Genomic DNA, 103,180 nt, shown 5'->3' with positions numbered 1-103,180 from the left:
TTTAAGTCAATAGGAGCTCCATTAGATTGTTAGTTCTTCAAGATCAAGGGGCTGTCTTTTATCTTTCTTTGTATCCCAGTTCTTAGCACAATGCCTGCCACATAGTAGGTGCTTGATAAATATTTATTGCCTGACTTGTCATCTGAACACATTAATGGAAAAACTGGGAAGACGTTATTGTGGGTAGAACTTCCGAAAGGGACTCTAAATTCATTTGTCCAATGAACTGGAATAAGCACAAGTCATATTTTGGACTGAGGTGTCAGAGGGCTACTTTGTCTAAATTCTGGTGTGTTTATTAAAGTCATTCTCATAACCTTGAGTCTAGTGAGCCATCAATGTCTACTGCTGGCCACAAGGGGGCAAGATAATACCAAGGTCCAATTGCAGCTCCTATCTTATTATTGGGAGGAAAAATATTATAAACTTCAACTTCATCAATAATTTTTTGTAGATGGAAGGCAGTTTGCGCTTAGTGGAATGAACCAGGAGACCTGAGTTCTAGTTAAAGCTTTACCACTAACTTGCTGTGTAATCTCAGATAAGACATTTCCCCTCCTTGGAGACATCTCACCTCATCTATAAAATAAGGGAATTGTACTAAATGATCTCTAAGGGCCATATCAGCTCTTTAAAAAAAATCCTGTATCGGGGCAGCTAGGTGGCACAGTGGATAAAGCACTGGCCTTGGATTCAGGAGGACCTGAGTTCAAATCCAGCCTCAGACACTTGACACTTAACTAGCTATGTGACCCTGGGCAAGTCACTTAACCCTCATTGCCCAGCAAAAACCAAGACCAAAACAAAAAAAAAATCCTATATCACTGACTTCCATCTGGGAGGGATGAGTGGTCAGAGGTCAGAGTGGAGATTCATCAGTTCTGTGTCCCAGTCTGAGACACAACATGGAGTGGTGAGAACTGTGGATTTGTGATCAAAGAACCTAGATTAGACTCTGATTTCTTCCCCCTACCACCCGAGTAATCTTGGGCAACTCAATCTATAACACAAAAGGGTTGGACTAGATCATCCCTAGAGGCAGGTAGGTGACACAGTAGATATAGTGTTGGGCTTAGAGTCAGGAAAATGCAGATTCAAATCCTGACAAGTGTCATACTCCTCCAAGAATATGGGGTAAGGGGAGGTGATGGTAGGCAACTTTGGTGACAGGATAGGTCAGGAAGAGACTCCAGTTGGGGAAGTAGCTGAAACTTAGCTCAGCTATCTCTTGGGGCTCCTTGAGCAAGAGGAAAAGAGATGGTAGAAGCCATGGTGTGACCTGAGCTCTGTCGCTTACTCTCTGTGTGACCCTCATTTAACTTCTCAGCCTCAGTGTCCCCATTTGTAAAATGAGGAGGTTCTACAGTTCTCAGTCTATGATCCTCTGATCTTTGATGCTCTAAAATTGCCCAGGCCTAAGTCTAGTATGCTAATGGGTCTAAAGTGCCTCTATTTTTTTTTTAGTGAGGCAATTGGGGTTAAGTGACTTGCCCAGGGTCACACAGCTAGTAAGTATTAAGTGTCTGAGGCCATATTTGAACTCAGGTACTCCTGACTCCAGGGTCGATGCTCTATCCACTGCGCCATCTAGCTGCCCCGTGCCTCTATTTTTTAGTGCGCTGTGCTAGGCTCTGTGGGAGATACAGAGGTGTGTATGCTTTCAAGGTAAATACAAAATAATAGCAAGTGAAGAAGATTAGGATGCCCCCCTTCCTCCAATCCAATAGTATAATATACAATATACAGAATGTGATACCATAAAGGTGCAAAGTACTATATGAGTTCTAAAGAGAGAAACGTCATCATCCTGGAGTGTGCTAGAGAGTTTCTGTGGAGTGGATGAGAATTAAAACTCATACTTCAAGAATGGGTTCAAAGCTTGTTTCAGACATCTGTGACCATAAGCAAATCACTTAACCTCTTGGTTTCAGTTTCCTCGTCGGTAATGTGAGGGGGGCCTTTGGGATGGCCTTGCACATTTTTCCCAGGTCTAAGTCTATGATCCAGTGATGATCCTATCACATAGGATTTGGGTAAGGTGGGGAGGGAATTAAGGAGGGAGAGGAGTATGGCCATCTCAGACAAAAGAAACCAACCAAGTGAGTAAAGATGCAGGTGAAAAATCTTGTGGAGGCTGTTTGGGCAATCCACTTTATCTGGATTATAAAGGTTGGTGCAAGTAAATAGTTAATAAAGCTGAAAAGTTAACATCTGGGGCAGTGGTGCAGTGGATAGAGCACCAGCCCTGGAGTCAGGAGTACCTGAGTTCAAATCTGGCCTCAGATGCTTGACATTTACTAGCTGTGTGACCCTGGACAAGTCACTTAACCCCAGTTGCCTCACCAAAAAAAAGAAAGAAAGAAAGAAAGAAAGAAAGAAAGAAAGAAAGAAAGAAAGAAAAGAAAGAAAGAAAGAAAGAAAGAAAGAAGAAAGAAGAAAGAAAGAAAGAAAGAAGAAAGAAAGAAGATGAAAAGTTAATATCTGAAGAATTTGAAGGTCTTAAATGTCAGTCAGTCAATAACAATTTGTCAATAAGTACCCCCTATGCCAGTCACTGAGAATACAAAGAAAGGCAAAAAACAATCCTGGCTCTCCAGGTGTTCCCAGTCCGATGTTGTTTCCTACAAAATGAAAACAACTGCACAAACAAGATATGTACAAGATAAATGAGATATCAACAGAAGGGAGGTACTAGCATTAAAGTGGATTAGGAAAGGCTTCCTATAGAAGGTGGGAATCTTACCTAGGACCTGAAGAAAGCCAAGAGGTGGAGATGAAGAGGGAGAGCTTTATAGGCATGGGGGATAGCCAGAGAAAATGCCCTGAGGCAGGAGATGGATGGAGAGACACATGAAAAACAGTCAAGTAGCCAAGAGTAACTGGATCAAGGAGAAGATGGAAGTTAGGTGGGGGACTATGTTATGAAAGGCTTTAGAAGGCAAACAGAGGATTTTATATTTGATCCTAGAGGTAATGAGTATTGGTGGGGGTTGAGGGGGATCAGATCTATGCTTTAGGAAGATCAGTTGGACAGCTGAGTGGAGGATGTACTTGAGGGAGGACACCAGGCAGCAGGCTGTTGCAGTGGCCATGGCAGGAGATGATGAGGTCCTGTGCCAGGATGCTGACAGTGTCAGAAAAGAGAAGGGGGCATATACAAGAGCTGTTATACAGCTAGAATCAACAAGACTTAGCAACTGATTGGCTATGAAGGTGGTGAGAGGGAGTGAGAAGTAGAGGATGATACCTAGGTTGTGAACCTGGGGCCCTGGTGGGGGGGATGATGGTACCTTTGACAATCATAAGGAAGTTAGGAAGAGAAGGTTTGGGGGAAAAGATGAATTCAATTTTGAATATGTAGAATTTAAGCTGTCTTAAGAATATCCAGTTCAAAATATCCAGTAGACAGTTGGAGAAAGGAGAGATATTAAGTCTGGTTAAATAAATCTGAGTATCAACTGCATAGAAATGATTGAATCCTTGGGAGCTGAAAAGATCATCATACAAAACAGTGTGGAGGGAGAAGAGAAGAGAGCCCAGGACAGAGCCTTGGTTACAGGTTGTGACCACAATGAAGATGCAGCAAAGAAGACCAAGATGAAGTGGTCATATAGGTCAGAGGAGGACCAGCACTGTATAGCAAGGGTTGGCAAGGTGAGGGGGAAAAAAAGCACAGAAGCCAATTAAGAGGCATTGCTGGGGGGCAGCTAGGTGGCTCAGTGGATAGAGCACCAGCCCTGGATTCAGGAGGACCTGAGTTCAATCCAGCCTCAGAGACTTGACATTTACTAGCTGTGTGACCCTGGGTAAGTCACTTAACCTTCATTGCCCTGCAAAAAAAAAGGGGGGAAGCTAGGTGATGCAGTGGACAAAGCACCGGCCCTGGATTCAGGAAGACCTGAGTTCAAATCTGACCTCAGATACTTGACACTTACTGGCTGTGTGACCCTGGGCAAATCACTTAACCCTCATCGCCTCACCCCCAAAAATAAAATAAAAAAAGGCATTGCTGAAGAACTGGTAACAAAGTAGTTGTTTATAGACTGGGGAATGGCTAAACAAATTATAGTACAAGAATGCAGGTGGTATTGTTATTGTTGTTTGTCCTTTATTTTCAAAATGGACCAGTGACATCAGGGGTGTTGTGAGTGGATTGGATTTAAGTGAGGCAGAGTTGTCAGCCTCACTTGCTCTTCCAGTCATCAAAGTCCAGTGGCAGGACAAAAGTCAAGACAACCAGCAATGGCCTGGGGAGCAGCCGATGACCTTAGCATCTTTGATGCCTGACAAACTCTAAGCACTCCACAGCACCCACTTCAGCCATCTTCAGGGCCATTGTTCTTCCCTTCCCCCCTCCCTCCCACCCCAATTTTCTTTTAAAATCTTATTACAAGGGGCAGCTAGGTGGTGCAATGGATAGAGCACTGGCCCTGGAGTCAGGAGGACCTGAGTTCAAATCCAGCCTCAGATACTTGACACTTACTAGCTGTGTGACCCTGGGCAAGTCACTTAACTCCAATTGCCTCACCAAAAAACAAAAAACAAAAAACAAAAAAAACTTATTACAAAGGATGGTTCATTGGTTACAGGACAGCAAGAGATGCGTTCAGAAATGAATGTATTTATACAATCTATATCACACTGCTTTCTGTTTTGAGGAGGAGGGAGGGGAGGAGAAGGGAGGAGAAAAATTTGGAACTAAAATCCTGTGGAAACAAATGTTGAAAACTATCCTTATATATAACTGGAAAATAATAAAATACTTTAAAAAATAAAAATAAAAAGGATGAGAGGCTGAAAAAAAGAAATGAATGTATTGTAGAAACAAAAGGTATAAATGCAAATAACAGAAAAATCTTTTAAAATGGGCTATTGTAGATGACAAATAATAAAAGCCTGATTTTTTTTAGGAAGTTTCTGTGGGAATGCAGAAGATTGGAAGATGCAGGCAAGGGACAGATTTTTGCATATCCTAGTGAGGCAAGAAGAAGAGATAGGAAAAAATGAATACAGTCCCAACTTCAAAGAGGTCAGGTTTCCTTTAAATTCATCTCCTTCTTTGCCTGTTGCTATGTAGGGAGGGGGCAGCTTCCTTAGCAACAGCTTGGCCTTTTAAAGGAGCAGCAGCTGCAGTCAGCCATGGCTCCTAAAAAGAAAGGAGAGGGGAAGAAGAAGAAGAAGAAAACAGATATCCAAACAGCTACTAAAGCCATCCAGGAAGTCCTAACAGAGACCCGGGAGTTCTACCACATTCAAATCCGGGACCTGGAGAATCGGCTTGACAAGTCAGTGAGTCAGGAGGCCCAGACGACAGCCAGTCACCGTTCCACACTCTGTTGGGGCAATGGGGGCAACAGACTTTGGACCCCTTGGGAGGGAGGGACTGCCTTAGGTCCCTCTCCTGGCACTAATGAGAAGGGCTCTGGATATGGAGCCAAGAGACCTGAGTATTAACACTAGCTCTTCCTCCAACCAAATCTGTGACCTTGAGCAAGTATTTCCTCATCCCCAACCCAGGACCTCAGCTTCTCCATCCATAAAAATGAAGGGGTTGAAATAGATGGCCCCTCTGGGTCCTTTCAGCTCTAACAGTCTGAAGAACAGACCAGCTCTGAGTACCAGAAAGCTAAAGTCCAGGGGGTGGGGGCAGGGGGACTGGTCGCTGTGCTTGGCTCCTGGGAGGGCTCTGGTTCAGAGTGGGAGATGGTCAGTCTGACTCCCAGGTTGCTCAACTCCTCTTTCTGAGCCCTTTCCAACCACTCAGCCCCTCTATCTCCTCTGCCTGTGCTGACCGAGCAACTCAGCTTTCCGAAAAGCTCGATCACATTGAAGTAATGGGGATTTGCATCATGCAAAGGGATGGGCAGGGCAAGCCACAGGGTTGCCTCTCAAGCATCAGTGACAGGCCACTGAAGAGAGATGTTTTTGGAAAGTGTGGTGTTGTACTGCAATCACACCAGGTTAACAGCTGCTCTGTCTTTTACCTAAGCACAAATATCTCTGATTCTTTCCAAATCAGTTGGGAAAGTTCCTGGCTTTGAGGAGTTCCATTTTTCTCCTAGTTCTATAAGGCTGATGATATTACAGCCTCATGTTGATCTCCACTATCTGTCTGCATCCTTTCTGCTCCTTTGGACCTGCTGTTGTCTTCTCGTTCTTTTCTCCTAGGAAGTTGGAAGACAGCATCAATGCCCCCAGTTCCTCACCATTTTGCTTATTGTCTCCTTCCTGACTGGGTAGGAAAGATCACTAGGGAACCTCTAGACAACCTAACCTCTCTTAAAATCTTGTCCCAGTTCCTACAATCATCTGGCAGGAAAGCATTCTGCTCCTCCAGCTCTTGCCTGCCTCCTTCCCTAGGTACAAAAATAAGTGGGATGAATTGTCCCGGCAAGAGAAGGCCTTCCAGGATGAGTTTGACCAGCTGGCCCACAACAAGAAAGAGGTCGTTTCCTTCCTGAAACGAACTCTCAACCAGCGTGTGGATGAGATCGCTGACCTTAACTCTCAGCTGCAGGGGCTGCAGATCTCTAAGGAGATGGAGAAGGATGCCTTTGAGGCCCAGCTGGCCCAGGTGCGCCATGAGTTCCAGGAGACCAAAGACCAGCTCACCATGGAGAATATCATATTAGGTAAGGGAAGGGCCCAAATCAGGCAGACCATTTATAACATCTTCACTGAGTGATTCCAAGCCACTGACCTAGGCTGCACCATGGATGAGATAGAAGGAAAAGGCAGATCCCTGCCTTCAAGAAAGAGAACTTATCTAGGTAAGTACTTAAGAAATACACAGTAAACTGGAAAATGTCAAGTACTCTTACTCAAGGAAGTGGGGCTAGAAGATAATGAATGTGATCATTTAACAAATGTACCAGAATTTTGACATCTCAAGGAGAGATACCCTCTCAAAGTAGTCTCCTCTGAGAAGCTGTGAGTTTATTCCAGAAAGACTGCTGTTACTTAAATAATTTCTGGAATTCTCTTTGAAGATTGCCTTCAGAGCCATTTAATAAATAAAATTTAAAAACAAATTAGTGTTGAGACAAAAGCCATATCTTGTTTGTGATCCCAAAACATATGACCTAGTTGTTACTGCCTTTTTTACCAGACAGAATTATAAATTACTTGTGTCTATTTTCATCCAAATTTCTTTTTTTTAATTTTTTTTAATAGTTTTTTTTTTTTGGTGGAGGGCAGGGCAATGAGGGTTAAGTGACTTGCCCAGAATCACACAGCTAGTAAGTGTCAAATGTTTGAGGTCACATTTGAAGTCAGGTCCTCCTGAATCCAGGGTTGGTGCTTTATCCACTGTGCCATCTAGCTGCCCCATCCAAATTTCAAAAGAGGGTGATTTGCCACCAATGAGGCTAATAAAAAGAGAGTGCTACAATGTCTAAAGGTTAACATGGTCTGGTAGACCAGTGTGGAATTTAATTTGGAATCAGAAGACATGGGTTCATATTAAAGTTCTCCATACTTTAATGTTTGATCTTAGATCACTTAACCTTTTCTTGGATCTTTGATTCTCTAAACGAGGTGGTCAGACTCCATGAGCCTGTCCAGCTCTAGAGCTTATGGTCATAAAACCATATACCGAAGGGGCAGCTAGGTGGCGCAGTGGATAGAGCACTGGCCCTGGATTCAGGAGGACCTGAGTTCAAATCCAGCCTCAGACACTTAACACTTACTAGCTGTGTGACCCTGGGCAAGTCACTTAACCCCAATTGCCTCACTAAAAAAAAAAACACATATACCGAGAGCCAGAGAGACCTCAGATGTCACCTACACCAACCCCCTCGTTTTACAGATGAGGAAACTGAGGCCTAGGGAGATTAAATGATTTGCCCAAGGTCACACAGTCAGTAGAGGTCAGAGCTGGGATGTGAAGAGTCTTCTGGATCTAGAACTAGTGCTTTTTCTGCTCATTAAGACAAGTTTCTAAAGTATTTTTTTAAATCTATGTTCACATGAATGAAAGAATGAAATGAAATGAATGAAAAAGTGCTTTTTTGTGGGGGTGGGGCAATGAGGGTTAAATGGCTGGCCCAGGGTCACACAGCTAGTAAGTGTCAAGTGTCTGAGGTTGCATTTGAACTCAGGTCCTCCTGAACATAGGGCCGGTGCTTTATCCACTGTGCCACCTAGCTGCCCCTAAAAAGTGCTTCTTAAGCACTCACTGTATGCAAAGCACTGTTCTGTAAGTGCTAGGGAGACCAGTAGAAAAATAAGACAGTTCCTCCCCTCAAGAAGCTCACATTCTAATGGGAGAGATGACAGCACATACAGAATGTTTTAGCTACAAGTTGAATGGAAAGGTACCATGTTTCTTCAAGTATAGTAGTGTGGCGATTAAAATATGTGGTCGCCCTATAATTGTCCCAAGTTTAGGGAATGTAGCTGGGGTTTATCATATATTTATTACTTAGAAATTATAGGCTACTGCACCAGTTTTGGGGGCATTAAGCATTTATTAAAGCATATTAAATATTAGTAAAGAGAGCACATGGCTCAGAAAGTTAAGGAGAGATAGTGGGGTACCATAGTAGGCTGCGTCTGCTTCCTTCAAGTGCCAGGGCCAAGAGAGTGAGTCAGAGGGGACACTTCCTGCGGTCAGGAGCAAAGGTGACCCTTACACACTGCTCAAAACTAATTGACTAGCATCATTCAAATCTACTGGTTCACTGGACTTGAGGGTGGTCCATGAACAGTATGTGCTGATGTCAGAGTTCAGAGAGCAGACCCTCTGAGGGGAAAAGCTTTCAGGTAGGTGTGGTTTTTAGTGAGGTAACTTCCTGTAGGTAGTCAACAAGGTCATTCTACATTTCCTTTGAAATTCTCCTGACTCTGGGCTGGCCTTAAGAAAGGTCAGGGGGCAACTAGGTGGCACAGTGGATAAAGCACTGGCCCTGTAGTCAGGAGGACCTGAGTTCAAATCCTGCCTCAGACACTTGACACTTACTAGCTGTATGACCCTAGGCAAGTCACTTAACCCCAATTGCCTCACCAAAAAAAAAAAGTCAGGCAAGGCTCTCTGAGTTAGGCCCTAGAGTGAGGGCCTCTAAAAGTCCCCAAACCCCATTTTTTCTCACAGTAACAAAGCAAATGTAATACATCCATTACCACGTAGACATTTATCCTCCATGTCATTCCCACTGATGAATTCTTTTGAGTTTCTGATGTTCAACAATTTCACAATGTCAAGGATTTGGGTGGCAACTTCCTTTTCTGGGTCTTGAATAGCTGTGGTTGCAGCACCCACAGAAACAATTAGCAGACCATGTCTCCACAGGGGTTGCTTCCCAGGAGAATGGCTGAAGGTAGGACTGGAAATGGAACAAGTGATCGTTCAAATAAACGTACATTTTCCCAAGTGAACCACCCTGAAGGGACGAGACTCATTTGTATATTGTGATCAATTAGCCACACCTTGCATAAGTGTTCTAGATTTCTGAAAAGGGGGAAGTCATGGGGGACTAGTCAAGAAAGCAGATGGTAGGATTTGAGTTAAGTCTTGAAACATAAGTCTACTCTAAATAAATGGAAGAAAAGGAGAGAGGGCTTACCAAGGGGAAGGTTTTGATTGGGCAAAACCCTAAAAGGTACTGGATATGCTTGGCACAGGGAACACTAGGAAGACTTCATGAAGCAGAGGGTGTGGGTTGGGAAGCTGTGAGAGACAGGCCCGGAGCAGTGGGTGCAAAGAAGAGTTTCACCAGGGAGCCCATGCCTGGGGGTAAATCATCTCATACACCCCAGGCCACCCTCAGGCCAGTTGGAGACTTTCTAGGGTGCTGGGGTCCACTTGCTCACGAGGTCTTTCCTGGGCAGGGGGTAAGCTGGCGGCCCTAGAGGAGTTCCAATTCCAGAAAAGTGATCTCCTGGCCAAATTTTCCCTTTTGGAGGAGCAGCTGAAGAAGCAGCAAGATGACTACAAATCCTATGTTTATCACATGGAAAGGAAGGCTGTGATGGATAAAGAAAGGTTTGAGCCACCTGTTGGTAATGGTGGGTTGGGGGATGGGAGGGGTAGGGGTACAGGATGGGGTGAAATAAAGGACTGACAACTCTTCTCCTAGTATCTAATTGGCTCTAGGGGTCATCCACCCAAATCAAAGGATATCTATTAGGAGATCTAGTCATCCAAGCTTAGGCAACTGAAATAGGAGTCTGGGGAATCTACCTCTTAGTTCCTAGCTGCGCAACCTCGCATTAACCTGTGTGTATGCTTGGCCTCAGTTTCCTCATCCATAAAGGATTGGTATTGACCTGGGATTCATTCTAGCTCTGATGCTCTATAATTCTGTATCTCCACGGCCAATTTATAAGGCATGGGATTAGAGAACATCAGCAGAAAATCTCAGTGCCGGAGGAAGAGCAGAGGTTGTTTTTGTTTTGTTTTGTTTTGTTTTTGTCTTCTGGAAAGAGGTCTCTGAAATTTAATTCCAAAAATATCTAAGGCCCTGGGCATCATACTAGGTCTTTTTCTCTATTCTACAAAGACTTCGGAAGGACATAATCCATCGTATAAACACAGTGGCAGCTGAGTTTCGCAAGGTTTCTAGCTCCCAGATGGCAGAGACAACAAAGAGAGCTATCCGGGAGAACATGACTGTGGCCCTAGATCTGGCCAAAATAAACTCCGGAAATTTGGAGCAGCTAAAGGAGAATGATGAGCTGAAAGAGTCTAAGGTGGAGTTGTGCAAACAGCTGGCCATTCTGGAGAGAAATGAGAAGACCATGGTTAAAAACAGCCTCACTCACATCAAGGTAGGACCTGCCATGTCACAAGAGAGAAAGGTTCTAACCTGCATGTACACTGATGCCCTGTCCTAGAAGGAGGGTTTATCAGAGGCCTGAATCCTTGATAAAGCTAAGGAAGCTGGGGTGAGGAGAGAGTGAAGATATTAGAGAGAAAATTTTTTTCTTTAGGACCAGATTTTTTTGTTTTTGTTTTTCCCCCTAGCAGCAGTGAAGTGGAAGTAGAGGTGAGGAAAGGGTGCTATGGGAGAGACAGAGGATGAACAGGATGAAGAATAGAAGAAATACAGTACTCCCTAAATAAATGAAATTAGGGGAAACATGTTTTGTTTTAATGTACTCTGGTGGCTAGCACGGTATTTGGCACAGAGTAGGCAGCTATGGAAAGTTTGCAAGAGTTAAAAACTAAAAGTTATGTGGAAGGCTTTAGTGGCTGCCAGGGAGCTGTCCACTACAGAGGTGCTGACAGACTTCAAGTAATGAGAATAGTCAGACCATCCTTGAGAAATGCAAAAAGAGCCCCACCTCCTTCTTTTTTCCTCTCCTCCATTCTTTTCCCCTCTCTTTCATCCCTTACTCCGTCTTCTGGAAGAGCTAACAAGCTGGAATCTTCATAGCCTGAAGAGAAGTGTCTGTACAACAGTCTTCCTCTATGTACCTTGTGTGATTTTCCCAATAAGGGGGGAAAAACAGGACTGTAAGGACTGTGTTTTTCTTCAGGAAACAAACTCTAGGGTCTGTGTAACTGGCCCTTGGTACTTTACAGGGAATTTTTATCCAATTCTGTGTGTTTACACGAGCCAAGGCTGGCCTGGAGGATAAGTTGTAGTAACATTATGATTGATCATTGAGACCCATCTAAAAGGGAAGGAAGGTGGTAGTCTCTATACCAGGAACCTTTCCAGCAGTCACATTTCAGTCTGAGCTCATATTTCATGATGTTTTCATGCCATAACCTCTCTTATTTTTGTTCTGGAACTCATCCCTAGGTCTTCTGTATTATTTTCACATCTGGTAACAAAGCTTCCAATCATAATTTTGGTGGGTGAGGGGCATACAGCTTTTTAAAAATTTCCTCTCTTTGGCACAGTGGTTAAAGCACTGGCCCTGGAGTCAGGAGTACCTGAGTTCAAATCCGGCCTCAGACACTTAACACTTACTAGCTGTGTGACCCTGGGCAAGTCACTTAACCCCCATTGCCCCGCAAAAACAAAAACAAAAAACCAAAAAAAAAATTTTTCCTCTCTTCCACAAGGCAGGTGCTAGAACAGCATGGCCCTCTTTAGCCTTCCCACATTTCAAAACCACTTGTTACACTCAAGGAGCTCTCATGTGGCTATTCTGGTCCTGAGTGGTCTGTGATTGGGTGTATCTCATTGGGATGCATCCTTTTTGCTAACAGAACTATCTCTGTATAAAGACTGTTTATACCCTCAAGGGGCTTAGAAGCCTAGTTTGGGAGAAAGATCCATATGAATTAAATGTTAAGGAGTATGAGAACATGACAGGGCAATAGAAGAGATGTCAGAAGATAGCAAGATGCTAAATCAGCAGTGCAGACATATGTAAAGGGAGAGGAGGGAAGACCATCATTGTGGACTGGGGTCCTCAGGAAAGGTTTCATAAGGCAGGACTTGAAGGATAGGTAAGATTTGGGTAGATTGAGGGAGGCTTTTTTTCTTTTATTATTATTATTTTTGTGGGGCAACGGGGGTTAAGTGACTTGCCCAGGGTCACACAGCTAGTAAGTATCAAGTGTCTGAGGCCAGATTTGAACTCAGGTCTTCCTGAATCCAGGGCCAATGCTTTATCCACTGCACCACCTAGCTGCCCCGAGGGGGGCTTTTTTTTTTGGTGAGGCAATTGGGGTTAAGTGACTTGCCCAGGGTCACACAGCTAGTAAGTGTTAAGTGTCTGAGGCTGGATTTGCACTCAGGTCCTCCTGAATCCAGGGCCAGTGCTCTATCCACTGCACCACCTAGCTGCCCTGAGAGAGGCTTCTTTTAAACAAGGGAAACAACAGTTCATCTGTTAAATGTATGTATGCACACACACATATGTATTTAAATTAACATATACACTGGGGATGTGGGAAAAGCACAATACGATTTTCTTCAGCCCTGTAAACCACCTTGAACAGATAGCAGCCTACCCTGGGATGGTAGCTGGTCATATGTGTTGCTCATGTAGTCACTAGCCTCTCCCTTCTCACCTAGATGATCCAACTTCTTTCTGAAAAGTACCAGGAGCAGCAGCATGCAGAAATTGAAGCTGACCAGCTTCGGATCATATTGAACCAGGCAGAGATTGCTTTTCAGCAGATGGAGGAAGACAACAAAGAGCTGAAGTAAGATAATTTAACCCCCACTCCAAGGGAGTGAAGAGGAGGGATGGGATAGATGGGAAAATTTACCCTCCTAAGGGTAATACTCAGCATAAGAAGCCAGAGCTCTGCTCACACAAGGTAACTAGCCAATGAATTCCTAGGTATTTATTGGAGGAATATTAGGATTGGGACATGGAAGGACCTCTAATTTGGGAATGAAGCAATCTGGCCCCCAGCCTTAACTCTGTTACAAACTTTGCATGGCTTGGATATAGACACCTCCATTCTCTCTCTGGGCTTTTGTTTCCTTCTCCGGAATGTAGGAGACAGACACATGATCTCTTGAGGTCACATCTAACTCTAAGAATAATGATTTAACCAGAGGTGGTCCCAGACCAGTGTAGACACAGGGAGTGTCTGTACCCCCTCATGGTCAAGAAGCAGCAGCAAGAGGTACCGATCCCGGCTAACACAGCCATCCCTAAGTACAGCTCTGTCTTACGTACAGCCCACCATCCTCCTCCTTCATCCCCACCACATAAAGAGAATGAGGACCATGATAATTATGATAATGATGATGGTTATGGTATTAATAATAATGCTGATAACAGTATGGTGATAATAGCTAGTATTTATATAGCACTTTAAGGTTTGCAAAGCACTTTGCAGATGGTACCTCATTTGATCCTCACAACACCCCTAGGAGGGGAGTGTTTTTATTAGCCTCATTTTACAGGGTTAAGTGACTTGTCCAGGATCACACAGCTAAGAATCATCTGAAGCAGGATTAGAACTCAGATTCTTCTTACCTCCAAGTCTAGCACTTTACCTACTGCAGGGTGAGGGGGTACAGTGGAAGGAAAGCCAGACCCTCATAGTCCATGGTCCCCGGTGCCCAGGGACAGGATAAAAACCTTGAGGAGGCAACTGAACAACCAGAAGACAGAGGGCAAGAGGCTAACCAAGGAGCTGGACAAGGAGAGGGGTAACCGACAAAGCCTGGAGATTTTGCTGACCAGAGCAACTTGCCACCTCCGGGACCTTCTAAAGGTGAGTATGTAGACCCTTGCTCAAGATGTGGCCAGTCAAGGGGTCATCTAGGTGGTGCAGTGGATAAAGCACCGGACCTGGAGTCAGGAGTACCTGAGTTCAAATCCGACCTCAGACACTTGACACTTATTAGCTGTGTGACCCTAGGCAAGTCACTTAACCCCCATTGCCCCGCAAAAAACAAACAAACAAAAGATGTGGCTAGTCAAGGCTAAGGTCCCAAAGGAAGAGAACTATCCAATCAGAAATGTGTACTGCATTACCTGCCCACGGGCAACAGGCCAATGTGCCAGGAATGCAACACTGAGTAACAGGGAAGACCCAAAGAGTACTAGGTGTGACCCCCCTTTAAACAAACCCAATGTGCCATCCTAGCAACAACCAGCACTCTACAGTGGACGAAGTGCTCCCACGTCCTTTATCTCATTTAATTCTTCCCATAACAGTGTAGGAAACGGAAGCTCAGGGAGACCTGGATTCTGCTCTCATCTCCGCCATTAACTCCCTGTGTGACTCTGGATATGACATTACACCTCTAGAATCCTAAAATCCCTGAAATGGAAGGAGCCTTAGGGACTGTCAAGTTTAGCCTGCCCATTCTTCAGATTAAGAAACCGTCCCAGACACAGAGAGTGACCCATATCACAAAGCATGCCATGCCCCATCTCTCGGCCTCAGCTTCCCCATGGACCACAAGTCCATAGAGGACTGTGGTGCTGTTGATTAAAACACTCAGTGTGTGTGAGATAGGTGCTGAGTCTGACTGCTGTGATAGGCACTGAGACCTGTGCGGATGGAGGCAGGTAGAGTGGGGGAGTTGGTGAGAGCTCATAGGACCAGCCTCTTTGCACACATTGGGCTTATCTTCCTCCTGATCCCCACCCCCAGACATGCCCTGAGAAAACTGAGGCTGGCGAGATAGACCTGTTATTCCACCTGGGGAGGAAGGAGATGCTGCGGCAACTGTTGACTATGTTGAATGAGGCTGTGCTTGTGGGGCCCCGGATCCCTGAGTTTGTGCCTCCCCCAGTTAAGACCCCCTCGATCCAGTCCTTCTTGACAACTATTGAAGAGAGGTGAGTGGTGATCTGGCCTGAGAGCCATCTTCTGGGAGAGATTTGGGTTGGGTTTTGAAAGATGCAAAATGGAGGAAGAGAAGGGTCTTACAGCTGGGTCCCTTTTTGAGATCCCCTCAACCCTCTCTTTCCTCTTAGTTCTCAGGAGCCTGAGCCCCCACCTCTGCTCCAGCAATTGGCCGACATTCAGCCTTACAGGCTTGGGGACCTGGGCCTGGTGCCTCGTCCACCCTCACCCACAGAGGATGGCAAAGATGCCAACACGTTCAGAAACATTAGGCCTGTTAAGGCCTTCAGCAGTCCTGAGGTGAGGAAATGAGGGAGGGTGAGGGCAAGACCCTACCAGGGGCAGCAGTTTTCTGATATATGGAGGGGGTGAAGAGGTAGGAGGATGGAGCTCAGGCCTCTCTCTTTCCATGAATTTTTCCTTTCCAGTTTCCAAGCCCTCGAATTGTGAAAGGGGTCAAGCAGGTCAGCATGCCAGCGTTCCACCTGTACCCCAATTGGGGAGGACAACAGGAATAGCTTCTCCCTTCCCCATTCCCTGACCCTCGGCTCTAGCAAAGGGAAAAGTAGAAGAAGAAATGCATGAAGAAGAAATGCAACTTGGACCTTGGTGGCCTCATCTTTATTTTCTGGGCAAGGGTGGGAGAGAAGGTAAATGTTTTATAAAGTAGTGATCACACAGGACTGGAAGAGCATCCATGCTGGCAACCGAGCTCCTCCCCTGCCCTGCCCTTGAGCACTGTGCTAGAATCCCCGGTGCCTGCCCTATGATATGGTGCCAGCCAAGAACGCTCCAAGGCAAGGAGATGCTCCCTGTGCCTATAGGGTCCCAGGACTGCTTCAGGAGTCACCCCCGTGCCAACCCATCCCAGATGAGGCTGAGCCTACTGCTTCTTCTCAGGTCGAAGGGATGGAAGAAAGTCCTCAGAAAGCTCCAGTGGGGTAGAGAGAGTTTGGAGGGACCTTCTATTGATGAATGAGGAAACAGAACTCTTAGTGCTTCTGAGAATGTCAGGCCAACCAGGAACCATCGAGCCACACCAGATGGATCAAAGCAGGGACGGAGGCCCCTTTGTAGAATAACTCCCCATAAACTGGTTCTGGGCTAGGAGAGATGCCCCTTCTTTCAGCCCCCTCCAAAACCTGACATCCAGACTAAGGTGTCTCCATGGAGGGCACTCACTAGGCCAAGGGGCAGCATCTAGAAATGTCAGGACAGGTAACACCACATCTCTCTGGGAGAATGAAGGAAAACAGACACCTGAGTTGAAACAATTGCTGACTCAGCTGTGATTTTTTTCAAAGCAAACCCAGAAAGGCCAAGTGTCAGAATGCAGAGCATATATAAAGAAGGGGGAGGGTAGGTGCCTCACTGTCCACTTCACCACCTCAGCTCCTTCTCTGGCATTGCCCCACCAGCCAGTCAACAAGCATGCATCAAGTACCTCCTATGTGCCAAACCCTGGGCAAGGGGCTGGGGAGTACAAGAATGAAGCAGAGGGGCGGCTAGGTGGCACAGTGGATAGAGCACTGGCCCTGGAGTCAGGAGTACCTGAGTTCAAATCCTGTCTGAGACACTTGATACTTATTAGCTGTGTGACCCTGGGCAAGTCACTTAACCCCAATTGCCTCACTAAAAAAAAAAAAAAAAGAATGAAGCAGCCCCTCCTCATAGGGAGCTTCCATTCCAGTAGACGGTGCTGCCAAGAAACAACTGCACATCTGGTGGTTTCTCCTCCCAACATCGCCGTCATGAGATAAGGGGACAAATGGTTATCAGTCATTTCACAGGTAGGGAGAGGGAGATCCAGCCTGGGAGAGGCCTCGAGGCCAGCCATGAAGGGCACAGAGGTAGAACTGCAGTAGGGGCACTGTCTCCCAGAGTGGGAGGTGGGGACCTTGGGGGTCTTGAATTCTTCCTAATATATTCCTTGGCTTCCTAGACAGTTTCTGCTATGGAGTTGCTTGTCCATCTTATGAGGCATCATAATGGATGGATGTCCTCGGTACTAGCTCATACATCTTGTCTTCTCAGAGAGACAGAAGGGGAGAGGCAGAGAAGAATAAGGAAAACTCAGGTCGAGGTTTGCCCCTTCCCTCCACATCCGATCTCCCATACTGAAAACACTGCACTCTATGCCCCTTTGTCAGTGACCTTTCCCTGGGGGCTGGGGGACACAGTAACTAAATGAAGTAGCTCCTTTTCCCCAGGTGGGACAAGGGAGTCTCTCATCCCAATCCCTGATTTTGCAATAGCCTAGGCCACGTCGTGCCCATTTGGCATTCATTTATTTTTTTGGTGAGGTGATTGGGGTTAAGTGACTTGCCCAGGGTGACATAGCTAGCAAGTGTCAAGTGTCTGAGGCCGGATTCAAACTCAGGTCCTTCTGACTCCAGGGCTAGTGTTCTATCTACTGTGCCACCTAGCTGCCCCCCCCATTTGGCACTCATGAGCTGTGGTGGGGTTTAAGGAACTGGACATCTGGGCCTCCCTGAGGTGCACAGGAGCCCAATGTGCACAGCTCTGTTGCTTCTTCCTCTGACATCCCACTTGGGAGACTGTGGGATACAATGGAAAGAATACTGGATTTTGAGTCAAAGGATCTGGGTTCAAATCTTGACTCTGATACTCACCTGTGTGACCTTGGGCAAGTTATATCACCTCTCTGAGATTTAGTTTGCATATCTATAAAATTAGGGGAGTTGAAGTAGATGACCACTGAGGGCCCTTCTATCACTCCATGATGCTACTCAATATTCAGTTGCTAGGACAGCTGGCAACACACCATGCATCATGCCCTTTGGCTGCCTATAGTTGTCTGGGCTGTCCCTTCTAACCAATGATGAGACTCAGAAAACCCCAGGAAGAAACTGTCCACAAGGAAATCCAGACCACATGACTCCCCTAAAAGAAATCATCATGAGTGCCTTATGCTTATACAGCCACCTCAGACTTTCCCAAGAGCTTTCACATCCATTGTCTCATTTCAGTTCAATGTCCAGAGGCAGCTAGGTGACCCAGTGGATAGACTGTTGGACCTGGAGATAGGAAGATCAGAATTCGAATCCTGCCTCAGACACTTCCTAGCTGTGTGAACCTGGGGAAATCGCTTAACCCGTCTCAGCCTCAGTTTCCTCTTCTGTAGAATGGAGATAATAATAGCACCTACCTCCCAGGGTGATTGCAAGGATCAGATGAGATCACATTTGTAAAACGCTTTACAAACTTTGTTGTTTGTCTTTCCTTCTCAAAGAGGACCAGTGACATCAGGAGGGGGATTCTTGACTTGCAAGTGAATTGGATTTCAGTGAGGCAGAGCTGAGCAAGGTCATCAGCCTCACTCCTCCAGAGCCACCAGAGTCCAGTGGCAAGACATAGATTAGGATAACTGGAGATGATCCAGATGCAGTGGGACATTTTTGAAGCTAAGGTCATTCCCAGGTCTCAATTTGTCAGAAGCCACACCCATTCAGTGATTAAGGTGAGGTAAGAAATGAGGCAAAAGATGGGCTCGTTTGCCTACTTAAAAAAAAAAAAATTCTATCTGGGAGGGGAAGACCCTCTGGGTTTCTGACCAGAACAGAAACAATTGCTATTTGCACTCAGAGTCATCAAACAATGACCAAGTGAGGTTTGGGCTGGCACCTATTATTGGCCAATCAGTGAAAGCCAGAATGATTTGGGTTTAAGGCTTGGTCAGGTTTTTTAATTTTTATTAAATTATGAAAGTATTTTATTATTTTTCAGCTACATGTAGAGATAGTTTTCAACATTTATTTTTATAAGATTTCTAGTTTCAATTTTTTTTGGTCAGGTTTGAATCCCAATAGGCTTTATCAAAGCCTGGTTTTCCAGAACTCTGTTTCAAGGAATCACAAATGAAACCACATGGGACAAAAGAGTTAATTGTCTCAGTTCATTTTTTTTTTTGCAGGGCAGTGAGGGTTAAGTGACTTGCCCAGAGTCACACAGCTAGTAGGTATCAAGTCTCAATGGACTTTTAAAAAGAATGGGAGGGGGGCAATGAGGTTTAAGTAACTTGCCCAAGGTCACACAGCTAGTAAGTGTAAAGTGTCTGAGGTCAGATTTGAACTCAGGTCCTCCTGAATCCAGGGCCAGTGCTTTATCCACTGCACCACCTAGCTGCTGTCCCAGCTCATTTAAAAAAAAAACAAACAAACCTTAAAGCACAATTTCTTAAAGCTATTACTATTATTTGGGGAAGCTAGGTAGCATAGTGGATAGAGTACCAGGCCTGGAATTAGGGAGACCTGAGTTCAAATCTGACCTCAGATACTTACTAGTTGTGCGACCCTGGGCAAGTCACATAATGCTGTTTGCCTCCATTTCCTCATCTGTAAAATGAGTTGGAAATGGCAAACCACTCCAGTATCTTTGCCAAGAAAACCACAAATGGGGTCACAGAGAGGAACACCACTGAACAATTACTATTATTATTACTATATCTTCAAGGACCTTACAATTTACTGGGGGGCAGGGAGAACATAACATGCACATAAATGAACGAATCCAAAGTAATTTCTGGAGGAGGGGATATTGGGGGGTGGGATTTGCATGAATCACTGGGGGATCAGAAGGTGGCACCTGAACTGAACCTTGAACAATGTAAGGTCAGCCTAGAAAGTCCTGGAACTAGGCTGTGAAGGACTTTGTTTTTATTTTTAAATTGGGGGGGGCGGGGCAATGAGGGTTAAGTGACTTGCCCAGGGTCACACAGCTAGTAAGTGTCAAGAGTCTGAAGCTGGATTTGAACTCAGGTCCTTCTGAATCCAGGGCTGGTGCTTTATCCACTGTGCCACCTAGCTGCCCCATGTGAAGGACTTTAAATGCCCAGTGGAGGAATTTGAATTTAGAAGAAAGAGGGTGCCAGGAGCTTCTTGAACAAGGAAATGAGACCTGTTTTACCATTGCCAGTTTGGCATCGAAATGGACAGAGGACATAAGCACAGGAAGACCAGTCACAAGGCTTTTGCCAGTAGTCAACTGAGCAGTGAAGGGGGCCTGATCCTTGGATCTTCATAATAACCTCAGGAGGTGAACAGGGATTATCTTCCCTATTGTAGTATTGTATTGTCAATAAATAAACATTTATTAGTGAGACCCAGGAGTGCTCCTGTGGCTTTCCCAAGTTGGGTCTAGAACTCAGGATGCCTGTCTTTCAGTTCAGGCCTCTTTCCAGCATACTGAAAGGACCCTTCAAGAGGAACCCGTGGGGGACTTCTACCTGTTGTCCCTTGGGAATTTTTGCATCCAGATGTTTCCTTGCTCCTTTCTCAAGCACCTAAGAATTGGTCTTCTCCTTTCAAGCTCTTTCATCTTTATCAATCAAAGAGTCATTCCCGACAACTTCCCATAAATTAGTCCCTGTGCTAGGCACTATAGGGTAGATGGAGGAAAAGGTATAGACCTTACCCTCAAACAGTTCTCTGTCTGGTGCGGGAGAATGTATGAATGGATAGATAGAATGTATCCATGGATAGATGGATGAATAGATGGATGAATTAATTAATTAATTAAAGAAAAATATTTAAGCACTTACTATGTGGCAAGCACTATGCTAAGTGCTGATGGTACAAATGCAAGCATGATAGGCCCAGCTTTCAAACAGAGTGCCCTGTTTCAGGTGTGGGAATTCAAGTTCTATTGTGGGAAGGTGGGGTTGGGGGAAGTGAAAGGTGGCAGGGGAGCAGAGTGCAGGCAGTATGGTTTGGAGAGGAAACCTCACAGAAAAGAAAATGTATGCATGTATATAGTACTTAAAGGTTTACAAAGCGCATTTCATTTTAGGTGAAGAAACCTAAGGCTAAGAAACATTTAATATCTAGTGGCCTTTAGAAAACAACAATGCACAAGACAAGATGACGTATGATTAATGACTGAACTTTGTGGGACAGGAAGTGTTTAAAGAGGACAAGGCCTGGAATGAGAATCACTCTCTTGTGGGGCAGTATGTGCCAGCAAAACAAACTGTCATGCTTCAGAGGGTGGTTTAGAGAGATGAGATGGAGAGAACAGCTAGACTGTTGCATAGTCTAGGAGTGAAATAACAGGCTTTAACAGGCTTAAAGTGTAGAGGGGGTGAACGTGGGAATGAAGAAGATGGAATATAAGCTAAAAAAATGTCCTTTTACCTTTCTAGGCGAGTAGGGATAACAACAATCATGAAGGGGGTTGTGGGGGTTGATGCAGGGGTGTTCTCTGATGTTAGGCTAGAAGCAGTGCTATAAGGTACAAATTGGTGGCCATTTGTCCCCACCCCAAACACAAGCTGAGCTCCTTGCTCACTTTCTGGGTTCAAAGGCACTTTAGCAGGCAGACTCTAGAATGATCTCAGAAATTAACAAAAAAAATTTAACTCTCTAAACTTGAGCTCCCATTTTTCCTTATGAGCTGGCTTTTCCCACCCCCCAAACCCCCCACAAATTCATAGATTACACAAGACACTGCTAATGGTCATGTGTTTTGTTAGTAGTTTAAAATAGTTTTGAAAATAGGCATTAGAATAATGTCTAGCAGGCTGCAATGAGCATCAGAGATGATTTCTTTCCTTCCCTTTCCTCTGGCACCTTTCTTCCCCCACTTCATCAGAGGGAATGGGAAATCAGGTAAAGGAGATCGGAGCTTCCCAGTACAGCACCTGGGGAAGGGGTGGGGAGAAAGAAGCCTGTTAGGGGCTAACGCAAGTCCCCCTTTCACTGTTTGAGCAAAGCTCACAAACAGAAACCCCCCTTCCAGAAAATATGCGCTGATTCTTAGTTAGCCCTTGATAAGAGGTCTGTAAACCTCAGTGATCCTTCCTGGATGCAGATGCATTTGCTGGGCACCAAGGATGATGCATTCGCACAGGCGGCAAGGAAACATCAAAGGACAGAAACATGCTCCTCATCATAGATAAGGCTTACGTGGCCCAAGGTCTACGAACCAATCCCCTCATCCTGTTCTTTTGGCAAGAACTTCACACAGACATTCCTTTTGCTCACCTCAAGTATAAACATGTCAGACTGTCCTAATAAACTTTGCCTTTTGCCTCCACCCGAGAGCATGGGGCCCTTCCAATCCCATCCTATGTCTCTGTGTCTTTTTTCCTTAACATCTTACCTGTAGCAGCGCCGAACCTGTTCTAGCAGCTCCCCAGATCCGAAACTGTCAGAAGCCAGAGGCTGGACAGCATTAGCTCTCATTAACCAAAGCTGCTAGTTTAACTTAATCTGCCTTGGGCCCCACCACTTGGCTCCAGTCTACTCCTGGGCAAAATCTGGTGCTCTCCCCCAAATCTCTTTACTTCTACACCCGTCCACCAACAGATCTCAGGTTACACTTGGCTTTCCCCTGCCCTAGATTGTGAGAGGTAGCTCATCCACCCCAAAGCTTCCAGGCTTCACTAGATGCTTGGAAACCATCATGATATGATCTGTGGTCCTCCTCTGTCTCAATACTGTGTTGCCCCCAAAATCTTGTGCGGAAGTGCCCTTCCAGGCCACCAGAACCAAGAACCTTGGAGGCTCTCCCTAGGTGACACAGCAAGCCCTGGGTTCCAGTCTCATTTCTGACATTTATATATATACTGGCTGTGTGGACCTGAGCAAGTCATGTAAAAGATCAGAGAACTCTCTAAGATTATCAATTGCAGGACAAGTACTGACTGGCATTGGCAAAATTTTGTTACTGGCAGTTCCCTTAGACCAATGAAATCACACATCTGAGCTAAAAAAAAAAATCCTTTTAAAATTATATAGCACTTTAAGGTTCTCCAAGTCCTTTCTTTATCACAAGCCTGTGAGGTCAGGAAGGAAAAATTATTAGTAAAGCCAAGTCCAAGTCCTGGGAGATGGCTGGGCTCCTTTAAATTCATCATAGCCTGTTGCTATGTACAGTACTCCGGTAGGGGTGGGGAGCAGCTTCCTTAGCAACAGCCTGGCCTTTTAAAGGGGCAGCAGTAGTCAAAGCCTCAGGGGTCCCAGCTGCCATGGGGCCCAAAAAAGCAGGTGGGGAGAGCCCCAAAAAAGCAGGTGGGGAGGGTGGGAAAAAGAAAGGCAAGAAGGGTGCTCCACCATCGCCTAAAGCGGCAGAAGAGGTCATCACGGAGGAGATCCGCAAGTTTTATCAAATCCAGATCCAGGACCTGGAGAAGAGGATCCTTCAGTCAGTGAGCTGGGAGACCCACAAAACAGCCAGCCAGGGTTCCACACTCTGTTGGGGCAATCTCCTTGGGAGGGAAGGGCTGCCCTAGGTCCCCCTCCTGGCACTAGTGGAAAGGGCTTTGGATATGGAGCCAAGAGGCCTCCAACCAACTCTGTGACCTTGAGCAGGGCCCCATCCATAAAAATGAAGGGGCTGGTTAGGGACAGCTAGGTGGCACAATGGATAGAGCACCAGCCCTGGATTCAGGAGTACCTGAGTTCAAATCCAGCCTCAGACACTTAACACTTACTAGCTGTGTGACCCTGGGCAAGTCACTTAACCCCAATTGCCCCACCCCCCCCCAAATGAAGGGGTTGGAATAGATGGCTCCCTGGGCCCTTTCAGCTCTAACAGTCTGAAGAACAGACCAGCTCTGAGTACCAGGAAGCTGAAGTCCAGGGGGTGGGGGCAGGGGGACTGGTCGCTGTGCTTGGCTTCTGGGAGGGCTCTGGTTCAGAGTGGGAGATGGTCAGTCTGACTCCCAGGTTGCTCAACTCCTCTTTCTGAGCCCTTTCCTACCACTCAGCCCTTCTATCTCCTCTGCCTGGGCTGACTGAGCAACCCCAGCTTTCTGAAAAGCTTGATCACATTGAAGTAATGGGGACTTGATGTGTTAGCCCTCCAAAGAGGGATTTGCATCGTGCAAAGGGATGGGGGGAGGGGGGCAATGCTTAACCTAAAGAGCTAAATGGGACTCTCAAGCATCATTTAAAGACCATATATTTTGGGGAAGGATGGACTGCTTGGTGCTGTCCTCAAATACCATTGCATAAGTGGCTATTTGGGCGGGGGGCAGCTAGGTGGCACAGTGGATAAAGCACCAGCCCTGGATTCAGGAGGACCTGAGTTCAAATCCAGCCTCAGACACTTGACACTAGCTGTGTGACCCTGGGCAAGTCACAACCCCCATTGCCCCGCCTAAATGAATGAATGAATGAATGGATGAATGAATGAATGAATGGATGAATGAATGAATGAATGAATGAATGAATGAATGAATAAAAGAAGTGGCTATTTGGTATTTATGTAAATCTGATCTAGCTCAATTCTTTCCAAAAACGATTCTAAAATAGGAACTTGAAGAGCTCCATTCACTGATAGTGTCTGTTTTGTTATTAATCATAGCACAGATTTTGAGTACCCCTAATAACGCTGGACTCAGTTTATTTGCAATTTTCCCCAGAGAGATAGACACAACAGTGGTGGTTCCAGCCTTTAGACTTTCTGCTCCATGTCTTGGACCCCCCAGTCTTTTCTTTTCTTTTCTTTTCTTTTCTTTTTTGAGGCAATTGGGGTTAAGTGACTTGCCCAGGGTCACACAGCTAGTAAGTGTTAAGTGTCTGAGGCAGGATTTGAACTCAGGTCCTCCTGACTCCAGGGCTGGTGCTTTATCCACTGTACCACCTAGCTGCCCCCACCCCAGGCTTTTCTCAGCCAGCTCTGGGTAGGCCATCCAATCTAGCCCCCCTAAAATGTCTGACCCTTCACTACCCTAGGTATCAAAAGAAGTGGGACGAGATGGCAGTGAAAGATAAACTCTTCCGGGCTAAGTTTGAACAGCTGGCTCAAAATAAAAAGGAGATTGTCTCCTTCCTCAAATGTTCCCTCAACCAGCGAGTGTTTGAGATTACAGACCTCAATGAACAGCTGCAGGGCCTGCAGATCTCCAAGGAGATGGAGAAGGATGCCTTCGAATCTCAGCTGGCCCAGGTGTACCATGAGTTCCAGGAGAGCAAAGACCAGCTCGTCTCGGAGAATGTCTTATTGGGTAAGGGAAGGGCCCAAATCAATGAGTACATCAATACATCTTTACTGAGCACCATTCATGTGCCAAACCCTGACTAGGCTATACTCTGGAGGAGAAAGGAGGAAGAAGAGACAGTGTTGGTGCCTACGTTTTGGTGAGCTTACAGTCTAGGTGGGGAGATAAGATGTGGCTGTATTGTACTGACCAGGCAAGGTGACTTAGAAGATAATGGAACTGATTATTTAACAAGCTGATCAGAATCTAGGCACCCCAGAGAGTGTCTTTCTTTCTTCCTTCCTTTCTTTCTTTCTTTCTTTCTTTCTTTCTTTCTTTCTTTCTTTCTTTCTTTCTTTCTTTCTTTCTTTCTTTCTTTCTTTCTTTCCTTCCTTCCTTCCTTCCTTCCTTCCTTCCTTCCTTCCTTCCTTCCTTCTTAGCTCTAGTAAAGCTGTTAAGACAAATGCAGAGCTCTGAAATCAGATGAAAGAAAAGTCACTTCCAGCTGGGAGAGATGAGGAAGTTTTATTGAGGAGGCGGCAATTGTGTACATACTCTGTATTCTGTATATATACAGAATACATTTGATAGAACCTTGGAAGGAGGTTAAGATGTCATGAAGGGAGGGGCAGCTAGATGGTGCAGTGGATAGAGCACCGGCCCTGGATTCAGGAGTACCTAAATTCAAATCTGGCCTCAGACACTTAACACTTACTAGCTGTGTGACCATGGGCAAGTCACTTAACCCCAATTGCCTTACTAAAAAAAAAAAAAAAAAGATGTCATGAAGGGGAAAATGGGGTTGGGTGAAGCCATACTGTATAGAGGGAGAAAGATGAATAAATAAGAAAGACAGAAACATAGGACATGTTTAGGGGCCAGCAACTGTCTACTTTGGCTGGAACATAAAGTATATGAGGAGAGGGAGTGTAAATGAGGACTAGAAATGTATTGTGTTAGGCCTTGAATGTCAGATTATAGACTCAGTAGGCAGTGGAAAGTCGTTGAGGGCCTTTGAATTAAGGAGTATGTGGTAAGACCTATAGGCATTCCAAAGAAGCAGCCTTTGCTCAAAACATGTCTGGAATCCTGTTTGGGAGCTGCCATTAAAAGCCAGTTTATGAGTCAGAAAATGAGCTTTAATGATTCAAGTCACACCTTATTTGTGACCCAGCTCAGTCGCCCACATTCATCACCAGACTTGGCTATGAATGACTTGTGACTGACTCCAAAAATCAAATCTACGAGGAAGCTCATTATGTTCCCCTTCTGCTCAAGAATCAGGAAAGCAAAGGCAGAGTGTGGTGTTCTTTCTTCAGATGCAGATGTTAGATCTGAAGGCCCCATTAGACTACAGGTGCAGTCATTTCAGTAAAAAACCAAACTCAGCGCTATGTGAAGTTTTGTTTGTAAGGGAAGGCAGTTGTGGAGTTGAGAAGACCCAGGTTTAAATGGAACCTCTGACACTTACTGGTCGTGTAACCATAGTCTCTCAGAGGTTCAATTTCCTCACCTATGAAATGGGACTAATGGATTAGTTCCTACCCTACAGGATTGTTGTGAGGCTCAAATGAGAAAGCATTAGTTATTATTAGACAAGAGTGAACTCTCTTCCAACTTTCCCCTGGTACTTTGTCTATATCTCCTTATGCCCTCTGCCCTTCTCAGCTCCATCTGGTCTCGTGCCTCTTTGTTTAACTGTTGCTCTCTCAGATAGCTGACTGCCTCTTCAAAGGCAGGAACCATGTTGGGTTTTTTTAATCTTTTTTTCCCCAGTTCCTAAGATATTTGATTTGATAGTATGTTTTTTTTTTCCTCTCGAGGAGGTAGAGGGGACAGACTTGTCAAGGGAACAATCAGTCAGGAAACATTTATTAAGCACCTACTATGGGCCAGGCACTGGAGATATAAAGACAGAAATGAGATAGTTCCTGCCCTCAGGGAGTTTACATCCTAACGGGGAGACCGTGTGTATATATACAGAATACAGAGTATGTACACAATTGCCAAGGTAGTTTTGGGAGGGAGGGAAGGGGCCTATAGCTGGGGTGGGGAAATGTTTCCCATAGAAGATGGCACAGAAGCGGAATGGAGGAACTCCTTGTATGGAAACTCCCTCTGCCTACAGCTCATTTGTAATTTAATAGTGTTAAGGAGGTGCCCAGGAGCACTGGCCATTCACCATCACACAGCTAGTATGGGCTTGAGCTCAGGTATTCTTGGCTCCAAGGCTGGCCCTATCCACTATGCTGAGCTACTGCCCATCCTGTACACAGAAGGGGCTTAATACATGGATTGATGTGTTAGTGGAAAGGATACCGTTATGCCACCATTGAGGTTATTTAAAAAGAACAGACCACAGGGTTTGAAGGTCATTCCCAAAGAGACATTTCCAAAATGCCTTGAGCAATGACAGAATCATTGGCATCAATGTCCAGTCTTCCAAAGGGACAGCTTTGAAGGAGAATAGCACCCCTTTGGATATCTAAGTTACAGTCTGTTGAACGATAATTCTTACGATCATGTAGTTGTGCTTTACCTAAATAAATGCTCTAGGATTTCCTTCAAGGGAGACATCAGTGTGCCATGGAAAAAACAGGGAGGCCTATGTGGGAAGAGGTGGGATTTGAAGTGGATCTTTAAAAATGAAATAAAGGGGACAGCTAGGTGGTGCAGTGGATAAAGCACCCACCCTGAATTCAGGAGGACCTGAGTTCAAATCCAGCCTCAGACTCTTGATACTTACTAGCTGTGTAACCCTGGGCAAGTCACTTAACCCTCACTACCCTACAGGAAAAAAAAAGAAAAGAAAAAGAATGATCCAGAAAAATGAAATAAGTGGAAGGAAGGAGAGAGGGTGATGCAGGAGGAGGGCCCAAGAGCAATGGAGAGAACCGTTGTAGAACAATATAGGGAGGCAGCCTAGGTTAGAGGAAAGCACTGTAGGGGCATGAAGTCAGTGGATCCGACTTCAAATGATGTCTCTGACATTTACTAGCTGTACATGGAGAATCCACTTCAATTCTCTGTTAGTTTCCTCACAAGCAAAATGGAGATATTACTTAAATTTCCTTCACTACAAGATTCTTGTGGGCAGAGCACTTTGTAACCCTTGAAATGCTCCATAAATGAGAGTTATTACCAACAAGGAGAATGATGAGCCAAGGAGAGCAGAGGATGCGTTGTAGCAGAGCTGTGGGAAGTAAGCTTGGATCCTTAAGATGCATGTGACAAAAGAGCTGGAGTGGAGGGGGGAGAGACAAGAGGTGGGGGCTGGGAACATCCATCTAGAGGCAGAACACTGTACACCCTTCTCAAGCCACCTAGGCCTGCTGAAGTCCTTTGGGAGTGTTGAGGGTCTGCTGACTCACTAGACTTCTCTGGACAGGGGGGAAGCTGGCCGCCCTTGATGAGTACCGGGTCCAGAAGGAAGAGCTCATGGCCAAGTTTGCTGTGCTGGAAGAACAACTGAAGAAGGAACAGGAGGAGTACAAGGACTGGATTTACACCCTGGAGAAGAATGCTGTGTTAGACAAAGACAGGTCTGGGCTCCTTACTACCCAGCCCCTCCCCCACCCTGTAGGATCTAGGGAGGGCACCGAGGTAAGGGATCACAGGGTCTCCTGGGGATCCAAGAGTCTGAATTCATTCATTCAGACTTGAGGTCTGTGTTCCTCAGCTCAGAAGTAATTCTCTCTGAGTTATGTATTACCACCTTTATTAACTGTTTGACATTGTACAAGTCACTTCTCCTCTCTTGGCCTCAGTTTCCTCCTCTGTAAAAGGAGGGAGTGGGACTAGATCTCCAAGGCTCCTTCCAGCTCTGCTGAAGTACGATTCCATCCTTCCACGTCCAGTTTATAAAGCGAAACACTGGGGGTGGGGGTGGGGGTGGGGGCAGGTCTGAGCAAGGGATCCAAGATCAGGGAATGTGGTTTGGAAGAGGGAGGGTATTGGAGACTGCTTTCTGGGGAGATCTAGCACTCTGAACCCCAGGAGGACTCCCCCCCAAACCCCAGACTGAAAAAGGAAATAGTCCAGCGAGTGAATAAGGTGGCAATCGAGTTTCGCAAGGTGTCCGCTCTCCAGATGTCAGAGACAACAAGGAAGGTAATCCAAGAGAACATGGCAGTGACTAAAGAGCTGGCCAAAGTGTCCAACCAAAGCCTACAGCTGTACACTGAGAATGAGGAGCTGAAGGGGGTCACGGCGGAGATGGCCAAACAGCTGGACTTGCTGGAGAGCAACAAGAAGATGATGTCTAATAACAGGATGAATCGCCTCAAGGTAACATCTGGCCGGGCAGAGGTTGCCCTGGCCTGGGGGCTTGGGAGCCAGGGACCCAGTCACACCCTGGATTTGAATTCATCCCATGTAGAAATGGGAAGATTGTGTGTGGGGAGGGTGAATGGCAGGGAGTGGAAACTATTTTGGGGAACAGACAAACATTCCCCCTCTCCTCCCTTCCCTCATGGCTTATTTCTTCCTGAAAACCGCAGTGGGTGGGGGTGGAGCAGGGAATTTCACCTATTTTTTCTTGGATTTTTCTGGACCTTCACAATTCTAAATGTATTAGGCATGATCATTTTCTGTGGGTCCTGTCGAAGAGGGAGTAGGGGAGCTGTCCAATAAAGATGAGGGGACAGGCAGCGAGCTGTGTGTGGTAGTCTTAGAAAGAAGCAGTTCTAGCCCACCCTTCATTAGCTCCAGCCTCTTCACTCTTCCCCCTTCCTCTTGAATAAAAATGGGAGAGGGGGCAGCTAGGTGGAGTAGTAGATAAGAGCACCAGCCCTGAAGTCAGGAGTACCTGAGTTCAAATTCAGGCTCAGACAGATAACACTTACCAACTGTGTGACCTTGGGCAAGTCACTTAACCCCAACTGCCTCACCCCCACCCCAAAAAAAGAAAAAGACAAGAAAAAAAGGAGAGGGAGGGAAGGCAAACCAAAACTTCCCCACAGCAGGGAACCCACCTGGAGAAACACAGGGTCTGAGGGTACAGGGTAGGAATGGGGTGGCCTGCAAGAACCTTTGGGGGAAGAGTGGCAGCCTTTTCCCATTGGTCTGTATGTCACCCATAAAGTCCATCATGATACCTTCCCTCTCCCAACTGACTTGGCAGCTAGGGAATGCAGTGGTTAGAGCACTGGACTTGGAGTCAGGAAGACTGTGGGTTCCAATTCTGCCTTAAATACTTACTGTAACTAACCATGGGCAAGTCATTTAACCCCTGCCTCGATTTCCTCATCTTTATGTATCTGTATATATAGTATAAACCTTAAAGCACTACGGAAATGGTAGTTTTTGTTATTATCACCCCAGGTGATATGGTTTCTGGCTGAAAAGTGTGAAGAACAGCAGCACAGAATGGAAGAAGCTGAAAAGATAAGGGCTGTGTTGGAGCAGTTAGAGATGGCTTTCCAGCAGTTACAGCAGGACAACCATGATCTGAGGTAGGCCATCCTCAGCCAAGAGGCCTGGTCTGTTGAAAATTCAACCTGGACTGTGTGACCCTGGGCAAGTCACTTAACCCCAATTGCCTCACCAAAAAAAAAAAAGAAAGAAAGAAAGAAAATTCAACCTGGAGACTTAGGCACTTCACAGCTGAAGCCAGAGTTCCAGATCTGCCCAGCCGGGATACTGACCAAGTGAGGATGCTGCAAATCACTGCAGAAGGCTGTGCATGTCCTAGGACATGTTTGTTAAATTAACACTGAGGCTGGAAGCCAGGGGCCTGTGGTTCTAACCCTGGCTCTCTCTTGTCACCTTTCTGGTCCTCAGTTCCTGCATCTGTAAAATGGAGATGACACCTGAGAGCAGGTAGCCTGCCCAAATGGCTTCCTGAGGCTCGGTTTCCTCTCAAAGACCAGAGATTAGAAAAAGATTACTTGGTTCTGGGGCAGCTGGGTGGCGCAGTGGATAGAGCACCGGCCCTGGATTCAGGAGGACCTGAGTTCAAATCGGGCCTCAGACACTTGATACTTATTAGCTGTGTGACCCTGGGCAAGTCACTTAACCCCAATTGCCTCACCAAAAAAAAAAAAAAGATTGCCTGGTTCTTAGAGGTGCCATCCAAGCAATTCCAGAATAATACAGTCCTGCTCATGGCCTTCCTCCTTCATGTCTAGACTGGAGGGGGACAGATTGGGGAAGAGGGTAAGGAGCACCCCATGATCCCTCATCCGGTCCTCCCCAGGAATGATATGGAGGACCTAAAGACGAAGCTCAAGCACAACCAAGTGGAAGCAAAGAAACTGAGTGAGGAGCTGGAGAAGGAGCAGAAGCGGAGGCGCGATGTGGAACAAGTGTTGGCCCAAGCCAGGTTCCTACTTCGGGATCTGCTGTCGGTGAGGCCTTCCTGCAAGGGACAGTGCCCCTAGCCACAGGCTAGTGGCCATGAGGGGGCGCTCTTCTATTGAGAACAATGGATAAAATAAGGCTTCCTACCTCTTGGCAGAGAGATTACAGAAATGGTGTCAAACTCAAATAGAAACAGATTCCTGCTGGCTACATTTCTACCTAGAAAATCACAAACCAATATTATGTTGCCTTGTATGTTTATTTTATTAAACATTTCCCAGTTACATTTTACTTTGGTTCACTGAGTCAGGATGACACTTCCTAGACTGTAGGTGCGGGATGAGATAGCCAATGAACAGATGTTTTGCTTGCTTGATTTATTTGTATTTATTTGTATAAGGGAGGGCTTTTATTTGGAGGGGGGGTAATGCGAAAAGTATTAATGGAACTTTTTTTTTTAAATGTAGAAAGAAGGAAATTCAGAAGGAAACTTCAGACAATTAGGGCACATTGGAACATGTTAAATCTGAAACATGAATTTTAAAAGTTTTTCTCATATTGGAAATCTGCGGTTTCCTTTGCAGTCCTCTTCTTTTTTCCTTATGGAGACACATTTGTGTTTGTTGATGTGTGGCAAGTTCATCATAATAAAAAGCAAGTTTTTGGTTTTGGCAATGTAATAAAGCAGCTCCTGATACTTTGCCAGCTCCTGAGCTGTAAGAACCTATCAGAGATGAGCAGAGCCTGGAGGACCTGGGGCACATAGGCCATGTATAAAGATCCTTACATGGACAAGGCCCCACTTAACCTACAGCCTCATTTTACATTCATTTATTTCCAATAAACAGGGTACATTGGTAGAAGTTCCTGGAGGAAATGCAAAGTTTATAAGCTTCAGAGAGATGAAGTGGCTGTTCTGGGCCAAGGGCTCGTTAATCAGGCCAGACACTTTTATACTCTGTCTATGCCAAGCTGCTTCTCTGAATTTAGGATTTCTCACTTCACAAAAGGATTCACTACAAATTGTCTTTCAATATAGGACTCAGCAAAAATGTGTTTTTTGTGTTCTTGAAAGTCAGCACGCGAGCAAGCGAGAGAGAGAGAGAGAGAGAGAGAGAGAGAGAGAGAGAAAGAGAAGGCACAACATAAGCAGGCTCTGACTTCCTCTTGCACCTTTCATTTGCCTCCCCCAGATGCAGCCTGAGCATGCTGAGGAGGGTCAGTTTAATGTGCTCTTCCAGATGGAACAGAAGGAGATGCTGCACCAGCTGATGTCCATGCTGAGCCACGCTGTGGTCCTGGGGCCACATGTGGCTCAGTTCATCAGAGTCCAACAAAAAGCTCCCCGTCTTTCCATAAATACACTACGGGAGAGGTGAGCAGTGACTGATAGTATTATTAACAATAATTCACATTTGTATTGTGCAATGAGGTTTGCCCAAGTGCTTTATCCAAAATTCAGAGGTGGGTAGTCTAAGTATTATTATTACCCCATTTTACAGATGAGGAAATTGAGTCCCTAAAAGACTGAATGACTTACCCATAGTCATACATCTAGTAAGTGTCTGAGGCAGGATTTGAACCCAGGTTAGTCTCTGGACTCCAAGTCCTGTGTTATAATCACTGCACCGCGCTGTTCCTCCTAGTCTGGGGATGGAGTGATGCTGGGAAATCTTCACGGGAGAGGGACTCTTAATGGCCCTTAAAGGATGCCAATGGGGGTGGAGGGAGGGGTGCTGTTCCTTTGCTGGATGTCATGACTCTGACTTGTTGCCCTCTCAGATGTGAGACCGTCAAGCCCTTCCATCAACTGACCAACAGCATGCCATACAGGTTGTCGGGCCTGAGCACAGTGTTCCGACCAACCCATATACCCTTCAACCCCAAAGATATTCAAATACTGTCCCAAACTACTCGGCTCAGAAATTTCAAGGTATCTACTACTCCTGAGGCTCTGAGGGGGGAAGCGGGAGGGAAGTGGGTGGTGGAGACGGGGAAGGCCCTGCCGGCTGCGGGTGAGGATCGGGAGGGGAGAGAGGGAGGGAAGCGAGGAGAAGGCGGTTCAGACAGGGGCTCCCTGCACTTCCTTTTCTTAGGTCTCCTTTCCAAACTCCTTTAGACGGTTCACACTGCCTGCTATCGCCTTGAAGAAGAGACAGCTCTTTCCTGCCTCCTCTGTGCCCTCAGACCCTACAGAGAAGGAAACAGAGGAGGAAGGGCAAGCTTCATCCTTGGAAGACAAACCTTTATTCCCTGGGCAGGGACAGGAGAGTAATTAAATGTCCCATAAATTAGTGATTACACAGGTGTGGGCAGGTCTCATGTTGGGGGAGGGGGGGAGTGTGACAATGTGAGTCGGCTGAACCCAGGGTCATCTTCCTCACTGCACTTTAAAGGCTCTCCCCAGGGGGCTGGAAGGCCAAGGCTGTGTGCTACTCCAGCAAGGCAAGGAGAGGCTGCCTGTACCCATTGCAGGGGAACAGTCCTTTATGAGTCATGTCCTGGCCCACCGTGGTGGGTCTGTCACGTCAGGAGGGGCTTGCACACGTGGCTCCTGCCAGGCTCCGCTGGTGGATGTGGCTGAGAAGCAGCTCCGTTGCCTGCTCCAGAAGCTGGGGCAACCGTTCCTGCTCAGCTGCTGTGAACCTGTCCAACACATACCGCTCCACGGCCCCTGGGTGGCTGGGTCGCCCGATGCCTACTCGGAGCCGGGGCATGACCTGTGTGGATTGGAGGGGTGAGTGGCACTGGCCTGGCAGGAGAGGCATCCTCCCACCTGGCACAGAAGGCAATGCTTATTATAGCCTCCTGCCTAACCCCCTGCTCTCTACCTTGAAGCCCCTACCAGGTAGCACTGCACAGTGGTGTCAGGAGCCCCTCCAGGTAGGCTGAAGGATGGGGCACAGAAGGGGTGGAAGGCCCACGGCTTTAGGGGTGAAGCAAACAGAAGAGCAGCCCTTTGGGGGGTTGGGGGGAATAGTGCTGCAGTGGTGGGCTGCTCCTATCCTCTCCTCTCCTGCACAGTCCCAGGCCAGGCCAGTCCTGGTGAATCAGGATGCAGCACAGGAGGGACCAAAGCACAGTTCCATGCATGGGAGGACAGCAAGGCCAGGACAGAGGCTGTCACTGGGTCCCTTCAAAAACCTCCCCTCAGTACTAAGGTCCCGGAGCACGGGGAGTGATGGGGCACACAGGCTCCAGTAGAGAGCATGAGACCTGGGGAAAGCCCCTAGCAGGGAAGACTTACATTTGAATTGAGACAGCTGATACAGGATCGCACCCCGTTGTGACCTCTTTCAAGACAAAACCCAGAAAAGACAAGTGTCAGAGATTCATCATAGGCTTGCCCAGAAACTGCAGAATGACAGAGCTAAGGGAAAGAGGGGGAAGATAAGGAGACTCAACCACAGCACAACTTCCTCCATGACATTACAAAGGACACACAGGCTTCATGCCTTCTCTTCCCAACATCTCCAAGAGGGAAACAAAGTAGTGATTAGCATACTCATTTTACAGATGGGAAAATTGGGGTTAACACTCCCAGGGCCAAGTATTTCCTTCCTTGGCCCCAAGGTGAGAATCTTTTGGGGGTGGACCCTGGCTCCCTCACCTTGCACTGCCCCCCAACTTCATGGCTAGCTTCCCCAGCGGCTTGTCCAGTTCATCATGCACCAGGTATATGTCTTCGGCCGCCAGCTGATACATCTTGGCTTCCCAGAGAAACAAGAGTAAGATGGATAAGGGAGGGTACAGAGATCCAGGATTCACTATACCCCCTGCACAATCGAGGTAAAATAATCCAGCACTCACTAGGCTCTGCCATGAAGTTATCTCTAGGGAGAAACCCAGCATCTAGTGAGTGTTTAGGGGACAGAAGCCAGGGAACCAGACCCAAGTGCCAGCAACCCCTCCTCCCCAATGCTGAATAGGGGGCAGCCCTACTCATCGCTGATCTCTCACCAGCCTGGGCCACACTGTGCCCATTGACATTCATGAATTGGCGGGGTTTGAGAAGCACCAATTCGGCCTCTCCCAGGCAGGCGATGGCCACATCTGCGCAGCACTGCCGCTGCCTCTTCCACTGGTCAGCCACATTCAGGTGCTTGGCCAGCTGGTTCAGGACAGCCATGCCCACACTGTGCCGTGTGCCCTGCAACCTGTAGTTGCCCAGACCGGCCACCTGTGGGTCAAAGAAGAACTGGGCTACCCTCTGCTTCCTTACTCCACATCCAGTTTCTCTTGAACTCCCAGCATTTGAGTCTCCTCCCACCCCTCTGCTGAAACTGTTCTAAGGTTACCACTGATCTAATCACCAAATCCAAAGGCTTTCTTTCCCCTCCCAAGCCTCACTTACCTAGATCTCTCCCTTCTGATTTCTTCTGATGCCGTTGACCAGCCCCATTGCTCTAGTGCCAAAAAGCCTGTTGATTTTACCTGGGTAACATTTATGTCCCCATCTCTCCTCTGACACTGCTATCTCATCAGCTCTCACCTGAAGCAGGTTGACCTCCTTGCCTCAGTGTCTCCCTACTCCTATTCAGCCTCCATTTAGCTGTCAAATTCATTTTCCTAAAGAACATCTGACTATGTCACCTCCCTATTCAACAAACTCTAGTGGCTCACTCTCATCTTCAGTGTGGAATATCAAAATCCTGTCTGGCATTCAAAGCCCTTCTCAACCGGGGCCCCCCCTCCCCTTCCAGTCTTCACACTCCTTACTCCCCTCAGAGTACTCTGCTGATCCAGTGCCAATGGCCTTCTTGCTGCTCCTCCCACAAGACACTCCCACCTCCCTAGCACTGGGATGCTCTGTCTCCTCATCTCAGCTTCCTGGCTTTCCTGACTTCTGTCAAGTCTGAGCTAAAGTTCCATCTATGAGAAGCCTTTCCTGATGCCCTTCTCGTTAATAAACACACATACATATATATTGTGTGTATGTATATGTGAATGTGCATGCATGTATATCTGTATGCATACATGTAGGGTGTGTATATGCATGTATGTACACATGTTTGCATACATGTGTGTTGGTTGTACATGGTTGTTTTCAGGCCAGCTCCCGACTGTGAGTTCCCTGAGATCAGGTTGTCTCTTGCTTTCTCTTCACCAGGCACCTAGCACAGTGTCCGGGCACATAGCAGATGCTTAACAAGTGCTTACTGAGTGCCTATCTGCTTCAAGCATCACACTCTCCTGGGTCTTCCTCTAGTCTCTCTAACTGTTCCTGTTCCTCCTCCTTGTCCTCCCAGAAAGTTTCTTATGCTCTTCCTACATTCCTAATATGAGCATTCCCCAAGGTGGGGGACCCTCTATCTTTATACTTCCTTCACAATTTGCTCTGGTGACAGCTCCAACCCCCACCTCTACGAAGATAATTCCCCAATCTGTGCCTCCAACCCTGACCTCTCTCTCAAGCTCTCTCTTTGAGCACCGCTAAATCCCTCCAGCTCATCTCCAGCTGGATGTCCCAATGGCACCTCAAATCCAACATCTCCAGAAATGGCCTCATTTCATCTTTTCCCCCAAACCCAGGACTTCACTTGATGGCATCAGCAGCACCACTCAGCCCGCCATTCGTAACCTTTGGGCTTCTCTTTGACTCTGACCTTTCACAAGTAATCAGTTAATAGGCTCTGTTGAGAACTTCTCCCAAGCATCTGGGGAAGTAATTTTTTTTCTATTCCTATTGGTATCACTGTAGCACAGACAGATCCTTATCACCACCTGCCTGGACTATCACAGCAGTTTCTAGTCTGTCTCTCTGCTCCAATCTATCCTATTTAACATGGCCCAAATCATCTTTCCCACCCAGAGATTTGTTCTGATCCATTTTCTGCTCAAAAATCTTCAGTGGTTCTCTATTAAGTGGATACTTAAACTCTTAAATACCTACCTAGTATTCAAGAACCTTAACAACCAGCATTATCCTCCCTTTCTTGCCTCATCTCATTTTTCTCCTCTCTTTCATATCCAGTTAAAAAAAATACTCTGGCCCACATCCTCTGTTGTCTCAAAGTTGTTGCTTAACCCATCCCTCATTCCTGGAATATCATCCCTCCCTCTCTTCACCTGTTAGGACTCTTTGTGTATGTGTGTGTGTGTGTGTGTGTGTGTGTGTGTGAATTGGGGTTAAGTGACTTACCCAGGGTCACACAGCTAGTAAGTGTTAAGTGTCTGAGGCCGAATTTGAACTCAGGTCCTCCTGAATCCAGGGCCAGTGCTCTATCCACCTAGCTGCCCCAGGACTCTTTTTCTTTTAACTTAAGTGAAACCTTCTTGAAGCTGACAATGAGCCTCGGACTTCACAAAACACTGTTACTCTTTAATAATGTTATACTATTAGATATTATAGCTACAATATATACTATTACATGAGATATAGGCTTATGGGGGCAGCCCTACCAAAAAAAGAAAAAAGAAATATAGGCTTGTAACCTATCCTAGTGGGCTGCTCTAAATTCCTTTAGGGCAGAGGTCCTTGACCTTTTATGCTGTCTCGAATTCCTTTGGTGAAGCTTATGGCCTTCTCATGATTTTTTAATTGAGATAAATGCCAAATTTCAATTAGAGGTTAGTGAAATTATCACTTTATTTGTTATTTTTTCTTGTGTTTTTTTCCTTTTGCTCTGATTCTTCTTAACATGACTCATATGGAAACATGTATAACATGATCGTATGTAGATAGATGTGTATGTATATGTGTGTATACATACACACATACATATATAAAACCTATATCTGATTGGGGGAGTGGGGAAGAAAGGAGAAAAATTTGGAACTCAAAATCTGACAAAAATGAATGTTGAAAACAATCTTCACATGTAATTGGAAAATAAAATAAAATACTACCTAGAGGTTAGTCAAATTAAAGCTATCTTTTTCCCCCCATCCAAATTCACTCATCCCCTGAAATCCACCTCCCTGCTCTGGGGCAAGGACATACCTCACCTAAACTTTGTAACTCCCCTAGCACATTAGACAACTCACTTCAGGAATGTGGGACCCAAGAAGCCTCCTCTCTAATCCTCCTTCCCCCATCCCCAGGGTGGAAGAGTAGGTAAAAAAAGTGGAGTTAGAGGACCGGGATCTGCAATTGACAAGGACTACTAGTGAACCTTTAGGCCTGTCCCCGGATTTAGGGGGGCGGGGGCTGTTTCCTTAACTGTGCAGCGAACTGTCGAATCCCTTCCAGTTCTCCCTACGGTGCTCCAGCCACATGGTGATGTGGCCCTGGGATCGCAGGCTCCCGGCCAGGGGAAGTTCAGGGACTAGGGGTTCCCTTTAACTGCACCCCTCCTCCTGTACCCCTCAGCCCCATCTCCCTCCAGCCGCGGAAGCTTTCCGCCCTGCCCCGCACACTTACCAGCCACCTCTTCCCGGGAGGCCGCGGTTCGTGGTCAGCTCGGCTCATGCCCCGGCTCAGCCGGCTCCACAAGAGCCCGAGCCCGAGCCCTAGCCCGGAGCGAGTCATGTCTTCCTCTTCCACCTCCTCCTCTTACTCAGAGGCGGCCCCCATTCAGCATGAGGGTCCCGCCCCTCGACGTCAGCGTAGCGTCCAACCAATTACGGCCTCGCCCCGTTTCTCTCACAAGGGATGAGCCAGCCTCCTAACCAGACAGTCCAGAGGGATAGGGGGCAGTGCCTGCGCACTGTTCTCGTCGGGTCTGGCGCGCGCCGCTAGTCTCCTGCGGGGTGTGTGATTTGGGAAGGCCGAAGCGGTGGAAGGTTGGAGACAGTTCGGGTGGCCGTCTACACTAAGGGATGGCATCACCAAGAGTAGCGCGGCCGCGGCCCGGCGCACGGTGGCTCCCCGCGCCCGCCCCAGGAAGCTCCAGAAGCAGACTTCCACTACTAGGTGAAGAGCCGCCGACCCGCCTCCACTCTGCCCGCGGGATACACCCCAGCACCCCGGGCAGAGTGCTGCCACCTTACGTGTGTTATCGTACCCCTCCCGTGAGGCGTGCGGGGAGGCGGGGCGGAGAGTCTGAGCTAGCCGGGTGACCTTGGGCAAGTGGCCTGACCAGTTTGCTGGCCTTGATCTTTATCAGGTCCCTTCCCCCAAACTTAAGAAAGAAGCCAAGGGGGGGGGAGAGGGAAGTGGGGGAGTGGAACCCTCTTATTGTCCCAGTTTATAGTTAAGGAAATTGAGACTGGGAGGTCGGGTTTGTTCTTGTTTGTGGCTGTTTTTTAAGTGTTCACATAGCCAGTTAAGTCCCGGACCCATCGCACCCTTTACGTACCATTTCCAGGGCTCTTCTTTGTACCTCACGACATCCCTAAACCCTGCCAGCGGCAGCTGTTTGCTGGAGGAATGTTCCCCCTATAGAATTATAAGTCTCTGGAGTTGCACCTCTAAAGGGCAGGCACCAGATTTTCATTTCTACTGTGCATCCCCAGCGCCCAACTTGAGATGGCGCTTAGTAGGCCCCTTAAGATATTTATCGATTCATTGATGCAAGCCCTTATTTGCAACCCGGAATTGGAATAGAATTTCTCCCTCCTAGCCGGTCTTTTGAATTCTTTTGTAATTCATGAAAATACAAGATGTATGGGGTGGGGGCGGGTGGGGAAGTGTCCAACTGAGGAAGACAACTTTAAATCTTTTTTATTATTTTATAAAGGGAGGGAGCTGAGATATGAAGAGAGTGAAGGCTAAAAAGGGTATATAAAGTGTTCTCCGGGTTCTCTTGAAAGCCATATTAGATGTTATTACTTCTAAAAGGGGTAGAATTCCTTTGGAGCAGTCTGGGTGTGGCCAGGCGGGGGCGTGGCCAGGTGGGGGCGTGGCCTTCTGTCTTAGGTGCTTAGTAACTACCTAACTGCCTTTGCCTTTGGCTGGGAGACCCTCATAGAGCATTGCGGTAGGGTCTTTAATGAGGACAGGGCATTCGGGACAATTGTCAAGGGTCCTGAGAGCCCAGAAAGTCAGGAGTTGCCCAAAAAGTGAGCAGCAGGGAAGACTGTGTGGGACCAAGCAAAGTGCCCAGGTGTGGGAATCAGGAAACCTGAATCCAGGTTTGTCTCTGCCACTGACTAGGATGTATGGCCCCCGACATACTCCCTTTCCCCTCTTAACCTCGGTTATGGCCTCTATAATATGAATCACCTGGACTAGCTATTGGATCTCTTCCAGCTCTAATAGTCTGTAGTTCTGAAGCTTTGGAAAGGTAGGCTAAGGCCAGATGATTCTGGAAAGCCTTGAATGCTGAGCTAAAGCACTCAGGTAATCTCAAACTCTAAGATTCTCTGGTTCTCAGGGACAAAATTATGGCTCTGGAGAAGATACATGAAGAAGAGCTAGAGGAGCCGACCTTGGCTCGGATCTTGGGAACCAGCACTGTTTTCCGGGGACTTGAACAACCGAAATTGTCAATCAGAGGCCTTCTCTTGCCAAACAGGATCAAAGAGCAGTAAGTGTGGGCCTCCTCTACCCCCATTTCCTCCCTGCCCCCAGTCCCTATCTCTTGGAGATCCAGGCCTCATGAAACCCTAGGTTCCCAGGGAGTTAAGAGGTCTAGGGCCTAGTCCAAGATTTACCAGTTACTGTGACCATAGACACTTTTTCTGGACCTGTTTCCTTATCTGTTAAGGGGGATAACACCTTCCCTGCTGGGAGGTGCATTCCCACCCGGCCTCCAAGTTTCAGGATTTTATGGCTTCCTCCAGGAAGCCATTTGCCCTTCTTTACAGTGCAGTCCTTCCTTCCCTGAGCCCCCACCACGCTAGACTGAGGAGCACTGACCACTTGTGCCTTTTACCTTTTGGCCCTCCCAACTCCTCTCACCCCCAACCTACTTGTCTGCCTGGTCATCTGTCCACAGCTTTCATCATGGGCAGGACGCCATGTCCAGTGGGGAGTGGGAAAAGGCTGTACTCTCCTTCTCCAAAGCCATCAACCTTAATCCCCAGCTGGTGAGAATGGGAGAAAATGGAGAGAGCAAAAACTCTCTCCTCTCCCACGACCCCCCCCATCCCCTCCCAGCCAATTATTGGGGTGGCCATGGGCCTCTCCAAAACCCAAAGGGCAAGCAAATTTTCTGCCAAGCTCCTGCAATCCCCCTTCTTGGTGCCACTCCCATTGGGCCCATGGATTCCTCGGTACCTTCTATACTGAACACCCATCCTCTAACTTGAAAGTGACTTCCCCTTATTGCACTCCAATTTCACCTCCTGACAAATCCTCTAGTCCATGTTTAGACTAGAGGATGTCAAAGGTCCTTTCTTTATCTGAGATTTCATGAGTCTGGTGCTTATTTTGACAGTGGAAGCTGGTCTAGACTCGGCTGGACAAAATAAAAACTTGCTTTCCCTGGGTATCTTCCCTCTCCACCTCTGCCACAGGTGGAATGCTATGTGCTTCGGGCTGAGGCCTATCTCCAGTTGTGTGACTTTGCTTCAGCGGCCCAGAACTTTCGAAAGGCTGCCCTGTTAGCCCCTCACCGGGCCCAGTTTATGGACCGCCTCTGCTTTGTCCTCTATCTGGAGGTGGGTTACCCAGTCCTGCCAGGGGATAGGGATCCACCTCTTCTGTCCCCTTCCAGAGGGGCAGAGGGGCTGCAGGGACTCAAGGCTTTCTGTCTCATTCTGGGGTGGGCTGTCAGCCTGTGTCTGCCCATCCTTGTGTCTGCCTCACCCTGTTTGTTCTGTGCTTATCCCGCTGGTGCTTCCCCTCTCACTCCCTGCCTCCCACCTCTCTCCATGTCTGTTTCTCTCTCTCCCATGCCAATAGCTGCTTCTTTTTCTCCCCTTTCCTAGCTCCTCTCTTTTCTGTCTCTGTAGCTCTCTTGGTCTCCTCCTCTGTCTCTGTCTCCTTTGCCTCTTCCTCTCTCCTCTTGTGTCTCATCTCTCCCACCTCTCAGTGCATTCCCAGCTGTCCTAACAGCCTGGGAGGGGATCAGAGCCACCTGTGGATGCCTGCCTCCACCCCCCCCAGGGCCAGTGTCTCTTTGAACAACAGTCATACATGAAAGCCTTAGACCTCTTCACCCAGGCTTCGGAGCTGCAGCCTAATAAGCCCTCCTACCGCTTCCGCAGGTAACCCTGTGGCCTTAAGGGCTGGAGAGAGGGGGGCAGGGAATAGGGCTGGGAGGGAAGTCTCCCTCATCTGGGCATGCCCTCCCTCCACCTTATTCTAGCATCGCTTGCCTTTTGGCCATGAAACGACATCAGGAATGCCTCCAGATGATCTCAAAAGAGTTGAAGCAGAAGCCCAACCCTGATGTCTTCATCCTCCGGGCACGACTCTATAATTACTTCCTAAAGGTAGAACCCGAACCAACCTCCTCCTCATCAGGCAGGACGGGACCACAGTTCAGTCCCTAAGCTCAGCGCCACACTTAGGACTGAATGGAAATGGCACTTGAGATCCCAGCTTTGCGCTTAGCTCCAGCCCCAGCCAGTTCAGAATGTAGATGGCTTAAAGGGTAGTGATATCAAATAAGATCAAGCTTTAAATGCCAGGCTGAGGAGCTGTAGTTTTTCCTAAAGGCAATAGGGAGCCATTGAAGGCTTTTGAGGAGGGGAATGACATATTATATAGTCAGACCTGTGCTTTAGAAATATAAATTTGGCAACTATGTAGAGGAATTCAAGTCAATACACATTTATCAAGTACCTACTGTATGCCAAGCACTGTGCTGAATACTTTCTAAAAAGTGCTGGGTGGCACAGTGGATAGAGCACCGGCCCTGGAGTCAGGAGGACCTGAGTTCAAATCTGGCCTCAGACACTTAACACTTACTAGCTGTGTGACCCTGGGCAAGTCACTTAACCCCAATTGCCTCACCTTAAAAAAAAAAAAGGCAAAAATAGGTTTGGAGCTCACAGTCTAATAAAGGATTAAAGAGGGAAGAAACTGAAGCTTGGAGTCCAATTAGGAGTTTGTTGCAGTAGGTCTTTTGAAAAATGATGAGGTCTGGGATAGAATGGGTGAATGGGAGCCCCTGTGAGCAGGGGGAAAGGAACAAATCTGAGAGATTTTAGAAGTAGAAGTGACAAGATTTGGCAACTGAGTGAATGCGGAAGGTGAAGGAGAAGAGAGTCAGGAATGACTCCAAGGTTATAACTTACCCTTTTGAAGTTTACAAAAGACTTTAATCATCATAATCTTGAGAGAAGTAGGACAAAAATGATCCCCATTTTATAGATGAGGAAACTGAGGCAGAGAGAAATGTGGCAACTCGCCCAGAGTCACACAGCTGGATTCATCCTTGGTTCTCCTGACTTCTGACAAGTCCATTGATCTTTCCACTGCCTAGTGGAGTAGTTCTAAATTACTGTTGGTGAGCTGTGGTCTGAGATGTGTTAGAGTTTGCTGGGACAAGACCTGCGGGTCTAACCCTGCCTCTGTCCTGAACTCATAGCATGACTTTTGGGCAAGCTGCTGGTCCCCCATTTCCTTCTTTATAAAACCAAAGTGCAGGGACTCGATGGTCTCCAAGGGACCATCCTTCCCTAACATTCTGATGAATCAGCTCATTGTGATTCTGTTTTGCCTCATTCTGATAGAAGTGGCAGGCTAGAGTGCTGGACCAGAAGTCACCTGAGCTCAAGTCCTCCCTCAGATACTAGCTGTGTAGCCCCGGGGAAGTCACTTAACTTCTCTCTGTCTAAATTTTCTAATCAGTAAATTGGGGATTATAATAGCACCTACCTTAGAGGGTCATTGTGAGGATTAATAACATACATATAGCACTTTATGGGCAGCTAGGTGGCTCAGATAGAGCGCTGGGCCTGGTTTCATGAAGACTCATCTTCCTGAGTTCAAATCTGGCCTCAAAGACTTAGTGAAAGCTGTGTGACCTTGGGCAAGTCACTTACTCCTGTTTGTCTCAATTTCCTCATCTGTAAAATGAACTGGAGAAGAGAACCCCAAATGGGTTCATGAAGAGTTGGACATAACTGAAAAGCGGCTGAACAACAGCACTTTATAACAAAGAGCTATATAAATGTTAGCTATTATTCTAACCCACCAATTGTCAAGGATGAGGCTATGACTATGACTCAGCCCAGCTGAATCGAGACACGGGCAGGACCAAAAAGGGGGAAGGATCCCTGACCATTCAGGGGAGCAATTCTAACTATTGCCTCTTGCTCTACTTTCCACCCCTGCTGCCAGCCGAATCAATGTTACCAGGATCTGCACCGAGCCCTCAGCATTAAGTCTGAGCACCCTGAGGCCAACACACTGCTGGAGAAATTGTTGGCCCAGGCCAGGAAGGCCCGGGAGGAAGCAGTGGTCATGGCCTTGAAGGGGAGCCTGGAGGATTCTTTGATCCGGATCAACTGTGCCATTGAAAATAGCCCGATGGACCCTGGCTACTACTTGTTCAGGTATAATTACAATAGTAATAATAAGTGATGAATAATTAATATATTAAAAATAATAAAAGGAGCAGCTAGGTGGAACAGTGGATAGAGTGCTGAGCCTGGAGTCAGGAAGACTTGAGTTCAAATCTGGCCTCAAACATTTAGTGAAAGCTGTGTGACCTTAGGCAAATCACTTAACAGTGTTTGCCTCAATTTCCTCATCTGTAAAATGGGCTGGAGAAGAAAATGGCAAACCACTCCAATATCTTTGCCAAGGAAACTCCCCCGAAAAAGTAGTTACAGAGAGTCAGATGGGACTGAAAACAACTGAATGCCAAAAAATGAATGAAAGAATGACTTAGTAGCTAGCATTCATAAAGCCCTTTACAAATATTATTTGGTTTTCTTCATAATAACCTTGTGAGATAGGTATAATTCCCATCTTATAGATGAAGAAACTGAGGCAGACAGTGGTCAAGTACGTTGTCTAGGGACTGTGCATGGCTAGTAAGTATCTGAGGTAGGATTTGAATTCAGGTCTTCCTAACCCCAGGTTCCACTCTTTATCCATTGTGCTACCTCACTGCCCCTAACAATTGCTTGAACAAACATGCTCTGGTGCATACCAAGATAAAACACAACCCAGTGCCTTCCATCACAGCAGGATGGAGAATATATTCCATCCACAAACGGAATAGGATGGGATGGGGAGAGGAGAAAGTGACAAGAGAGACATTTCTATCAGCCAGACGGATCAAAGGTCACTGAGACCCCATCCCGCTTGGACAAGTTAGGATTCTGTGCTTTTCAGATGGAAGGATCAAGGCCTGAGTCTAGGGACCTGTGGGAGGTGGACAGATACAGCCAGAGATGATCAGGCTGGATCCCCTCCCTGTCAGCAGAAGCCTAGGCCTGCCACCTGGTGGGTCGGGGAGCCAGACCTCTTGTCTCCTCTCCTCCCAGGGGCACTCTGTTTCGGAGGCTTAAAGACTTTGATGCAGCCATTGAAGACTTTCTCAAATCTCTGGAGTTATGCCCAGAAGACGAGGATAACGAGATTGCCAAGCAGGCCCAGCGCCAGCTGCTGCTCACCTACAATGACTTTGCGGTCTTCTGCTATAGCAAGGGTGCCTATGAGGAAGGTGTGTTGCTCCTCAACAAGGCCCTAAGGGGAGAAAAAAGAGAGAAGGGCATCTACATCAACAGAGGGGGTGAGCTGTCCTGAGGATCCTTCTGGGCGGTGGGGAAGGGCTGGGGAGGTCCCTCATCATGTGTCTAGGGGCATGGGAAGGGCTTCAGAGGATGGAGAGGTGGAAGGGACCTGGGAGGTCCTTGGGTCCCCTCCCCTCATTCTGCATCTTAGGCAGAATGAAAGAAGGCAGCACCAGAGTGGAACCCCAGAGGCAGGTTCTCTAGCCCTGAATCCAAGCATCTTGTGTGCTGCTGACTGCACGGGCAGCTAGCTGTCTCTCTTCCACCTCCCTGTCCTTTCTAGCCAGGTCCATCACTTCATGGATCACTCCTGGAGGAGTCCAGCCTTATCTCTGCCTTTGCTCATGCCTTCTTCCTCTCTTGGAATGCCCTTCCCTCTCCCTTCTGCTTCTCCAAATCCTATCAGTCCTACAGGGTCCAGTTCACACTCTACTTCATCTAGGAAGTCCTTCCCAAGTAACCCCTGGTTTCCCTCCTCCTCAGAATTACAGCACTTAATGTCATGCTCCCTCCTTGTGGTGTGTAGGGGACAGGCCCCCCCCCCCCGCCGCCCCGGGGCTCCAAGGCTGTGCCAGTCTGGTTATAGTGAACAGACAGACTGTAGGCCTGTTATCTGAGGACCAGCCTCGCTAAGCTTTGGAGACTTGCCACCAGGGTGGCCCCTCTCAAAGACTGTCTTCATTAAGTCACAGAAGGGCTACAATTTGCATCCTTGGAGGTGGCCCACACAATGAAAGACCCATAGAGTACTGGGAGTTTGCCAATCCCTATCAAAACATCCATCTTTTGGGGGTGGTGAGTGGGAGTGGGTAGAGGTGTTTGGAGAAGGAAGGTACCCAGAGCCACTGGAGAAATATATAAAATAGTTATGCAAATTAAACATTTACTGCCAAATTTTTCATGACCCCTCATTCATTTATGCCACATGGGGTCACGACCCACATTTTAAGAACCTTTGGTGTAGTGAACCTTCCCAAGGAGAAAAATTTCTCTTGTGATATAGATTTGTACCTGTCTGGAATTTATAGTCTTATAGGTTAGCCTGGGGCATTGAGAGGTCACCCAGCCAGGATGGATCTGGGGAAGGATTTGAACCCAGATTTTCTTGCCTCCCAAGGCCAGCTTATTGTGAATTGCCGTTCACAGATACAGCTTTTAATTATTTGCCTTAATAGAAGGAAGAGACACGGACAATACAAAACTACATATGGTCAAAAAATCAGCGGTATTTGGCTTTGAAAATGAGACTAGGCTCAGATATGTGTGCTCACAGGTGTTCCCAAGCCCACAGCCTATAGTTGTCCTTTTCCCCAGCTAGACCTGCCCAAGCCCTCTAAACTCGGATTGAATCTGGGGAGCAGCAGAGGAGTAACAGGGTCCCTAAGGATGATTCCTGTGGGAATGAAGGGGTAGGCAGGAGGAGGGCAGAATCCTAGCTAAGTGATGAATGCTGAAGGTCTGAGACAGTGAGTGGAGGGGCTGACCACGGTGAGGAGGAGGAAGGTTGTGGGGCTCGGGTCAGACAAGGAGGCCGGCGCCTTCCCCCTTCCTCCTCTCTGCCTTCCTATATAGACTGTTTCTTCAAACTTGGAGAGCTGACCTTTGCTGAAGCTGATTACCTGGAGGCACTGACACTGGCCCCTGGGGACCAGGGTGCTCGGTACCGCATGGGGATGCTTCAGGAGAAGCTGGGCCTTCGTAAACATCACCTGAGGTGCGTGGGGGCCCCTGGAACAACTGGGCTCAAGGGCAAGCCATTGGCCAAAGGGGCTTCACAAGCCCTTTCTCCCGGGGGGGGGGGGGCTTCAGCCTGGCACTAGGTTAGCCAGGCAAATAAATACCCGGGCAGCCTTTGCAGGGTGCCTGAGGCACTAACTCTACCTCCCTACTTCTTGGTGCAGTGCCTTCTGTGCTTCCCATTACTGCTGCTTAAGACACAGCAGCCCAGGGGGCAACTAGGTGGCGCAGTGGATAAGCACCGGCCCTGGATTCAGGAGGACCTGAGTTCAAATCCAGCCTCAGACACTTGACACTAACTAGCTGTGTGACCCTGGGCAAGTCACTTAACCATCATTGCTCAGCAAAAAAACAAAACCAAAAAACCCCCAAAAAACAAGCAAACAAAAAAACACAGCAGCCCAAGAACTTGCCTTCTGTAGACTCCTATGTCCTGTTCTCAGCCTACTCCCCCACCAGCAAAGGTGCTTGGGAAACCTAAACTAAAGCTTTCTAGTTCAATTAATTTGGATAGCATGCAGGACTTGGAGTCAAGAAGACTTGGGTTCAAATCCTGCCTCTTATGAACAGGTCATTAAGGGCTTCTTCCCCTTGTCCCCTCCCAAATGTATATCTGTTGAAGTTTTTCCTTTCCTTCAAGGTGTCTTCCATGAAGTCTTCATTGAAACTCCCCTAAAATTTCTCTTGGTACTTCATTTGGATTTCTCCTTTGCCATTTCATTAACTCCCTTGTATTATAGTTTATGTATGTACTTGTTTTTCCTGCTCCCCTCACCATACCATCACTGGATTCTAGCTTCTTCGAGAACAGAGCCTGTGTCATTTCTGTCTAACACAGTGCTTTGCATATGGTGGGCAAAATTTTAATGTTTGTTGAATTGAATTAATAGGGGGAATAAAAAAAATACAGAAATTGGAGCAGTGCTCATTGACTCTTTCCCCTCCCACCAAAGTCAGTGTGAGATTAAGGGAGAAAATACATGAGAAAGGTTTCTGAGCTCTTGAGCAGAAAGGTGCTATATGTTTTGCAGGACTGCTCATGTATAGCTTATATTGAATTGCTTGAGTTCTTGGGGGAGGGGAGGGAGGGAGGAAGGAAGAGAATTTGGAACACAAAGTTAAAAAAATTAATGTCAAAATTTGTATTTATCTGTAATTTGGGAAAAATAAAATTCTAAATAAATAGAAAGGTGCTATAAAAAATTTAGGGACAGGGGCAGCTAGGTGGTGCAGTGGATAAAGCACCAGCCCTGGATTCAGGAGGACCTGAGTTCAAATCCGGCCTCAGACATTTGACAATTCACTAGCTGTGTGACCCTGGGCAAGTCACTTAACCCTCATTGTCCTGCCCAAAAACAAAACAAAAAAACAAAAAACAAAAAACAGTTTAGGGACCACTGAGTTAAAAGCGACCCTAGAGATTATCCCATCCAACCCATTCATTTCAGAGAGGAAATAGGTTCAAGGAGTTTTGCTTAAAATTATGGGCAGATCCATGATTACAGCCCAGGTCTCCCAACTCTCAATTCTGTACATTTTCTTTTTTCTCCTTTTAACATGTTTTCAGTTTGCTTTTTTATTCCTTTATATCACTGTCAGTCTTCCATGTCTTCTCCCTTACCAATAGAGTCTTATATAACAGATAAGTAAGTACCTTTACCTGTGGGCACTCTGCCCAAAGGAATACAAATTTGCAGAAATTTCAAAAGATTTCTTGGGGTTTACCTACAAAATATCTTCCAAGGGCTACTCCTTAAACCTAAATAACTCTGGCCCTCTAGATTGGCCAACAATAGGTCTCAGCCCAGGCCTCATTTTGCCATAGTTTGGCCTCTTGATGGCTCAGGGTGTCTAAATAGCAGTTGTATCTCTTTAGGTCAGAAACCCTGAGGGCCTGTTTTTTTTGCTTTTGGGTTTGTGTGTGTGTGTGTGGGGGGGTTGGACTAGGTAAAAGATGCCCTTCTTTGCCTCCCTTCTTACCTAGTCTTAATCACTGAATGGGCATTGCCTAAGGCAAACTGAGACCAGTGAAAGGCCTTAGCTTAAAAGGCCAAGGTCTTCCACTACATTGAGGTCATCTCCAGTAGTTGTGATAATATATCTTGTCACTGGACCCAGATGGCTCCAGAGGCTACTGGGGACTTTGCACAGCCCTTCCTCACTTAAATCCAGTTCATTGCACGTTATGATATCTGTCATGGTCCTCTTTGAGAACAACAACAACAAACAACAACAATAGATAAGTAAGTACAGTCGAGCAAAACAGATCAGCCTATTGATCAATAGGATGGCCAAGTCTGAAAATGTATGTCTCATTTTGTACCCATTGTCCTTTGCTGCATAAACAAAAAAGGAAAATATAGAACAGAACAAACTATTGGAGAAATTAGAGCTGCAGGATTTAAGGTGTTTCCTTAATGGGAACATTAAAGAATATTTATATTCTCAGTACCACATGGTACCTTTACAAAAATAGACCATGTGCTAAGGGCAGAGAGAATTTATAAATAAATTTAAGAAAGAAATACTAAACACATCCTTTACAGATTATAGTACCATAAAAAGTAATCGATATATAGAGATCACAAACCAAAGATACAGACCTAAATGGAGACTTATTAATGGTATCCTAAATAATGAGTGGGTAAAAGAACAGATCATAGAAATAGTTTGTAACTATGTGAAAAGCAATAATAATGAGACTATATACCACAATTTCGAGGATTCAGCTAAAGCATTCCTCAGAGGAAAAACTATTTCTGAAAACATCTATTAACAAAATATAAAAAGAAAGGATGCAAATAATTTTTCTGCTACTTATCAAGTGATGCTGCTACTGATGATGATTTTAGGACCAAGGGTTAGGAAGGAAGGATCCTCCTGTTAAACCTAACAATTTCCTAGTCACACCAGACCTTTTTAAGGCCCAAAGCACATGAACTAGGGTTAGTTTTCATGCTTGGTTTCAGCCATAGCTCCATTGGCTCCAACAAAGGTTGATTCTTTCTACTATTTCTAGACAATACCACAAGGCTGAAAAACACTTCACTTCTGCCATTGAGTACAACCCAGAGAGAGCAAACTTCTACCTCCTCCGTGCCAAGAGCCGACTAATGCTGCAGGATATCTTTGGGGCTCGTCAAGATGTTGCCACTGTGCTGCTTCTCAACCCCAAACACCCTCAGGTAGGCTGTTGCACATCTGCTTTCCTCCAACCTGGCCCTGATCAGTGGTATTCAACAAAGTCATTAGGAACTTACTCTGTACAAGGCCCTGGGGATAAAAGGTTTTTTTTAAAAATTATATACTTGGGGGGCGGGGCAGCTAGATGGTCTAGTGGATAAAGCACTGGCCCTGGATTCAGGAGGACCTGAGTTAAAATCTGGCCTCAGACACTTGACACTTACCAGCCGTTTGACCCTGGGAAAGTCACTTAACCCTCACTGCCCCACAAAAGGAAAAAAAGGAAAAAAATATATAATTCCCATCCATAAGGTGTTTACACTCTAAGTGGGGGACATGACCCATGTGCAGATAACTGTAGGAATGATAAGGGAAAAAAAGACACAGAAAAGGTGTTTTATGAACATCTGAGGGAGAAGATAACATTTCGCTCTTTCACAGCAGTTCTGATTAGTGGGAAGACAAAGCTGGAGACTAGTGGCTAGAATGATTTTACATCTGTTATAGATTTTTAGATGCTATCCATGACCACAGAACCTTGGCAGTTCTAGTAACACCTGATTACAAAGGATTGTTCTTTCAAGTTCACAAGTTGTGCAGGAAGAATCTGGTTTCCTCAGGCCAGACTTGGGGATCCCAAATCTACATCCCCCCATTCACCTTCCCTCTCTTCCTCACAGCTGGTTCCTATGATGGCAAACCTCTTCCCCGGCCTATCCACAGAGGCTGTGCTGAATAGCAAGACAATGGTGATGGCTAAAACCATCCTGGAGCGGGCACTGCAGAACCAGATTCTCCACTTCCCCCAGGATATCCTGGGGTCAGCTTCATCTCAGGGGACTTACCCAGGGGGCAATGCTAGACGGGAAGAGGATGGTGCAAAAGTGGAGGAGGGGGGCATTAGCTTTCCTGGGGGAGAAAACAGGGTCCTGAGTTCACAGTTAGGCATTTTGGGAACTTGCAGAGACTGAGTAGGTGGGCTAATCTCACCCCATACCTTGTGTATCCAGGTGAAATCTGGTTCCAACAAACAGCAGGCTAATCTTGAGGGGGAAAGAGAAGTCCACTAAACTCTGTGGATGTCATTGCCCTTTCCCTTCCTGCAGGCTCCTGAACAAGGATGCTTCCATGGAGAAGGATCTGAACAAGATGCCAGACACCACTCCCTCTACAGAGCAGGCCCCTAACTCTGGAGAGACAGGGCTCCTTGACAACATTTCTTTGAGTCCCACATCAGAGAACCAGGCAAGGGAAGGGAGGTGGGAGGCTTTGCTCCTTGGGACCTCACACCTGGCAGGTTTCAGACCTAGGGAGGGAAGATAACCTTTGTTTCCCACCTCTAATGTCTTAAACTTGGGTTGGTAGGGCCACACTATTAAGGCTTCAGGGCTCAGATCATCGATAGACTCCACTAACATCCCACACCCTTACCTGGCCATTCGTTGTATGGAGGTGACACTGGGCTCTCTGAGGCTGTGCCAAGAGAGCAATAATGCTGGCAGGATTTGGAAAGACTTCCAATATAGGCCCTGCAGCAGCCTGCCTGCCTGTCGTCCAAGGACTGTTGTAGTTCAGTTTGGAATGGCTCAATTACTGGCCAGCCCACAAGAGCCTTCTTGGATCACTGCAGCTACTAAGTCCGTTTATTACCAAGTCACAGTTGTACTTGCTTAGTTTAAACTCCACGTGCATAGGTGGAATTTAAGCAGACACACTTGCAGAATCAGAGATCCCTGATGACTGAATTCTAGGAAAGGCCTCAATACAATGCCATGCAGGATGGATTGAAACAGAAAAGGTTGTTTGGCCTAGAGAAGACTTAGCTAGAGACATGTTGGGGGTCTTCAAATATCCGAAGCCCACCCTATCACATGGGACTATATGGCTTACTCTGGGTCCAGGTTGGAAAGTCATAGGGTGACCAAGCTAGACCAAAGGAAGGACTTCCAAAGGGCGCTGTCCAGCAATGGAAAATGAGGGAGTGGCCTCTGGCAGAGGCCGGATTCCTTCCTGCCTTGGGGAAGAGGGTTGTTGGGACTAGCTGGTCTCCAGGGTCCCTTCCAACTCTGAGACTATACAGTTCCTTAAGGAGCAGGCTATGATCGAGAACAACCCAAAGCTAGCAGTGAGTCAAGAGGAACATCCTGGAAGCTCCACAGGGAACCAGGCTTCTACTGGTAAGTTCTGAACCCAGGGCTGCCTCACTAGGTGGGGGAGAATGAGCCCTAGCCCCTTTCCTTCCACAGACAGAGGCTTAACAAGTTTCCAGCTTTGCAGGGTCACCTCGAACAAGTCACTTCCCCTCTGCAGGCCTCAGTTTCCCTATTTGCAATAACCACACTCATGTGTATAGATAGTGCCCTATGGTGGATGGAGCCCTTCTATCTACCTGTAGCCAGGCTGGCCCTCAGGCACACTTTGCTCCCAGGCTTGCTCCTGACCTGCCAAGGTGTATGGTCGATGGGCCCTTGGCACAGTCCTGAGTCCCTTGGGAGCAATGAAATGAAAGAAAATAATAAGACGCGTTTGTCTGGCACTCTACAGGTGACAGAGCTTTTTGATGTGTGCCGCCTCATTTGGGCCTCACAGTAACTCTGGGAGGTAAGACAGGGATCCTTAACCATTCTACAGATGAAGAAATTGAGGCCCAGAGAAGGGAGATGATCCCAGGTCCAGCATGCACTCCACTATGCTGCACTGCCCCACTAGAAAGGGCATCTGCAGTGCAGGGGGGGCCAGAGCTAGACTCAGAGGACACTCCCATGGGACTTGGACAAATAGCCTTGCCTCTCTGAGCCTCAGTTTCCTCAACTATAAAATGAGGCCAGAGGACTAAATAGCATACAAGATCTCTAACTCTAAATCCACAATCCTTTAAGGTAAGTGGTGCATGCGTTATCTTCACTTGACCAATGTGGAAACAACTCAGAGTAGTTAAGGGCTAGTAAGTGTCAGAACCAATTCTGACCCCAACAAGCCTCCTGACTCCAAAGCCAGTGAGTTCTCTTGGCGTGCAGCCCTGTGGTAAGTGGGGAGGCTGGAGCTGAGGCAAAGGGCCTTTCTAGAGCTGCCATTGCACAATCCTCTCTGTTCTGAGCTGGCAGCGAGGACTCCTAGGCCTTCCAGCCCTCTTCTCGGCTTATGGTGGGAATGCCTGGAAATCAACTCCACAGGCCACACAGGGAGCATCAAACTAGAGGGCCCAAAGGATGATGAAGGGTTTGACTTTCCTGGGGCTGAAGCCCGATGAGGCTTTAGGCCCAAACAAACATCTCCCTCTTAGGACTAGCCCGATCACCATCTGCAAGGAGAGAGGCGGGCCTCTTTCATGTACTTAATGTCTCCGTAGGGCAGACCCCCTCCTCGGAGGCCCAGACCGCTGCCACATAGACCCGAGTGAAGGCCAAGCCACAGTGGTCTTTCCCTGAACCAGTACGTTGACAACCCTGCCTCCTCTTTCCCAAGCCCAACAGGTGGGCGCTGTCCACATCCACCCTTGCATTCTGGGGGTAAGGGACAGGTCTGTGAGATAGACCTCTTGACACTGAGGAAAAGCCCTCAGCTCCTCTTTCATCTGCCCGGAGCCTCCAGCCCATCATCAGTCCCTGCCCCGGCCTCCTTTCTAGATAGAGGCAAGGATTCTCCAGCCACAGCAATAAATGCCTAGTCACATTTTCCTTGGTCCATTAAATAGATTTATTTTGTATCCTCCCCCCTTTTCTTGATTACAAAATTTAAAACATTAAAAGCAGGCTCTGTTAGAGAACAGAGTTTGCTAGACTGAGGCAGCCTCAGAATCTCTATCTTTGTGCCTGCTGGGGTGGGAAGATGGTTGGGTCTTATGAAGTTCCCTGGCTTCCTGGTGTTCCCCCAGTCAATGGGGAGACTAGAATGGGAGAAGGTGGGAAGAGGGGTATGTGTGTCTGTCTAAGAAGGGGAAGTTGAGACTTGGAGAGGAGCACATGAGCCTGGCAGGGGGTCCCGCAGGCCTCTGTAAGGGTGGAGGAGATGACTGACAGATGTGGTCCCTGAGTCACTAAATCATAGCATCAATTGAAATAAGGCTCAGAACTGGGTTGGGAGAAAGGGAATTGGACTTGGCTCAGATGAAGCTGTAGTTTGGCCAGGAGCTTTGGGCACAAGGTGGGGTGGGGGTGGGGGGGAGGTGGAGTTTGGGGAGGGGCAGGAGGGCCAGCAAGGCCACGATGTCCTCAAACCAGCAGAGCAACATCCAAATATTCCCCTGCCCCAAACCTCTGCCACCATCAGTCAGGAAGGTACCCAAAGTGGCAGAAACTAGAACTGCCTGTCTGCCCTTAGCCCTCTGCTCCTCAGGCTTCCAGGTCTGCCCTGTTTACCCTCTCCGGAAGGCCTGGGGCAAAGGCCATTGTGCCAGCAGCAAGTCGGGACCAAAGCTCCCAGGCACAGTCCCTTGATAATCACGAGCAGGTCAGCAGGGGCAGAGCCCACTCAAAGGAAGAAGGTGATTCGGGAAGCAACAGTCTTGCATCCGTTGGAAGAAAAAAGTCGTTCCTCTTCAGGGAAAAAGGTAGTGCCATCCAGTACAGCCCGGACCACTTCCTCCTCCTGCTGCTGGGCCAAGCCCAGCTGGGCCAGTTCGTTGGTCACACAGTGCCGCACATGGTGACGCTGGAGGGGCAGGAAGGGGACCAGCAAGTCCAAGAGCTGGTCTTCTACAATTCCCGACTGCCAGAAACCATCTGAGGGTGAGGGAGAAGCAGGAAGAGGACGGCTCAGGAGGCAAGCCACCTGCTGAGAGCACAGGCCTACTATACCCCATTGGAAGGAACCCCAGGGACTGAACAGAGTCATCTGCTCTCACTTTGAGCTAAAGTTAATGGAGGGCTGAGCTGGGCCACTTCAGGGAGGGGGGTGGCTTTAGGTCATGAATCCCCCTTCCTACAACCCCTCAATGATACAAGAGGGAGAGAGGGGACAAGGAAGATCTGAGGCATGAGTGGCTAGAACTGTTCCAGTTCTAAACTCTCCCATTCTGGATAGGGCCTCAGAAGTGGGGTGAGTGGATGGATAGACAAAGGACTCACGCTGGGGGTTGTTCACGATGGCCTTGGAGATGGCAGGTTCTAGATCCTGAAGCTGGAGCTCCTCTCGGTCTTTGCGGGCATGCCAGGCATCCAGTGCTAGCTGATTGATTTGCTCCCCGCCAGCATTGCTGGAATGCCAAAGCAAGGAGGGCAAGCCATAGATCAGATGGGTGGGAGAGTGAGGTGTGACTCTCATCTAACAGTGTATGGACACAACCCAGGACTAGGAGGCAGGACATGTAGGTCTGAAACCTAGCACTTCCTCAGACTCACTGAAACATTACAGGGAAGCATCTTCTCATCTTTGGGCTTCTCATGTGTCTGGATGGTCCTTTAGAGCTAGGTACATTTTTACTCCTTGGCTCATTTGATCCTCACAACCTTTCGATGCAGGGGAAGGGGAGGGGGGTATGAGTACCATTTTACAGGTGACAAACTGAGGCCATTAGAGGTGGAAGGAAATAGCCAAAGTTTTAATTTCATTGCAGACTTGGTACTAGAACCCAGGTCTTCAATGTTGCCTTCTATAAAAGGGGATTCTTACCTGCTCCCTTATTTTCCAATATCATGAGGATGAAACACATTAGGCTAATATGGTGCTTGGAGATCTTCAGAATTCACTGTGAATAATGATGTGTCTATAACCAGTGTTTGAAGGCCCTGAGGATGTCCCCTACCACTTTTATTGGGCTCATGTAATTGGTTGTGAGGGGAAGTCCTCATTCAGACCGGTGGGATGTTTATTCTCTTTGTTGACCAGCACTGACAGCTGAGAGAACAGACTCCAACCCTTCCAGCCCCACCCCAAGAAGTCCTTTCCCTACCTGAGGAAGATGAAGATGGCTTTTCGGTAGTTGGTACCATAGACTACCCATGAGGGTCCCAGGAAGGGACGGAGCACTCCTAACAGCCCTGGGTGCATCTTGTCCACCTCATCAAAGAGGAAGAGGGAACGGCCACAAGCTGTGAGGTTCCCCAAGATCCACTGCTTCAGGTCACTCTGGAGGAGGAACACAAGTGGGCAAGATGAGGTAGCATGGAGACCGGGATGAGAAAAGGTTAAAGCTGGGGAAGTGGGAAAGGGGTGAGAAAAAGCCGAAGAGAGGTGACCCTTCAGTCCATCCAGTGTAAGACAGAAACATGCCCTAACCTCAAAGGACAGAAACTCCCCAGGGCAGGAAGCTCAGATCCACCAAGGGAGAGCTGCCCTCACTCTCATGGATCCTTTTCAATGATTTCCCTGGGCTGGTGGCAGGGTTGTGTTGACTCACACTTTTCCAACAATTTACAACCCCTTACCATTCTTTTTTTATTTTTGGCGGGGAGGTGCAGGGCAATGAGGATTAAGTGACTTGCCCAGGGTCATACTAGTGTCAAGTGTCTGAGGTCAAATTTGAACTCAGGTCCTCCTGAATCCAAGGCCAGTGCTTTATCTACTGTGCCACCTAGCTGCCCCCTTACCATTCTTTATAGTGATTTTTACTTCTCAAAACATACATCCTCTCAGTTGACTCTGGACAAATGGGCAGGCCTTATTCTCTCCATTTTATAAATGGTGAAACTGAGACTTGTCCAGGGTCACCTGGCCACATGAACAAGACAGCTGGCCAGGGTTACCAGTGCAGGCCCTGCTTAAGAGAAAAACCTAAAGCTCAAATCCCTGTCCTTGAACTCACAGGCACTGTGCTCTGGAGGGACAGGCCACAGATGAGATCATAGCTTTAGAGCAAGAAGGGAGTTCATAGGTCAGAGAGAGTCCAACCTTCTCTATATAAGGAAGCTGATGACTAAGAAAGGTGAGTTGCCCAAAGTCACACACTGACCAGGATGGGATTCAAACCCAGGTCCTCTGACTCCAAATTTTGTTTTTTCCATTTTACTACTGTCCTACTCAACACCAAGCCCCTGGGAATGTTTAATAAGTATTCAAAAACATCAGTCAAATGCCCATGATTCACCCTGGAGAAGGAGACCTGACTTCTCCCTAGTCTTACCAAACCCCTAGCCTGCTCTGTGGTCTTGAGCCAGCTGATTTCCCATTCTGTGCTTTGGGCTTTCTCTCTGAGAAGGCACTGCCCCCGGCAGTTGGTACCTGGAAAGAGGAAGGGCTTACCTGGTAGCGCTCCAACTGGTCTGCGTGGGGGAAGTGGATGACAGGAGAAAAGTGATGCACGTGGGGACTGGCCATCCCGCCCCGGAACAGGTACTGGACCAGCATGGAGCTGACGTAGGATTTGCCTGTGCCAGTCCAGCCGTGGAAGGACATCACTAGGGGCTTGGCTGGTGCAGGATTCTCTACAAAAGCCTTCAGTCCCTTCATCACCAGTTGTTTTACCAGATGCTGCCCGGCCAAGTGCTGGGCCAAATCACACTCTAGGCCTGGAGAAGAGGAAGAAGCAGCTCCAGACAGGCTGGCAGGGAAACACTTGGTCCCCATGGGGGTCTCTGGTTAAGGGAGGCATCTCAGTCCCAGAAAGGAGACCTAATGACCCTGGGCTTCTCCATCCTAACCAGGAACCCTTGTCTCACTGGCTGCTCCAGCTACATCAAAACAAAGCCCCTTAGACAATACATCTCAGCCTCCCTGAACTTGTGGTCAGTTAGTACCCACTGTCCCCCAAATCTTCAGCTAAGCCCAAACCTCCTATTTTGTACTTGATTATTTGCTATTTGGACCCAAGCATAAGACTTTACATGTTCTGTGTAAAATCTCATTTCGTTCGTCTTAGCCCATGCTCCCTCCCTGCTGAGAGAGAGCTTTTTAGATCTCGATTCTCTCATCCAACATGTTAGCTATCCCTCTCAACTTCATGTTATACACAAATTTGATTGCTGTCTATTTTGGCTTATGAGTCACTGATGAGCATGTTGAAGAAAACAGAGCCTTGCATGGGTCATTAGCTACTAGGTTGTCATCAACCAGTTAGGTGGCATGTTTTCTCTATAACTGGCCTTAAATTCAAATGTTTTATTAACCACCTTCACAGTGCCTTGTTCTTGGAGGCTTAATATTTCCATCCAAACTCAAAGATCCTCTTCCCTCAAAGCCTCCTGCCAGAAACTCACAGATTAACTTCCCCTACTAGGGATTCTCAACACCAATTAGAGAGGGGGACTAGAGAGTTCCCCTGATTTCTGACTCAGTCCCAATTTCCCAATCAACCCTAGATCTGAAGAAATCACATTTATGTAGTGCTTTAAAATTTGCAAAACACTTTACATGATCTCTTTTGATCCTTATAACAACCCTTTAAGATAGATGCTACCGAGGGCAGCTAGGTGGCAGAGTGAATAAAGCACCAGCCCTGGATTCAGGAGGACCTGAGTTCAAATCCAGCCCCAGACACTTGACACTTACTAGCTGTGTGACCCTGGGCAAGTCACTTAACCTTCATTGCCCCGCCAAAACAAACAAAACAAAGCAAACAACGACGACAACAAAAGATAGATGCTACTGTTATCCATGGTTTGGGGCTGGGGGGATGTGGTGAGAGGGTCTGAATCTATGATTCCATCAGTGTAGGAGCTAATCAGTGAGAAAACTCCTGCCAACACAGATCAGCAACTGCTCTACAACTTGTCATAGAGAGTTTTCAGAGGCACTGTAAAAATCTGCATTTTATAATGAGAAAACAAATTCAGAGAGGTTACATGACTTGCCCAGGGTTATATAGCTAGTGTAGAAGCATGATGAGAACTCAAGGCCTCCCTGACAAGAATCCCAGGCTCTCTATCCATTGTAATATGTTTCAGTTGTTTTTTTCAGTCTCATCTGACTCTTTGTAACCCCATTTGGGGTTTTCTTGCAAAGATAGTGAAGCAATTTGACATTTCCTTCTCCAGCTCATTTTACTGATGAGGAAACTGAGGAAAACAGGGTTAAGTGACTTGCCAAGGGTCATACAGCTAGTGTCTGAGGTTGGATTTGAACACCCAGGGAGGATGCACTATCCACTGCCCCCTCTGGTGGATGCCCCATGATACATTGTCTCATTACAATTCTTGGTTAACTACATCCCCACTCCCAGGAACCTTATAGCCCCATCCCCTCCTCACCTCCTTCTAGTCCTCTGTATGTCCAGCCCCATTTCCATCTCCTACTCTCCCTATCTGTTTCCATTGTGCTGGCTCCTGAGGCCTCCAATTCCCAATTCAGGCCCCAGTTGTGCTCTTCACTTCAGCCCTCCAATCACTCCCTCCAGTATTCAAGCCCCTCCCTTTTCCAGTCCAAGCATCTATTTCACCAGTTTTAACCCTAATACCAACCAATCCAATGTAATCCAATAAGCATTAACCCACAACCTACTATATGCAAGACACTACTAGGAAGGAAGCTGGGGAGCAAGAAACAGTGTCTGCCCTCAAGGAGGTCACATTCTACTTGGGGGAGAGGGAGTAAAACATAAACAGATATATATGCAGGATAATTTGAGGAGGGAGTGTTCCAACAATTATGGGGATTTGGAAAGGCACATGAAATGGTGCAGGGGCTGGACCATGAAGAAAGCTAGGGATCATGGCTAGTAGGGTACCAGGATTCTAGCTGTGGAGGTGAGAAAATGCATCAGTTTGAAGGCCAGTTTGTCTGTAATTTAAAGTGCATCAGGGGACAGTAACATGCAATAAACTTGGAAAGGTGGCCTTTCCAGGCTAAGCACTTTAAATGCCACGCTATGGGGTTGGTATTTTTTACTAGACAAGAGGGAGCCCCTGGAACTTCCTGAACAGGATAGTAACACAGCTCACCTTGCGCTTTACAGATTACTCAGGCAGCTATGTGGAGAAGGGATGGAGAGGGATGGAGTGAATGCCTACAAGCTGGGAAGCCAATTAGGAGGCTGGTGGAATAGCCTGGACTAGAGGTGAAGGGGGCCTGAATTAAAGTGCTAGTGACCAGGTGAGCAGAAAGAGATGGATGCAAGAGACGCAGAGGCAGTCACCAAAACTCCTTTAACTGATGGTAATGGGAGAGGAGGAGAAGCCTGTCTCTCCCTCTGGCCTCAGACTTATGGTCTACCCTTGCTGTAGAGTTACCCCGACCTCTTCAGGGGCCCCACAGCATTTAGAATCAGAAAGAACCCTAGAGATGATCGGTTCCAATGGACACTGAGGCTGAGAGGGGATGTGAATTGCCCAAAGTTAGACAGGACATCTTTAGCCAAACCAGAATTAGAATCCACGTCCGGTGACTCCAAGTCCAGTCTCTTTTCTAACCCTGATCCCAGATCAAGTCTCCAGCCTCTTGCTCTTGGCTAACCCTCTTTCCTTGAGCCCCCAGTCCCAGTCCCTGGCCCTTGGGTCCCGCCGAGCTCCTAAGTTCCCAAGCCCCGGGTGCCTGGTCCCAGTTCGGTCTCAGCAACACTGGGCCCGGAAGTCCCAGCCCCCGATAATCAGCTCCTGCCCCTGCCCCGCTGAGCCGGACCCCACGCCCCCAGCTCCGCAGCCGCGGCCTGGACCCCCGCCGCCAACCCCGAAGGCCCGGCCCCGCAGCCCTGAGCCTCCCGCCTCGCGCTTACCCCGGAGATCGGGTCGGAAGTCACACTCGCAGAAGGCGCCGAAACCGCATCTCAGCGAGCCCAGGTTCCAGGCGGCAGACACCAGCCCCAGCAGCCCGAGGAACCAGAGCAGCCGGGCCCAGGCCGGGCCGAATCCTGCCGCCATCCCCGACAAGCAGCAGCTCGAGCCCGGGCCGCAGCCGCTCCGACCCAACTCCGGCCACCAACGACCCAGACCTCCCCGCCTGCCGTCTCGTTCGTGGACCACAATTCCCAGCGTGCACCGCGGGGAGGGACGGGGCAGGGCTGCTAGTTCACCTGAGTTCAGGCTCTGGCCCGCCCCCTGCTCCCTTTTCCCTAGGGGTAGGACAAAAACCAGGGCTCACCGCTGGAAGAGAGTCCTAGGGCGAATGTGGGGATTAGGGATCGTCTGAGCGCCACATGAGAAACCAGCTACAGAGAAGGCCAGGCCGACTCTATTAGGTGTCTGGGATGCCTCGGTTGGGCAAGCAAAGACTGGAAACGGCCACCAGAGGGAGCTGTTTTACTGCTCAATCTGCCAAAACCCCCAGGGCGCCCCAACACGCTCTGTCTCCCGTCCCCCGCCCCCTTCTGCTCCCTACCTCATAGACTGGGCTAAACTCTCCGTAAGAGTCAGAAGTGTGAATGGCAGCCAAAACCCTAATAGTATCTTGGTGTGCATTAGGAGAAGCCGCTGGTTGGCACAGAGGATAAGGGCACCCATCGTGGAGGCAAGAAGACCTGATTCAAATCCTGCCTCAGATGCTTCCAGGGCGAGTCATTTCACTTCAACCTGTCTCGGTTTTCGCAAATGTAAAATGGGCATAACAGTAGCACTTACTTCCAAGGGTTATTGTGAGGATCAAATGAGTTACTTAATATGTGTATAGTTGCTTTAAAAACCAGAAAGAAAGAATTAAAATAGCTTGGAGACACGGTCAGGATCACACAAAACATAGGAGCTGCCACGTAAAGGAATAGAGGGCTTGGAATATGATATTCTGGGAGGCAAAGGATCTAGGATTACAAACAAGAATAATTTACCCAAACAAAACAGTATAATCCTTGGGGGGAGGTGGATGTTTAATGAAATAGCATACTTTTAAGCATTCCCGATGAAAAGAACACAGTTAAATAGAAAATCTGACCTTCTTTCACAAAACTCAAGAGAAATATAAAAAGATAAAAGAAAAAAAGAGAGAAACCATAAGGGACGAAATAGGGTTAAACTGTTTACATTCCTCTTTGGAAAGTTGATACATGTAACTCCTAAGAACTTTATAATGTTTAGGGTAATGGGAAGGAGGGGCATGGGTGTGAGTTGATTATCTTGGGATGATTTAAAAAAGTGCTTGTTCCCTTCCCCTTACCTCCACTCCTCCCCAACATCTGGAGAACTGTAATTTTGTTCAGTTCTGGAGACCAAAATTTGAGAAAGGCAGTGATAAACTGGAGAGCATCTAGTGTTCAGAAGAGGGTAATCCTGATAGTGAAGAGCCTTGAATCAATTCCATGATGATTGGTTGAAAGCACTAGTGTTCCAGCCTCAGACACTTGACACTTACTAGCTGTGTGACCCTGAGCAAGTCACTTAACCTTCATTGCCCCACAAAACAAAACACACAAAAAAATGCTAGGGTTTAACCTAGTTAAGTGAAGTTTGGTGGGGAATGAGGTGCCAACTGTGTTTAAATACTTGAAAGGCCATGTAGAAGAGGGATAAGATTTGTTCTGTTGGGACCCAAAGGACAGAGCCAAAAGCAATCCTTAGAAGTGGTGAAGAAGTTAATTAATTAATTAATTAATTTTTTTGCAGGGCAATGAGGGTTAAGTGACTTGCCCAGGGTCACACAGCTAGTAAGTGTCAAGTGTCTGAGGCAGGATTTGAACTCAGGTACTCCTGAATCTAGGGCTGGTGCTTTATCCACTAGTTAATTTATTTTTTCCAATTTTTAAACATTTTTATTTAAAGTTTAGAATTCTAAATTCTATCTATCCCTCCATCTCCCTGAGATGGTATAGGTTATGCATGTGCAATTATGTAAAACATTTCCATGTTAGTCATTTTGTACAAGATGAATAAAAAAATGAAAGTGAAAAATAACATGTTTCAGTCTGTATTCAATCAATATCAGTTCTTTCTCTGGAGATGGACAGTATGCTTCCTCAATAGTCCTTTGAGAATAGTCAAGTCATTCACAGTTCTTCATCAAACAATATTGCTGTCTCTGTAAAGTTCTCTTGGTTCTGCTCACTTCACTATGTCATTTCATACATGTCTTTCCAGGCCTTTCTGAAGTCATCCTGTTTGTCATTTCTTATCACACAATAATATTCCATCACTATTGTGAGATTTAAAATTGGATACAAGAGCATTAAACTCCCCTTTAACCTTTCCCTTATATATCTCCCAGACCTCTGAGCTTTAGTTAGAGCTTTTATTGTTTGGGAATTAATTAGCCAACAAAACAAGGTGATGTTGATTAGAGGGATAGGAAAGTAGAAATACAAATAAATAGTCTTAGATCTAAGCTTAGTCTATATTCCGTATAGAACTCACCAAAAACCCAAGGCCACCTCTGAGGCTGAGAACCAAGTCAAGCACGTGCTGTTATGGAGGACCAGGCCGCTCACCAAGGACCTGAGTCAGCATCTCTGTGTGCCAAGCAAGCCAGTCGAGTGAGAGAGCGAAAAAGCAACCAACTTCCGTTCTCTCCTTGCCTTTAAGCTCGCACCCGGAAGTGGAGTGCTTAGCAGACGCACGGGCGGTTCATCACGGTCTCCTCCCTGAAAGGGTGGTCCTTCAAAAACTGGTATCTTTCAGTTATCCTAACCAACTGTTAAAAGCTTTCACTTTTTACCACACTATCATATACCACAGTTTGTTTAGCCATTCTGTAATTGATGGGCATTCCTTTGGTTTCCAATTCTTAGCCACCACAAAAAAGAGTTACTAGAGGGGCAACTAGGTGGCACAGTGAATATAGCACCGGCCCTGGATTCAGGAGGACCTGAGTTCAAATTTGGTCTCAGACACTTGACACTAGCTGTGTGACCCTGGACAAGTCACTTAACCCTCATTGCCCCACAAAAAAAAAAGTTACTATAAATATTTTTGTACAAATAAGTCCTTTTCCCCTTTTTGGATGTCTTTGGGATTCAGACCAGTAGCGGTATTGCTAGGTCAAAGGATATACACAGTTTTATAGCCCTTTGGACATGGTTCTTTTCTGTTTTCTTTTTTTGGTTAAGCAATTGGGGTTAAGTGACTTGCCTAGGGTCACACAGCTAGTAAGTGTTAAGTGTCTGAGGCCAGATTTGAACTCAGGTCCTCCTGACTCCAGGGCCAGTGTTCTATCCACTGTGCCACCTAGCTGCCCCGGGCATAGTTCTGAATTGTTCTCCAGAATGGTTGGATCAGTTCACAACTCTACCTACAATTGATTAATGTCACATTTTCCCCACATCCCCTCCAACATCCAACATTTTCCCTTTTTTGTCTTATTAGCTACTATGATAAGTGTGAGGTGGTACCTCAGAGTTGTTTTAATTTGCATTTCTCTGATCAATAGTGATTCAAGGTTACCTTGTATCTGCTTTGTATGTGTCTTATATGTACTGATAGATCTGTGTTGTTTCTTCCCATTAGAATGTAAGTTCCTTGAGATCAGGGGCTAATATCACTTCTATGTCTTTATTCCCAGAACAAACAGTGGTGCCCAGCTTCACGTTTGTGGACTGTGGGTTGTTTGACTGGTTTCCTCACTGACGATTATATTAGGTGATCTCACTCTAATGAGTGGATGGTATTAGGTGATCTCCAAAGTGACTTTTACCCTCTTCATTTTCCCCATTTTTCTTTTTCCTCTGCTTAGGCCTTAGGCCCACCAATGGGCCCCCCATGGGTGTTTTGGATGATGACTCCTGTTTCAGAACCTGAGCAGCCATCATCTTCCCTCCCAAGGCCCTCAGGACCTAGTACAATGAAACACAACATATGTTGCCCTGAGAGGACCAGAAAAGTGATTCAAGCTGATACTTGGCCAGAATGAAATTTTTTTCTTTCTCTCTCTCTTTTTTTCCTTCCTTCCTTCTTTTCTTCCTTCCTTCCTTCCTTCCTTCCTTTCTTTCTTTCTTTCTTTCTTTCTTTCTTTCTTTCTTTCTTTCTTTCTTTCTTTCTTTCTTTCTTTCCAGGGCAATAAGGATTAAGTGACTTGCCCAGGGTCACACAGCCAGTAAGTGTCAAGTTGTCTGAGGCTGGATTTGAACTCAGGTCCTCCTAAATCCAGGGCCTGTGCTTTATTCACTGTGCCACCTAGATGCCCCCAGAATGAAATTTCAATGAGAAAATGTGGAGTAACTAATAAAGAGAAAGCAGGCCCAAAGCATCATGATGTCCTAAAAAAAAAAAAAGCACTGAGTTCAGGGACAGAAAACCTGGCTTTGAATCCCAGTTCTACTACTTACTGCCTGTGTGACTTTGGACAGATCATTTCCCTTCCTTTGGGTCTCAGTTTCCCCATCAGCAAATGGGATTGGATTAGGTGGTCTCCTACTACAGGAGACGGTCATCTTGAAAGGCTTCTTTCAGCTCTAAATTCTCGAGCTTTGCCTGGTACCTTTTGTTGATTTTAGGATCATAGAAGCACAGATCAGAGGTGAAAGGGACCTTAGAGGCTGTCTAGTTGAACCCCTTCATTTTGCAGATGGGGAAACTGAGGCCCGGAGGGGTTATAATTTTCCCACGGTTGAGAAGGTAGCAAGGGCTGAGGGGAGATGTGTAATAAATTCCCTGACTTCAAATCCAATGTGTTTTCTGCTGCACCATGTATTTCTCCCAACTTGTAAAACAGGAGCATTACAACATCTTCCTTTGGAGATCAAAATCACTTCCACCCTTTCCCAGGGCCTTCTTGGCCCTGGGCCCAAGGAATGATTGGACCCAAGACCAAATCGATAATCAGGAGGCACTTAATGCACCTGAACCAAATGGATTTGGAGGAGTGGATGAGCAGAAGGAACCTCTCAGGTACCAGCAGACCCCACTGCCCGAGGGGTTCCAAGTTAGAGGAGGCTGAGTTTCTTGACCCGAATCCAAAGAGAGTAACTTCCCTTCTCCCAGCCCTTTCCCCAGCCCCCAAGGAAAGGTGAGGAAGATCCAGAAAGGTTTATTGTATGAAAGAAAGAACACAACATCTGTACATCTATTTACAGAATAAACTGAACTTATTTACAGCAAAATTGAGTCTCTTCCCAGGAGAGGAAGAAGGGAGGGAGGGAAATGGAGCTCCAGAGACAGGAATCAAAGGGACTCCAATTGAAGTATAAGGGGACCAGGGAGTGGGGAAGAAGGGAGGGAAGGAGTGAAAGGGAGGAGTTCTGGGGCCTTCCTCTCAGGTGGCCCACTGAAGGTGGAAGGGGAAAAAGGCAAGAAGGCTGGGAACAATGTCGAGGACCATCACAAGTGCTCAGGGAAGCTGCGAAAGACACCAGAGGAGAGGCTTAGGAGGTATTCCTTGAACAGTGTCGGTCAGGGGTACCAGGGAGGGGACGAGGGCTGAGGTGGGGGACTGTGCAGGGCACTACCTGGCCCTTTCCAAGTCCCAAAGGCTCTGACAACCCCATGTCCCTCAGATGGCTGCCTCCAGTGTGTATTTGGACAGTCTGGCTGCTTTGTGTATTGCAAGGGTTTGATTTGTGTCCAGCCCCAGGCCTGCAGGGGTTACCCATCGCTCTCCGCCTGCCCTTCCCCCAGATGCTGCCCGCAGCATGAGGGTGGGGAGTGTTGGGGCGATGGAGAGCCAGAGAAGGCTACAGCTCACTGGAACGGATGGCGGGCTCCAGCTTGTGGGAGAGGGCGGTGAGGACCTTAGCAAACTTCTCATAACGAAGGGCCTGGCTACTGGCCGCCCCCTGGCTGCCCCAAAGCAGGCGCATCTGGAATTCAGTGCTGAACACTTCCAGCAGCTCTGGGAGGGCTTGGAATCCTGAGGGGAGAAAAACTAGGTGAAGTCCAGCCCCCAGCACCTCCTCCCCTCCCCAAACCCGGAGCTAGGACTCACAGTCAGGCAGCCTGGGCTCCCTTAGCTAAATCTCATTCATCGCTCAGGGGCCAGCCCAAGTTTTCCTTCTGCCACAAAGCCTCCTCTGGCCATTCTAGCACCCAGAGACCTCTCCCACCTCTGAATACCTAGATCTCTCTCTCTGTACTCTTCACTTGGCCCCGCACTTGTATCATTGTCTTTGAAAAAAATGAATGAAAAAGCACTTATTAATTAAGCACCATACTATGTGCAAAGCACTAGGGATTATGTTTATTTATTTATTTATTTATTTATTTATTTATTTATTTATTTATTTATTTATTTATTTATTTATTTATTTATTTATTTATTTATTTATCTATCTATCTATCTATCTATCTATCTATCTATTTATTTATTTATTTATTTATTTATTTATTTATTTGTGAGGCAACTGGGGTTAAGTGACTTGCCTAGGGTCACACAGCCAGTAAGTGTTAAGTGTCTGAGGCTGGATTTGAACTCAGGTCCTCCTGACTCCAGGGCTGGTGCTCTATCCACTGCACCACCTAGCTGCCCCGATTATGTTTATTTTAAAAATATTTCACACCTGTGCATATCTCTCCCCAACTATGCTGTAGCTTCCTGAAGTTAGGGGTTTTATCTTATTTAAAACAAACAAACCAGCACCATTCACTGAGCACCTTACCCTGTACAGAGCACTCTTAGGGCAGGGGAGTTATAAAAGCTAGTTAAGACACAGTCCCTCCCTTAGGGAAGCTTAGAGTCTAGTGGGAGTATGAGATACAAGCACAGGTAACCACAATAACACAATATGACATGTTAAGGGTGAGAAAGAAATACAAAGGCAAGTGCTCTGGGAGGCCCAGGTGAGGTCATTACTGCCTAGAGGGATCAGGGAAGGCTTCTTAGAGGAGGTGACATTTAAGATATGCCTTAAAGAATGGGCAGGAATTCAACTGGTTTATCTCGCAAAGAGATGAGTACTAAGCTCTACTTAGTCTATGTCCAATTAAATGAAGAAAGGGGGATAGTGGAAATGGAAAAAGGAGAGAGACAGAGAAAGAGAGAGAAGAGAGACCAGAAGAAAGGTGGGAAAAACAGGAGAAAGGAAAAGAACAAGACCCAATGGGAAAAGAGACAGAAAAAGATAATGGTCCATGAGTGTCAGCCGCCCCAAAGAGCTCTTCTAAGGCCGTCAGCTTTGATGGTGCCCCTGAGACAGGCTGAGCATCCCTAGGGTCCAAGGATGCCCAGTGCTCTGGGGATCTGGCCTGGGCCTGTCTACTCACTGTGGTTCATGGTGCCTTACCTTGAAGCTTGACCTCAGCATTAGTGTGGTACAGGCCCCCATGGTGGGCTACGGTGCGGGCAGCCTCCAAGTGTGCAAGGACGACTTCCACACCATGTTCTGTGCTTTCCCAGGGCTCCGGGCCCTCTGCGGGCGCAGTGTCACACTCGAGAAGGGTGATGAGGGGTAGCACATGAGGGAAGGTTGTGTTGCTCAGTGGGGGGCTATCTATAATTGGGAATAAACAGATAGCTCAGGCTTCCATTCCAAAGCAAACTCCCAGTACATTAGTTGTATATGGGGGTGGGAGGGGACTGTCAGGGCCACATTAGATCTGTGCTCCTAAAGGTCCCTCAACTTCTAATCCTAGTACATAAAGACCTTTGTCTTTCCCTTCATTAGGAATCAATTGAACCTAAGAGAGGCTCAGAAAGAAGCCCAGAGAGTCAGAGCTGGAAGAGACCTTAAAACAGAAAATGTTACAGTCAGAAGGGGCCCTTAGATGTCATCTCCAATCGAATAAACAGACCCAAGTCAGTGGAATAACTTGCCCCAGATCACATAGCCAGTTCATGGCAAAGGTGAGATTAAAACTCAGATCTCTTAAATCCCCAAGTATAGTAGCCTTTGTAGGTACACTGCACTAAATGGGAGCAATGTGGGAGCTATACCCTACAAACCTTGATTGAAGGAGATCATAATTGTAAAGCACTTAGCACAGTGCCTGGCACATAGTAAGCTCTCTACAAATGTTTATTATTATTATTATTATTATTATTATTATTATTATTATTATTATTATTATTAGCGAGGCAATCAGAGTTAAGTGACTTGCCTAGGGTCACACAGCCAGAAAGTGTCAAGTATCTGAGGCCGAATTTGAACTCAGGTCCTCTTGACTCCAGGGCCAGTGCGCTATCCACTGCACTACCTAGCTTCCCAAATGTTTATTATTATTAATTAACTACACCTAAAGGGTCCTTGGGTACACCAGGCTAGGGAAGAGGAGAGACAACAAGCCACTCCATTTACTAGGCTTCCCGGGCTTTGTCCCTGCTAGACCCTGGTCTTTGCTAGCCTGGATATCTCTATGCTTCTTTTTTTTTTTTTTTTTTTTTTTTTAGTGAGGCAATTGGGGTTAAGTGACTTGCCTAGGGTCACACAGCTAGTAAGTGTTAAGTGTCTGAGGCTGGATTTGAACTCAGGTACTCCTGACTCCAGGGCCGGTGCTCTATCCACTGTGCCATCTAGCTGCCCCTATCTCTATGCTTCTAACTGTCTGATGGGTCAGGCTCATTGGAGTAGCAGTGGGGTGCTCGCTGGGGCAAAGGGGAGGTACAAAGGAGCAACCTACCTTTGCCCTCATTGAGGCTTTTCAGGAAGGGTTTCAACTTCTTCTCATAGAGGATGGCCCCCTCTGTATGCCGCTGTCGCAGAGTCATCCACGTCTGCTCTAGTCGAGAGATCTGGTGCAAGGGGGAGGGGAGAGTGAACACAGGGCACAAGGAATAGTCAATGATTCAGAGGAGAGGGAAGGGACAAAGGTCCCTGGGGGGCTTGGAGTTGCAGGTGGATTTTTACTTTCAGAAAACCTAGCATGGGAAGCCCTCAATATTTTATCATGATTTTTTCCCCAATTTGACAAGCTGTCACTGAGGACCTGCCACTGCCACTGCTTTGGGTCCAGATTTGTGGTTCTAACAGTGAAGGGCAGTTCTTTCATGGCATGGGGCCACAACTGCTCTGTAACCTATAGTCTAGAGCAGAAACACTGGGCCCAAACTAGTTTAAAATGTAACTGGGAAATATTTAATAAAACAAAAATTCATTGAGACATAGATAATGTTAACATGTGGTTTTCCAAGTCAACACATGGCCCCCAGAGATCCTTATGTATGGTATAGTGGCTTCTGTTTCTATTTGAGTTGGATACCACTACTCTAGAGAGCTCCCTAGGGTACTGAGAAGTCATGTAGCTCCTCTGCATGTGTTTGGGGCTAGACTCAAACTGAGGTCTTCCTGACTCCAAGGCCAGCACCCTATTCAGCTATGCCCCTCAAGCCCTTAATATTATGAAACCCAAATTTACAAAACTGGATCAATTTGGCAGGAGAAGGGTGGGGACAGATGGGGAAAGGGAAGGAAGTTTATTCATCACTTATATTACAAAAGCATTTTTCATGTTGAAAAGATGCCACTCAAATCTCCTTAAAACATAAGACAGTTGCTTGGTGGGGTGATCTGTTTGGAATAGGGAACTCCCTCTACTAATCCAGTTCTGTACCTGCTTTCTGTTTTATTGTCTTAGAGGAGCTGCCTGGGGCATTGAGAGGTTATGTGACTTGTTCAAGAATAGGACTTGCCCAAGGTCAAACAACAAGACTTGAACCTGACTCTGTCCACTATACCAGGTTGCTTCTCTAAAGCACCTTTCAGTGCATTTAAAATGGTGGTGTTAGGGGCAGCTAGGTGGTACAGTGGATAGAGCACCGGCCCTGGAGTCAGGAATACCTGAGTTCAAATACGGCCCCAGACACTTAACACTCACTAGCTGTGTGACCCTGGGCAAGTCACTTAACCCCAATTGCCTCACTAAAAAAACAAAAACAAAAAACCAAAAAATAAAATGGTGGTGTTGTTTTAAAATAGGATTTAGAGCTGGACCGGGCCAAGCTCCTCTAACTTTAAATCAATTGTTCTTTCCCCTGCTCTATACTGGTCTCATTTGATTTACAGAAGATTGTACAGAGGAATTAGTCTCCCCCTTAACTTACACTATGATTCCCAGCTAGATATGTTCTTCTCTTAGGCAATGCAGCCACTCAGAGGTGCCCTGACCTAAATGAATCCCTCACCCAGTGATCCACCCTGCTGTGAGGCAGGGAGGGAGGGAGATCTTAGATGCCAGCCATGACCCAAAGGGAGAAAGGGAGAGGGGAGGGGAGAGGGAAGGGCCTCTACCTGGGCCATGTCCAAGGCACTCATGACTGCAGCAAAGCTAAACATGTTGCCCATAGTTCCTCGGAGCTCTGCCGCCAGCTGAATGGTCTTGTGCAGCAGGGCGGCCCGCTCCTCTGTAGAGCCCGTGCAGCCCAGGATGTCCACAGCCAACATGATGGACATGGTGTGGAACCTGCCAGAGGATGAGAGGAGGTGCTTCAGAGAAGAGGGCGGGGCTGTAGGGAGGGGATGGGGAGGGCTAGGAGGGGGCTACTCAGAAGCCAGGACTGAGTCGTGAAGAGCTGAGATTGGTCATCTGAGAACAAGGGGTGGGAGTAGGGAAATGAAAAACGCAGTATCTAAGATCCAACGAGGAAAAGGACCTCATAGCTAACACAGTTCAAACCAATCATTTATAGAGAAAGTGAAAACTTGAGGGGTTTGCTGATTGGTCCAAAGTCACATGAGTAGTACGGCGCAGGGATGGAATTCAAACCCAGTGGGCTGCATACTGTCATCCCAGTGACCTGGCCCTGACACTTGAAGATCCTGGCATGTGATATGGTCTCAGATGGTCTATCCATATCTTGGGGATGGCAGACCCAGGGACTTCCCATGTGAGCCCAACCTCTCCTCTCCCCACCAGCCGCTGAGGCCCCTTCTTACCGTTCCAGCAGGTCCAGTCGGAGCTGCCGACCATGGGGGAGTGTTAGCAGCTCCATGCCCGAGCGGACTCCCATGAGCCCTTGCATCTCCTTGGTAACGCCCAGTATCCTAGCAACCTGCCGGGATGCCCAGAGAGCTGATTAATCTCCTCTCACTGGGGAAGGGGCCAGAAAGCAAGGGGTCAGGGGAAGGGAATCACAGAATTATAGAACGTGAAAACTGGAAGAGACTTTAGAGATCATCTAATCCAGAGTCCTCCTTTCACGAATAAGTTACCAGCTTTACAGAGAGTGAAAGGAGTTTGCTAAAGGTCCCACGGCTAGTTAGTTAGGGTCGTATGATTTTAAGCTAGAAGGATCTCAGGGGTTGTCCAATCCAACCCCCTTGTTTTATAAATGAATAAGCTAAAGTCCCAGATGGTTAAATGACTTGCCTAGGGTTCTACAGCTTGTAAGGAGCAGAATCTGGGGAGGTGGGAGGGGGAGTGGAATAAGCCCCCTCTCTGAGCAGCCCCAGAGGATAGCTGGGAGGCAGGCTCTGCCCTTTTCCTGTCCCATCTCATGCCCGTACCAGACAGTCGACTTTGGTGACGTGCCGGGCTAATGTCCTGGCGTCCACATCGGCAAGCAGCTCTTTCACCTTCTTAAGGATGCTCATCTCCAGGGGTTTGTTATCCTTGGGAATCAGTAGCGACTGGAAGGTGGTGGGGTTGAAGGAAGAGGTCACCTCTATGACAGGCGGTATGAAGCCTCCGCCCTGGTCCCCTTCATGGGGTCCATTTTCCGGGGCCCGCCCACCCATCAAGTGCTGTCCTTCTTCCACTTTCAGCCGTTCTACGTAGCTCTTGACCCCACCGAGGCGGGTTGGGGGTTCAGGCGCCACACGTTCTCGGCTGCCTTTTATAGGGGGCTGAAGCTGGCAGTAGTGGCCTGAGTCCGGGTCACTGTAGCTGTTGAGGGATGGGGATGGGGAGGCCTGGCGGTAGCCGTGACAAGGGGTGGGGTGGACGCTGTTGCTTGGCTCGCTAGGTGGTTTGGTACCATTCCCTGGGCACAGCTGGGGTTCGCTGGAACGGCGGATGACAGGGGAAGCAGGTGTCGTGCCTGAGGATGGAATGCCCGGAACATTTACGCGGGTCACTGTAGAGAGATGAAGAGAAAACTCATAGAATCAGAGGTTTTGAAACTGCGAGGTATCTTAGAGATCAATTAGCTCAATCTTCTCATTTTACAGATCAGGAAACTGCTTCACGCAGGAAATAAGTAGTAAAGCGAGATTTGAACCCAGGTCCTCTGACTCCAAATAAGTGCTCTTTCCACTACATTAATTATGAAGGCTGAGAACCATAGGCACAAACACTGGAACCCCATGCCCTTCTCCTCACCCTTGTTAAGCTGTCTTTGGTTCACCCCCTTGGTGAGCCTGCCTTTCTCCTCACCATGGATGGGTGTGGCCAAGCTGAACAGTCTTTCTTGGTCTCTGACACTGAAGAGGAAGGTGCTGATCCAAGTAACTAAGACTAAGCCTGGCATTATTTTGTTTGTTTGTTTTTTTTGATGGGGCAATGAGGGTTAAGTGACTTGCCCAGGGTCACACAGCTAGTAAATGTTAAGTGTCTGAGGTTGGATTTGAACTCAGGTCCTCCTGAATCCAGGGCTGGTGCTTTATCCACTGCACCACCTAGCTGCCCCCTCAAGCCTGGCATTATACCCATTGATGGTGACCCCAAGATACTCGGCAGGACTGATGACAGCTCAGCAACTTCATGCTGCTTAGTATTTAAAATAAGAATGATTATTTTTAGAATCTTGTTTAAGAATAGTATTATGTGTGGAGGCGTGTAATCTTTAAGTGAGAGCTTTGAGAGAGATGGGGTTAGTGGACAGTTCTTAGTGTGGCTGACCTAAGAGTTGGGAAGACTTGAGTTCAAAACTTGCCTCTGAAACATAACTAGATGTGTGGTCATGGGGAAATCACTTAACCTTTTAGTTCGCGGGGCGACCAACCCTTTGAAGACTATAAATTACAGACAGTGGTGGGAGCTTCCCTACCAGTAGTTCCCTTTGACAATGAAATCACTGGTCTGGATAAACAAACTTTCATATATGAGGGCTTTTCAAAAGGGAAGTTTATCTGCTGCATCTCCTTTGCAGAAGGCACAGTGTTGTCATCTGCAACAAAGTTAGGTAATGGTTTTTTTTGTTGTTGTTTTTTTTGGTGAGGCAATTGGGGTTAAGTGACTTGCCCAGGGTCACACAGCTAGTAAGTGTTAAGTGTCTGAGGCTGGATTTGAACCCAGGTCCTCCTGACTCCAGGGCTGGTGCTCTATCCACTGTGCCACCTAGCTGCCCCTGGTAATGGGGTTTTAAAAACAAACAAAAAAGAGTGGGTGGGTGGCAGGAAGGCTGCCGTTGGGAATCAGGAAGATTTGGCTGTGGCTCCTGCTTCTAACCCGGAGGGACAATGTAGCTCTGTGGAAGTCAGTCACCTACCCTTTTCTGCTCTAGTCAGTTGACTCCCTAAGACAAGAAGGTTCCCACATGCATTGCTAGAGGAAATCCCTCACCAGGAGCTGCAAATTCTGATTAACACAACAGGTTTGATGCAAAAACAGGCTGCCCACTTATGCCCTTGGTCCCCAGGCTCATTGCCTCCCCTTGTTGGACTCTGGAGGCAAACAGTCCCTGCAGGGACTCAACAATGAAAGGGTGCATTACTCGCAGGACCCCCTTTGCCTAGGGACCACGTTTCAAAGAGCAGAGTCCCATTTAGTGCATACTGAGTCAGAGACAGTTACAGCCAATGAAAGTGAACAGGCTTGCCACACAGACTGAAACAAACAGACCAAAAAATGGCACAATGAAGGATTGTATGGAATGCATTGGAATAATAGTAATAGCTAGCATTTTTTTTGTGGGACAATGAGGGTTAAGTGACTTGCCTAGGGTCACACAGCTAGTAAGTGTCTGAGGCCATATTTGAACTCGAGTCATCCTGATTCTAAGTTTGGCCCACTATACACCGCAACATGTAGCTACCTCTGGGAACTTTCTTTTTTAAACGCCTCTCCCTTTCCTGTGGGCATCTTATTTATTGATTTAAATTATTTCCATTAGATGTTTGTTGGTTTGGTCACTGTACACATTCTGTGGTCCTGAGAGAGCCTGAAGAAGTGATTTTGTTACATCAGCTATTTTAAGGAAGGCTATATGATGTGAGAGGCAGACCCATCTATCCTCTTACCAAAAGGTTCACACAGGACTGAGGCAATAATGGGCTACACACACACACACACACACACACACACACACACACACACACACACACATCAATTCAGAGTCAGATACCCAGAGAGACTCTTGGGACCCAGCCCTCCCTTCACTTGTCCCTTCCGGCAGGGCCATACCAGTGCTATAGGCTGGTGATCCAGGGCTCTCAGAGATGGGAGACATGGGGGAGTGCAGGTCTGGGATCTGGTCCATGCTGAGGGCACAGTTTCGAATGGCATCACGGTGAGGGGGCAGAGACACGCTGTAGACCAGAGAAGAGCAGAGTACATCCCCTCAGCTCAGTGCCTAGCTCACCTGGGTAACTCCCACTATTAGCTATCCCCACTTCTTTTCCTCCTGTCCTGGGTCTCTCCATCACCACTGTGTCTGACCTTCCATACCCTGCCTCCTACTTCTGTTCCCCATCCTTCCAGTCCAGGTTTCCTAAGCCTAGAATGTCTTCCCTTCCCCACATCCCCCCCCTCCATCCTATGAAGACTGCACTGATCATTCTGAACATTTGGAGGATTAAGGTGGGGGAGGGGGAGGTTCATTCAGAGATCAGTGAAACCAAGTAGCATGTCTTTGAGACCCTGATGGGCTCAGCCTACAAACTCTTTCTGGGATCGGGCTACCCAAGTTTCTACTCCTCTGAGTGGATCCTCATTGACATAATCCCTTTATCCCTCCCTTTCTTCCCTTTCCTTAACCCCTCACCCATAGAACCTGTCTCTGAAACTGGCATAGTTAACACAGCGTTTTTAACCCCCAAGTTGGAGGTATCCGTCTGGCTCTGTCTTTAGAGAACAAAGCCAGAGCCCTTCCCAGGAGAGGTAGTGAAGAATGTACCATCTATCCCTCCTGCTCCAGGGTGGGAAGACCTCACTGCATTCCTCTGGAATGGAGAGGGCAGAGAAGCTGGCAGGGACTGAAGGGAGGTGGCACAGCCCTGAGCTCCCTGAGTCCATCAGGGTCTCCTTGCTATCTAGCACTTGGCTTCATTGCATATACTGTGGTTCTTGGCACAAGCCTCTCAGCCTTTGGTTTCAGGCCACAAGCACTTCTGCTGCTGCCCACCCAGGATTGATCCAGGCTCAAGCAACACCAGGCCCTTCCAACATTCTCAGGCCCAGGATGAGAGGAGGTACCTCCTTGCCCAAAGGGCACAGAGAGGAAATGACCCAGGAGTGGCTTTCTCTTATCCATGCCATGGGATAAGTCCCAATGGAGTAAGGATTCTGTGGTTCTATGATAAGCTATAGAAAGGACTTTGAGAAGCAACTGAGAAAAATATATTGGGGAAGAAGGGAGTCCCAGGATCTAGGTGCCTGGGTTCTACCCACAATAAAAGACTTCTAGGAGAAAGTTATGTCAGTGTCCTTGGTACTGTTATCTCCTTCCTTGGGGGAAAGGGAATGTGCAAACTCATGGGGAAGGCCCTGCTTCCTTCTAGCTCTGCCACTGGGGTTATATAGAGTATTGAGAGATGAAGGAGAAATCTCAGCTCAGTAAGGTCTAGGCAGACGAGGAACCTCTCCTCCTCTCCTCAAAAGAATAGGATGGGCACACCGGTGGGCAGCATTGAGCCACTGAGCATAGAATGCTAAGGGTGGATAGGACCTCAGATATCATCAGGTCCAATGGCTACATTTTTACAGAGGGAGAAACGGAGAGAAAAGAGAAGTGATTTGTTGCAGGTCCCTTACCTGGTAGGGCAGCCCTCGCCCCTTGTTATCTTGTCTGCTGTCAACCCATCGGTCATGGTGACACTTCTCCTCTTCATGTGGCCTCCCTTCTGGCTGGAGGGGCTGGCAGGGCCCCCAGACTTGCCATGACCGAGCCCATAGCTGGCCTCCAGGTAACGCAGGGGGAAGGTGCGATTGATGGGACAGTAAATAATGGCTCCGCTCTGTTCGGATACAGCCTTGCGGCTTCCCACATAATAGCGGACCAAGGCAGGCACGTGGTCAAAGCTCTCTTGTTCAAAGAGGTATTGGATATGGGTATAGTTCTCACTGGCCTTCACCATAACCTTGTTGACCTTGAAGTGCAGGGGCTGATTGTGCCAACGACAGGTGAGGACGTAGTCACCGAGGCTAGTTAATGAGTCTCGGATGAGGAAGTCACCGTTCCGTTGAACCAGGCTCTCTGAGACCTGTGGAGAAATGTATTCAGAACCTGGCACTTGGGAAAAGGGAAGAGAGGGGAGAAGGGTGCAGACACGCCAATATCAAGACCCAACGTACAAGGGGCCAAGCAAATTCATATTCAGATCTAAGCGTCTGAGGGGAAAAGGGAGAAGATCAGTCCCATCCACACTCATATCGTCGTAATCAACATCATTGTCACGATCACCACCACCATAATCACTATTACTGTTCCTATATCATCAGCATCACCAACTCATTGTCATTGCCACCATCCTCGTCATCACTGCTAGCAGGTACTCCACCACTTAATCATGTCTCCAACATCCGCCTTATTGTCTTTACTCCAGTAAGTACAATTATCACTATCGTTATCACCATGGACATCACCCCCATCCCCATCCCTGCTGTTACCACCATTGCCACCCATTCTTATACCATTATTATTGCCAACGCTGTTATCACCATCATCACCACCAATAACTGTCACCACTACCAAAGAGTACTTGAGCACTTCCCTAGAGGCGCCCTGTAAAAAGCAGCTGTTTGATTCCTGCTCACACAAACCTCACTTTTCTGCCTACATGGAAGTTTTTTATCTTCCTAGTCTAGACAGTCTACACCAATTATGATTACACGAGCAAGCTCTGCCTTGTGAGTGTGATATCTACAGGGGACTGGGACCAGGGCTGGGACAGAAGGCTGGGAGGTAGGAGCATCCGTCTCAGAAAGCCTCACTCCTTCCTCTCCCAGGAAGAGGATCGAGAGATTCTGGATTGGAAATACTGGGTTACTAAGCCCCTTTCTGCCCCTAGCCACCATCTAGAAAGCCAAGTTACAAAGGAAACCTCCTGACTGCCACTCACACCCTGCAGGATCTGGGTCGTTTTTGCTCACTGGGCCTCCATTTCCTCATCTTTAAAATGAGGCGGTTGGATGGCCTCTGAGGTTCCTCCCAGCTCTGGGTCTAAAGTCTTTTGAATCTGTGACCCCAGGCTGTGGGGAAGTCCATACTTAACCTGGCCCTTCCACACAGCTCTGACAATCTCTACACTCAGACCTTCATTCCGGGGGCCCCCCACCCCAATCCAGTCAGATGCGGATGCAAGAACCATTTTCAAATCCCCAGAAACTGGGCTCATCTGGAAACGGGCATTGGAGAGCTGGAGCCAGGCCCCAGGCATTCGGGGCCCCCTCACCTCTCTGGGAATGCGGCCATGGTACCAGGCGTGGCTTCGGAGGTCAGTGCTACTCAGTTTGAGTTCCTCCTCCAGTTCTTTGTGAAGTTTCTCTGGGGAAGAGTCCAATATGTACTTCTCCTTTGAGAACTGGGAAGAGAAAGACAGGGGGTGTTAGCCACAGATTGGGCATTCATCACATCCTCCTCTCTGAATCCTTTGCAAATGGCTCCTCTATTACTGGAGGCACCAAGGCCCAGCGTCTAGAAGGCGATTTCCCCCAAGAAGAGGAGAATCCTTACATTACTGCCCTGATTTTTTTCTCTTATAACAGGATTAATGAAGAAATAGGATTAATGTTATTATGGATATATATATGTGTGTGTGTGTGTATATATATATATATATGTATATAGATATATAGATATAACCTATATCAGATTACCTGCTGTCTAGGGGAGGGGGGAGGGAGGGGAGGGAGGGAGAAAAATCTGAAATTGTAAAGCTTGTATAAACAAAAGTTGAGAACTATCTTTACATGTAACGGAAAAAATAAAATACCTTATATGTAAAAAAAAAAAAAGAAGAAGAAGAAGAGGAGAATCCCTTGCTTGTCTCTGGACAGAGCTTTCCCATCCAGAATGTCACCCTGTGATGTAGGCGGGGCAGAAATGAGTATTCACATTTAACAGATGATAAGGAAGAGTCCCAGAGAAAGGAAGGGATTTCCCAAGGTCACATGGAGAGTTAGTGGGTGAGCCAGGATGTTCCAAACCCAGAGCTCCTGACTGCTAGTCGAGCCTCTTCCTACCACACCTCTATTCGTCTTTCTTCTCTCCAATCATTATGACTTTGACACCTGATGCCCCTCTTCCCCTCCTCTTTCTTCTCCTGCCACAGGTGTGAACTCGACAGGTTATTCTTGGCTCCTCCATCCCCAGTGGGCAGGAGGCTGACGGAATCCTGGAGAGACCCAGAGCCTGGGAGAATAGTGCTGGGAAGGAGGGAGGGAGATGAGGGCTTGCTATTTCCCTTTTCAAGATAGAACAGAAAGAATAGCAACTGCCCTGACTTAGCTTGGAGGACTAAAGGGAAATCTGTGCCTTGAAATCTTCCCCTATCCATCCCCAGCCTTGATCAGTGCTTTAAGCAACTATATTCCAAGATGCAGAGAACTAAGGGAGACAATGGGTTTCAGTGGAAAGGGACTCTTGACAGGGTCTGTCCTACTGATGGGCTGTGTCACTGCTCCACTCTGAACCTTAGCTTGCCTCAGCTCTGACATTCTGAGTGAAGAGTTTGAAGGGGGCTGAGAGACCTGACCCATGCAGACTATAATTGAAAAGATGTCCCTAAAGCTTGGGGTAGGGGGACACCTGAGTCTCTATCACCTCCTTGTCCTCAGGAGTCCTCACATTAAACCTAGAGGATTTGTGCCCCTCGGGTCTAGGGGAGGAGGGGATGCTGGAGGCCTGACTGGATGGATAGAGAAGAGTCCCCGGTGCTGCATCCGCTCTCTGCCCTGTCATTGGCCAGAGATGATCTCACTGCTTCCCAGCTTGCTGGTATGTGATTGGTTGAGGCCGCAGGGATGCTGTTGTCAGCTGGATGGGGGCCAGTCATTCATACAGGGCTCAGGGATGAGCGTGTGTGAGAGAGAGGGGGAAAGAGGGAAAGGGAGAAATTATCAGCACCCTGTTTCCCTGAAAAAGGCTGGAGCCTAAAAGGCAAAGTGAAGGGAGGGCGGCAAAGCAATGATGGGGGGTGTGTGTGAGTGACTAGTCTGCTCCTGTCTAGGCCCCCCCTTTCCATTTGGTTTCTCTTTTAACCCTTCCTGTGCCTCAGTTTCCCAACCCTATGGAAGCCCAACACATCCAAGATTGATGCTCATCCTGGGAGGCTGAGGTTCTCCCCCTCCTCTGCCTGCTTGGCTCTTGGTTAACTCTTTCAATGCCAGGATTTAGTCCCATACCTGCACTTGCCAAGCTACTAGGAATTCAGAAACCCCTACCTTAGACATGACAGTGCCTGATGGGGCAACAATTCCAAACCAACCCCTAGCCCTAGCCCAGGCAATTCTCCAAAGGGCAGATAAGTGGTTTGCACTTAAGCTCCAGCCCAGTCCCAAGCCCCATAGCTTTTCCTCACCAGCCCTCCTGCCCCTAGCACAACCACAGAACAGAAATCAGAGATCAGTCTCCTGGATAGATTCTCCTGGATACAATGGGAACAATTCCCTTCTTCCCTACTATACTCCTTTTCCCCAAGTTTGAAGGGGCTCAGGGCTCCAGGTTGGCTGTGAAGGGCAGGGGCTAGGGCAGAGGGAAACTCTTCCTGGGCATCAAGGGCCCCTTGGCAGGAGACAGTGACCCCATTGACTCCCTCTGACCCACAGAGCTCTGGCTCTGCAGAATGAGCTGGCACAGGGGAGGTACAAACCGGTTTCCTAAAACCAGAATTGGAGATGCCGCTGCTCGCTCCAGATCCTCCATCCACAGAGGAAGGGGGTGGGGGGAGGCAGAAGGAATGGAGGGTGTTCCCCTGTCACCCCAAAGTGACAAGGACATTGAGCTTGGTGTCGGGGGTCAGTGAAAGAGCAGCCCTCTCTCCTTTCTGGGTGGCGGCAGGTCCCCCCTTTCCCTCACCTTGCGGCAGACCAGCCAGCCCCGCAGTAGGTTCACCCACCCACCCCCTTGCACTCCAAGTGGGCAGCACCCATTTGTCTCCTCTGACCCCAAGCATGAAGCCAATAAACAAGAGGGGTCCCCTACCAGCCACAAGCCCCACAACATAGACTAAGAATGACATGGTCCCCTGCCTACCGTCACTGTCCCCTTATAGAAACAACCCTGAGGTGTCCCCAGATGCCTCCGCGGCTAGACAACTGGCCCCTGGCCCAGGATACTACTCCACCTGACCCCCTGAAGCCCCGAGGCAAAGGGCATCCTCTCGCCTCCCTCCCAGCAGCCCCCTACCCCTCACCTGCACGAAGGAGCCCCGGTAGAAGCAGCATGCCGCTGCTGACAGGGCACTCCACAGGCTGCAGCGCTCCGTCATCGCTGGCCGCTTTGGGCTCTGGGCCCGGGGGCAGCAGGAGCCGAAGGACTCACTTGGGGTTAGGAGGGTGGTAGGGGGCTGGAGCACTGAGGGGGGCTGAGCTGGGCTGGGACCAGGGCTGGGGCCACCAGCAGCCGCTCAGCTTGGGTCTGTGCCTCTTCCTCAATTACCTCATCTCCTTGTTAGGGGAGGAGCAGGGAGGTGGGGGGAGGGAGGGAGGGGCGGGGAGACCCCACCCCCCTAGCCAGCCAGGGAGAGGGGAGGGGGCTATTGTTCCTCCCTCAGCCTGCCTCCAGCCTCGCCCCCTCCTCCCTCCCCTCTCTCACATCTCCCTTCCTTTTTCTCCTTCCTGGAGTGCTGGCCAGCTCCATCCCTGGGCTCTTAGGCTCTGCAGTAGGAAGGTCTGAGAGAGAAAGGGTCATGCACCTAGGAAGAATTACCATGTGTGTGTGTGTGGGGGGGGGGTCTGGGGAGGGGCTGACGAGAGAACCCCCTGAGAGAACTTTATAGTGGGGTCCTGCGGGGAGAAAGGGCTAGGGACATCTCGTGCTCTATGTAGGGGGGCGGGGTGGCGCTAAAGATTCCCCTACATAAACATTCTCCTGGCCCTGAACATCTTATTGAAAGAGTGAGCTCAGAACCAATCAATTGTAATGAATAATAATAATAATAAATCCTATTCCTATTAAAAGAATAAATTAAGGGACTCTTGGCCTTACAAAAGGACTCATATAGGCCCTTTAAATAGAATTTTAGAATGCCAGAGCTAAGTAGAGGTCACTTAACAAACCTCCCTTTTGCTGTGATTGTTATTATTATTATTAATTTTATTAGAGCTTCCTTTCAATGCAGTGACCCTTCAGTGACAAGTGATGTTTGACAGAGGTTACAGTGGAAAGAATGTTGGATTTGGAGTCAGTTGACCAGTTAGTAAACAATTATTAAGCCCCTACTATGTTCTAGGCACTGTGCTAAGTGATAAAAAAACAAAAACAAAAACGAAGCCACTACAGTCTCTGCTTTAAAGGAACTCAGAATCTAGAATTCATATCCTGCCATTTCACTACCTGTGTGACCTTGGGCAAGTCATTTGCCCTTCTTTAGGCCTCAGTTTTTTCATCTGTAAACATGATGGGGTTCGACTAGATGACCTTCCAAGCTGTTATCCCATTACTTCCTGTACTACCCAGGGAGGCAGCCCATTTCACTGCGGGACAACTCTGATTGTCCTTCCTTCTACAGAGCTGAAATCTGCCTCTCTGTAACTTCTGCTGGCGTTTGTGTTCTGCCTTCTGTTTTCTCTCCCCCTTGATGAAGCCATCTTTCTCTTCCAGATTATTGCTCATATGATATGGCTTCCAGACTCTTCATCATCCTGTCATCCCTCCTCCCTCAATTCAGGTGGTGAAAAGAGCTAACGAGGCTAGAAGTCAGGAGGTCTGGGTTCTAATCTCAGCTCTGAGATTTCATGAGGAGGTCATAAATCTAGAGCCAGAAGGACCTCAGAGGTCATCTAGTCAAACACCCCTCATTTTATGTGGGGTTGTTTTTTTTTGCAGGGCAATGATGGTTAAATGACTTGCCCAGGGTCACACAGCTAGAAAGTGTCAGGTGTCTGAGGCCAGATTTGAACTCAGGTCCTCCTGAATCCAAGGCCGGTGCTTTATCCACTGTGCCACCTAGCTGCCCCCTCATTTTATATATCAGAAAATCTGAGGCCCAGGGAGGGTAAGGTCACACAGGGAACCTCAGAGACCAGAATGGACTCTAGGGCTCTTGCTCTTGCCACTGTTCCATGGTTTTATGTTTTCTCAAATGGTCTGTGAGGCAGTACACTAGAGAGGGATAACCCACCACCCCAAGACCCACCCCACTGCTAACCCCTTCCTCACTTTCACATGGTGGGAAAAAAGAAAGACAATGGAGTACTTCCCTTCATAATCCACTACTCTAAGACCCAGACAGCTTCCTCGAGCCCTACCCTGCCACTAGCCCCCTCCTCACTTTTAGATGATGGGAAAGGAGAAAGAAAGACAGTGGAGGTACTCACCTTCACATAATCCCCACCTGACTCCAGAGCACTAGGGACACTGCAAAGAACAGAGGAGAGTAAGTAACCCCAACCATCACCACTTATGCATCCACCTAGACCCCACCAAGCTGTCCCACTTGGAAGACCCCTTTGAAGTATACTTTGTGCTTGGCAAACAGTAGGCACTTATTAAATGCTTATTGAATGGGGTAGTTAGGTGGCGCAGTGGATAGAGCACTGGCCCTGGATTCAGGAGGACCTGAGTTCAAATCCGGCCTCAGACACTTAACACTTACTAGCTGTGTGACCCTGGGCAAGTCACTTAACCCTCATTGCCCCACAAAAAAAAAATGCTTATTGACTGATTGAAGGATTGGTGGACAAGGAGAGGGGCCAAGGATGGGAAAGGCTAAGATGTCTCCCTCTGTAGCCAGGACTGTAGCTGGGCTAAAAGGTGCTGAACTAATACATTCTGAACCTTTCTCAGTAACCTCTCTTGAAACAGGGGTGTAATGGCACTAGGCTGGGTGTCAAGACACCTGGGGGGTTAGTCTTGCCTTTGTGATGATTCTAAAATCTCATGATCCTATTCACATGCTATGTGACCTTGGACAAGTCTCCATCCTTTTCTAGACCCTACTCCCCTTCCCCCGAGTATAAATTGAGGGAGATGGCCTGCTGCTTCATAGCCATGCTCCTTGTCTGCGCTGTCATTTTATGATTTGAGTTACCACTCCCCACAAAGAGCAGCGGGAAGTCCTTGCCAGACTTTTATCCCAATTCTTCAACCTGTATTTTAGGCATGGCCTGCCATCTAAAGTAGACAGAGCCATCTCCTGCACGGTTCCAAATCCCCTCTGGGGGGCATATGGCAGGGAGATAGAATGAGGCATACCACTACCCCCGCCCCCCCAACCCCACCCTGTTTTTCCCGGGTGAGGTGGTTCATCCTACAGTTTCCGGCCATTGAGGTCCGGATATCCTTCCACTTCTGGGAACTGGGAGGGCCTGGGACATTGGGATCGCACAAGTGTTTCCTCTGGCTTTTCCTGCCTGAGGTTCCTCCCACCTAGGGCCTGAGGGCTGAAGGGCAAAGCCCTAGGGAGCTCAAGAAGGCAGAAGGGCAGACAAGGCCAAGAAACAGTTGTGGAATCAGAGGGCCCAGGCCCCCTGAGGCGTGAGGCTGTAGAATGAATGTGAGGCAGGCAGAAGATGCAGAAGGAAGAACGCTGCACTGCATCCTGCAAGGAAACTTGCTTCCACTCTCAGCTTGGTTACTCACCAGCCTTGAAATAATGAGTAAGTCCCTTCCTCTCACTAGGCCTCAGTTTCCTTGACTTTAAAAAGAGAAGGACAGGGGTAGCTAGGTGGTGCAGTGGATAAGGCACCAGCCTTGGATTCAGGAGGACCTGAGTTCAAACCCAGCCTCAGACACTTATTAGCTATGTGACCCTAGGCAAGTCACTTAACCCCCATTGCTCTGAAAAAAAAAGAGAGAGAAGGACAGAACTAGATGACTCCTAAGGCCTCTTTTTGCTCAAATACTAATGTGATCTATCCAGATTAAGTCAATTGCTCTATTTTCCCCTGATTCTCCTTCAGCATGATCAAATCCAGTAATAAAAAAAAATCATGTTTAAAAAAAAATCAGCTCCATTAATTAAGCATGTTAATTATTTAAAATAGCTGGCTCCAATCATCTATTTTTATATTTTCATTTTGTAGACTTACAAGGTGCTCAATTATTCAATAACAGCAAAAATTGAGATAAGTCAGTTCCATTAATGATTTGATTAATCATCATTAATTACATTAATTGATCACATAAGCCAATCTATTTTGATTATTAATGTTTGTTAATTCCTTCATTAGCTTAGATAATTATGCTAATAAGTATTTTAATAACTCATTCCCCCCTTTTTCAGAGAGTTCATGGCATTTTTCAAGATGATGTTCCTCCTTCAGCTTCTAGAGTGAGACAGCTTTTTAGAGGGATGAGAAGAGGAAAATAGAGGCCTGAAGGGGAGAAGGAACCAATTCCTTCAGCAAGTTGGCTGCTGACTTGGGAAGAGGGAGACAATGAAAAGAGAGGATCTTCCTGTCCATGTCCCATCTGGACTTATGCCGAGGGATATCAAGGGGTGGACACTTCCTGTACTTGTCCCCAGTCTTTGAGAGAAAGGGTCACCAGATTCTCCAGAAGGTTCTAAAGACTCAGGGATCTTGAAAAATTAGTGAAGGGGCTAGACCAGAGCCTTCTGGGAACAGCCAAGATGCGATCTTCCTTTTGATGAAATTAAGACTCTCAGAACTCCAGGCTTGTCCTAGTGCCCATCTGCCAGATCCTGGGTGGCAGCGGCAGATATTTTGAAATGATTATGAAGTATTTTTCCAGAGAGAAAAGCCATAAGGGAGATTTTCCCCTTGGAAAACCTGATGCCTCATTCATTCATCAGTGCACCATAGAATATGGATCACTTTCATTTACAAGATGCTTCTGGGCTGGTGTTTATCATAGAGGCCCCCTCCTGTTACTGGGACACTAGCGGATTATCCAAGGGAGAAATCCAGAGAGAAGCAAAGAGAGCAAGGGGAACTTCTCAGAGGCAGACTAGTGTGGCTCTGGGAATCCGGGTGACTTCCTCTGCGTCTCCGGGCTAATGCTGCCTCACTGTGCTCTGTGAGTGTGTGTCCTTGAGATAATCTCGTGTTTCTAACTACCCCGTGGGGGGGGGGGGACATAGAGAATGCTGGAGAGGGTCAAGGTCAGGCCTGACTGTGATTGTTACAGCATCAGCCCTTCCTCATTCTCCCAGGTGAAGCTGTATCAGAAGCTGTGGGACCTTTGTGTTCAGGGGTTTTGGGGGGACCTTTGTGGTTTGGAGGATTGACAGCTAAGGAGTTCAGCCTGACTGTCCCCAGGGAGACCAGGTGCTGGACTCATCACAACTCATCAAAGGCCAAGGGAAAATAGATTACTGGAGAAGAGGAATTGTAGTTGGGGGTGGGGGTGTTTCTTTGTAGCTGCAGCACTTAGCACAGTGCCCATAGTGTAGCAAATACTTAATCAATGTTGTTGATTGGCTGATAGAGGAAGCCCAGTTTCCCTGCCTATGGCTGGCTAACCTGACCTGTGAGGTCAGAGAGACAAAGGGGTGCAGCAGCATTTTCATGTCCCTTGCTCAGTACCACCTGGTCTTTTTCTGACTACTTTGACCCTTAGACCTGACTCCTTCCCTTCTCCTGACCAAAACCCAGAGGACAGCAACACCCAGCTTCCAGTCACTCAGGATTGATAATCCTAGGGAGGATCCTGGGAGGCTACCTATATAGATACCACAGGAGGCCGGGAGAGAATATCAATAATAAATGCCTTAGTTTCTCTAGTGCTCTGCAGTTTGCAAAGTGCTTTTGCGTCCATGACCTCATTTGACCCTCGCAAAGATCCCTGGAGGTCAACAGAGCAAGTGTAATTATTCCCACATAATGGATCAGGAAACTGAGGCCCCGAGAGGTACCAACTGCGATTTTACAAGTGTTGGAGACAAGCCAGATGGGGTTTGAAATATGGCAGGGACACGGAAGGCTGATGATCATAGAACGGCAGAGATGGGAAGGAACTAAGAAAGAAGGCAGCCCCTCCACGGGCAGGCATGGCCTTCCTTCTTATCCCCTGGTTTTCCATCAGGGGCCAACATGTAAACATTGGTGTTGGAAAGTACCTAAGATTACCCACTCATTTAATTTAATTTAATTTTTTTTTTTTGTGAGGCAATTGGGGTTAAGTGACTTGCCCAGGGTCACACAGCTAGTGTTAAGTGTCTGAGGCCAGATTTGAACTCAGGTCCTCCTGAATCCAGGACTGGTGCTCTATCCACTGCACCTAGCTGCCCCACCCACTCATTTTAAAGATGGGGCAAGTAAGACCCAGAGATCTTAAGTGATGCTCCCAAGGACACACAGTAAGTGGCCCAACTGGAGCTAGAAGAGTAATAAATGGCATTTATTTAGTGTTTTGTTTTGTTTTTGCAGGGCAATGAGGGTTAAGTGACTTGCCCAGGGTCACACAGCTAGTCAATGTCAAGTGTCTGAGGCTGGATTTGAGCTCAGGTCCTCCTGAATCCAGGGCCAGTGCTTTATCCATTGTGCCACCTAGCTGCCCCTATTTAGTGTTTTAAAATTTGTAAAGCACTTTACACAGATTATCACATTTCAGCCTCCCAACATCCTTGAAAGGCAAGGGGGCCAAGCATGTGCCCACAGGTCACATATGGCCCATAACATTTCCCAGTGAGCCTAAACCAGACTAAAATGTAATCAGGAAATATTTAACAAAATTAATAAAAATAGAAAAGAACACAGATAATATTATATTTTAAAACTAAGTCGGTATGCGGGCTTCAAGGATTCAAATGTATAGATTAGTGGCTCCTCCTTCTATTTGAGTTTGACATCACTGCTAGAAGGTATGACATCCCCATTTTACAGATAGGGATACTGAGATTCAGAGAATGTGTGACTTGCCCGGGATTAAATAGCTGGTAAGATTTAAAGGGAGGATTTGAACCCGGATCTCCTTGACTCTAAGCCTAGCCCTCTACCCACCACTACACATTGTTCTCCTGACTTCCTGGTCAATGCTCCCTCCCTTTAATGCAATGGATTAAGATTTCAAGAAGGCCCAGATCCTGTGGGAGAGGGTGAAACGGGTCTGGATGTAGAAGAAGCCAAAGCAGTGTGTCTGTGTGTTTTGAAGGTGTATGTGTGCGTGTGGGGGTGCAGATCGTAGGGTATCTGCTCTACTAGGAATCAGGAGAAAGCTGACCAAGACTGGGTCCCCTGAGGCTGGGATCCATGTCTCCCGTTTAAGTGGTTCTAAGTGGAGACAGGGATATGGGAAGCATGAATGCCAAGGAATCTGACTCCAAAGTCCTCCAAGCAAGACAGCTCCTCCCCACCCCCAGTCCCTGCCCTGAGTCCTTGGCCCCGGATTCCCACAGTCAGAGTTGTCTGAGGGTCTTAGGGATTGTGAGAAAGCTGAGGAGGGAGCTGAGGCAGGATGCTGGGAGCAGGAGGGCAGCCGGCTGGGGAGGCGGGAAGGAGGGGTGGCCTTCCAGTTGACAGGCCCCAGCCGTCATGCCCCTGAGCCCTGGGCTGGGGGTTGAGGCAAAGAGGGCTGCCTTCTGGTACACCCCCTCTCCAACACCCACCGCCTGGGGACAGGATGGCTGGAAATATACCCTCCTCTTCAGTCCCCCTTCCCCAAAGCTGGTAATCGCTAACAGATGCCCTGTAACTGACGTCATCCCAAGAGACCAAGAGGGTCGGACCGTGGGACTCCAGGGGGCTGGGGAATTCTTGGCCAGGAGTCAACATTCCAAAATGAGGGAGGGGGAACCAGAGCTACCCCCCACAGCTGCCCCTCCATCTTCCTGAGGTGGGAGCTCTAACTCGGACTCTGTCCCTCTTCTCAGGATCTGACACAATAGACCAGGGAATGAGGAATACCTAGGTTCAGGTCACTTTCCCCCACACTACCTATGACCCTGAGCACAACCCTGCCTTTCTCTAGGGTTCCAATCTCTCCTGTAGTTCAAGCAGATCACCCATCCTACCCTGGTTCCCAGCCTAAAGAGGAGCTGTGGGGAATAAATTAGGTCTGGAAGATGGATTCTTTTTTTTTTGCAGGGCAATGAGGGTTAAGTAACTTGCCCAGGGTCACACAGCTAGTAAGTATCAAGTGTCTGAGGCTGGATTTGAACTCAGGTCCTCCTGAATCCAGGGACAGTGCTTTATCTACTGCACCACCTAGCTGCCCCCTAGAAAATGTATTCTTAAAATGGTTTATGTCACAGTAGTCCCTTTTGGTGAAGGCCATGGACCTCTTCTCAGAACAATGTTTTCAAAAGCATAGAATAAAATTTGTAGGATTACAAAGATATAAATTATATTGAAATAAAGATGTCATTTTTTCCCACCCAAGTTCACAGACCCCCTGAAATCTATCTGTGGATTCCAGGTTAAAGACCTCTGGTCTAGACTATACTTTGAGACCTGTAGTATAATAGAATGGTCATTGGATAGGGGTCATAAGCCAAGGGTTCAAGTCCTATCTTAATCAGTGACTTGCTGTGTGACCTTGGGTGAGTTACTGTCCCTCTCTGGGCCTCAGTTCCCTTCTCTGCATGGGAGAGTTCTTCCAAGATTCTAAAATTCTAAAGGTTGTTCTTAAAGGATACCCAGTACCTGTTCCTGTTGCCCTCTCTGCCCTGCGAGGGAGGAATATTTTTCCTGGGCAACCTCAGCTTCAATGATTTCTTTAACTTTTTTTTTTTGGTGAGGCAATTGGGGTTAAGTGACTTGCCCAGGGTCACACAGCTAGTAAGTGTCAAATATCTGAGGCCGGATTTGAACTCAGGTCCTCCTGAATCCAGGGCCGGTGCTCTATCCGTGCGCCACCTAGCTGCCCCCCGAGCTTCAATGATTTCTTAAAGGGGCCAGTCAGAGCCTTATTCTACTTGGATGCTTCCCCCTGGTACCCCGCCCCCTCCTGGTTGGGTGATCTCAACAGGGAGTTCCGCTGGGACACTCTGGAGAGGTATGGGAAGGAACTTCTGTAGCCCTCACCTCTTCACCTTCCTTCCTCCCCAGCCAGGTGCAACCCAGCGTCAGGGAAAAGGGGGAGGGAGGGAGGAGCATACACAGGGATAAGCCCAGGGTGGAGAAGGCGGATGTAAATGGAAAGAATATTGGATCTGGAGGATACTGCTCAGGATTAAGTCTCCATATGACCTTGGCCCAGTTCCTTCACTTTTCTGTGCCTCGGTTTCCCTTCTCAGAGGGGGATTGGTCTTGATCCCTAAAATCTAAATCCTGTGATCTGCACTGGAGACCAGGCAGGATCTGACTCACTGGGCTAGGGTTGATGAATACCCGGGTCCCCTTCTCTCCCTCTTCCCTCCCTCCACGGCAGAGTCTGAGACAGTGCCCTGGGGCGGAAGGGGTGTGTGTCTCAGAATAAGGAGATCTACTCTGGGTGAGACTCACTGGGTATTAGAACTTGAAGACTGCTAAGAGATTATTTCATCTCAACCCTTTTTACATCATTTTTACATATGATACATTTACATCATTTTACATATGATGAAGTTATGGGAAGTGACTTACCCAAGATCATACATTGACCCGAGTAGTCTCCTGACTCTGTCTAACTCATGTTAGAAGGGAAAGGGCGTTGAGAAGGAGGGGGTGGGGGACGACTGAGGCCAGGTGAGATGCTATCAGAAGTGTCAGGGAGCCCAGGATGCCTCCTAAGGTTGGGACTCCAGAGACCATGGCCCCAGCCCACACGTCCCATCCTAAAGCCTTGGTCTCTAGCTTTCTGTGCCGTGCAGGTTACCCCATGTTTGCCAACAGGAAACTAAAGTGAGTTTGCTATTTTCAACACTCTTGGGACTGATAAAATCTTGGGGCAGGGCTGGTAAGTGGAGAAGGAAACAGGGCCCTGGGCAGGGGTCTGAGAATTGGACACCCCAGGGGCTCCGGACCCCAGTGCCCTACCAATCCCTTGCCTCCAAACCCTTGTTGCTGGAACAAGGGGTGCCCCAATAACTCAGAAGCCTCTCCTCCACCAAGAGAGAATGTCTGACACCCTTCAAGCTAGCAGCAAGCTGTAGCCTCTTAAACAATCAAAAGGAGAGGTATCTGGTACTGGACCCTCGGGGCGGATGTGGGCACATCTTGATGCCTGGTTCTCTCATCTGTCTTTACCTACTTCCAGATTTCTCTGCTCAGATTGACCCCCTCAGCACTCTTCTCTTCCTCTGGCATGACCTTGGGCAAGCTACTTCCCCTCTCTGGGCCTCAGTTTCCCCATCCCCATGAGCAGGTTGGTCCAGTAGATCCCAAATGTCCCTTCCATCTTGCCCCACCATTCTACCTTAAATCTGAGTCCTGCTGATTTTGTAATACAAAGGGGTCAGTTCTCTCCTGCCGCCCCATTCCCTAGTACTCACAGGGGTGTCCAGCTTACTCACCCTCTATGACCCAGGGTGTGGTACCGCCTGCCCACCTCCGTCATCTGGTTCTTTGGGTTTCTGGCTCCCCAGCTCCAGCCGGAGAAAACTTCTGGTCCCTCTGTTCAAGTCCCTCTCGCCCCAGTGACTGAGCAGCTGGGCTGAACTTTGGAGGCTGGGCTGAAGCTAGGAACCCCTCCCCTCCAGCTGTCCTGCCCACTGTTCCTCCCCCTAACCTCCTCCCAGCTCTTGGAACACTGGGATGTTGGCTATTTACAACTGAAGCCCGAGCAGAGGAGGAAACAGCCCCCTCAGCCCCTCAGCCCCCACCCCCATCCTCAAGGGCTCAGAGGGCCTGCTTGTGGTGGGATTAGGACAGGAATCACACAGTAGTGGAGAGAACCCCCGACATTGAGCTTAGGTGCTATGTGATCTTGGCTGTTTCCTTCCCCTCTCTGGGCCTCAATTGTATCCTCTATCAGATGAAGTGGCCCTAGATGATGATTGCTATGGTCCTTCCCCTTTCTCACGTTCCACCTCGGTGAAGCCCACCCTGATTATCTTCATGTACTCTGTATATCTCTCATATATACATGTTGTGTTCCCCATTAGAATGTACACTCCTTTAAAGCAGGAATTGTTTGTTTTTTTACTTTCTTCATATCCTCAGGGCAATCCCTGGCACATTCTAAATATTTAATAAATGCTTGTCGACTGACAGACCAAATGAATGAATGAAGTGCCCCTCACCTGAATGAATTCTCTAAGCACACTAACTCTAGCAGTATCATGAACTGGGCCCTTAGCAGAGAATGCTGGCCCTGCTAGAAGACTATGAGCTCCTTGAGGGAACGAAGCACTTCTTATTTATCATCCCAACCCCCATCAATGCACGTGCTGGCTACTCAAGGAATGTTTGGTGAATAAATTGAGTTCCCAGAATTCCTTCTGCCTGGCCTCCTCCTAGACAGTCATAGTCCTCTCTGGTCATTCCAAGTCATGCCCGTTGGGTTCAGGCTTCCTCACCCTCTTCAAATTCCAACAATTGATACCTACATAGTGTTTCAAAGGTTGCAAAGTGCTCTCCATCTTTTCTCTCATTTAATCCTTATGAGAACTGTGAGCTAGGTGCTAAAAAAGAGGTGTTTTTTTTCTGCTCAGACCTGCGATTTCATCCCTCTCTCTGGCTCTCCCATCATCTGAAATCTGTAACTATTCTGAAATCTTTAGTATTGAAGAGTTTCCTGGGAGCACTGAGCCATCCAGGTCTGTGGGCTCTGAGCTTTCTGCCTCCAAGGCACCTTCCATCCATTACACCCAGCTATCTCTTATAGGCCCAAAGGTGGCATCCCTAGGGGTAGATCCACCCTCCTTCTGCCCAAGCTCTCTCTAGAAGGGCACTTACCTTTCTAATGAGGTATCCAGAAGGGCTTTCTCTTCGGGGGCTTCTCCCACTGGCTGTCTAGCCTCTGATCCCGTGCCCATGTGCTGTGTTCCTGGGGAGCCCTCCAAAGGCCCTGGGTGACACAGGGCAATGTTTCCCTTGGTAGTAGTCACCTTCTCTTCTGTTGGGGAGACTGGGACTGGGATATCAGGCAACTCCCGGGACACCGGGTCAGGAGTGGGAGCTGGGACTTCTGGCAGCTCCCGGGACAGTGGACTAGGAGCTGAGGAATTCTCTTCCTTGCGTGGTTTCTGGTCCTGCCGCCGACTACTGCCTTTCTTAGAGCCCGGCCGAGGCAGAGTACCCATGTGGCTGTACATGTCACTGGAGCGGGCATAAGCCCCAGGGCTCTTGGGGACATTGATCATGTCATCCTGTGTGTTCTCAAAGGCATCTGGCTGCAGGCAGGGAGGGTTGTTAACTGGTGCTGAGGAGCGACGGAGGGTAAAACTCCGGGGAAGGTTAGAAAGACTTCCGAAGGCCTTAAACTTGAAGAACTCTGGTTGAAGTGGATGAACGAGAGAAAGGTTTCAGGGTCTGATACCTTGGCATCTATAATAATAGCTAACCTATATATAAGCATCTAGATGGGATAGAACATAGAGTGCTGAACCTGAAACCAGGAGGACATAAGCTCAAAACTCACAGCTAGGTGGCGCAAGGGATAGAGCACCGGCCCTGGAGTCAGGAATACCTGAGTTCAAATCCGGCCTCAGACACTTAACACTCACTAGCTGTGTGACCCTGGGCAAGTCACTTAACCCCAATTGCCTCACTAAAAACAACAACAACAAAAAACACAACACACACACACACACACACACACACCAAAACCTCACCCCGACACTGTGTGACCCTGAGCAAGTCACTTAACTTCTGCCTACCTCAGCTTCCTCATCTTAAAAATAGGGAGTTTAGTAGCACCTCTTCCAGCTTGCTCTAACATTCTACCTCAAATGTGATTCCTCTTGGTTTTGTAACATAAAGGAGCCTAACAATAGTATCTCCCTCCCAGGGTTGTAGGTAATGACAAAATGAGATAATATTTGTAAAACTCTATATAAAGGCTGGCTCTTATGTAGAGTCTCAATGTTTGTAAAGCCAAGTTGATCCTCCCAACAACTCTGTGAGGTAGATACTGTTATCTTCCCCATTTTTACAGATGAGATGATGGAGGCTGACAGCAGTTGGGTGCCTAGGGTGGGTCACATAGCTAAGAAAATATCTGAGGTAGGATTTGAATTCAGATCTTTCTGACTTCAGGTCCAATACTCTATGCACAGTGCCACCTATCTCAACATCAAGTCATAATGGGAATGTCAGTATACAACCCTGATAACTGATAGACCCATCCCCATTCTAGGAAATGTTCACTGGGGGAAAAGAGTGTGTGTATGTGTGTGTGTGTGTGTGTGTGTGTGTGTGAGAGAGTGAGAGAGAGAGAGAGAGAGAGAGAGAGAGAGAGAGAGAGGAGGGGGGGAGGGAAAGAGAGAGAAGGGAGAGAGGGAGGGAGGAAGAGAGGAAGGAGGGAGGGACAGAGAGAAAAAAGAGAAAGAGAAAAGAGTGTGAGAGAGAACTGCTTGTAAGTATATGTGTGTTAGTGGGAGTATTCTTAATTTCTGTGTGTGGGAAACTGTATACCTGGTTATGGGTGAGTGAGATGGTTTTGAGGGTATGTGTGGGCGTGCCTAAGGGTGCATCTACTCAGAAATATAAAGGTTGCTCTCCTCCCTTTCTTGCTATTGGGGCCCCCCAGGCTCCACCCAGGCCACTAACACCCAGCAACCCCTGCTTTGGGGTGATAACATCTCCCCACATCCTGGGGCATGTGAGTATAGACCTCTGGCTCCCAGGCTGTCCGTCCTTACAACCACATCATGAAATCTAGGCCAGAGGCAAGCTCCTCATTTTCTGCTTCCTTTCCCTCCCTTGAGTTCCAAGAATTACCCAAACTGACCAGTTCTCACAAGCCTCCATATCCCCAGCTCTGGCCTTCCAAGTCTTCACCAGGAGATGACACTGGCCAGACCATACCCTGAGTCCAAAAATCATTATAAACCAAACACACACACACACACACACACACACACACTTCAGTCTACAGTGAGCCAACCCCACTCCTCAGGCATACAAGAGTTGGCAGGCATTGAAAGAGCCCTGGACCAAGATCTGAGACACACACCATTAATTCACTATTTGACCCTTCAGCAAATCACTTCTCTCTGGCTCTGTTTCCCCTCTCTGTAAAATAGGTCTAATAATCCCCTGTCCTGCCCTCCTCAGCAGGTTATATTTGTGGATTAATTCCATTTAATTTGTCAAACACTTATTTGCACAGGAGACCAGAGGCTAGGTGCTGGGGATACAGAAATAGGAAAAGCCTTGCCCTCATAGAGCTTACTTTCTGCTGAGAGGATACGACAGGTAACAGAAGAAAATATGAAGTTTTTTCAGGATGGAGAGAGTGCTAATAGCCAGAGGGAATCAAGAAAGGATCTTTCACAGAGAGGATAGCAGACCACTGGGACCTCGAAGGAAGGCAATGTTTATGAGAAGCCTTGGAGGAGTAAAGAACTCTGTGAGGAGGAGGTGAGGGGTGATTTGAGGGGGATAACAAAGTAGGAGAGGAGTGATTAACTCAATAAGACTGTGGGGAATGGGAAGAGGGGTCTCTGACTTCCCCCCACCCTAAACACACACACACACACACACACACACACACACACACACACACACACACCAATCAGATTACCACCAGGCTGAAGATTTTGGTTGCTGTTATCTGTTCTAGCCAGACCCTGTGGGGAGGCTGGCCCTGTGAGCCTGCGGGTCCTGTCTATCATAGGGGAAGCCCTTTGGAGGCTCAATGCAGACAAACCCAGAGATGGGAGAGGGCATCCATCATAGTAGGGGGAAGGCACTCGATACAATCAGTCAGTCAACACGCATTTAAGTGCCTGCTGTGTGAGCCACTTTATTATTTTTTTTTGTTATTGCTGAATAGAATTTTATTTTCCAAAATACATGTAAAAAACACAATTTTAACACCAATTTTAAAAAAACTTTGTGTTCCAACTCCTCTTCCCCCCATTCTCACCCCCCACCCACAAGAATTCAAGCAATTCAAAATAAGTTATATATGAGTAGTCATGGAAAAATTCTCATATTAGCTAGTTGTGAGAGAAAACAGTCAAAACCCCCCAAACTTCAGATTAAGGAATTGAATTGATTATAATGGCAAAACGTATGGTACCTACTTTGCTGGGCTTTTGTGAGCCACTTTATTAAGTGCTGTGGTTACAAAGAAAGGCAAAAACCTCATGGGGAGGGACAGCATGCAAAGGAGTATATACAAACAAGGTAGAGGATAATACAGTTGGAAATAATTAACATGGGAAGGCACTGGCTTAAAGTTAAGAGGGCTTGGGAAAGGCTTCCTGAAGAAGGTGGGATTTTTAAGGGACTTGAAGGAAGCTAAGGAGACCAGGAACCTAGTCCTGGGAGACAGGGGCTTGGAGAGAGCGCTCTCTCCACTGCCTTACTGTAAATAAAACCAACATATCCTCAGAAGGGAGAGGAGAGCCTGTTTGTCTCTGTAACCTTGTACTCTCACCCCCTAGCTCCTCCACATTTTATAAGGTCAAGGTCAAAGTCAAAGGCCACTTTCTCCCAGAATCTTTCCCTGAGCATTCCCTTCGGAATCGGCTGCTCCTTGCTCTAAGCTCTCAAAGCACATTTGCTTTGGAAGGCGTGGACTTTGCTCTCATAGTTGTTGTTTGTTGTGGTTGGTGGTGGTTACCTCTCTCATGGCATTTCCCAAGTTGGCGTTGGTTATTGGTGGATATGCCCTATCTCCCCTGAAAGCAGGGACCAAGTTTTATCAATGTGTATATCCTCATCAAAACTGAGCATGATGCTGGGCTCAGAACAGCTGCTCAGAGTACGGTTATTCAACTGAACCGAACTGAAGTTCACTCAACCAACTATTATTTACTGAGCAAGTGCCTACTGCTAGCAAGACATCATTTCAGGGGCCTGTGAGATAGAGATGAAACAGACTACATCCTTGCCTTCGAGGAGTTTATAGTCTAGTAGAAAAGCTTATGACACAATTCTCCCCAGATCTGGCTCCTGGCTACCCCAAGCCATCTACTACCTCTCTGTTCTGCCTCTGTTGCCCCTGCATGGTACAGTCAAAGGAAAAAATTACTTGTTAGCAAAAGGACCTGGGTTCAAGTTATAGCAGTTATTATCAGTGTGACCTTGGATAAGTCACTTAACCTGAGTTTCCCTGAGGGAATTAGATCAGATGGCATCTGTGGTCCCTTTCAGTTCTAGATCTAGAATCATGGACCTGGGCCATGAAGCAGCTGGCTAATCAGCTCCCTCTGTCTCTTCCAGGAGGGAGGGAGGCAGACATCATGCAAACAACTATGGGGGAAGCCCATGCATGGTAAGGTTTGGAACTGAACGAACACACTCAAATTCCCCCGCCCCGAACACCAAAAGTGGGGAAAGAGAAAGACCCCAATACTCACTGAATTTTTTCCCTGTCTTCTTGGGAGTCTCAGTCATTTTGGGAGGCTGAGAAGAGCCAAAGAGATGAGAAGATTCTCTTGAATGCCTTCACATCAGCTCGAAGGACCCTCCCCCTCTGGCCTGCCCCTTCCCCTTTCTCTCCCCGTCCCCTCTGGCTCTCTCACTTTCTCAGCTCGCTTCCTCTGTGTATTTTTAAACAGAGTGAAACTCCCACAGCCCCACCCTCCTCACCCTCTCAGCAGGGGAAGGAGGGGGGAGGGGAGTTAGACCTTTCCTCCAGCCCCAGGCCCCTGCCTGCCTCCCCCGGGCAGCCTCCTCGGCTTGGGCCAGCAGGAGGGGAGGGAGTAGGAAAAGAGACCACAGCATCCTCAGGGCCTGGAAGAGACCCAGGAGGAACCGCAGGGTCTGGGAACCTGGCTTTGGCATCTCTAGCCATAACAGCTGGCCTGGCCTTGCTTTTGGGGGGAGGGGTAGGCGAGTGTCCAACCTCTGGGAAGAGGGAGAGGGGTCCTCAGATGCCCCCCAATACTCATGGGAATTCATGAGAAGACCAGACAGCCAGGATCTTGGACACAACTAGGAAGAAATCTGAGGTCCAAAGGAAGGAAGCTAACTGCATCTTTTTCTCAGAATTAACTCAAATGGCATGAAAACCCAGGTGTTCTGCCTTCCCAGCCCCTGCTCTCAAGGCTAACTTGGGCCCTTCTCCTGGGGAGTGACACACACTAGACATGGGGTTCTTAACCTAAGATCCCTGGGATCTGTGGGTAGATTTCAGGGGCGTCTATAAACTTGGATGGGAAGAATAATGACATCTTTATTTTCAGGATCATTGAGTTCCTTGGTCATCCTCTGTATCTCATTTTATGCATTTAGACATTATTCTTCCGAGGGGTCTGTAGACTTCACCAGACTTCTAGGGGGTCCATGATGTAAAAAAGGTTAAGACGAACTGCGCTAGAAGGTCCTTAGGAATTAGAGGAACGTAGGAGCGGAGAGGAACCTGTGAGATCCTTTAGTTCAAACCCCTGCTTCTACGGAGGAGGCCAAGGTCCGGAGAAACTGAAGTGATTTGCCCAAGGTCACACAGGTACTAGTACTGAGAGCCAGGCTCCAAACCCAGGTGAGGCAATTGGGGTTAAGTGACTTGCCCAGGGTCACACAGCTAGTAAGTGTTAAGTGTCTGAGGCCGGATTTGAACTCAGGTACTCCTGACTCCAGGGCTGGTGCTCTATCCACTGCGCCACCACCTAGCTGCCCCCTAAACCCAGGTGGTTTTAACTCCGAGTCCAATCATCTTTCCACTATGCCAGGATGGCATGTAGGAGGAGACCTTAGAAATTATTTCGTTCAAGTCTTTCATTTTTACAAATAGGGAAACTGAGGCCTAGAGAGGGGAAATTGTTTCCAGGCTGGTGACCTGGAGGGCTGACCTTGTGGGGAATGGTCTGATTAGTGGGTCCCATCATACTGAGAATCTTTCTTCCCCTCCCAGGGTGGAACTTAAAGTCTTTTACTGGACAGAGATGAGGAAGTGAAACCTTTCCACCATTTGCTTCTCAAAATCACCTGCACCTGGACTGCAAACAGCTTAATGGGAACTAAAACCTAGACCTGGGAAAACCTCTGGGGAGGGAACCTGTACCTTCCAACCACCTTCCAAGGCTATTAATGCTCCCCTGCCCCCCCTCAAGGGACCTACCTACACATAAAGAGGAAGGAACAGGACTAGATTTTGAACCTAGGTCCTCTGTCCCTAGGTCGAGTGCCTCTCTCTTTTTTCTTTTTAATAGTGAGGCAATTGGGGTTAAATGACTTGCCCAGGGTCACATAGCTAGTAAGTGTTAAGTGTCTGAGGCAGGATTTGAACTCAGGTACTCCTGACTCCAGAGTCGGTACTCTATCCACTGCACCACCTAGCTGCCCCTCGAGTGCCTCTTTTTATGATGCTGCATCCTGCTTCTGACACCATGACACCATGGCTTTCCCGGGGTTCCAGCTTAGAAAGGTGGGTTTGGGGGCGGGGTTAAGGAGAGAGAGCAGGCAGTTATTGTTGTCTTTTTGGGAATGGGTGGGGTAGACCAGGCTTGGGGCATGAGTACCTGAGTCCCAGAAAGGGAAAAACAAAAAACAACAAAAAAGAAACAATGACACATAGTGCACTGAAGCATAGAATTCAGGAGTCCCAATTCCCAGCTTAGTACTTTCCATCATTGGCTTACCGACTGATTTTGGTTTTTTTTGCTTCTAGGCTCTGTCCTCCCTAATCTTTTCTCTACTTTGCTGCCAAAATATTCTTAAAACAAAGGTCTAACTATTTCCTTATTCAACAATCTTTAGTGGCTATTGAAAATGCAATCTACTCAGACTGACACTCCATAATCTGGTTCCCACTCACTTACATTTTCAGACTTATTTCATTACTCCCCTTCATTTGACATTCCAACCAACCTGGTCTTGCCTGCAGTTCTCTGATCTTGACTTCCAATCTCCCATCTCCATGCATTTACACAAATTGTGCCCCATGCCTGAAAAGCATTCCCTCCTTACCTTAGACTCTTAAAAATTCCTTGCTTTCAATTTGGAATTTTTTTGGGGGGGAGGGGTGGGGTGAGGCAATTGGGGTTAAGTGACTTGCCCAGGGTCACACAGCTAGTAAGTGTCAAGGGTCTGAGGCCGAATTTGAACTCAGGTCCTCCTGAATTCAGGGCCAGTGCTCTATCTACTGCGACACCTAGCTGCCCCCTCAATTTGGAATTATTTAAAGAAAGTGACCAAAATATTCATTCCCTTTGAATGCCTCAAGATGGTCAATGACAAAAAGATAGGCCCTTAATATACCAAAAATATCTATAGCAGCACTTTTTTGAAATATCAAAGAACTAAAAATACAGTAGATGCCCATTCCCTCAGTAACAGCTAAACAAATTATAGTAGACTATTACTACCTAGTAAGAATAGATTAAAATGATGAATACAGAGAAGTCTAAGAAAACTTAGACAAACTGATGCAAAGTGAACTAAGTAGATCTGGGGAAACAACATACAGGATGAGCACAGCCACCTAAATGGAAAGAATAACAACAAAATGTCAAAGCTGAATGCCATGAAATTATAATGAACAAACTTGGCCCAAAGAAGATATATGAAAAGGCAGCTCTCTCTTTCTCCCTTTTGCAGAGATGGGGGAATATATGTGAATTGTATCATAAATAACGAGGGCTTTCTGTTGAGTTGGCTAATTTTGATGATTTTTTTTAAGAAATTATTTTTTATTGTTTGCTATAAGGGCCTTCCAGGATGGGGAAAAGGGAGGGTTGCATTGGGAAATGTAGATGGTTCAAAACAAAAAAAAATCAATAGAAATTAATTTAAAAAAAATCTTTAGTTTCCTCCAAGGCCCGGCTTAAGCATCATTTCCTTTGTGTAAGTATACTGATTTCCCCAGTTATTAGTGTTCTACATCTCTTTAAATTATCTTGTATTTACTTACCTGGGCATATGCTGTATTCCCTAGCAAAACATAAAGCATTAGAGGATAGAGACAATTTTATTATTATCTATGTCTTAGTGCCTAGCACAGTACCCTGGACACAGCAGTTATTAATGTTTGCTAAATTTCATTTCACTTCTAAAGTGGCATTTTAGAGGAGAAGGGCAAGGGCATGGGCACTGACAGTAGGAGTGTGGATGATAAAGGGGTGAAAGGGAGAAATCCTGGAGGGAAACAGCTAATTGGGGGTTCTAGTTCTGTCCCTAACTCAGGTGGGACCCCAAGTCACTCTACATCCTCAGGTTTCTATAGGACGAGTGGCTTGGGCAGAATCAAAGAACTTAGATCTGGTAGGAACCTCCCTGAAGAGATGAGGGAACAAGGCCCAGTGAGATTAATATATCCAAGGTCACACAGGTTAAGAAGGTAGGAGACATGAGGTTATGACTGTGAATCCAGGACTACTTCCACTACAACTTGCATTTTTCAATGTTCTCTGACATTCAGTGCTCCTCCAGCTGGATGACAGTGGATAGCAGGCTGAACTTGGAATAAAGAAATGAGTTCAAATCCTGCTTCAGAAATTTACTAGGTGGCAAAGAATTGGAAATTGAGGGGATGCCCATCAATTGGGGAATGGCTAAACAAGTTGTGGTATATGGATGTAATGGAATACTATTGAGCTGTAAGAAACGATTGATGAAAAAAAAAAAAAAGAAACGATCCATGAGCAGGCAGATTTCAGAAAAACCTTGAAAGACTTACATGAATTGCTGCTGAGTGAAATGAGCAGAACCAGGAAGGAGAGCATTGTACACAATATCAACAACGTTGTGTGATGATCAACTGTGATAGACTTAACTCTTCTCAGCAATACAATGGTCCAAGATAATTCCAAAGGACTCATAATGGAAAATGCTTCTAAATCCAGAAAAAAGAACTGTGGAATCTGGATGCAGATCGAACCATCCCTTTTCTACTTTTTTTGTTTTTTGAGGTTTTCCCCTTTTGTTCTGATTCTTCTTTCACAACATGACTAATGCAGAATTATGTTTAATGTGATTGCATATATATAACCTATATCAGATTGCTTGCTGTCTTGGGAAGGGTGGAGGGAAGGGAGGGAGGGAGAAAATTTTGGAACTAGAAACCCTATGAAAACAAATGTTGAAAACTATCTCTACATGTAACTGGAAAATAATAAAATACTTTTATGATTTAAAAATAAATTTAATTTTTAAAAATAAATTTACTAGGTATGATCATGGACAAATAATTTAACCTCTGTAAGTCTCAGTTTCCTCAACTGCAAAACAAGGATAATTATAGAATCTACCTGACAAGCCATTGCGAGGCTCAAATGAGATAATGTACATAAAGTATTTTATCAACCTCAAAACGCTATATAAACATCAGCTATTTTTATTATTCTTACAGCTATGCTGGACCCTGATAAACTCAGATTTTTTAAACTTTTATTCTCACCATCTGAATTGGTCTGTAATTCAAAATTCCCTCTGTATCAGTCCCTGAAAAAGACACAGCCTCACTACTTCTAACTGAAGACACGTGGGTCCCTGATC

The 103,180-nt window shown here is 47.4% G+C and overlaps 6 protein-coding genes across 8 annotated transcripts; 3 read left to right on the top strand and 3 right to left on the bottom strand.

Moving 5' to 3' along the window:
• The first annotated feature begins 5,133 nt into the window (after positions 1–5,133).
• Positions 5,134–18,277, top strand: LOC122742502 (cilia- and flagella-associated protein 157-like). The gene is made up of 9 exons (XM_043986790.1): positions 5,134–5,285; positions 6,361–6,632; positions 9,829–9,982; positions 10,500–10,767; positions 12,975–13,105; positions 13,984–14,134; positions 15,023–15,210; positions 15,349–15,517; positions 15,646–18,277. The coding sequence occupies exons 1-9, from the start codon at positions 5,140–5,142 to the stop codon at positions 15,733–15,735; spliced, it is 1,569 nt and encodes a 522-aa protein (XP_043842725.1). The 5' UTR covers positions 5,134–5,139; the 3' UTR covers positions 15,736–18,277.
• A 4,927-nt stretch (positions 18,278–23,204) lies between these two features.
• On the top strand, positions 23,205–33,834 carry LOC122738962 (cilia- and flagella-associated protein 157-like). The gene is made up of 9 exons (XM_043980841.1): positions 23,205–23,380; positions 24,916–25,187; positions 28,549–28,702; positions 29,180–29,447; positions 30,483–30,613; positions 31,357–31,507; positions 32,654–32,835; positions 33,243–33,393; positions 33,557–33,834. The coding sequence occupies exons 1-9, from the start codon at positions 23,205–23,207 to the stop codon at positions 33,737–33,739; spliced, it is 1,668 nt and encodes a 555-aa protein (XP_043836776.1). The 3' UTR covers positions 33,740–33,834.
• Positions 33,689–39,076, bottom strand: PTRH1 (peptidyl-tRNA hydrolase 1 homolog). The gene is made up of 5 exons (XM_043986636.1): positions 38,824–39,076; positions 35,421–35,640; positions 35,071–35,170; positions 34,708–34,753; positions 33,689–34,180 (listed from the first exon to the last, which is right to left on the bottom strand). The coding sequence occupies exons 1-5, from the start codon at positions 38,929–38,931 to the stop codon at positions 33,989–33,991; spliced, it is 666 nt and encodes a 221-aa protein (XP_043842571.1). The 5' UTR covers positions 38,932–39,076; the 3' UTR covers positions 33,689–33,988.
• Positions 39,077–39,186: 110 nt separating this feature from the next.
• TTC16 (tetratricopeptide repeat domain 16) lies at positions 39,187–54,468 on the top strand. Its single transcript, XM_043986633.1, has 14 exons — positions 39,187–39,315; positions 40,718–40,870; positions 41,282–41,372; positions 41,802–41,945; positions 42,394–42,494; positions 42,596–42,722; positions 44,578–44,792; positions 45,732–45,979; positions 47,553–47,694; positions 50,737–50,902; positions 51,581–51,720; positions 52,007–52,145; positions 52,981–53,077; positions 54,250–54,468. Exons 2-14 carry the CDS (start codon positions 40,728–40,730, stop codon positions 54,288–54,290), a joined length of 1,794 nt encoding a protein of 597 aa, XP_043842568.1. The 5' UTR covers positions 39,187–39,315; positions 40,718–40,727; the 3' UTR covers positions 54,291–54,468.
• A 110-nt stretch (positions 54,469–54,578) lies between these two features.
• TOR2A (torsin family 2 member A) lies at positions 54,579–61,874 on the bottom strand. Its single transcript, XM_043986634.1, has 5 exons — positions 61,483–61,874; positions 58,080–58,345; positions 56,791–56,966; positions 55,967–56,094; positions 54,579–55,621 (listed from the first exon to the last, which is right to left on the bottom strand). The coding sequence occupies exons 1-5, from the start codon at positions 61,625–61,627 to the stop codon at positions 55,371–55,373; spliced, it is 966 nt and encodes a 321-aa protein (XP_043842569.1). The 5' UTR covers positions 61,628–61,874; the 3' UTR covers positions 54,579–55,370.
• Positions 61,875–66,634: 4,760 nt separating this feature from the next.
• SH2D3C (SH2 domain containing 3C) lies at positions 66,635–98,204 on the bottom strand. Of its 3 annotated transcripts, XM_043990092.1 has the most exons (12): positions 98,104–98,204; positions 93,527–94,064; positions 84,125–84,164; positions 79,039–79,167; positions 77,399–77,847; positions 75,830–75,954; positions 72,994–73,562; positions 72,424–72,539; positions 71,779–71,950; positions 70,172–70,283; positions 68,839–69,045; positions 66,635–67,469 (listed from the first exon to the last, which is right to left on the bottom strand). In XM_043990092.1, exons 1-12 carry the CDS (start codon positions 98,138–98,140, stop codon positions 67,294–67,296), a joined length of 2,670 nt encoding a protein of 889 aa, XP_043846027.1. In that variant the 5' UTR covers positions 98,141–98,204; the 3' UTR covers positions 66,635–67,293. The 3 variants fall into 3 exon arrangements, with proteins under 3 accessions (XP_043846027.1, XP_043846028.1, XP_043846029.1); XM_043990093.1 differs by lacking the exons at positions 93,527–94,064; positions 98,104–98,204 and adding an exon at positions 92,143–92,265; XM_043990094.1 differs by lacking the exons at positions 84,125–84,164; positions 93,527–94,064; positions 98,104–98,204 and adding an exon at positions 82,000–82,237.
• Between the last annotated feature and the right edge of the window lie 4,976 nt (positions 98,205–103,180).

This window comes from Dromiciops gliroides, chromosome 2, assembly GCF_019393635.1.
Source record: "Dromiciops gliroides isolate mDroGli1 chromosome 2, mDroGli1.pri, whole genome shotgun sequence".
NCBI classification, from domain to species: Eukaryota; Metazoa; Chordata; class Mammalia; order Microbiotheria; family Microbiotheriidae; genus Dromiciops; species Dromiciops gliroides.
This window is presented reverse-complemented; position numbering and strand designations above follow the sequence as displayed.

Bases quoted from the DNA above. Each gene is read 5' to 3' on its own strand.
- LOC122742502 (XM_043986790.1), top strand. From the start codon at position 5,140: ATGGCTCCTAAAAAGAAAGGAGAGGGGAAGAAGAAGAAGAAGAAAACA. The intron at 10,768-12,974 runs GTAGGACCTGCC...CTTCTCACCTAG, and splicing joins ACAGCCTCACTCACATCAAG to ATGATCCAACTTCTTTCTGA. The intron at 14,135-15,022 runs GTGAGTATGTAG...CCCCACCCCCAG, and splicing joins ACCTCCGGGACCTTCTAAAG to ACATGCCCTGAGAAAACTGA.
- LOC122738962 (XM_043980841.1), top strand. From the start codon at position 23,205: ATGGGGCCCAAAAAAGCAGGTGGGGAGAGCCCCAAAAAAGCAGGTGGG. The intron at 28,703-29,179 runs GTCTGGGCTCCT...CCCAAACCCCAG, and splicing joins GCTGTGTTAGACAAAGACAG to ACTGAAAAAGGAAATAGTCC. The intron at 32,836-33,242 runs GTGAGCAGTGAC...TTGCCCTCTCAG, and splicing joins ATAAATACACTACGGGAGAG to ATGTGAGACCGTCAAGCCCT.
- PTRH1 (XM_043986636.1), bottom strand. From the start codon at position 38,931: ATGACTCGCTCCGGGCTAGGGCTCGGGCTCGGGCTCTTGTGGAGCCGG. The intron at 35,171-35,420 runs GTGAGAGATCAG...TTCTCTGGGAAG, and splicing joins GCACAGTGTGGCCCAGGCTG to CCAAGATGTATCAGCTGGCG. The intron at 34,181-34,707 runs GTAAGTCTTCCC...CAATCCACACAG, and splicing joins TCAGCTGTCTCAATTCAAAT to GTCATGCCCCGGCTCCGAGT.
- TTC16 (XM_043986633.1), top strand. From the start codon at position 40,728: ATGGCTCTGGAGAAGATACATGAAGAAGAGCTAGAGGAGCCGACCTTG. The intron at 45,980-47,552 runs GTGAGCTGTCCT...CTTCCTATATAG, and splicing joins CATCTACATCAACAGAGGGG to ACTGTTTCTTCAAACTTGGA. The intron at 50,903-51,580 runs GTAGGCTGTTGC...TCTTCCTCACAG, and splicing joins TCAACCCCAAACACCCTCAG to CTGGTTCCTATGATGGCAAA.
- TOR2A (XM_043986634.1), bottom strand. From the start codon at position 61,627: ATGGCGGCAGGATTCGGCCCGGCCTGGGCCCGGCTGCTCTGGTTCCTC. The intron at 56,967-58,079 runs GTAAGCCCTTCC...TTCCTCCTCCAG, and splicing joins ACCAGTTGGAGCGCTACCAG to AGTGACCTGAAGCAGTGGAT. The intron at 55,622-55,966 runs GTGAGTCCTTTG...CCTCACCCTCAG, and splicing joins CATCGTGAACAACCCCCAGC to ATGGTTTCTGGCAGTCGGGA.
- SH2D3C (XM_043990092.1), bottom strand. From the start codon at position 98,140: ATGACTGAGACTCCCAAGAAGACAGGGAAAAAATTCA. The intron at 75,955-77,398 runs GTAAGGGACCTG...TCTGGTCTACAG, and splicing joins GGCGAGGGCTGCCCTACCAG to CGTGTCTCTGCCCCCTCACC. The intron at 70,284-71,778 runs GTAGAGGCCCTT...CCCTTGCACCAG, and splicing joins GTGCCTTGGACATGGCCCAG to ATCTCTCGACTAGAGCAGAC.